Source organism: Corythoichthys intestinalis, chromosome 1, assembly GCF_030265065.1.
Source record: "Corythoichthys intestinalis isolate RoL2023-P3 chromosome 1, ASM3026506v1, whole genome shotgun sequence".
In the NCBI taxonomy this organism is placed as follows: Eukaryota; Metazoa; Chordata; class Actinopteri; order Syngnathiformes; family Syngnathidae; genus Corythoichthys; species Corythoichthys intestinalis.
In genome coordinates this window covers 54,118,867-54,263,045 of record NC_080395.1, presented here as the reverse complement: position 1 = coordinate 54,263,045, position 144,179 = coordinate 54,118,867, and the positions used below count along the sequence as shown (strand labels likewise).

At 38.6% G+C, this 144,179-nt stretch overlaps 6 protein-coding genes and 1 long non-coding RNA gene across 11 annotated transcripts in view; 2 read left to right on the top strand and 5 right to left on the bottom strand.

Annotated features, from left to right (window-relative positions):
- Positions 1 to 18,878, bottom strand: part of nae1 (nedd8 activating enzyme E1 subunit 1) — a 20,525-nt gene extending 1,647 nt beyond the window's left edge. The window contains exons 1-21 of one of the 2 annotated variants that reach the window (XM_057852342.1): positions 18,749 to 18,878; positions 17,607 to 17,710; positions 17,462 to 17,522; positions 17,341 to 17,371; positions 17,148 to 17,219; positions 16,676 to 16,755; positions 14,665 to 14,774; positions 14,385 to 14,494; positions 14,240 to 14,302; positions 14,101 to 14,164; positions 13,929 to 14,020; positions 13,427 to 13,486; positions 13,199 to 13,332; positions 13,045 to 13,120; positions 11,863 to 11,902; positions 11,430 to 11,516; positions 11,211 to 11,303; positions 10,984 to 11,098; positions 10,822 to 10,871; positions 10,644 to 10,758; positions 7,510 to 8,119 (exon numbers count right to left, since the gene is read on the bottom strand). In XM_057852342.1, coding sequence (XP_057708325.1) covers positions 10,649 to 10,758; positions 10,822 to 10,871; positions 10,984 to 11,098; positions 11,211 to 11,303; positions 11,430 to 11,516; positions 11,863 to 11,902; positions 13,045 to 13,120; positions 13,199 to 13,332; positions 13,427 to 13,486; positions 13,929 to 14,020; positions 14,101 to 14,164; positions 14,240 to 14,302; positions 14,385 to 14,494; positions 14,665 to 14,774; positions 16,676 to 16,755; positions 17,148 to 17,219; positions 17,341 to 17,371; positions 17,462 to 17,522; positions 17,607 to 17,710; positions 18,749 to 18,798 — 1,602 coding nt within the window. In that variant the 5' untranslated portion in view covers positions 18,799 to 18,878 and the 3' untranslated portion in view covers positions 7,510 to 8,119; positions 10,644 to 10,648. Of the gene's footprint in view, positions 1 to 7,509; positions 8,120 to 10,643; positions 10,759 to 10,821; positions 10,872 to 10,983; positions 11,099 to 11,210; positions 11,304 to 11,429; positions 11,517 to 11,862; positions 11,903 to 13,044; positions 13,121 to 13,198; positions 13,333 to 13,426; positions 13,487 to 13,928; positions 14,021 to 14,100; positions 14,165 to 14,239; positions 14,303 to 14,384; positions 14,495 to 14,664; positions 14,775 to 16,675; positions 16,756 to 17,147; positions 17,220 to 17,340; positions 17,372 to 17,461; positions 17,523 to 17,606; positions 17,711 to 18,748 lie in introns of those variants that run through there. The other variant, XM_057852333.1, reaches the window with a different exon arrangement.
- Positions 18,879 to 22,333: 3,455 nt separating this feature from the next.
- On the top strand, positions 22,334 to 41,893 carry ca7 (carbonic anhydrase VII). Its single transcript, XM_057854114.1, has 7 exons — positions 22,334 to 22,438; positions 23,100 to 23,297; positions 33,125 to 33,243; positions 33,491 to 33,586; positions 34,003 to 34,065; positions 34,146 to 34,301; positions 40,563 to 41,893. Exons 1-7 carry the CDS (start codon positions 22,402 to 22,404, stop codon positions 40,680 to 40,682), a joined length of 789 nt encoding a protein of 262 aa, XP_057710097.1. The 5' UTR covers positions 22,334 to 22,401; the 3' UTR covers positions 40,683 to 41,893.
- Positions 26,525 to 32,346, bottom strand: LOC130927968 (uncharacterized). The gene is made up of 3 exons (XR_009066561.1): positions 30,363 to 32,346; positions 28,700 to 28,812; positions 26,525 to 27,474 (listed from the first exon to the last, which is right to left on the bottom strand). It is a non-coding gene; the product is annotated as an uncharacterized LOC130927968 (long non-coding RNA).
- A 21,034-nt stretch (positions 41,894 to 62,927) lies between the features above and the next one.
- cdh16 (cadherin 16, KSP-cadherin) lies at positions 62,928 to 103,822 on the bottom strand. Its single transcript, XM_057830337.1, has 16 exons — positions 103,670 to 103,822; positions 99,825 to 99,959; positions 97,638 to 97,767; positions 93,531 to 93,689; positions 92,833 to 93,029; positions 86,331 to 86,456; positions 83,667 to 83,817; positions 82,775 to 82,987; positions 80,562 to 80,638; positions 74,818 to 75,009; positions 71,763 to 72,004; positions 71,564 to 71,694; positions 71,197 to 71,436; positions 63,674 to 63,790; positions 63,211 to 63,327; positions 62,928 to 63,028 (listed from the first exon to the last, which is right to left on the bottom strand). Exons 1-16 carry the CDS (start codon positions 103,820 to 103,822, stop codon positions 62,928 to 62,930), a joined length of 2,481 nt encoding a protein of 826 aa, XP_057686320.1.
- Positions 103,823 to 104,529: 707 nt separating this feature from the next.
- Positions 104,530 to 107,500, bottom strand: rrad (Ras-related associated with diabetes). 2 transcript variants are annotated; one of them, XM_057846727.1, is made up of 5 exons: positions 107,447 to 107,500; positions 106,932 to 107,324; positions 105,943 to 106,016; positions 105,646 to 105,850; positions 104,530 to 105,345 (listed from the first exon to the last, which is right to left on the bottom strand). In XM_057846727.1, exons 2-5 carry the CDS (start codon positions 107,302 to 107,304, stop codon positions 105,068 to 105,070), a joined length of 930 nt encoding a protein of 309 aa, XP_057702710.1. In that variant the 5' UTR covers positions 107,305 to 107,324; positions 107,447 to 107,500; the 3' UTR covers positions 104,530 to 105,067. The 2 variants fall into 2 exon arrangements, with proteins under 2 accessions (XP_057702710.1, XP_057702720.1); XM_057846737.1 differs by having other exon boundaries at positions 106,932 to 107,331; positions 107,447 to 107,486.
- A 4,604-nt stretch (positions 107,501 to 112,104) lies between these two features.
- On the bottom strand, positions 112,105 to 131,928 carry LOC130926855 (ATP synthase F(0) complex subunit C2, mitochondrial-like). Of its 2 annotated transcripts, XM_057852143.1 has the most exons (7): positions 131,839 to 131,928; positions 124,808 to 124,890; positions 124,691 to 124,743; positions 117,550 to 117,644; positions 112,907 to 112,978; positions 112,527 to 112,708; positions 112,105 to 112,439 (listed from the first exon to the last, which is right to left on the bottom strand). In XM_057852143.1, the coding sequence occupies exons 1-7, from the start codon at positions 131,890 to 131,892 to the stop codon at positions 112,325 to 112,327; spliced, it is 654 nt and encodes a 217-aa protein (XP_057708126.1). In that variant the 5' UTR covers positions 131,893 to 131,928; the 3' UTR covers positions 112,105 to 112,324. The 2 variants fall into 2 exon arrangements, with proteins under 2 accessions (XP_057708126.1, XP_057708131.1); XM_057852148.1 differs by lacking the exon at positions 124,808 to 124,890 and having other exon boundaries at positions 131,839 to 131,917.
- nsun3 (NOP2/Sun RNA methyltransferase 3) lies at positions 117,569 to 123,643 on the top strand. 2 transcript variants are annotated; one of them, XM_057852135.1, is made up of 7 exons: positions 117,569 to 117,711; positions 118,622 to 118,784; positions 119,295 to 119,398; positions 119,477 to 119,976; positions 120,558 to 120,712; positions 122,520 to 122,641; positions 123,154 to 123,643. In XM_057852135.1, the coding sequence occupies exons 2-7, from the start codon at positions 118,641 to 118,643 to the stop codon at positions 123,488 to 123,490; spliced, it is 1,362 nt and encodes a 453-aa protein (XP_057708118.1). In that variant the 5' UTR covers positions 117,569 to 117,711; positions 118,622 to 118,640; the 3' UTR covers positions 123,491 to 123,643. The 2 variants fall into 2 exon arrangements, with proteins under 2 accessions (XP_057708118.1, XP_057708123.1); XM_057852140.1 differs by lacking the exon at positions 117,569 to 117,711 and adding an exon at positions 118,062 to 118,172.
- Positions 131,929 to 144,179: the final 12,251 nt, after the last annotated feature.

Genomic DNA, 144,179 nt, shown 5'->3' with positions numbered 1-144,179 from the left:
AAAGGTACAGAAACTATAAAGAGCGTGGACCTATATTTCTTTCACCTGTTTTCAATGTATCAGCATTCATGTGCTGTACTCCCATGGTGTTGACTGACGTCACGCTTATCACACAATGGTTGCACTCACAAGCGTTGACATTTTTTGTGTTTGAACATTGTTTCCTCATTCTCATTATCAGAAGTTGAAAAAAGGTGTGATTTGCATACTTACGTAAATGCATTGCACAGCCTTCTTTCACATGTATAGGTAATTTATACTAGGTGTTGCCTTTTGCTTTATGTACATACAAAGATGAAGTGTTTGAATAAATTTAAAATTTTTAATCAGGACATCCCGCATCCCACCCCAAAAGCAGCATAATAAACTCTTGCCTTGCATCTCCACCAATATTTACAGCTTAACAACATTTACTTTTTTTTTTTTTTTTTTTTAATATTGGATTGTGCTGTGATACTTTGGGAATAGCGTCTGCAAGAGAGAGAAATTGTGTGAAAGTGGTAAACAAAAGAACTGATGGAAAGTGGGGATCAGAGAAAAGTGGGCAGGGGACTCATTGTGTCGACGCAGCAAGGACTTCAAACCAACACCTCCCTCCAATGCACTTACAGAAAATCCCTGAGCGAGTGCCGGGCCGCCCTTCTGTTGCTAACCCCCGCATGCCTCATTAAACCCCTTAACTTTGTCACAGATTCATCGCAAAACACATGCAAGCACACAAAATGAAACACATAATGCCCCGGTGCATACAATCCCCCTCCCCGAATGACGCCCCAGGCCACAGCATTGCCATATGTCCACCTAACAGGGACTGGCAGCTCCTTGCTGTGTACTCTCCGCTTACAGTTCAAATCAACATGCAAAAACCTCCCCACCCCCCCTTCCCCTTAAGGCCCCCTCAGAGTTTTGTAGCAGCAATGGTGGCTGCTTCGGAAAATGCAGATCAGCGCACTCTCTGATGCAACACAGCGTCTACAGTGAAAGTGTGCTGCTGGGTCTTGCATTCTTTTTCCACTCAAGTTAATAGATTATGTATTACATTTTGTAAACTGTGGGGTGTTTTAAGCATTCAAAAATGTTTTAAAGTCTTGATATGTATTTACTTTGGGGGATGGGCGGTATTACAACATGGCTGCCCCACCTGTGAAATGTTACACAATTTTACACAATTGAAAAGGCATTTTAAGGAAAATATCACTGGAATATGGAGTTTTCTTTCATCTAGGACAGGTCATGTCAACCATTGACAGGACTATGAACAGTGTGTTCATGTCACAAGTACACACTTGTAGTAAAGAAAATTAAAGCGGAAGTTCAGGATTTTTGACATTAGGCTTAATCTTCAAGTTAGCGGGGGTTTAATTAATTGGTCCAGTTAATTTCAACAAATTCCGTTTCGTTTGCAAGTTATTTGTTAGTTTCAGGGGTCCGGAGTGGCTAAGCTAGCGCGAGTTATAGCAGGCCAATAAAAAAAACAACATATGCACACATGAAAATCATCGATGACCTATGCAATCAATAGTGTTGGCTATGTTTTCAGGATAAAGTTACTCAAACATACCATTGTATGTCAATAACTGCAGTATCAACAGAAACATTTGTGATCCAGAAGCTCTGCAGAGGAGCAGAGCGGAGTGATATCACTTTGGGTTTTTTCCCACCGCTGATTTTTTATTTCGTAGCCAGCAGCAAGTGACCAGTTTATATTTTTCCTCGTTCTTCATAGGGAATTTGTGGAAACTTTCCTTTGCCCGTTTCTTCTGTATGTTTCCACAGCCTCTAAATGCACATTTCGCCATGTTGCCAGCCATCAGTTAACTCGGCAGACTGATGCTGCATTTGAGGAAGGTGGGAAGTCAGAGTTTACAACCTCTGATCGGGAAAAATATCATTAGTACGCCTCAACTAATTGAATGCTTATGAAAAGTCAGGTTTGCTGGAGGTCAAAATGTCTTTTGAGGCCAAAATAAAAAACAACTTGTGGCGACCAGCCCTCTTTGCTGTTTACATTCGGTTGGAATGCTTTAAGGTCGCAACTGGTAACCTCCGAGCGGGATATGTCCGACTTCCCACCTTCCTCGAATGCAGCATGAGAACGAGTGACCGAAGCACTCCTCTTTATTGGGGTCGTGTTACGCATCTAAAAAAATAGTCCTGCATAATGAAATGAATTACGGCAGTTTGGTGTGACATTGTTTTGGACGCATGGGTGTTTTGAAACAATAATCTGCTTTGAATTTATTTGACTATGTTGGATTTGTTCGTAGATCTGTATCATTTTTTTTTTTATTGGCATGCTATAATGGTGCCATTGACTCTCGTTAGCTTAGCCACTCCGGAGCCCTGAAACTAAGAAAATAACTTGCAAATGAAACGGAACTTGTTGAAATCAACTCCACCAACTAACTAAACCCCTGCTAACTCGAAGATTAAGCCTAATCTCAAAAATCCTGAACTTCCGTTTTAGGACCTTAAATGTAACTACGGATGTACAAACATTGATCAGACTTATTTCTGATAAAAATACCACAAAAAAAAGATTTTAACAAAAAACCTTTGAACAAAAATCATAACTTCTGGCTGGTCTCGTTTGCCAAACCAATTTTTCTTTTCTTAACAAGACGGAATACCGGGCAGAATACCGTATTTTCCGCACTATAGGTGCACCTAAAAGCCTTCAATTTTCTTAAACGCCGAAAGTGTTCCGTATAATCAGATCGCTTTGTATATGGATCAATATTAGTTAACCATGGCATTACATTCCCTTTAACGCAGCTTCATCTAGTGGATGCATAATGCAAATCCCACAACTACTACTACTGCACCTTACAATGCAGTGTGCCCTATATATGAAAAGTTTTCAAATAGGCAATTCATTGAAGGTGCGCCTTATAGGCTGATGCATCTTATAGTGCGGATAATATGGTACACTGAATGACTGCTGCTGGGAAGTGGGTAAGATCTCACTCTCTTAATTTGTGATGCTGTACTGTCAAGACTCCATCACTCTAAACTCTCAGTGACAGGACAGGCAAAGAAGAGGAAACCGCTTCCCTCTGCACTACTTAATAAAAACTGCCACCTCAGCTGATGCTCAGTAGAAAAGCAGAGAGGAAGCAAAAGAGGGTTGGAGAGCAGCCCTGATAGTGAGCCCAGGAAAGTGTAGAACTACTGAACCTCCCACAAAGATTCCCAATAAATGCAGTTCCCCCAAAAAAACAAAAGACTTATCCTTCATAAATTTGCTGTGCAGTAACCTGCTGACTTTGCAGTGACCCCTACATGGAAGCTTGAGAAGACTGTGCACATGCAAAGGAGGCATAATTGCCTATGAATGCAACAATATGCTGGATAAGAACTACAAGCTACATAAATAATTAAATACAACTATCCACTTTATTACTGATGTTAGCTCAAAATGGGAGTGTCAACTTTTTGGTTTATCTTGTCATGCTGTTACATTTTTCATGGCATGCCCAGGCCCTCAAGTTATATCCTTTTACAAAAATGCTTGACATCCTCAATGAAGTGGGAAGCAGGCAAACTATTGAATAAATCAACAAATAAATGATGTACCATGCTTCGTTTTGAAAATAGCGTAAGCTCAATTATACCGCAGTTGAATAATCGTAATTTGAATATATTTTTTTTATTCCAAGTTTCTAATGTGTTGAAAATGAAGCGATGGAACAGTATGGGTGGGTCTTTGCATTCATCACACTATCCAAGTCACGACTGCAGCACTTCACTAGAACTGGAGCGTTTCGCAAAGTACAGTAGTTTTCGCTTAAATTATTTCACCAAACCCTTTTCTGCATGTAACAAGAGACAAGAATAAACATATGAGCTAAATTCCTTTTTAAGGTTTCACCTTTTACATCTCTATGGCCTTATCTTCCCCACTCTACTGCTTTCATGGATTTTAACATGTTTAGTCTGCTCATACAAGCACTTGCACTCACACGAACATTCATAAACACCCCTCCATGAGGGCACAAAACACGGACATTACTTTTAGTCCAACTGTTCTGCTTTTTAGGATCTGTTCCTCTTCTTCAGGCATGTTAATCACACTGGGAGGATGACGTAAACTATCTTTCATTGGTAGATAAAATAGAGTTGAATGCGAAGTGTCAGTTGTAGTAAAAGGCAGGAATCTGAAAAATGTTGTCAGCTGAATGGAGCCGATACAGCTGACTCTGTCAGACTTTGACCTAAATGATGTTTGCCGACCGAAGTTTTCAACATGCAAAATTGTTTCACAACCAATGGATCTATTGGTTATGCAGTTCAGATCTCTGCACTCACTTCTGAGTGCCCAAGACTGAAAGCTCTGGTTTATGTGTTAAGGACATGTTTCTGAGTTTCTCCATATACGGAGGTGCGGAGCTACTCTACACTCACAACAGAGAGCCATCATGTCACTTATCTGAGGAATTCATCCTGAGCATCTCCTCTTCATAAACACTCCCATGTGGAGATCATCACTCTCTGTGTCTCTCAACCACACACACAAACATACACGTGCTTGGATGACTGGATGAACTAATGCAAGAACCATAAAGAAGGGGAAGAAAACAATAGTGATAACCCATCTATTATGCAATTTATCCATAGTTAGTCAATCACACCTAGAACCTCATGAAGCTTGGCTCACATTGTTGACATAGTTCTCCTTCATGTTTTCAATGCCATAGCTGAGCCCGGCAAACAGGTGTTCTTCATTAATGTGTCTCTTGAAAAATGAGACGAGACAAAGAAAATGCATGCATGCATCGCGAGAGTGAGTGTTGGTAATGTGCGACAGTCTACGAGAAAAAAAGCTTGCCTTTGTGGATATGGACATACCATGATAGATGTATTTGCATTTCACATAAAGTAACTGAATCAGGTTTGTTCAAGAACACAAAAGTTCACGGGAAGGAAAGTGTGATTAAAGCAGGCAGAATGAATTCCCAGCGCCTGCATCTAACTGATCTCAGTGACGGGGCAAATGCCAGAGAGAGGCGACAGAGATAAGAATGGCACCTGGAGAATGCAAGTAAATCATCCTGTACCCGAGCAAGCATACTCTCACATTCAGCAGTACCTCAGGAATGTTGGCATATCAATTCTAATGAAAGAACATTTAAATACATATACTATAAGAGGCACCAACATTTAGCAGGAATTTGTCAAACAAAACAGAAATACTGTGCTATGTTTAATACTATTGTTCATCCCCTAAACTATAGCAAAACACTATAGGCCTATATTCCAAAAGCCCTAGGGTGATTTTTTAGTATTTCCATAATGTAGCATATATAAATACTACACACATACTAACAAATGAATAGCTGGGGAAAAAATGTGGGTGGATCTAAAAAAAGCACAAGAATTTTCGAACGATATTACAGCTGTGTGAATGTTTTTGAAACTGTGTGTACCATTTATCAGGCTAATGTGGATTTGAGTGCATTCAAGTCCCGTGAGAGTGTACAGTGTGAATACATGAATGATGATGTGCGTTCGCGTTTATGTGCAGGGGGGGGGGGGGGGGGGTTGTGTGAAATTGGACACCATCGTTTCCCAGGAGGGAGTGTGTTAATTTCTGGCCCCATCTGGACATAAGGACTTTTTGACTCTACAGGCGCAGTTACTAAGAGAACATGATTCCAACAAGTCGTGGGTTACGTTGACATCGCCATTGGTGCATCTGTCTGTTTAACACTGACACTACCAAACATTTTTCATGGAACTTGATGAGGGATGGTGAGGCCAAAGGGAGAAACCATCAGTCTGGACCTACATATATTTATTTTTAAATTTACTATAGTGTTTTTATGACTGGTAACTTGTTGCTCTTTACCAATATATAACCAAAGTGGCATTTTGGAGTTTTTAACAAAAAACTAAACCATTTCGTGCCTCAATACATTTATGGACCAAAATACATGAAAATACAAACTATGCACTTTAATATATTGGTGCTCTTGACAACCATGTGTTTCTAAGAATCTTTATACATAAGCTTCCCTTGTTAAAGACATACTGTACATTAGCTTTTTAAACTGCAGGCAAATGAATGTGTAAATAATAATAGTTGATAATTGCACTACACTAGTATGAAAAAGTATCTGAACCTTTTGGAATTCCTCACATTTCTGCATAAAATCACTATCAAGTGTGATCTGCTCTTTGTCAAAATCACACAGATGAAAAAACTGCTTTAACTAAAACCACCCAAAGATTTATAGGTTTTCATATTTTAATGAGGATAGCATGCAAACAATGACAGAAGGGAAGCTTGTATAAAGCTGGGAAACTATACAAAACCATCACTAAAAGTCTGGATGTTCATCAATCGACAGTCAGAGAAGTTTTCTACAAATGGAGAGTGCTTGGCACTGTTGCTTCCCTACAAGGAATGGCCGTCCACCAAAGATGAGGCAAGAGTTCAGCACAGAATACTCAGAGAGGTTAAAAAAAAAAAAAAAAAACACCCTAGAGTGTCTGCTAAAGACTTACAGAAATCACTGGCACAGTGCAATAATAAAGTTGATGTGTAGTAGTATGAAAAAGTATCTGAACCTTTTTTAAATTCCTCACATTTCTGCATAAAATCACTATCAAATGTGATCTGATCTTTGTCAGAATCACACAGATGAAAAAACTGCTTTAACTAAAACCACCCAAACAATTTTAGGTTTTCTTATTTTAATGAGGATAGCATGCAAATGACAGAAGGGGAGGGAAGCTTGTATAAAGCTAGGAAAAGGATACAAAACCATCTCTAAAAGTCTGGAAGTTCATCAATCGACACTCAGAGAAGTTGTCTACAAATGGAGAGAACTTGGCACTGTTGCTTCTCTACAAGGAGTGACCGTCTACCAAAGATGAGGCCAAGAGTTCAGCACAGAATACTCAGAGAGGTTAAAAAGAAGAATCCTAGAGTGTCTGCTAAAAACTTACAAAAATCACTGGCACGGAAAATAATAATAAAGTTGATGCGTAGTAGAATGAAAAAGTATCTAAACCTTTTTGAAATTCCTTACATTTCTGCATAAAATCCTTATCAAATGTGATCTGATCTTTGTCAAAATCACACAGATGAAAAACAAGCATCTGCTTTAACTAAAACCACCCAAACATTTATAGGTTTTCATATTTTAATGAGGATAGCATGCAAACAATGACAGAGGGGGGGGGGGGGCTTGTATAAAGCCGAGAAAGGATACAAAACCATCTCTAAAAGTCGATGTTCATCAATCGACAGTCAGAGAACTTTAAAAAAAAAAAAGAAAACTGGAGTGTCTGCTAAAGACTTACAGAAATCCCTGCACACATCAACTAGTGTCAGACTGATCTGCAGCTACAAGAAGCGTATGGTTGAAATGATTGCTGCCAAGGGGGTTGGGGCACAAAATATTTGCAAACTCTCTTCATTAAAATATGAAAACCTATTATATATATATATATATATATATATATATATATATATATATATATATAGGTGGTTATAGTTAAAGAAGAGTTTTTCATCTTTGCGATTTTGACAAAAATCAGATCACATTTGATGGTGATTTTATGCAGAAATGTGAGAAATTCCGAAAGGTTCAGCTACTTTTTCATACCACTGTACTTATCTTATAATTCTTAAAATTAAAAACTTTTAGTCAGGAACAGATTGGCAAGAGAGATGAATTACCTGATTAACAATGCAGCTGAAAGGCATGAAACCATTTAGGTAGATGAGACAGTTCTGCAGTGAGATACTAGCCTGAAGCTGCAAATGTAATGCTGGACTTACAAGGTAGGAGTTAAAAATGTGCCTGTACATGACGTTTTAGCAAAATAATTGTTACACATCTACACAATGTGCCAACAATGATTGAATTTATGAGTTTAATTTGCTGCAAAATGTGTATAGTTCATTTCTTCTGGTTATGTACTGATTGTACTTTCACATTCCAGTGCCGCAGCTCCATCTGTTTGTGGGAAGAATGGAGAGGTCCTCGCCCCCGACCCCAGAGAGGTTTCAAGTATGCCGGCCTCCCGCAGTCTCCCAGTAAACACTGAACACCATGGCAGGCTGCTTTCCTTTCAGCCTGAACTGATTGGATCTTAGCCAGGCAAATAGCTGAAAGTAACCGAGATGAGCGATCAGGAAACAGGTTTTTAATCGAAGGCCCTCTCTGCCTTTAGTCCTCATCAGCTATCGAGAAAGCGGACCACCTTCATGGCACAATTACCCTTTATGTTTTCAGCTGAGTCATCCTATTCCCTCCCACTATTCCGTGCTTTTTATTGCCTAAAGCTTCCAGGAAGAATAAACGTTGGCCATGATGCTCTTTTGCAAGAGGTGCTGCCATTTTAGATTGATGCTAGCAATAGAGGACCCTCCCACAAGCATAAATAGATACAGATTCAGTGACTTTTCCTACTGTGTGAAGATGTGGTCTATGTGCTTGTACTGACACAAAAATGGACGCTGCTATCAGGGTAGAATCCACAAAATGTACCTACGTTCATGCAAAAAAACATTTTCAGCACCTAGTGACTGAGGACTGCTTCAAAATCTTGACTTCAAGTTGATTGCAAGATTAAATAATAATACCATAGATCAGGGGTATCCAAACTTTTTGCAAAGGGGGCCAGATTTGGTGTGGTAAAAAAAAAAAAAAAAGGGGGGGGGGACTTGGGGGGGCGACCTAGACTGACGTCCTTTACGTAGAACAATATATTTAAGCAAATTTTAGCAAGCCATTATGTGTGTAACATTTGCTATATTATTTTTTTTATTAATAATTTCAACAATTTCGCACCTAGCCTTTGTGGCTAGGCTTCAGACTCTCGGGCTCTTGCAAAACACTGCTGCTGTAACATTAAACTAGCTTCAAGTTGCTTCATTTTCTCGCAGCGGATCTTCCCTGTAATCTTGTCATACATGTCAGCGTGTCTTGTTTGGTAATATCGCCTTACATTGAACTCTTTAAAAACAGCGACTGTCTCTTTGCAAATGAGGCAGACACAGTTGTTGCGTATTTGAGTTAAGAAATAGTACGATTTCCATCTACATCTGCTGTCGCAGTCAACTTTTTTTGTTGATTTTCGCCATTTTAGAAAATTGGGAGTAAAAGGTCACAGGGGATAATGTTGCTTAGAGTAATGCTGCCTTTTAGTGGGTAAATGAGGAGCAAAATAAAAACACTATTAACAGACGCAGTATTAATACAACACTTGAAGCAAATCAAACTGCCGGTGATGCAAGGATACGATATGTTCATGATGCATTTGAGACATTGTCTGAGCAACCTTGCAACCTGTCATTTTCGCTTGAAATTATATGATTAGGTACAATAAATAAATGCTAAAATTTGAGCAAAAATGTGAGTCATGCTCTTTCCAGTAACATTAATTTATCAACATGTGCATAAAATAATAATAATAGTACTGATGGTACCATAATCACATCTAAATAAATACAGCAGCTAGTCACAGCAAACACTCAACTTTGTGTTGCATGTTCAGTAAAGATGAAAAATACAAACCTCTCATAAATCATTGTTTTGTATTTCGGTGAAATAATCTTACACTCGTAAAGCCATGTGGTTGATTACCATATATGTTTTATTATCATTCTTAACATAATTGATTCAGATTGTAGTTGGATAACTTTTTTTAGCCAAGGATTTTTTGTGTTCGTTAATGGCGTTTCATTACAGTTGACACCTTTTGTTAATGTAGATCAGGAGACTCCAAACCAGTCCTCAATGGCCGCAGTGGGTTATGTTTTTTGTTCCTACCGATCAAGCACTGACAGTTTAACTGATGAGGGTTCTGATAAAACAAGCGGCAACTGACCGCAATAAAACAGATTACACTAAGACACCAGATTGGTGAAAAGGTGTCGTCTTGTTTTGTTGGAAAGAAATCTTACACCTAGTGCGGCCTTTTTTGGAATAGTTTGGAAATCCCTTATGCAGATGATCGGCAAACAATAAGTACACTACAACCGCCTTCATGTTCTTGGTAAATTAAAGTAACAGATATCTTACTATTAAATCCAAAACAGGAAATGACAGCAAAAATCTTAAAAAAAAAAATTTAAAAAAATCAGCTATGTCTCAGTAACTTCCTCTTTACCTGTTTCCAAATTTTGTGAAAAAATAGTATCTTCTCAACGACCCGTGGAAAACAAAACATTTCATCTACATCTATGGCAAAATTGTTTTCTCCTTTTTAGATAGTTCTGTAAGTGTAGCCAATGAATCACATTAATCTTCAACAAAATGCTTATCTGCGAATAGAAAAGTGTGCCATCTACTGTTCGAAAAGCAGATCTCCACACTTTTCTGTAACGTACTAACACTTACATTGATTAAATTAAGCAAGATATTGTAGTTGGAGATGAGAGAAGTATACTGGAATATTGTACAATAAAATAACAGCACACTTTAATGCCGTAGTTCATGAAAAATAAAACAAACATACAGGGTAAAAGAGGGCTGGGTCACAACTTCTATAAGAGAAGTATGATAGAAGCAGAATACTTGTTTGACCAAATCAAAATTTAAGTGCAAATATTTAGACAAAAAAGCATCCTGTGGACTAAACCCCAGATGTCCAGTTTTTATTTTTGTGAATGAGTTCAAAATGAGTACCTGTATCACAATTTTAAAGTAGCAGAGGTCTGTGACATTGCGTTGTAGATGAAAGTGTTGTTAAATGGCACAAATTGGTGGCTGATAATCTTGATGGCCTCTTGTGCAGCTGAACCTGAACAGACTCGGTGTTAATGAATGTTGGAAACACTGAACATACTGTAAGCTTTTCTATTACCTCCCATAAATGCAGAAACTGTATGTGGCTCAGCTGCACCATATCGACAGCTACACAAAAAAAAGAAGGATTTTTAGTCTTCATGCATAACTTAAAATTGGCAATCTACAAGGAGGAAACTCACCCCCACCCACCCAAAAAAATACGTGAGTAAGGACTTACAATTCGTGCACGTAATCATCCTTAATGTTGACATTAAGGTTGTATTCCTGTAGCAGGCTAGTGACGCACAGCTTGAGCTTGCTAATGTCCTCTTCTACTTGATAGTTATACACACCTGATAAAAATGTTTAAAAGTGATACATTCTGTTTTCTTTTAACGATATTTGCCACCGAGAGAATTCACTTAAAACCCAAGCTCATGTGTTATTTTTATTTTTGCAGAATACCTGGATAGCGCGAGTGCTGCTGGTGGAAGCGGTCAACTGCTCGAAGCATAAGGTAGAGGACCATCTCGCTATCGGGATTGTCCATGCATGAGGCTGTGGAGAAATGCTAATAGTGATTGAGTGATTTGGCCATACTTAATGCTAAACAGCAATGTAATATTCAAAGATGAGATATGTTACTATGGATGACAAATTTCGGAGAGTGCATCTTCTACATACTGATTTCATCTCTGTTGACTGAATCCATGCTGTACTCTGCCGCCAGAGATCTGCAGCGCACCACCAGCAGAAAGGAGGCATTCTTGCCTACACAACAACAGGGTAACAATCATGAACTGTAAATCTGTTGTCATTATTGACTAAAAAAACAATTCAAATAGATGAAGCAATTTTCAGGTTAGTCTTTAGACTTCTCAGGACAAGGGAAACAATAAAATGATTCAAAAAGTGACTGGATGCTTAAAATGACTAGTGAAATAGTGACTAGTAAATGACTTTCACATTAGTTTTGCAAGTTTGAACTGCATAAAAAGATTAACCATACATCAACATCTGGCAGCAAAGTATAAATTTAGTTTAATGAATCTTGATAAAATGCAAAAAACAAAAATCAACCAGCATTAATTGAATCTAGAATTTGAGAGCTGCTTACAGAATAGTCTTATGTCTTTTTCAGAGATGCTTTCAGGTGCCTGGAAGAAGAAAAAATATAATTAATCAAGATTAACTTTAAATGAAATTATTGCATTATACAACAAAAATGGGTAATGCTAAAAAAGACTAGGTTGTTATTGTGATTTTTTCCAGATGTTTCTTGCGAAAAAAATTTCAAGACCACATATTTTCATATGGGAATAAAAATTATGCCTTAACAGGTAGTCTAAATATGTATTTCTATTTCTAATTAAATGAGCATTACATCAATTTAAAAAAAACAACATAAAAAAATCAAAAATAAAATTGAATCAAATCAAAGAAGCTAAATTGAATCTAATTGTGAGGTTCTACACTGAAAAAAAAAAAAAAACTGGTGGATATACTTGATAAAATCATTGTAACAATTTGCACCTACTTCTATTAAGTAAATTTTACTGCTTGTGAACTGAACTCAATATTGCAAGCAGTGCAATTTGCACTTGCTATTTCTGTCAAGTGCAAATTGTTATAAAGATTTTATCTAGTAAATCTACCAGTTATTTTTTTTCAGTGTAAATAATAATTGGGCAGCGGGATTAGGGTTATTGTGATAAGCACTGATTATTTTGATCAATATTGTAGTTATGATTATGGATAATTATCGTGGAGTGAAAAATACATGTATTTTTTTCTGAACTACTTTAAACCAACAACATGTTGACAGTATTCAGTGAAAATATAAACAAAAAAATGTGGCTGTGTTAAAAATTTGGTTACTTGTGACGCGCTAACACACTAGCGTTTAATCTTTTTCTTTTTTCTTTTTGGCTTGGCTGCTGATGTTAAAAAAACATTTCTTTCACAACACATTGACTATTTAGGATAATGTTTAAAAACAGCATAAATCTAATGGTCTGCAGCACGGTGTATAACTCTTCCGCAGTCCATGTTTATAATTGAGATGGCAGCAAGAGACAAACAGACAAGGAATTTGTTATCGATGTAATATGGTATATTTACAACACAGCTATTTAATAGAGGAATGCTACTTTACTGCTAACAGCAAGGAGATGAAAGTAAATCAGCCATTTTTTGTTTGTCTTTGTTGTTAAAGACTTAACACATCTTACTGATAGTGGTGCCCATTATTATTTCTAAGTACTGATTTGTCGTGCTTTACCACAGGATGATAGCATACCTTTCCAATAGACTGGACCAGGCTTTCAACGTATCTGCCAACAGACATAGCATCCTGCAGGGCCTTTTCTCTGTAACTGAGGAAACAATCACTACAGTTGCTCCACACGCTCAAAATTCTGTATACTAAATGCTAATTTTTTTTTTTTTTTTACACATTCTGGAGGTTGATAAACTTCTGGGAGTCTGCAATCATATCTGGGATGGTCCCTCGCACAGGTAGGTTACCACAGCCTTCATTATGTACAAACTCCTTCACAGCTCGCATCATCACCCAGAAGGGTGAACTCTGTCAAGAAATGCCGACAGATTGGGTTCTACCTTAAATATTTCCACAAGAAAATCTGCACAATTTAATGAAAAGAAAGACTCAAGTCCAAAACCTGTGAAGTTAAGTTGTTACATTGATCATCATTAAAGAGGTCCTTAATAACAGTGGGGATCTGGGGGGAAAAAAGACATTTCAATTAAAAAAAAATCCCTTCCATGCATGAATTATGATTACTTGCAGTGCACTTGTTTAACTTATTGGCTGCCGCTGACCGTTCTAGAAGTGTAATCCATATTGACTGGGAGAGGCGAATGAACTCCCAGTCAAAATGGATTGGATGTCTGGCGCCATCAGTGGCAGCCAATGAGTTAAATACTGTGAAATAAATTAACTTCAGTGTTACTTGAGGCCGTAATCAGTGTGTATTTCTGTTTTTATTCATTTCAATTTAATGAATTTAGTTGGTATGGTATTCATAAATTTATTTACAGTTAAATAAAATAATATATGGATTAAAAAATATAGTAGCTGTTCAACGTAGTGACAACTGTCCCGGAACAGGCTAATGAGGAAGCGTATCTGAAAAAGTACAATAGGATTATCTAACCAGGCACCTTCGTTGGATTTAAAGCAGTGTTGACATTCTTAATGGCTTCCTCAAAGTTTTCTTCATCCTCAAGGACTCCATTCTCATTCTTCAAGATCCCTGCAGTAAAACACAGAATGACAACGAGTGAAGTTACATGCACATGAGATTCAATTCAGCGAAAGACTCCATACAAATACCTTCCCGAATAATCGTTCTGAAGGCCTCTTTCTCCTTGTAATTTCGGGGTGGCTGCGAGTCTTGCTAAAAAGTACAACGGCACGTCATTGCACTTCTTTACAAATGTAAATACCTGTGTTGTTGGTTATGTTACTGTACCTCGTTGAGCCATTTTTCAAGATATTTAGCAACAATGACTATCCAAGGTGTGTGACTGTGATCCTACAAAGGTAAGCAAATATAAGCATGAGTATGATCTGAGCAAAGCAGGATAAATATAGACAATGTTGGAAAAAAGAAGCACCTTTTTGTCCATGCTTTCCAGATCATAAGATTGAATGTGTTTCTTGAACTCAGCAAAAGGTTGGTCTAACCTCAGGTCCTCCAAAGCATTGTCAGGGTGTGACTCAATCACTGTGGAGATATATGTAAAATTTAAACAGGACATCTAAGAAAATCAGCTACAGAAGTGTTATGTTTACAGTAAACAATGTTACTCATCTTATACACTCAATTTATGTCAATAAACAAGACTTATGTTGAAAGGTCCATTTGTCTGTGCATGCAAATCAAATGCTGCTAACCTGTGTGCTCTTGCACGACAAGCCTCATGTAACCAATGAGGCCGTATGTTTTACAAAGCAGAAATGGCACTGAGGCACTCCACAAAACTGCACCTAGCCTCAGACTTGTGCTATACAATTTCAGGAGGGAAAAAAAAAAATTAGCAGTACTTAAACAATACAGTGGTACCTCTACATACGAAGTTAATTCGTTTCAGAAAGTCGAAATGGTTGTCTGTCAAGCAGGATTTTCCCATAGGAATACTTTATAATTCAATTAATTCATTCCACAGCCAAAAAAACTACACTAAACCCTTAATAAATACTGCTGGTACTATTACAAATGGCAATTACACATAACAAAACAAATAAATTATAAATAAAAATCAGAATAGTATAATAATAATAATTCGTGTAATAATGTAACAAATTGGGTTCTTATGTGGCGGACGTTTTTTGCCCTGAACACACCGCGTGGCTGACGTGAAAGAGAGGAAGCGGTGAGCTTGAGTTTACTTTCGTTTTCAATGTTTTCTTGAGAACACCGTCAACTGCGGTAGGCATTTGTGTTGGATAAGTTGTAAAATAAATAGAGGTGCACGACAATTATCTGTTTGATAATTATCGGTCCGATAGTAGGAATTACGACTTCATCCCAATAAATCCAATAACATTATTAATAGGCCCGATAATATATTGTATCATGTTTTTGGCTTGGTGTCGGTGGATTGGGATGTGTGCGTTTGTTTCCACTCCTGTTTTGCCAGTACGCAAAGTTTTGTTACTGTTCTAGAGGCCGTATTTTTCCATCACTGGGTGATAAACCTTACTATGGGAATTAGCAAATGTTTGGATTTTACAGTGTTTGTTATGTTTTCAAGTTATTGAGAGGCCTTTTGGTTATTGATGGGCTTGCTGTCCTATAATTGCCTTGTTAAGAAAGTTGTTTGATGGGCCAAGACCACAGTAGTTTCCTCTCCTGTTGCACCAAAAGTTTTATCTGGTGACAAAGCACAACACCTGTTGGGTTTATGTTTGTTTTAGTTCAGTGCTCATTGTTCAGGAGAACACATCGTCAATGACATTGACTGATTGTGATTGACTAAAATTATGTTTATTTGAAAAACTAAATATGGGCACTTTATTTGAAGTGAAAACTGTTGTCGTCTTTGTTTTGTTCATTATAATAATGCTCATGTCATCATGAAAATTCTGGTTAGGTAAAAGGCAAATCAATGCTGAGTCTATCACTATTATTTTTTACCTACAGGTATTCAAAAACTCAGGTGAATATACAGTACGTTTAAAAATTATATATACCAGGATATGTATTATCGGTTATCATATCCGTATCCGCCTTGAGGAGCAGGAAGTAATCAATATCGGTTTCAAAAAATGGATATCGTGCACCCCTAGATATAAATGATAAATATGTGACGAAAATGGCAATTTCTTTTGCGATGTTATCACAATAATAATTGTCACCTTAACTTATAAAGACTGGCGACCGGTGGTCGGAGGAGGACCGTGGAGATGTATTGTTGAGCCAGTTTACGGTTGCACATCCCACGCTCATATTTCTCTATAATTTGCATCTTCATTTTAAAGGTAAGCGTCAACTTTTTCCTTGTTTCACCAGCTGTACCAACCTTTTTGAAACCTGTGTTGAATTCTCACACAAGAAAATCCACTGTGCGTTCGTCTGCGGTGCTGTCATGTCGTCGTATTTTGAGCATGCCGTCGGATGTAGAAACAAATGGCGAGTCAAATTTTACGTGGGATGTCGAAAAGATCGTGTGTCGAAGCGATCGTATGTCGAGGTACCACTATATTATCGGTTTACAAGTGTAATGACAATTTTCAAGGCACCCAAACATCCATTTCAAGAATAGACAAAAAAGGGGTTAAAGTGGATCAACTATTTTATCATATTTGTTGTAGATTATAATTACTTATATTGTAAATTTCTTAACATGTAGAAAAACTATGAGAGGGAGAGTAAAAATTATATATTATTATAGCTATATCATACCTTTCAGGTAACTGCACACCAATTACAATGGTAAATCTATGGAAAAAATCTGGATTGTTGTCCAAGAGCATGTCAGGGTTCTGAAAAATAAGGACAGCACAAGAGAAAAAGCACAATTACCATAGTTTCTCAAGTAAAATATGCTGTAGTGTACAGTTAAGTATGCCCACTGCAAAATCACCCTAAAAAATAAAATCATCTAAATTCTAAATGAAAATTATCAGGGTTATTGTTGAAATTTTCAGAGGTCAACATGAACATGATTATCTATGCCAACATAAGTTTCGGTAACAACTGCTCTGTTTTGGAACACTAAGCTACATCACATTATAAAATAACAGTTTTAAAAAACATGTAGAACCATAAGGATAATACTTTGACTTTTCCTTCTATCATTCAGATATGCATTATAATGTGCTGTCCAAATTAATTTTGCCAATTACAATAGGATCAAATAATGGCAAACACTTACCTCCTCAACAAAGTTTCCCGATACATCAGTGTTCAGTTCTTGGAGCAGTTCTGTGGCAGCCTGTGCCCTGTTCTGTAACAGAAACACTCAGGTCAGGGCCCACTGATGTATTGCGGGCATAAAAAAGTTAAACTACTATTGATTTCACATGGGTTAATTTGAGCAAACACTTATTAGACATAGATGAACGTACCTTTCCAATGCTGCTGTAGCTAAGGAAAAAGCTACAATCCAAGATAAAAATAGTGACAAGTGGGGGGAAAAAATAGTTGGTTAAATTGTACATAAGACCTCAAAACTGAAATGTGTCTTACTTATGTCCCACATCTTCCCCTGAAACAGTGTGTCCATCCACAATCGTAAATGCTCCAATACCTGTTGAAGATACGATGCTTACTCTATTATATTCATTGAGAACAAATGTATTAACAGGATTGAGGAATGCAGAAACATTTTTACCTGGAAGCACAAGGTTTTTCAGTATTTCTGTCCCAGTTGCTGTGGCATTGATGAGACAAATGTGGGCATTTTCAAGAGCTTCTTGACCATGGTCCCCCCACAATCTGTGAACACAGCATGTGTTCATCCATTACAGTCATAGTTTGCATCATTTTCACAGTTCTATTGTTGATCAGTATTACTGCACTATTGAACACTGAATCAAGGGTGCTCAGGGATTCCTTACAAAGAAGACTCCTTTAAAAAAAAAATTTTTTTAAATCCTCTTGTAATCCTAAAGGTAATTATTCACTACTACCATGTGCAGTTAAATGCCAAATCATTTTACAAGGTTTACTGTTAAAGTAACAAATGAATATTCAAGTTAGACAAATATTAGAAAATATGTGATGAACCGATGTCAAGACTTAACAGATAATTTTACAAGAGTTGACTTTCCGAGACCGACGAGTTGTGCAATAAAATCAACGTTGACAAAGGAAAAAAGTTAAATGTGCTTAAATAAAAAAGACATAAAAATACTTTTTTTTTTAAATGTGTTGATTTTAAACCACAATTTTGAAAAATACTCTTTTATTCCCCTCATAAATAAAACTAGTCTCGAAAATAACATGCCTTTTATGTTGGGAAGAAATGGGACTAAGAAAATGGGATAAATGACCCGGCAAAATATTTTTGCGGTTTGTAGATTATACTGCACAATTGCATGCGTACTTCATGGAAAGTACAGTAGCCTACAGTACAATAATTAATTTATCCTTTAGTGTCTAATAGAAACTCCAACAATGGGAGACAGCACATACCTTGAGAGGAACATGCTGAACAAATTATTCTGAATTAACCCCTACCTGATAACGTCTGAGCTACCAAGGGAAATTGGACGTGAATAACTGGTTGTGGTAAACAATGTATCATTCTTCCAGTAAGCATCTAATATTCAAGACAATTTTCATCTCATGGCGCTTCATTATTTCCAGGCTAGTGTTGTTGTTAGTCGAGGCTGTACGTAGCAAAGCGGCTAATGCTAGCGCTACATCTCAGCGCCGCTGTCTCGCCATTACTTTTGTGCACATTAAACAGCAAATGGAGATGGCTAAAAAATAATGTTGACGCACGTACGACATCATTGGAAGATTAATTACCTGAGCTGCCGGTCATATTTCTGTTCTTTGGCTGCTTTGGTCGCAGCCATTGCATCTGTCAATGGTAGTAGGTATATGCGAATGTGCTTCTGCTACGACAGATTCGACACAATTTTCCATACAAAGCGACTCGTACTCGCATTTTCAGCACATCAAAAACACAGTTACTAGATTGACTAGTTGAATACAATTACGATAAAACATGAATTCAAAACATTCCATTGAATGAGGGCAGCATTTTATCACTAAGAACTAAAGCGAAATATACACAAAAGAAATAGTACTTAATACATAGAATCTGTAACACAACAAAAAATCATTTATATTTATTTATTTTTACTTATTTTTCTTCTTTACAAAGTGGCATCCATCAATCAATCATTTTATTTTTATTGATGTCACAGTCTCACAAAGTATTTGTCCTGTAATTGTACCGTCAAGTAACAAGGTGAAGAAATTAATTATAACATTCAAACATTATTTTCATTAATTCAATTCAATTCACTTTTATTTTTTTAGTCCTATATCACAACAAGGCTGTCTCAAAGGGCTTTGCAGAGGCAATATGATACACAGTCAGAAACAGTAGATGAATTACTCAAGTTCAAGTCCTGGGCAACCCCCATCCTTAGACCCTCCATGTCGGCAAGCAAAAACTCCAAAAACCATTTCGGAAAAATGAGAAACCTTGGGGAGAACCACAGTCAGAAGAGATCCACTCCCAGGACGGACAGGCTATAGATGCACCAGGACTGATGGTGGGTATTAGCAGCAGGAGGTCCAATTTGTAGAGATGCAATGGAATGAAGAAACAAGAGGAGGTCCATCTAGCCAGATGAGACTGGGGCGGGGGGCAACGAGGACGTCCATCCAGCCAGGGGTCAGGATAGTCAGGAGGCTGCGGCTGAAAAATAGCCCAAGGAGACACCGGGGGACTAGTGCTGAAGAGACTAGTCAACTAGATATTAGAATTAGAAAAGAGATATAGAGTAAGACAAGTGGTTAGTCGAGTGAGGAAAAGGAGATAGGACTCAGTGGCTGAACTTCCCCTAGCGTTATAGCTTCTAGTGCAGCTTAGACTGAACTGTGAGTCTAGTCCGATTTCGACTAGCCTGACCATAGGCTTTGTCAAATAGGAACGTTTTTAGTCTAATCTTAAATGTACAGACTGTGTTGGCTTCTTTAATACTAGCTGGAAGCTGATTCCATAAGACCATAGTAGCTAAAGGCTCTAGCTCCTACTATACTTTTAGAGACCTTGGGAACTACCAGTAGACCTGCATTCTGAAAACAGAGTGTTCTGTTGGGGCAGTATGGAACCAGAGCATTGGTGAGATAAGATGGCCCCAAACCATTAATGGTCTTGAATGTAAGAAGGAGGATTTCAAATTTAATTCTAAACTCAACTGGAAGCCAGTGAAGGGCCGGAGCACAGGGGTGATGTGCTCTCTTCTATTAGTTCCTGGTAAAAGTCTTGCTGCTGCATTCTGGACTAGCTGAAGACCTTTTAGAGATTAAGACTGCAATCCCCTACTCCCCAAATTGTATCCTTTTTCAATTCATTGCCCTTATATAGTTGACGCAAATACATTGTAATTCACGTACACTGCTGGCCAAAATTATTGGCACCTCTGCAATTCTGTCAGTAAATGCTCAATTTCTCCCAGAAAAATGACTGCAATTACAAATGCTTTAGTAGTAATACCTTCATTTATTTTGCTTGCAATGAAAAAACACAAAAGAGAATGAAAACAAAATCATTATCATGTTACACAAACTCCAAAAATGGGCTGGACAAAAGTATTTGCAACCTCAGCCTAATAAAAATTGGTAGCACAACCTTTAGACAAAATAACTGCAAACAAACGCCTCCGGTATCCATCAATGAGTTTCTTACAATGCTCTGCTGGAATTTTAGACCATTCTTCTTTGGCCAACTGCTCCAGGTCTCTGAGATTTGAAGGGTGCCTTCTCCAAACTGCCATTTTCAGATCTCTCCACAGGTGTTCTATGGGCTTCACGTATGGACACATTGCTGACCGCTTTAGAAGTCTTCAGTGCTTTCTGTCAAACAATTTTCTATTGCTATTGAAGTGTGTTTTGGGTCATTGTCCTGCTGGAAGACCCATGACATCTGAGGGAGACCCAGCTTTCTCACACTGGGTCCTACATTATGCTTCAAAATTTGTTGGTAGTCTTCAGACTTCATAATGCCATGCACACGGTCAAGCAGTCCAGTTCCAGAGGCAGCAAAGCAACCCCAAACCATCAGGGAACCTCCGCCATGTTTGACTGTGTGTTCTTTTCTTTGAAGTCGTTGAACTCTCTCGTCAATTTTTATTTTCCGTCCACATCTAGGGAGGTTAGCCACAGTGCCATGGGCTTTACACTTATAAATGACACTGCGCACAGCAGACACAGGAACATTCAGGTCTTTGGAAATTGACTTGTAGCCTTGAGATTGCCCATGCTTCCTCACAATTTTGCTTCTCAAGTCCTCAGGCAGTTCTTTGGTCTCTTTCTTTTTTCCATCCTCAATGTGGTACGCACAAGGACACAGGACAGAGGTTGAGTCAACTTTAATCTATTTTAACTGGCTGCAAGTGTGATTTAGTTATTGCCACCACCTGTTATGTGCCACTGGTAAGTAACAGGTGCTGTTAATCACACAAATTAGAGAAGCAGCACATGATTTTTCAAAGGGTGCCAATACTTTTGTCCAGTCCATTTTTGAGGTTTTGTGTATAATAATTGTGATTTAATTTATTTTTCCATTGTCTTTTGTGTTTTTTGATTGCAGGCAAAATAAATGAAGATATTACTACCAAAGCATTTGTAATCACAATTATTTTCTAGGAGAAATTAAGCATTATCTGACAGAATTGCACGGGTGCCAATACTTTTGGCCAGCAGTGTAGCTTGATCACCATCATTTACAGCCCAAACATCATAAATATTAATAGGATAGAATTAAATCGAATATATTGTCATTTTTTCATGCAGTTGTAGTAGTAGTAGTAGTAATAGTAATAATAATTATAGTCATTTTCTATGCTACTTTTTCCTCACGAGCGTCGCAGAAGTGCTGGAGCCTATCCCAGCTAAATACGGGCAGTAGGCAGGGTACACCCTGATCTGGTTGCCAGCCAATTGCAGGGCACAAGGAAACATACAACCATTCACGCACACCCTCATACAATTTAGAGTATTCAATCAGCCTACCATGCATATTTTTAGGATGTGGGAGGAGACCGGAGAAAACCCGCGCAGGTACAGGGAGAACATGCAAACTCCACACAGGAAGGCCAAAGCCCAGGATTGAACCCTTGATTTCAGAAGTGTGAGGCAGAAGTGCTAACCACTCAGCCACCGTGCCACCTAATAATGATAATATTAGTAATAATAATAATAATACATGCATTTATAGCAAATAGTATAGATGACAAAGGACTTCATTAAAGGTGGATTATAGAAGTAAGGGTGTGCCACTAGCGTTGATGTATTGGTAGGAGTGAATGGGGCGTCTACAAGAGGATAACTGTCCCTCCTCCCTTGCCATTTAGAATTTCATCATTAGCTGCAGCGGCTCATCCGTTCTACCACGTGTGGACGTGATTCCATCTTTTAATAATCTTACAGCCTGAAAGCAGAAGATGCCAATCAATAGCTGGGGATATGGGAACGAAAACGGTAAGACGTCAGCATCTCCTCTCTGCTCTCATGTAGTGGCTGCTCCAGTTCATCTATCGCAGTGTGATGGAATCTGACTTGGCTTCGTTATGATTTTAGGGTGATCTATTGACCTCAATTCTGATTAGCTGCACTCTAAGATGAACTGTCTTATAATAGTATTTTCAATTCAACGCTCATGCTCTCTTATACTGTAATTATGCATTGTCATTTTTTGTTTGGTCTTATGAGAGAACAAGTCTGATATGTTTTATTCAAATGGACCAAAATGTGTAACTGCTGTAATTATTTTTCCCATACACATGTTATTTACTCACTAAAGTAGAAGATAGAGCATGAGGTAACATGTTACTAAAATTCTGTCATTGCACTTAACTACACTCGGTAAAAATACACCTTTGTTAAATCATGTAAACCCCCGTCTTTATATATTTTACCTACAATATATTAATTTAAACAAAAAAATAACTAAATACTAATGTAACGAATATTACAGGAATCCTGTTCATATTAATACTCAGGCAGAAAGATTAAATAATAGAACAGGTCGTTACCGTGCCATACTTTGCCCTTAACAGACAATTTAATGCTGTGGAATAATACTGCAACAATATTCAATTTTATTGCTTTATTTGTCTGAACTTCCTTTGTTTTTGAAAAGGTCCATCTGTATGGCACAAACATTTCCCTGTTGCTCTGGGGAACCGGCAGTCTCCCATTGATATCATGCCTCATCAAGCTTCATATGACCCCAGCCTACAGCCCATTCACCTCAACTATGATCACTGTTCCTCCATTCAGATCTCCAACAATGGGCATTCTGTTGTGGTTGACTTTGAAGACTCGGATGACCGCTCAGGTAAGAAAACAGCCTTGCTGCTCTATTTATTTTGTGAGTTTTTAATAGGTTCAAATCGCATAGTCCAAATATTTTGACACCCTAACAGCCTTCATTATACAAATGGCCAAGTCAATGATAATATAATACTGTTTGTACTTTCAATATGCCTTAGGTATTACTGATGTTTATTCATCCTCATATAACCTTAAATATGTTTGAGTCCAATTATTTTGATGAGTTGTAAATCATATCTTGTTCATGGTGATCAATAAGTACACTTTAAAATATGATAATCTACTTTATTTAAAAAAAAAAAAAAAAGCAAACTTTCTGTTCTATTTCATCCCTGCTGACCGCCAGAGGCAGTGCTGTAAGCACTGAAGGATCCCTTCTTGCATGCGCAGTGCGCGTAATAATACCAACGAAGTCACCTGTGACCACAGGCCCACCCCCGGCAAAGGTATAACTTCCGTTGTCAACCGAGTTCCAGTCCCTCCAGAACCTTCTCGCATGGGCACGAGGATTCTGAGTGACGGAATGCTCTGGCGGTCATTTGGGATTCATCAAACCCTAGTTACCTACGTAACTTTCGCTTTAGAAAATTTAACTTATGTTACTTTACTTGCATCAATTAGGTGCAATTTACTTAATTATATTTCAAGTTCTAAGGACTCAACCTCAATACTTGGATTATAGTGAATTGTTTATTTTGAGTTTGCGGTACTCAAATTAACTTGAATGAATTATAATTTATTTATTTTGAGTTTGCAGTACTCAAAATAATTTGAATTGGAGTACAGTAACTCATTTATTGTGACTTTCCAGTACTGAAGTGATACATAGGTCAGGTTTAGTGCTTCTTATTCATCATATGCATTCATTCATTTTTCATTATTCATTTTTTTTTTTACCTGAGATAATTCTAAAATATAAACAGCAAGTGGAAGTCAAAATTGAGTTTAGCATTTACAGTGTATACACTTCTGTTTATGAAATTACAAAACATGTGCAACTAACCATAAATAATGACTGCATGTGTATACAATTTGTACAGTTCAAGGTAATCGCAGCCACTGATTATCATCTATTTTGTGGAAAAGAGGAATAATACATGGAACTGTTTTTGGGATTATTCTGGTTCTGCTTATCTATTCTGTAGTGGTGTCAACAATAATCGATGCTGCGATGCATCCCGATGTGGGGCATGGACGATTCGATTCGATGCGGGCAACAAGCTGAATCGATTCAGCGTGTTTTAAAATATAGAAGTACGTTCAAAAATCTTCCCTGCGCAATTCTGGTGATGCAACGGATTTGGTTTCCCCATTTGTATTATTATTCTAATGTTGCATTTTTTTACACACCGCATAACTCTGGTCAAGTTTCCCACCAACCTCGTAGAAGCCAAAATGTTTCCAGATGTCTGCTTTCTATGTCTTAGGTGCATCAATAATCTTTCTCGCTCCCTCTTTCTCCGCTTCAGCCATTGTTATGTTATGTCCTATCTCTTAGAGGTTAGATCTTTTGCCCGAACCTGATTAACATTTTGGGCCCGACCCGGGCCCAAAATGTTAAGCATTCACGTTCGGGTCCGGTCGGGCAGCCGCACCGGACTAATAAATTATAACCAAAAAAAAAAAAAAAAAAGTGATAAAACCGAGAGCAGGCTCTCTGTATTGTGCATTTGCTTGTGCACGCACATGAACGCCGTGGCCCGCATGTTTTTTTTTTTTTATATTAAACTTTCCCAGCGTTATTTCGTTGTGTCAATGCTTTTATAATGATCATAAAAATATGTAGACTATTTAAACATGAAGAAAACTTGTGTTTTTTCTGCCAACTCGAAGAAATGAAAATAAATTGCTGCTGCTGCATTTTTTCCCCACGTCACTCCAACAACAACATAAAAAAAAAGTTTTTCAAGCTGGGCCTGCAAATCTAGTTAATTGATCGGGCTCGGGCCGGGTCGGGCTTCAATACCAGCGGGCCGTGTCGGGTCGGGCTGGATGTTTTAGGCCCGATCTAACCTCTTTTGCACATATATAGTGGGCTAGGCCAACATTTTACTTTTGTTCCATATTGCAATTTAGTTGATGTTTTGTTTGCAACTGAACTGATCCCTGGATTGATATTGCGATAAAGATGCTGCTGCACTACAATATTTTCTTTGTCGTTTTCTTTAATATTAACTTGAATACTTTTATTGATGGGTCGTTGTGACTAAAATACAGTGACTGTTATTACTGATTTTGCACAGGAGTTCAAATGTTGCACTGTGTGAAAGGCTGCTACTGTGTGTAAAAAAAAGAGAAAGCCCAGGTCTCATTCAAAGCACTAATTAAATGCTGTGATCTGTTTTTTTTTAACTATGTATATCTGAAAGTATTTTCATTTGACTTCAACCAGGAGTGACAAAAGAGCCAATAAAAAGTTGTTTAATGTCTGACTGCTTGTGTTGCCTCATGATTCACGAAAAATATGCTTTGCTTTAGAATTTTAATGCATCCCAGGCTTTAATGCATCGCGACGCATTGCCGAATCGAACCGAATCGAATCGTGACCCTCTGAATCGAATCAAATCGAATCGAATCGTGGCCCTCCGAATCGTAATGGAATCAAATCGTGAGGGCAGTGCCGATGCACACCTCTACTATTCTGTTAGTGCATAGCAACTTACCACCCCATCATTAGCATTGATGAAAGTCAATGAAATTGATGAAAGTATGTAATAGCCAGGTTCCACAGAGGAAAAAGTTTTTTTGTCAGTAGCAACATACATGAGAGGCACAAATCTCTTAAAGCAACTGGCTTTTTTTTCATAGGTAAATCTATTGTTAGCATGCTACTTCAATTTGTCAAATGTTGCTACAAGTGTTCTCCATAGTCCATACACAAAGTTTCTAATAATCTTATGAACTGTATTCATATAATTGCATACATATTTTCAATATCTCTGTGTTGTTTGTATATACAGAGTTTATATCAACTATGTACCATTTCAAATAAGACTGCAACTAAGCGCTTGGGAACCAATTAAAAAAAAAAAAAAACAACAACATGTTTTCGTACTTATTCTTTACTATAATACAATAGTTATACCCTATCGCTTCCTTGTTGGATGTACCTGGCCTTTGTGTTTTTTCCTGTCACACTAATTTGAGCGGCGTTAGTGTGCCTTGTTTGTCAAAATTACATCAGAGACAAATTAAATAAAAATCAGATTCGATTCTGTGGAGTTTCCCAGAGGAAAATTTTATTGCTCAAAGCTTGCTCTTCTATAGCTCGGGAGATAAATTTGAGATTCTCATCTTAGCCTCATTGCAGTTTCTATTTTGTCTAAAATGTTTCTCAGATGTTTCTCCTAAAATTCACTAGGAGAAATAGGTGAGACAATAAATTAGAGGGAATCATACTTGAGACTTAAGGGAGATACCTTGCTAATCTCAATTCAGTGTTTTTAATGGCTCCTTTTTCTCCTTTGAAAAAGAAAATGAGCATTATTGGAGCTACTATGGAGAAATATACGGGTCTCTCGCTCACTCTCCCTCTCATGCGCGCGCGTCTGCGCGCACGCACACACGAGACACTTAAATCATGTGACCCTCTCCTCCCACCTGACTGGATTCACCATTCTAAACACAGATCATCCACTTCATAACATCTTGATGGACCAAAGAAACAATGGTGGACACTACTCTCTCGCCACTGCATGACAGAGGGATACAGAAGATACACCCAAAGCCATCAGGCTTGATCATTCTAGAACAAATGGCTTCAGTGAAATCCAACACAGTCATTGTACTTGAAAATTGAGTACTGTTGAGAATTTTTGTCAAAGAATGTGGGCGGGCAAGTGGTGCGGACCCAAACGCAGGCAAATGGAGGCAAGGCAGACAGGCGGGCAAACATTTTTTAATTAACACCAACCAAAAACAAAGTGCAAACAATTTACAACATTTCAAATAGCTATAATAACATCAACAGCCATAATATTAACAACAAAGTTCAACACAGTTTTTAAGACAGCAAACAAAAATTAAGTCTCTAAGCCCAGCAGTATTAGGGCTTTGAACACTGCAACAAATGTCTAAATACATCTAGAATTTATGTTGTACCCCTCATGCGACATTTGTGGATCAAGGCTTTTTTCGACTGGTGTCCATCTTATCCAGCGTACTGCAGCGCATGGTGTAAGCTGCCAGTATAAAAGAAAGCACAAATTAGAAATTGAACTAGAAACTAATTTCTGGAGAAATTACTATGGGGCTTTGCTGTGTGGAGATACAGATCTTAGCCCTGCCCAGATTGGTTTGGGGACATTTCGAGGTTGGAAATGAATGGGAAATTTGGACGTCCATGACCGTCAATGGCTTCGACTTACATATGCGTCAATGAAGTCCAAGTACATTGACGTCAATAGAATCTACATACTTGGCTGTCAATGGCATGGACGTACATAGCCCTCATCGGCAATTGAGTACTTGTGTTTCAATGCAATGTGGATGACAATGGAAATGAATTGGAAATTTGAACGCCCATGGCCGTCAGTGGAATCCAGGTACATTGGCATCAATAGATTCGACATACATGGCCGTCAACGGCATCAATGCGATGTAAATTACATTACAAGTGAATTAGAAATTAGGACGTGGCATCCCATTAAAAATGAATGGAAAGTTTTTGGCAAATTTCCAAGGAACCATAATTTTCCCCCCCAAAATTCTGTATACAACTTTTATGCCACTCATCATACTAGAATTTTTGATGCCCCAATGATGACTTTTTTTTTTGGTGAGAAATCAGCGTTCACATGCGAACGGAAAATTTTTCGAGGCCGGTTGAAAAATTCATTTGCAAATCGAATATATATATCAAATGCATTTCATTTTATTTTTTACTTTTTCTCATTTCAAATAATGGGCAGCTAAAACAGTTCAGAAAATTGTCAAAACATTTTAAAGAATAAAGTCTAAAATTGCAATCAAGTTGTAATAGAGTTCTGCAGGTCGCAACAATTAAAAAGCTTTTTGCAAATTGATGCCTATAATGGAATCCCCCCCCCCCCCCCCATTTTCTGAGTCGCTTATCCTCAACGAGATAATTTTTATTTTAAAAGAACATCTTTAAATCAAGCAATCACCACCACCCCCAATGTAGAGATAATTGTACGAATGGAGTTGCAAAATTCTGTCACCAAAATATACAGTTTCAAGTGATGTTACGCTCCCTTTTCTAGACATTTCTTTAAAAAAAATCCTGTAAATCAATATTTGTGCCCTAAACTGCCAATATTGATAATAATCCCAGTGATCAGACACTAATAAACAAAATGGTTATTATAGTGTCCAATGCAAGTTAAAAATAACAATCACTTTAAAAATTAGATAAGCCGTGTAGTAAGATAATAACTCAATTACCACCTTGGTCATCTCTGGGTGAGTCAGGGTCTGGGTCATAAAAGCTCATCTTCTTCGGTGGGTATCGCGCTCTTTTCAGCATCTCTTTTTTATTATGTCCTGCTGGGCCATTCAATCTGTGAAATATAATACATTTTAATTTTAAAAACTGGTTCAATGTCTTATTTGGTTTTACACTGTCATCACAACTCATAATTTGGTACAGCAACTTCTTAATATCTTTAGATACACAGATTGTGTTCATTTAACCATATTAGACCACCGAAGGACTGAAACAATATCTTTTAAAATCCCCCATACCAATCATCATAAAACAAAGAGACATTAAAGTAAAAATCCATGATGATCCATGATGTTAAGATTTCTGTAAGAATTGCACTTTTCTTGGACAAGTTGTTGGGCTCTTTCCTGTACACTGCTCCTAAAAAAAAAAACCTTTTTATTGCTAATATATCGTGAAAAGATGCACCTTCTCAATTCCCTATGTCTCAAGTTTTTAATGTTAATAGGGTGACCATAATTTGATTTCCCCAAAAATAGGCAGAGCAGCATGTCCTCGGGGTACTTAAATGATACGCAGAATTTACTCAAAGATGCCTTATAACTACAGTTTTAAAGTATGCCTTCTCTGTATGGATAGAATATTCCGTTATACAACAAAATAATCTCCATATCCAGAGACACAAATTCAGATAGGCTTCCCAGATGTTTTTTAACATGCAACATTTATTTTGCCAAAAATAATCTCCCTTGGCTGTTTCCAAAGAAGTCATCCTTCTACCGTCCAATTCAGCCGATCGGTGTACTTCCGCCAGCTGTCTGGCTTCATGGCACAATTGTAACGCGTGTGTCAAACATAGAGCTCAGAGAAAACAAACCAGCGAGCGCAGGGGTCGGGAGATTGAGGGAGAGCGGGAGGGGGGCATTGAGCAGATAACTGACCATGGAAAACCGGAGATATGATCCTTTTAATTTCAAACGAGTAATTATGAAGGAACTCTTCACTATTAAAACTAGGAACTGTTTTCTCCACCAGAGGGCACTCATGCTCTTTGGACGAATAATGCCTCATTTATAGATTTTTTTTTTCTCATTGGAATTCAATGATTTTTTCCCCCCTTTGGCTTAATGTGGTTATGCAATGGAATTTTTTTTTACAGTATCATTAAAACAACAGTTCATACAGATAATGTTGCGCTCAGGAAAAAAATACAATTGTTAAAAAAAAAAAAAAAAAAAAAATATATATATATATATATATATATATATATATATTTTTTTTTTTTTTTAATAATGCTACGCTTACATGAGTGACATTTTTGCCTACTCTACCCACCTTTGGTCACCCCAATGTAAACTCGTTGCATGAAGCTAGAGAAAATGGGTCTCACTGCAATGAGAAGATGTTCCAATTGTACACAATTTATGTAACTCCAAGACTGTCTAGGGCCACTGTTTGTAGAAATAATTCCAAAGTTAATATTTTTACATGAATATGTTTACTTCAGTAAATTCATGGCCCCCCAAGCTAGCTAGCTAGCTTCACTATTTGCCACTTATTGCCGACCAGTCCCCCCCCCCCAAAAAAAAAAAAAATATCAGAACTAGCATAAACACAAGCCATATAAATTATACCCAAACTCCGTTCGACAAAGATGTTACTTACCCTCTTTTTTGTCCTGAAACGGTTTCTTCCTCCATTCCTCCTGACACCAACTTCATGAGTACGACTTGACGTCGTTAGGTCAGCCTCCCCCTTATAAGTTAACCAATGACGAAGCAGCATTTGTGACTGATGGCGCTTTCTTCCAATGTAGACGTTAGGTCTGCATTATCTTCAGGGTTGAAAGTTCACAGTGTTTCGCGCCACATACAGCTTGACAGTGCATGAAGAAAACAGCGCTGCAGCGCCGGTCAACGCTGAGTGGTTTCAGCTGCATTTTAAGTAAGAATGAATTTACAAAAATGTTGTTTATATACGCATGACTACATAAGGCTAATAAAAATAAAAATTTTTAAAAATCTTTAAAAAAGATATTCATAAGTTGAGTTTATTTGGCTTCATTAATATACAATACATTTTCAGTTCTTGGAGTTTTTAAAGCCTTGTTTTCATTTTAATTTAAGCTAACTGAAATGTTTACATCATCATTAATTCAATATCATATTATTTCGTTTTTATGAAATTTAATTACCTTATAATACCATCATAATAACAATTTTAGAAGGGTAACATTATTACACATCAGTAAGAGTTTTCCTTTGTGCATTTTGTACCTACCGGTTTGTAAATGTACCACCGTGATCGTTTTCATTACGATTATTGATTTTTTTCTAACTATATGTTAATCAATTTCTCTTTATATATAATAACTATCTCTTCATATATAATATACTTTATAATTATTCAATTACTATAACCCTTTTCATTCTGAATAAGTTGCATACCATATTTTGTGCACTTCTATATGTAAAATCATATTTATGAACTATCTATGCCTTTTTATCCCGTCATCCCCAACTTCATTGACCCTGCAGCTCCATTTCTGACACCAGTAAAGCATGAATATTGCTCCTTTATAGAGGATACAGATAAGTTTGATTGTGCGGTTCATTTTCAGAAGATTGGACTATTGCAGCAGTATATTTACAGGTCTTGATTTAAAAAAAATTTTTTTTTTTAAATCAGTCAGTCAGTCAGGACGCTGCAGCTAGTACAGAATGCTGCTGCCAGAGTCCTTACAAATACAGTACAAGGAAACTGGACCACATTACACCAGTTTTGGAAATCATTACACTGGCTTCCAGTGAGTCAAAGGATAGACTAGAAATTGATACTGCTCGTCTATAAAACGCTTTCATGGCCTTGGACCAAAAGAATCATAGAGACCTCTAAGGTAGTCTGGAACCGATCTGTTGTATGTTCCAAGAACAAGAACCAAGCAGGGTGAGGTAGCATTTAGTATTATGCTCCTCACCTCTGAAACAAGTTACCTGAAGGTCTGAAGTGTGCTCAAACTGTTAGCTCCTTTTAAATCAGGACTAAAATCGCTTTTGTTTATCACAGCATATCCATAACGGTCTATATATTTTAACTTTCAAGCAATTTGCTTTTTATTCATTTTAAGTATAATTTTATTACCTGTTTCAATTCTTTTTTTTTTCTTTTTTAATTTCATTTAGATTCTCAACAATAATATACTGTACATTGTACTTACAACAGTGAATGACGATAGTCCATTTCTCGATACATTACTTTTTTAACGGAAACAACAACAAAAAAGAAATTAAATAAATAATAAATTAATTAAAAAGTACATAAATAAACAACATACAGCAACTTAAAAGATTTGGGAGCACATCTGATATTGTTTTCTTACCCCCGAAAAAGTAAGGAGCTACTTTCTCTGTTGAGCATCAATTGAAATCTATTCTAATTGGTTTCACGTTTGTCCAGTTGGACCATATCAAATAAAATGTATCAATCTCTAATTTAAGTTAAAATGACAGCTTCTCCATGATGTAAATTTCATGTACAATATCTATCCATTCCTCAACAGTTGATTTTTTTTAAAGCCATTACCTAGAAATAGATTTCTTGGAGGCTGCTAATAGAATATTCAACAGTTTTTTTATCATTGACTTTTCATTGTCTTTGTTATAACTTTCTTTTCAACTAATGTTTTTAATTTTTTAAAATCATTTTATCTCGGATCGTGGTTATTCATGTGATGTAAAGCACTTTGAATTGCTTTGTGTTGAATTATGCTATACAAATAAATTTGCATTGCCTGAGAATTCAACGAGTGCTTGTGGAGAGCTCTTCATTTGCTCTGTCTGAGTTCAGTATGAGATGCATGAACGGAAGTTGTGATAAGAGTAGACTGAGTTCATCGAGAGATCTCTCTGATTTCTCTGCCTGAGATCACAAATAGACACAAAAGTTGAGAAACTCTGAGAATTATATGAGAGCTTGTTGAGATCTCTTCTGAAACTTAAAAGGAGACTAAATTGAGATTTAGTGCATTTTATTGCTCCAGAGAAAAAACTGAGACACAGGAGAAATAAACCTTAGTCTCAGTTTGGCGTCACACAGATCTCACAGTTGTCTAGGAGAAATAAATGAGATATTTTGGAGATCTCTTTTCAGATTTTCTTTTCCTCTGGGTGATGCCAAGCATTCCAGGACAGTCACACATTAAATGTATACTTTCCCTTTGACATGCAGTGGTAAACTCATTTTACTAAAGGTTATGTAGAACAGTAGACGGAAACAGTATCTGACCAGCACAGCGATAGTTGAGCTCTTATGCATTTTTTTTGCTACCGTTTCCAATGTCGTTAAGAAGCAATGAATAAAATCTGCCCGTCTATCTGTACTCGAAGTCTTAGTGATGAGTCTGATAAGCTGACCCTCTCTTTCCGCAGTGGTTCAGGGAGGCCCTTTGCACAACCCATACCGACTGAAACAGTTTCACTTCCACTGGGGTGCAAAGAGCTGTAATGGCTCTGAGCACACTGTTGGAGGCCACAGCTTTGCTTCAGAGGTCAGTGTTTGAAAGTAAAAAGTACAGTGTCACATGATGCAATGCTGTCAAGTATTTTTGCTTGAAAGTTGAATGAGCGCTTCCTCCAGAGGTCACAGACACTTACACATGCACAAGTGGCATTGCAACCTTAAAATGTACACGATAATGTAATTAGATAACTGCCTGTTATGTGACAAATGTACTGTAATTTGCATTGTTCAACATTATAGAAATCTCCCCTTTTGTCTATATATACTCCTTCCAGCTCCATTTGGTTCATTGGAATGCAGTCAAGTACAGAACATTTGGGGAGGCAGCAGAAGCTCCTGATGGACTTGCTGTGCTTAGTGTCTTTTTAGAAGTAAGACACTTGTCTCATTTTTTTTTTATTACCAAGGTACACATTTTTCATTTAGACAGCAATGAAATATGCTTAAAGCTGCGTTTGCTTGTGTAATGCACTTATTCTTTCTTTATAATGATTGTATGTGGCTTCAGATGGTTGAATGTTAATTACAACATATCAAGAAAAAAAGTATTGATAAGTTTAGAATTGTTTTGTTCAATCACAGTTTTTGGCTTCATACTGCAATGGGTTTGGATTTTACAATTCAAGATGATTTTCAATTCGAATTCATATGAGTTCACAAAAATAATACTATTTTAGAAATTATACCCATTTTAGTACCTGTATTCCTTAAACTCAAATATTAACACAACAAAAACATTTTTTAATACTGGGACAGATATCTTATTTGTGCTTCTGTGTTGCAAAAGACTGGTGGTGAACACAGATGGCTCCATAAGATAACAGATGTGCTGTACATGGTAAAGTTTAAGGTGAGTTCATATCTTGCTTGTTATGCTTCAAATATGGTAAACAAATAAATTATTCTACTTGCTTGCTGTGTCGGTCAAAGGGTAGCATCATGGATTTCAAAAGTTTCAACCCGAAATGCCTTCTACCAAGCAGCCTACATTATTGGACTTACCTTGGATCATTGACCACACCACCACTGCATGAAAGTGTAATCTGGATCATCCTAAAGGAGCCAATCACTGTATCAGAAAGGCAGGTCAGTGATACTTTTTTATGTTTTATATGTTGCTGGAATGTATGCACTGACTAGAAGCTGAATGTAATACCATATTGGGTCAGTGGTTGGTATTCGTAGTTTTGTAGAAATGTCAGTTTTTGATTTCCAAATCCCAAATACTACCTTTTTACTTAAATAAAGTTCACACAGAAGCTTTCACACAAACATGCTAATATTCGTCTGTATGTCATCGTAGTTGTGAAAGATGGTCCATTGTGATTCCCAAACAACACCTTAAACACCTGTCAGCTAAGATTTAAGGGTTTGCGAGGGGCTCTCTCTGTTAGTTTTTGAGAGATTTACGGTTTGCTGTGACAATATATCTAAACAGGAAAACATACTTCACTGGGTTACTATGTCGAAGGTTAACATGGGCCCCTTTAGCACTGAAAATGATCACAATGTATAGGTGTGGTCATCCCAACCTGCTGATACCTTAAGCTGACTATAAGACTGACATTATGAACTGTCCTCTTACTAACCTTTTCAGTGTTCTTGTGTTTGTCACTCACTGGGAAAAGAGGTGGAGTGTTAAAGATAGTTTCAAACACATGCCTGTGCAGGTTAGTTCAACATAAGATGTGTGCTCTGAAACAGATTCCAAGTCTAAGGCCATTGCGCCTTTCCAAATTAGTATGGTGATGTATATACATATATATACAGTGGGGAGAACAAGTATTTGATACACTGCCAATGGGTTTTCCCTTTGACTGTGTATCAAATACTTGTTCTCCCCACTGTATATGTCTTTATATATATATATATATATATATATATATATATATATATATATATATATATATATATATATATATATATATATATATATATATATATATATATATATATATATATATATATATATACACATATATATATACACAGTGGGGCTAATATGTATTTGGTCAACCACCAATTGTGCAAGTTCTCCCACTTGAAAATATTAGAGGGGCCTGTAATTGACAACATGGCTTAACCTCAAAAATTAGAGACAGAATGTGGAAAAAAACCCAGAAAATAACATTGTTTGATTTTTAAAGAATTTATTTGCAAATCATGGTGGAAAATAAGTATTTGGTCAATACCGAAAGTTCATCTCAATACCCATTCCTCAATGCAGATCTCCTTTGGAGCAGTGATATTTTGGGGCTGTCGTTGGGAAACACGGACTTTAAACTCCCTCCACAGATTTTCTATGGGGTTGAGATCTGGAGACTGGCTAGGCCACTCCAGGACCTTGAAATGCTTCTTACGAAGCCACTCCTTTGTTGCCCTGGCTGTGTGTTTGGGATCATTGTCATGCTGAAAGACCCAGCCACATCTCATCTTCAATGCCCTTGCTGATGGAAAGACATTTTCACTCAAAATCTCTCCATACATGGCCCCATTCATTCTTTCCTTTACACAGATCAGGCGTCCTGGTCTCTTTGCAGAAAAACAGCCCCAAAGCCTGATGTTTCCACCCCCATGCTTCACAGTGGGTATGGTGTTCTTCGGATGCAATTCAGTATTCTTTCTCCTCCCAACACGAGAACTTCTGTTTCTACCAAAAAGTTCTATTTTGGTTTCATCTGACCATAACACATTCTCCCAGTCCTCTTCTGGATCATCCAAATGCTCTCTAGCGAACCGCAGACGGGCCTGGACGTGTACTTTCTTCAGCAGGGGGATACATCTGGCAGTGCAGGATTTGAGTCCCAGGCGACGCATTGTGTTACTGTTAATTGCCTTTGTTACTGTGGTCCCATTTCTCTGTAGGTCATTCACTAGGCCCCCCCGTGTGGTTTTGGGATTTTTGCTCACCGTTCTTGTTATCATTTTGACGCCACGGAGTGAGATCTTGCATGGAGCCGCAGATCGAGGGAGATTATCAGTGGTCTTGTATGTCTTCCATTTTCTAATAATTGCTCCCACAATTGATTTCTTTACACCAAGCATTTTACCTATTGCAGATTCAGTCTTCCCAGCCTGGTGCAGGTCTACAATTTTGTCTCTGGTGTCCTTCGACAGCTCTTTGGTCTTGGCCATAGTGGAGTTTGGAGTGTGACTGCGTGAGGTCGTGGACAGGTGTCTTTTATACCGATAATAAGTTAAAACAGGCGCCATTAATACAGGTAACGAGTGGAGCCTCGTTAGACCTCGTTAGAAGAAGTTAGACCTCTTTAACAGCCAGACATCTTGCTTGTTTGTAGGTGACCAAATACTTATTTTCCACTGTAATTTGGAAATAAATTCTTTAGAAATCAAACAATGTGATTTTCTGTTTTTTTTCCCACATTCTGTCTCTCATGGTTGAGGTTAACCCATGTTGACAATTACAGGCCTCTCTAATCTTTTAAAGTAGGAGAACTTGCACAATTGGTGGTTGACTAAATACTATTTGCCCCACTGTATATATATATATATATATATATATATATATATATATATATATATATATATATATATATATATATATATATATATATGTATATATATATATATATATTATATGTAAATATAAATATAAAAAAATATACTAGTGTATATTAGCGGTGCAACGGTTTGCGGTTCAAAGCCGAACCGTTCGGTTCGCCCTGCACGGTTCAATACGCCTTTATGAACCGCGCCTTTTCGGTTTTGCAATTAATGTATTCCGAACGCTTATGGAATGAATTGATCGAGCTCTGTGTGCCTGTGTGTGACGTGAAGCACCGCTGTGGAGAAATTCCCGCCCCGCAAGTAATTGTTGGATCGCTGTCAAGCACCTGTGTAATAGAAGCCGAGTAACGCCCTCTCTCGCTTACGAACGAAGTGAAAGTGAAACAAGAAAGAAAACAAATAGCTATGGCGAGCGGAGGAGTGGAGAGACAGAATTTTGAGGAAGCACCGGCTTCTTTCAAATCTGCGGTGTGGCAACATTTTGGTTTCCCCGTGGATTACAATGCAGAGGGAGAGAAAATATTGAAAAAAAAAATTGCAAGCGTTGCGCAGCGCTTGTTCCCCATGCTAATGGCAACACTTTTATAACATGACTCCGGCACCTCAGCCAGCATCACCCACAGATATCACTTTCTCAGGGTAGGACAACCCCGAAGATGACACCAGTGAAAACACACGGCGGGCTTTTATTTATTTGCAATGCTTGACCCGTGTTACATTGTTCCCTCGCGGACATATTTCTCCAACAACGTAATCCCCGACATTTATGAAATGGCACGCAAAGCCATCGAAGATGATTTCGCTAAAGCACATAGTTTCGCCCTGACCACTGATAGTTGGAAGTTGGAAATCCCATGCTACAGAGTGCTACTACCTAACTGTGACAGTCCACTACAATTCATACCTGTCAAATTGTACGGTCTCGACGTAATTTGTACAAGTGAGCACTCATTTTTGAATGTGTACGCCGTACATTACGTTCAAAATCTGCACGTTTTTCGTGCATTACGTTTTTTTAAAAAATCCGTTCGGATTCGGTCACCGTTTCTGCAACGAGACAATGCGTTGCTTGAATGACGCGAGAGTTAGGTTTTTTAAAAAAAATCCATTGGGATTTGGTCACCGTTTCTGCAACGAGACAATGCGTTGCTTGAATGACGAGAGAAAAGTCAGACACTCGGAGAGGGAAGAGTGTTTGTTGAGACGCTGTAGCAAACGCGATGCAAGGCTAGGTGGCTCCAATATTACCTGACTTAGCCGACAACATACAATCTACACCTAGATGTCTCTTGCATATGGAACTACATGCGAAATGACAGACTCGGTAGCGTTAGTAAACAGCCGCCATTTTAGAGCAGTAAATTTCTCAGAAAGGCTCTGTTGTAGTAAACCTTAAGAGCGAACCTAAGCAACTTTTTATCTAAAATACTCCTAAATCGGCAAAATCTTGACTTGAGTCTATCTTTAAAGGATGAAACAGTTTTAAAATTTTCACATGTCGAAAGTAGACAGAAGGGAACTAATGCAAAAACGGGAGCAATTTGATCAACTTTAACGGTTGATTCACAACATTAAATGACCTCCAAACATAGCAAAGGTTACTATGTTTTTGTTTTGTTTTGTTTTGTTTTTTTAATGAAAAACAAAAAAACAAAACATGAAAGGTATCTAAGTGTGTATTTCATTTTTTTAAAAGCAAAATAAAGGCAGTTTAAAAAAAAAAAAAAAAAAAAGGAAAACGCAAACCGAAACCGAACCGAAGCCGTGATCCCAAAACCGAGGAGGTTCAAACCGAACCGTGGGCTAACTGAACCGTTGCACCTCTAGTGCATATACAGTGCCTTGCAAAAGTATTCGGCCCCCTTGAACCTTGCAACCTTTCGCCACATTTCAGGCTTCAAACATAAAGATATAAAATTTTAATTTTTTGTCAAGAATCAACAACAAGTGGGACACAATCGTGAAGTGGAACAAAATTTATTGGATAATTTAAACTTTTTTAACAAATAAAAAACTGAAAAGTGGGGCGTGCAATATTATTCGGCCCCCTTGCGTTAATACTTTGTAGCGCCACCTTTTGCTCCAATTACAGCTGCAAGTCGCTTGGGGTATGTTTCTATCAGTTTTGCACATCGAGAGACTGACATTCTTGCCCATTCTTCCTTGCAAAACAGCTCGAGTTCAGTGAGGCTGGATGGAGAGTGTTTGTGAACAGCAGTCTTCAGCTCTTTCCACAGATTCTCGATTGGATTCAGGTCTGGACTTTGACTTGGCCATTCTAACACCTGGATACGTTTATTTTTGAACCATTCCATTGTAGATTTGGCTTTATGTTTTGGATCATTGTCCTGTTGGAAGATAAATCTCCATCCCAGTCTCAGGTCTTGTGCAGATACCAACAGGTTTTCTTCCAGAATGTTCCTGTATTTGGCTGCATCCATCTTCCCGTCAATTTTAACCATCTTCCCTGTCCCTGCTGAAGAAAAGCAGGCCCAAACCATGATGCTGCCACCACCATGTTTGACAGTGGGGATGGTGTGGTCAGGGTGATGAGCTGTGTTGCTTTTACGCCAAACATATCGTTTTGCATTGTGGCCAAAAAGTTCAATTTTGGTTTCATCTGACCAGAGCACCTTCTTCCACATGTTTGGTGTGTCTCCCAGGTGGCTTGTGGCAAACTTTAAACGATACTTTTTATGGATATCTTTGAGAAATGGCTTTCTTCTTGCCACTCTTCCATAAAGGCCAGATTTGTGCAGTGTACGACTGATTGTTGTCCTATGGACAGACTCTCCCACCTCAGCTGTAGATCTCTGCAGTTCATCCAGAGTGATCATGGGCCTCTTGGCTGCATCTCTGATCAGTTTTCTCCTTGTTTGAAAAGAAAGTTTGGAAGGACGGCCGGGTCTTGGTAGATTTGCAGTGGTCTGATGCTCCTTCCATTTCAATATGATGGCTTGCACAGTGCTCCTTGAGATGTTTAAAGCTTGGGAAATCTTTTTGTATCCAAATCCGGCTTTAAACTTCTCCACAACAGTATCTCGGACCTGCCTGGTGTGTTCCTTGGTTTTCATAATGCTCTCTGCACTTTAAACAGAACCCTGAGGCTATCACAGTGCAGGTGCATTTATACGGAGACTTGATTACACACAGGTGGATTCTATTTATCATCATCGGTCATTTAGGACAACATTGGATCATTCAGAGATCCTCACTGAACTTCTGGAGTGAGTTTGCTGCACTGAAAGTAAAGGGGCCGAATAATATTGCACACCCCACTTTTCAGTTTTTTATTTGTTAAAAAAGTTTAAATTATCCAATAAATGTTGTTCCACTTCACGATTGTGTCCCACTTGTTGTTGATTCTTGACAAAAAAATTAAATTTCATATCTTTATGTTTGAAGCCTGAAATGTGGCGAAAGGTCGCAAGGTTCAAGGGGGCCGAATACTTTTGCAAGGCACTGTATATATATATTGTGTAATCAAATGTATTTTATAAGAGACTTCAAACTAAATCTGCATTTAAACAATCACCATATATGTTGTTTGCATAGTAAATACATGAATGATTATGTAAATATTTATTTCACACTGCTAATAAATGTATTCAGGGCTGAGCCAAAAACAGGTATAACAAGAATTGACTTATTGTTGACAATGTCTTTTAAAGGAGCCAGTAAACAAATCTAATTGACCTTTTGTTTGTACCCTGTAGCTAGATAGATATAATTATTTTGCGGTATTTGTCATGCGACTGAAATGGTGGTGTCACATTTGTAGTGAAAAATGTTTTACAACCCATTTGAAATGTATTCCAGCTGCAAAAATTCCGAATGCTTCTGTTTACTGAAGAGGATGAGGACCAGGGGACACACATGGAGAACAACTACAGGACTCCTCAACCCTTGAAAGACAGGGAAGTGCATTCGTCAAATTAATGGAACTTCAAAACCTTGTTACGTAGCAAACATTTGTAGATCACAGCGCAACACTAGCAGTATACATTATGTATTTGTTTTCCTTTATCTTAATTAAGGGTACGTTGACTTGGGAATAAAAATATGTTTGACATGTACCGCCAGTCAGCAAAAGAAAGAAGTAGTTTTGTAGTAGATATATTACACAATGGAATTACTGAATTATTTGTCTTGATGGAGAATTAAACATTTTGATTCCAGTCCATTGATGTTTTAGATATTTGTAACAAAAGGAAGCCTCAGAGATCTACCATTGTTTTCCCTATGCTGCAGTATATACAGTATATTTGTAAGCGTGGTTGCATTTCATTGGCATTTGGTTCCACTCATTGTGTGCTGGTACCATTCCATACTGCTGTCTAGCCTCCTTACTGGTGTCATATGATCCTTTGTTGATCCAGCCTATTTCTGGTGAACATCAAGTCCCTGTGGCTATAGATCATTTCCATTGTAACAAACCCGACTGCAGCTGGAATTGGATTAGTTCTGTGTTTATCTTGAGTGCTCTGTTTGGCCATGATGGACTGATCTCAGGGCTGATTACTGTTTAGCAGTGTGTTGGTTTTTTTCTTTTTTGTTTTTTAATGGCATGCCATCTTTATTTGAGTGGAACCAGTGTTTGCAATTTCTTGTGTGGAAGGGATTGGAGTTGTTTTGTGCCATCCCAAATTACTTGTTGGGATTTTTTCAAAAGAAAAATTCATGTAGCTACTGAAAGCTCACTTCCCCAGCTGATGTAAATCAAGAATATATGTTTTGCATTGCAATGGTCCTGGCATCTAACATTTGTTGAGCTGAGGCAGAAATACAGTCTTCACACACTGTACAATATATTATTACAAATATTTATCATGCTTGTACAAGAAAATTGAACATGGAAATAGGTCTCACTAAAACTTAAACCTTCGTGTGGATTGAAATACATTGTAAAATGGAATGATTGGAATAAAACGATACAAAATCATTACTACTGATTTTATTTGCATGGGGGACAATTTCCTTTAAGAAAAATGTAATAACGAATGAGTAAAATGAGTGACAAAATCTGTTGTGAAAATTACACAATTGTATCTTGTTCCACATATCTACATTCTGTGTGGTAGGACAGATTTCAGGCAAATGTTTAAACTCAAAGTTGCATTTTAGAGAAAACTTCCAACGTAGCAGGCAAGGCAATTTGTTACTAGTTTGTAGTAGAGCACACAGACAACATACAAAGTTAATTATTAACACGCTGTGTTCTTTGAAGAATTTCAAAAGTGTATTGGAAATAAAGTAATGAATAATTGTTAGAAAAAGATAAAAGTGTGCTTCTTCTGGCTATGCCTTTAATTGTTTTTTGTATTACTTATGTATTGTAAGCAGGGCTGTCAACAGACCTGCTGGGGCCCAGGGACAAGAGACCATTATAGCCCCACCCCTACCACCGGCTTGTCACGACAACTTACACAGTACTTTTACAGTACCGCTGCTGCGCTGAGTGGGACCCCGGATGCGCCCCCTCCTCAGCTCTGACTGTGGGCTGCCTGACAGCTCCCTGTCTCTCCCTGACAGGCCCCTCTGCTGTTCCACTTCTGCTCGTCTGTGCTGTTTCGGTGATGGATTCGTATTGCTATAATATACAGTGTGTTGTAAACCCAAGATAAATCCAGCCGCCGGATCAGAGTCTGTTCAGCCTTGGGCACCTGCTCCCCACAGACTAACATATACGTATCCCTGATCTCCCATCACCTTCTCTCTCCTCGACTCTACGCAAGCAGCATGTCTTGTCATACCGCAGCTCAATAGGCTACAAGTGGCCGGTGACAGACTCGTATCGTGCTTTGGTCACGGTGATCGCGAATGTAAATGGTCAGTGTTAGCGGCTGTTGTTCACTTACCGACATCACCGTCCACAGTCAAGTCTAGCCCTAATTCTCTGGCTTCTTGTCCCCCATTTAACTCATTCACTCACCGCCATTTTCACCAGTCAACCCCCTTCACTCCCGGCCGTTTTACTGGATTTTGACTGATTTTGCAAGGCCCACAGAAAATTCTGTTCTATTGCTATATAAAGATGGAACCCACCAAAAGAAAGATTAGACTCTCTTCTTTCAGCAGGAAAAAAAACGTTAGTCCATATCTTTTCCATTCTTTAGAAATCAGCATTAGAAAATAGCTTAGTTTGAGCAATTTTCCAATTTCTGATGAAAAAACAGAAATTTAGCTTTTTGTAAACGCATACATTTCAAACATAACTTTGACTTTAACACAACAATTTTTTGCTTTAGTTACATCCCAAACATCTGAATAATGTTTCATTTTACAAAATAACATAAACAACAAGACAAATAGAGCTTTTGATAGCAAAGTAATAATTTATTTACACATAACTAACTGAGAGATGACGCTGTTGTGGCCACGGCGGACGGGGTAAACTTTTCCCTCATCGCCGCCTGTCTCATAAATATGGATTTTTTTTTGTCTTTCCAGCACCGACTCAATGGCATCGTCCGCTGCACTGGTGGTCCCGGTCGTTCTGCTCGGTCGTCTAGCGCCTGGCATCCCGGGCATCCTCCCGGGTGTTCTGCTTGGTCGTCCGCCGCCCGGCATCCTGGACGTCTATTCGGTCGTCTTCTGCCGGCGCCCCGGCTGTGCGGCCAGCCGTTCGTTCTATTGATTCCGGTTGGGGGTCTTACCAAATGCGCAACTGCCCTCCAGTGGCCAGTTTTATGGCTTTAAAATGGATTTTCAGCTTTGTGCTTTGGAGCTAAGTTGAATCAAAACCTAGAGATGTCTCTTGTTAAAAAAAAACAAAACATAAAAGGCGTATAAATATGTCTTTGGGACACTGAAACGATAAAAAATAGAATGTATTTATACGTTTTTGGGAGAAAATGAATTAAAAACTTCATTTTTTCTCTTTCACCTCTATGATCCTAATCTCTTTTTCTTTTTACTTTTCCTTTCTAGGCACCCGATTTATGATGACTTGCCATGTTTAGATTGTAAAACAATGACAGATTTTAATTTCCTGTTTAAGGGCACGTACGTAGTGTAGCCTTGAGTGCGCCAGAGCGGGGTTAAACCATTCTCTGCTAAGACAGAGGGGATGGGGGGGGCGTTGTGCAAAAAAAGGAAAAAAATCTATATTTGGTTTTAAGGATTCAATTCAAGGGGGTCATCAAATTGCATAACAAAAATATAGGCCTACTTTGTGTTGCTTCCACGAAAACCACAATTTAAATAAATATAAATTTAGATATACATTTTGGTCGATTAATGACTGCTGTATCCCATTTATGTTCATAGATTGCAGACTTCACATAATTACAGTTCATTACAATGCATTCATAGCTGCAGAATTTCGTTCTCCTGTAGATGGCAGCATCCCCCCTCTTTATTTGGATGCAGTGAGTGTCGTGTGCCCTCGCAACAACCCTTTTGACGAGAACGGATGGATTGTACACGCTTTTTTAGTCGTAACGCAAGGCTAATTTGGGTTAGTGGTGGATGAAGTAGTCACTTCTTTTTTTTTTCTTCCTCACATAGGTAAAAGTTCAGGTACAGATACAGGGGCAAAAAAACAAAACAAAAAAAGACCTAGTAAAAAAAAAAAAAAAAGTACAAGTATCTAAAAAAACTTTTACTCTACTCTAGAAAAAGTACTTGCTTTAGAATTTACTTTACAAGTAAAAAGTAAAAATACTTTCTCCTGATGCAAAAATGTGATACTGTATATGAGATCTGAGCCAATTTGTAAAGAAAGAACCAGAAAATCCATTGACTGCTGAATTTTATTTACCCAAAACTGTGCAGAATGAAAAAAACAAGCAATAAAACCGACAGCACTGTTAACAGAAGCTTAACAAAGCTCAAAATTTAACTTAATGGCAGATTGCAAGGAACTATAAGGTGCATACAAGAGCATGAGAGATTTTCGTTCCCATTCCTTTGCGCTCCCAGAGAAAAATTAAAAACTCCCATTCCATCCCAGTCAAAAAGTAAATCCCATCCCGTCCCACTCCTTTAGAAAGACTACCAATCCCGTCCCAGTCACAATTACCCCAACTCCCGTTTTTTTCTTCTTTTTAAACACCTTTAAGTTGGTCATTATGAAAGTCAATGCATAATTTGTGTTTCTAAAATCAAATTGACAACACTTGTCCTCAAGTCACTACTACTGGAACATTTTTTACAAAACATGCCATTTATTTTGTAGTGCCACCATCACGTTTCACTCGAGAAGTTTTCTAATAACTTGGAACTCCCTCCTCCAGTTTAAGTGATGGGTCATTATTTCTGAGTTTCACGTGAAGTTCTTTCTTCAGTTTTTCACCTCCACTGTTGAGTTCCATAAATATAGTAGCAGGAACTTGAAGCGTTGGAAACTTGGGATATTGGAATGTGTACCGTATTTTTCAGAGTATAAGTCGCAGTTTTTTTCCATAGTTTGGCTGGGGGTGCGACTTATACTCCTGAGCGACTTATGTTTGAAATTATTAACACATTATTATATGATTTCACATGTTATTTGGTGTTTTGCAGTAACACTGATGGTTTGGTAAACTTGCTAGCATATTCTTTATGCTATAGTTATCTGAATAACTCTTAATAGCTATGTTACATTAACATGCTGGCCACTTTTGCATTTCGTTGTTCATGCATCATGTAACGTTATCATACTGTACACTTATTCAACATGTCGTTCTCTATTGTATTTTTATTTTAAATTGTCTTTCAAGATGACATATATGTTCTATGTGTTGGATTTTATCAAGTAAATTTCCCCCCAAATTGCGACTTATACTGCGGTGCGACTCATATGTTTTTTTCGTCTTCGTTGGGCATTTTATGGCTGGTGCGACTTATACCCAGGTGCGACTTATAGTCCGAAAAATACGGTAGTTCCTTTGACGTGCCAACACAAGTAGAGACAGTGGTGGCCCACTAAAATAAAACTACAAAAATGGACGCTTCAGTCCTCTAGGATTTTTAACACAGGTGAAAATCGTCATCCATTTATTTATTTCCGGTCCAGTTGTTTATTATTCCCGTCCCGTGAGACGCGAGATTTCCCGAAATAATTAATGCTCTAGTCCAGTGCATACCCCGATCTACTGTACAAGAGAGGGCATCACCCACCTATCTGAAGGCGCCCTGCTCGCTGTTGGTCAATAACTTGTTCACCTGCCTAATCTCGCTTGTACTCATGTTTCTGCCTCTAGTACTCAATTACGTTATAATTGCACGGGGCTTATCGATTGCGCTGGAGGCATGAAGATGAAACTATGAATTCACAATGAGAAATGAAAAACAAAAAACAAAAGTAACGTGTAATGCAGGCAAGACAATTGAAAAGTAGTGGAGTAAAAGTAAAGATACATACTATAAAATGTAGTACTACTTCATATTTGTACACAAGTAAAGTACAGATACACAAAAATATGCTTAAGTACAGTAGCGAAGTACGTTAGCTTTTTTTTTGGTTTTACTTTAATTCTACTTTTTTTTTACATTCCACCACTGATTTAGGTTTACATACCTGTATATTAACTATATTCATCATAATAAGTGTTTTGTTTGTTTTTCTTTCTTTTCCTTTCTTGCTTGCTTGGGTTCTTTCTTTCTTGCGTTCTTTTTTACTATTTATTTTTATTTTATTAACTTTCAATGGAACAACCTTGGACCTTGCCATTGTTTGCTTCATAATAATGTATTTACATATATCAAAAGTATTTCTCGCATTTGCTTTCCTTAGCATTTAAATGCCGATGGCTGTCGAAACAAATCTGTTCGCATACTAATAAATAAGGAATGAGAGTGGGCGTGCTTGAAGTATATTTAACACATATTCTCAAATAGCCTTTCCAAAATAGCACTAGGAAGCCTTATTGAGACTGAGAATACCCGACGAAGCACATCATCCTCAGCCAAAATCAATGTGCTATGTTATAAGATATTACAGTCAGACCTCAGGAATAGAATCAGTCACATGTATATTTAACACAGTCTTTCTGCTTGGTGGGATATTTTCTTTTCATAACTTCTAAAAAGGTCAAATTTGTGTGATAATTGGAAAGACAAACAGTTGTGGCTAAATATTATGAACAATGAGTTCATTTATGACATATCAGAAATGTGGCGAGCCAGCATATTACGTATCATGTCGAGCTCGTCCTAATATATTTTGTGTTCCAATAAAGGCAAAGCACTACAGTAAGAGGTAAAGTCACTTGTCGAGCTCTATTATAGGAGCATATTGTGAATTATGTAATACCGGGATTAATAGGGTATGTTACATGGAAAAGGCATCACTTTAAGCATTCATTAAGTCCTATATAAGTCACAACCTTTGTTAAAGTAATAAAATATTCATCAGAAAATTTATACTCGTGAAAGTAACGTCTGTATAATTGCGAGACAAGAAATGTTCTGTTCAATCCCCAAATTCCTCAGTATTGTCAAGGACAGCGCCTCTATCTGGCAGCAAAGAGAACTAGTTGCAGTGCAGTTACCATGGATACAAACAACAGAGCAACAAAGCGCAAACTTTGAGACCAGTTATATCTCCCCTACTTGTCTTTGAGCCCGTGATCCATCTGCATCACCTTGTCAGGAAATAAAATCATCTAATAAAAATATCCAATCTGTTACAACTCCTCTGGTGACAAGTGTTTCTGTTTTCATTAGGATGCCTTTATTTAGTAGTGTGTTATATATGTATTTTGTGTTGATGTTCAGTAAAAGGCCTTGGTTTCTGAGCAACCCATGTCCCTGATGGATGCTGACGTTAGGTTCACGACCACGATGAGGGTCAAGTCTAAGGTACAGTGCTAACAACTTGCCACATTAACAGCAGGTTGTGTATAAACAGCGAGTGCCATTGAAGTTGACAGCCAAGTGCCTTGGTTCACTCAGTGGGTTAGACAATAAATCACGGAGGTGAAGGAGGTGAAGGATTTTCCTCTGTCGCTTGGTGGTCAGTCAGGAGAAATAAAGAAAACAGCACTATAGCTATGGAGGCAAGGTCATAATAAACAATTCTGTACTTGCCTGTCACCTCAACCACCAAAACTGTTTTGATCTATCGACTTTTTGTTAGACAATCTGGCCGTGGTGTTTTTTAAAAACTCCTGGTGTTGATGAGGCATTGTAGATTTAATTGTGGATTCACAAAGTGTCAATTGTGACATTTGCTCCCTGACCCCTGACATCTAAAAGTACGAAGGTCTCGTTACACTGACCTGAAGCACATCATATCTGCTCTCAGCCTTGTGCATTTATGTTCTTTTAGAAATTTGAGTGACTTCACTGAGTGAACCTTATATTTCCCTTACAGTAAGCAAGTCCAAACTTCGATGTTTGTTCCAGGGTTGCTATCGCAACACACGCAGATCTGCATCAAGGCATATTCATTTCATACATGTCTGTTTGAAATCACTGTCAAAGATATTTGGCTTACAAATTTCATAGAGGAAACCGCTGCAAGAGACTACACTGTCAGTTGTGTTTACATTATTGGTTAATTATGTTAATACACTGGTAACAGTGGGTACATCATAACAATAAACGGTGGAAAAGCTGTTCATTAATTAATATTTTTGAGGCGATTCTTATTTCTGTGAACGTGGGGTTTGCCAATAGGAGAATGGCTTTGCATTATCATGGTGAGCAAGTATGGGTATACGTGTTGGCTATTGCTCACTTTGAAGACAAAAATAAATCTAAGGTACTACAGAGAACAGATAAAGGCAATGAAATCAATTGTATTTTCACCCATAGACTGCACTATTGTGTAGATTTTATCTTGTGTGTGTGTAGTGATTACATCACTCCATGCATAGACTTCATAATGCTTTTGACGGGACCAGGGGCGTGGGACGATTAATAGGGAGCCGATCTCCTTTAAAGCTGACCAAGTGGAAACACAGACAAAGAACTTTTTACGTTTACAGTTCTTGTGAATAAATGCTTAAATCCCTCAATTCTTTATAGATATGAACGTAAACGCAGTCTCGGTTCTTGTTTAAAAGAAAAAAAAAAAAAAAAAAAGGGCAATTAGCATTTGTTTTACGTAAATATGTCGAATGTACTGCTCGTCTTGAAGTCACTGTTGCACCGCCTAACCACAACAAAGAGCTTTTTATGTTGAAATTCTTGTAAATAAATGCTTAAATCCCCAATTTCTTTATCGATATGGACATAAAACAGTCTCGATTCTTTGTTAAAACAGCAAAGATCAGGGCAGTCAGCATTTATTTTACGTAAATATGTCGAATGTGTTGCTCGTCTTTAAGTCACTGTGGCACCGCCTTACCACAACAAATAACTTTTTACATTGAAATTCTTGTGAATAAATGCTTAAATCCCTGAATTCTTTATAGATATGGCTGTAAAACAGTCTTGATTCTTGGTTAAAAGCATAAAAAAAAAAAACAAACGGTCAGTATTATTTATTTTACGTAAATATGTTGAATGTGCTGCTCGTCTTTGAGTCACTGTGGCGCCGCTTTACCACAACAAAGAGCTTTTTATGTTGAAATTCTTGTAAATAAATGCTTAAATCCCTGAATTCTTTATAGATATGGCTGTAAAACAGTCTCGATTCTTGGTTAAAAGCATTAAAAAAAAAAGGGCAGTATTATTTATTTTACGTAAATATGTTGAATGTGCTGCTCGTCTTTGAGTCACTGTGGCGCCGCCTTACCACAACAAAGAGCTTTTTATGTTGAAATTCTTGTCAATAAATGCTTAAATCCCCCAATTCTTTAAAGTTATGGGTATAAAACAGTTTCGATTCTTTGTTAAAAGAGCAAAGAACAGGGCAGTCAGCATGTATTTTACGTAAATATGTCGAGTGTGCTGCTCGTCTTTGAGTCACTGTGGCGCTGTATTACCACAACAAAGAACTTTTTACGTTGAAATTCTTGTGAATAAATGCTTAAATCCCTGAATTCTTTATAGATATGGATGTAAAACAGTCTCGATTATTTGTTAAAACAGCAAAGAACCGGAGAGTCAGCATTTATTTTACATAAATATTACAAACTATGATGCCAATGCCGTAGCGGCTAGTTTCTTCCATTGATTTTTTTCACAACGTTTCAAAATACATGAATGGTACGAAAAATAATAATAATTACCTTGAACTTCCTCGAACAAATCACTCCTGAGACAATCCTTCCTGTTTGTATACGGTACAGCTTTCGGACTTTTATCCTAAATCCGGTGTTCAATTGCTGCATGTGTCGCTGCGACCGACTGCGAACAACTGAAGCGGATTGTGGGGTGGGCCCCCTGCTTGAAGGCGTTACGCAGTAGCTGGCTGAATTGACCTGTCAATGCAATTATGAAGTCTGATCGCCCTAATACAGATGGGTGGGAAAGCACTGCAGAGACCCTAAGTCTGAGGGCCTTACATGGGGAAAGGTACTGGAAGAACTGTACATGTCCAGACAACCCAGCTTGCAGCTACCAGTCTGCCAGTCAGAACTTACTACCCTGCATTGTCAAACCCGTTTATGTTGTGTACCACATTGTAGTTATGGGTTAAAATTGAATGATGCCTGTTCTGAGGTAAGAAAAATAGTGTATGAAAGAAGTATAGTATATAATAATAGTATAGTGTAATATATAATAATAGTATATAATGCAATATCTCATCTTTAGAAAAAAAATGATGGCAATATGCAGATTTGGTATTTTAGCAAGAATAATGAAGTTGATGCAATTTTTGGAGTGGGGGGGATGGGGGGGGGGTGTATTTGATGTGTATCAACTTTGATTGCTTCCTGGAAATATTTTGAGCAAGGTTAGAAGTAGACCGATTACTTCTTCCAAGTGGGTTATGCTTTTATTTTTGTATGTGTCGTTTTTGTAAGAATGATTCGGCAAAATGTATTTGACAAGCATCTACTGGGGGGTGGACAAAATAATGGAAACACCTTTAAAAAATCAACAAAAAACTAATCTAATATGGTATAGGCACACCTTTTGTGGCAATAACAGCCTCAGTTCTCTGAGGTATTGATTTATACAACTTGTGAATTGTTTCCACAGGAATTTTAAGACATTCTTCAGTTATAATACCCTCTAACTCATATACAGACGATGGCGGTGGAAATCGATGTCTTAATAATCAACTTTAAGGAGAGACTCATGTCCATCTCCTCTCTTGGATGTTCTCCAGGACATCACAGGGTTGTGCCTCATCTGCTATCTGTCGCGACTCATACAAGCCACCACACCAACACGTTTAAGTCAGAAGGGTCAGTCATGCTTGCAAAAGCATCACAAGTTTCCAAGATCACTATCCCCCAGGCCCGTTGGGTAAAAATAGCTCGTGTTAGCCTTTTATAAATCAGAGTGATTCTATAAAAAGACTGCGACTGACCAGAAGGCTGGTCTGAAGCCACGTTGCCCTATCTTTAGCTTTATTTATGTCCCGGTGTTGACAGCACCACTTGCAAGGCTTTCCAGTCACTGTTCATTAGGTCACATGTGTGACAAAGCCTTGGCCCCATGTTGGAAAGCACTGTCCAGTAAAAACTGTAATCAGTGGGCCTCCATGCTGGTCAGTCTGCATCACTTTGAAAAACAAACGGCATAACAGCTGCTGAGCTAAAAGCATGGTAATTCTTCCCCTCAGATTCTTTCCATCTAATTAGAGTTTAAGCGTGCATTTTGGTCAAACTATGACTGCCATTATTCTAACTGAACTAAACTCCTAACACTGTTACATAAAAGCTGTAAATAACTGGGGATTTATTTCATTATTATGTCATTGTGTCCACTTAACTATACTTTGTTATGTTTACTTTTTATCGCATGAAGCTTTGAAACAGGAAATATATTGTTTTAATGTGTTAGAAAACACAACAACCACCTAGTAACCATCTTTTAAACACAGTACAATAGAACACAGTTGCTCACCACTGTGTTCGACATTGAGTTTTTGTTTTATTTGAAAACCTTCTTGTGATTTTATTGGATCAGGACTGCTGATCAGGACTGAAAGGCTTTGCTCTACCATGGATCACTTACTATACATTTTCGGTCACTTCTATTTGATATTGGAGAATTTTCAGGCCACTTAATTGTTTACTCAATGGCACCGAAAGATAAGCATTCATACTTTGTCCTCCCATTTTAAATCAAATGGATATCAATCCTTGTCAATCGCGGGCCATGCGTTGATTTTGGGTCCTTCCTGCCCATTTTGGGGGATTCCAAGTTCCCTTCCTGTACATTTTGGATCGTTTCATGATGATTTTAGGGCATTTCTTCGTCGCTTACTGTAGTTTTTTTTTGGGCCATTTGCAGGTCACCTCCTGACTACACCCGGTCATTTCCCCCCCATCCAAAATGAATGGGGCTATTGGAAATAAATGTTGTTTGTTGATGTTTGATAAATTTTGGTGGAACAGTACGTTTTTGGTCAAATCTGTACAAATTTTTCAGGACTTGATTTACTGAATTTTCTGAAAAGTATAAATTAAGTGAATTGGATTAAAAAAAAAAAGTGCTGCAGGCTTTTGTTGCTACACCATGGGGATTTGTTGCTACACCATGGGGAGTGGTATGAGCCATTCTGAGTTTCAGAAAGATCCTGTTCATCACGAAGAATGGTCAAAACAAGTATGACAATGGAGTGACCATTGGACGGATGAGGAAGTGAGTACCGTAATTTCCCGAATATAACGCGCATTTTTTTCCCCCCAAAATCAACATGTAAAATCATGGTGCGCATTATAAACGGGTACATGGATGGAGACAGCAATATATGTATATTATATATATATCCAAACCGATTTTTTTTATTGACACACCACGTTGTGTTGAAGAAACGTATGCGCAGTCCGTTGCCGACCATTACGGTACGTGACGTCACCATTTTGTTTCGGTAATACTTCACTGTGATTGGCCGAATGATTTCGTCTGTGTTAAATTCCGTTTTTTTTCACTCTTCATAAAGCACAGAATTTAGTTTCATGAACTCATTTGAGTCAACGTTTATTGCAGCTCCGCAACTCGGACCATAACAAACGCAACAACAGACTTCCTGTGTGTGTCAGTCAACTATATCTGTCCCTCGGGAAACTCAAACCCAAATAACAATAGTTCCTATTGTTACTGTGGTGTCGACAGCGATGAGCGCTCGCGGATTTTCGACTTACGTTCTCACTTTCATTTTACCGCATCGATCCATGGAAGAAACATTTATTCATCATGATGAAACAAGCAAGTTATACAGCAGCCTGTAAAAGCAAAGTCACATCTGTTTTGTTTTCTCCTATATTCTGGTATGTTGGAGAAGTTGTCAAATCATATTATTACTGTAAATATTGTCAGTTTATGGTAATGTTTCGAACTACCAATATGCTATGCTTGTGCTGTGTTTCACCATTCAGTATATTGACATTTCTGTATCTGTACACGAGCTGTTTTCTTGTATTCTTCTATTTATTGGTGCTAAAATTAGGGTGCGCGTTATAAATGGGTACAATAATTTCCCCTAGATTTTACAAGTAAATTTGGGGTGCGCATTATACACAGGTGCGCCTTATATTCGGGAAATTACGGTAAGCTACGTGTGTTATATTATATCAAATACTGGGATCATGGTGCATGTTTTAATAATGAGGTGGGTTGCATTTTGTGTGTGACAATGCTTTCTGTCCAACGAGAAGGCGAGAGTGGCCTCCTCCCTCAGCTGACGCTCTTGTCTATAGTTCTCAATTGTGTAGAGACTTCCAAATCTCTCAGCCCTCTTTGTGTGCCCGCTGAGAGAGTGCTATCCTTGGCTTGGGGCCGGGGAGCCCCCCGATTTCGTCTGTGGTTCTCGATTGTGTAGAGACTTCAACCACTCTCGGCCCTCTTCGTGTGCCCGCCGAGAGAGCGTTACCCTCTGTTTGGGCTTGTGGGCTGGCCGATCGGTGAAGACAATCACCGCGGCCTCTGTGTGTGACATAAGTCGGGGTGGTTTTGTGTGATTTTTCATGTTCAAAAGGCGAGGAAGAGACTTGGAAGAGCTGCTCGGTTTGAGTTCGCATCCGGTGGCATAAAATACTGTTCAGGAGGGTTAAAAAGTTGACAGTTTTGACCATTATGCAGTAATTTAGCCCCGTCGTACTGAATCAGTGCATTTTTGATGTTTCATATATCATTTAGCACAAGACTTATTTGTCATGATCATACAATTTATTTAGCAATTGGGAAAAAATACTTAGATACAAAGAATATCCTGTAAAAATATTGGAGTAGAGAGATAAAAGCAATGATGACATTTTGCAGTCTGCTCTCTGTCGCATTTTTCTCGTTCTGAATCTTCCTCCTCCATTGGGCTGAATTCTAAATCTGCTGAAATCGCTACTCTGCTGACGTCATCACCCAAATGGAGGCGCCGGAGTGCTACAATGACAGAAGGAGCTAAACGGCAGATAAGACGACTCATTTCTCGTCATCTGCGCGTTGCTAAATTGTTGTATAGTCGAATCGTCTCAAAATATGATTTTAATTCACATAATAATGCTATTTAAGATTTTTTCTTATTTTGTCACATGCACTTTAAATCTACTTCATACACAGAATGCCACTGTGCATTCCAAGGAAAATACTTTTTCTAGCAAGTTCTGTGCTTATGGGGTACTCACATTTCAAAAAATAAATGTGTATTTAAGTTAATTAAACCTAAAATTACCCATACTTTGGGTTTGTTGCAAGTTTGGGTGGCTGTTGATAAGTACCCTCTGATTGATTTGCGGCCAGTTCAGGCTATACAGTGCCTCTTGGCCAAAGTTGTCAAACAAGTATTTTATTTATTTATTTATTTATTTATTTATTTATTTTTTTGTATAAGGGATAGTAAAGCATACGGAGTTCACCTCAAACAATTCTCGGGTCTACATTATTTAAGAGCAAGTTTGCACACTCAAGAAGTACAGGTCTCTATTCACTCAAGAATTAGTTGATGACTGATGCTAAAGGTCACCTTTATCATCTTGTGCTCACTGCTAAGTGAGAGGAGCTGTACTGCTTTTGTGTGGCAAGTGTAGGAAGGGGCGACGGCCTTCATTCTGTAATTCTCATCTCAAGATGAAGCCACTCTTGTGAAAAATGTGGGAAGAATTATGTCTCATTCTAGCTGTTACTTTTTATGTGTTAAATATTTTTGTAGGACAGTAAAAAATTACTAATTGTTGCCATTCATAATCCTTAGCCAAAATGTGTGAATAGAGCTGTCATACACGTGCTTGCGCCAACATGGAAATGTGTCAGTGCTTGTAGAGGATGTAGGTGGGATAAGGGAGTCTGGCACTAAGGCATCAGTTGAAGACTTGATATATTTTCTAATATATTTTGCTGTAAGAGAGATACATATCAGATTTATCTTTCTTTAAATATTATCCAAATGACGAACCCATACTTCCATGTCTTAATATGTGAGTGTGTTACAGACTAGTGTAAATGAATTGTCACTTTAAGAGATGACCCCCACCCCCCTCCCCCCCAAAAAGTCAATATTTCTGCTTTAGAAGTTTTCTATATACTATTTCTAGCAGTCTCAGTGCATTGAATTTATTGCAACCGGACTGTTCCACTTGTATTACACACAGGAGAGCTTGACCGTTAAAGCTACTAGGCAACTGTGCTTCTTCCACCATTGTTCCAATGAGTGTGATCAAACAGGTCATTTAAATTACCCTATGATCTGACTCTAATTGGAGGTAATTTGGTAGAACTTCAACAAAGAAATGATACAGCCCATTTTCCTTTTACTTTCATTTATTCCTGGAAGATTACAGCAAAAGTGCCTGAAATAGCACGAGTGACGCACATACTGTGTTGGATGACTGTTTCTTTTGTCAAGCAGTTCAAACCGTTTTCAACAAAATTACACTATCACGCAGAGAATGCATATTCAGGACCATAATTGCCTATTTTCTTGTCTGCTTTCTTTTAAAGCATTTTTCTTTTCAAGGGCATTTTTTTTTTTTTTTTTTTTTTTTGAGGGTTGAATGTCACAGACCTGCAGGATTTAAACAAGTTTATGGAAATGTACGGTATAAAGTAAACACTTTAATTCTACAAAAATATTGTTTAAAGTTACACTCTTACGAAAAATGGTGCACTAGTAAAATATTTTTTACACTATTTAAAAAATGTCTTATGTGACCAGGTTAAAAAGATGTACACACACACACACTGAATATGTATGGTGTCAGTTGATAGATGTAGCTCATTCTTTAAAAATAATATCACTCTATAACTCCTTATATACCTCCATTAAGTATTTTACCTGAAGCTCGCATTAATTGTTGAGTGGACAGCCATTGTAATTCAGTCAAAATAATGTGAATTGGGTGCATTTTTAGAACAGTGATCCTGCTACAGAATACATTTGTCAGTCATGTGTACAACCTTTAAACCTCATCCTCCGTAACAGTAATTGCAGGCAACTTGGTTATGATTGACTAAAAGAAAGAGATACGGTGAAAAACCCTAGAATGTTCAAAGGGAAAATATTAATGTTTTCAACCTTTTACAGGAGGGAGGTTTTTATCTGTTTGGTGTCAAGAAAAAACAGACACTTCTATTCGTCATGGCAACTGCTTTTGTTTGTAGCGCAAGTAAAACGTGACGTAAGGTCAGTCTATGAACAGAGGTATTAATTAAAAGACAATAAGACGTTTATGTAACACCACTAAGTGAAGAAAACAAACTTTTTTTTCCTAACTCACGGAAGGACGTTAAGATGACTATTGTTCACACTTGTTGCCTAGCAACCTCCAGCTGCAGACTGCAGATATTTTAGCTAGGTGCGGATACATATTTTTAGTTTTGAATTGTTACATATGACACGGGGTTATATATCCATCCATCCATCCATCCATCCATCCATCCATCCATCCATCCATCCATCCATCCATCCATCCATCCATCCATCCATCCATCCATCCATCCATCCATCCATCCATCCATCCATCCATCCATCCATCCATCCATCCATCCATCCATCCATCCATCCATCCATCCATCCATCCATCCATCCATCCATCCATCCATCCATCCATCCATCCATCCATCCATCCAATTTTTTTTGCACTGCTTTTCTTCATAATGCCAGCAGCGAATTCATGTTAATTCTATCTAATTTTGGATTGTGAAGTAGATTACAAACTGAACCACCCAATCAAATGGCACATACAGACACGCAATAATTTACATTCTTACCGCTGGAAAATTTAAAATATTCAATGGGACTCACATGCATGTTTATGACTTCAACAATGAAGGGTGGAGCTGGACACTGATGTTATTGTTTCAAATCCTATACAGTCCTATAATATGCTAGAAGCTACTCGGCTATTAGGATTTTTTAAAATGATGCAAAAGATTGCATTTTCCTCAAAAAAATTTTTTCCCTTTGTGATTATTTTATTTTTTTCTTGAAAAACGATCATCATAACTTTTAATTTTAATTAAAAACAATTTTCCTGAATTCCTGAAGCCTTTTGTTTTGGTACATATCTGCCAAGGTTAATTACTGTATGTTGCAGCTGTGTGTGTGTTGGGGGGGGGCTGACAGATACACCTGTATTCTATATCCATCCAGTCAACCATTTTGTACAAACCTTGTCTAACCACAGAGGTTCATTATTTTTTTTTCTGCTCTCAAGTAGCAGTACTCCGTTATGTGTCATGATTAGCATAAATGGTAAATTCCTAGTCTCTTAGACCATTAGATAAAATGCAGCCAAAACGAATTATTACCAAGCAGGGTGCATTGGCATACTATTCTGCCATGAGAGATCATCATGGGTGTCGGAAAATGATCAATTTTTGCATTGTACGAAATTGATCAGTAGTCAGTTCCAAATTCTATGATCATCTATCTATACCAGTTTCGTATAGTGATGGGAACAAAAATAAATGCGATAGTGTCACACAGAAAAAATGGAGCAGACTAAGATGCAGAATTCAGTTTTTATTGACGTAGATGCTCTGTGGCGGGAACAAACTAAGGCCACTCCAGAAGGAGGAAAAAAACGTGTGCAGAAACAAAATGATACAACCAGAAACAAAGAAGCTTCCTCGAAGCACTAAATAATGTTGGAGGCAGTCTTTCAGGTCCTCTGCATGTTCGTTTTCAATTCGGGTGTGATGGCTAGACTGGATTGTTAAATGAAGACTGGAGACAAGATATCAATACTGCGCAGTTTTAATTTCAGAAATTTCGGGGTGCACTTAGCTACAGGACAGGCTGTATGGAAAAATGCACACTAAACAGAGCGCTCGGCCTTCCTCATATACAGTTGTGGTCAAAAGTTTACATACACTTGTGAAGAACATAATGTCATGGCTCTCTTGAGTTTCCAGTTATTTCTACAACTCTGATTTTTCTCTGATAGAGTGATTGGAACAGATACTTCTTTGTCACAAAAACATTCATGAAGTTTGGTTCTTTTATGACTTTATTATGGGTGAACAGAAAAAAGTGATCAAATCTGCTGGGTCAAAAATATACATACAGCAGCGCTAATATTTGGTAACATGTCCCTTGGCCATTTTCACTTCAATTAGGCGCTTTTGGTAGCCATCCACAAGCTTCTGGCACGCTTCTGGTTGAATCTTTGACCACTCCTCTTGACAGAATTGGTGCAGTTCAGTTAAATTTGATGGCTTTCTGACATGGACTTGTTTCTTCAGCATTGTCCACAAGTTCTCAATGGGGTTTAAGTCAGGACTTTGGGAAGGCCATTGGAAAACCTTAATTCTAGCCTGATTTAGCCATTCCATTACCACTTTTGATGTGTGTTTGGGGTCATTGTCCTGATGACGTTAGGTTATCTTGAAGAATCTGAAGGTAATCCTCCTTCTTCATTATCCCATTTACTCTCTGTAAAGCACCAGTTCCATTGGCAGCAAAACAGCCCCACAGCATAATACTACCAACACTGTGCTTGACGGTAGGCATGATGTACTTGGGGTTAAAGGCCTCACCTTTTCTCCTCCAAACATATTGCTGGGCATTGTGGCCAAACAGCTCGATTTTTGTTTCGTCTGACCACAGAACTTTCCTCCAGAAGGTCTTATCTTTGTCCATGTGATCAGCAGCAAACTCTCAGTCCATGGAGATGCAAAACACGCTTGACTGTGGACACTGACACCTGTGTTCCAGCAGCTTCTAATTCTTGGCAGATCTGCTTTTTGGTGATTCTCGGTTGAATCTTCACCCTCCTGACCAATTTTCTCTCAGCAGCAGGTGATAGCTTGCGTTTTCTTCCTGATCGTGGCAATGACAAAACAGTGCCATGCACTTTATACTTACAAACAATTGTTTGCACTTTTGCTCTTGGGACCAGCAGCTGCTTTGAAATGGCTCCAAGTGACTTTCCTGACTTGTTCAAGTCAATGATTCGCTTTTTCAGATCCATGTATGTATATTTTTGACCCAGCAGATTTGATCACTTTTTCTGTTAACCCATAATAAAGTCATAAAAGAACCAAACTTCATGAATGTTTTTTGTGACAAAGAAGTATCTGTTCCAATCACTCTATCGGAGAAAAATCAGAGTTGTAGAAATAACTGGAAACTCAAGAGAGCCATGACATTATGTTTCTCACAAGTGTATGTAAACTTTTGACCACAACTGTACTGTACAGGTGAGGTATGTCTGGAACGTTTGGTGATTAACTCTTCTTGCAGATCTTGTAAAATAGGTCATGAGCCTTGCTACGTTGGCAGTTAAAAGTCCATGAATATCTGAGGCGAAACTATCAGCAGTTTTCTGTGAAAAACAACTCCATTTCTGGCCATGCTTGCAAGCATATCAGAAGATTGCATTGGGCGAGATGCATACTGACTTGAATAACAACAAACTGAGGCAGAACACTATAAACAAACTTACGACTTTCTGTGGAATTCTTGTGACTATAGAGTTGGGCTGTAAAGGCAATGAAGAGCGAAGACACTGGCACAAGACTACGAAGTGATAAACAATTCAAGCACATGAGGAACAGGGCACAAGTGTGAACAGATAATCGCAATCAGAGACAGGTGAGGCAGCAGGAAGGGTGAGTGGTGGAAACAGGTGGGTGAGACTTCAAAATAAAACAGGAAGAGACACGACAATATACCTAGACAAGACAGAACTCTCCCCCTGGCCTGACAGATTCTATTAGAAAGAGTGCTAAACTGATCATCGGTCAATATCTGCGGGATTGTAATTTGGAAATTGATCCTAAACCAGCTGCATGGAAGTCAGCCAAGCGAAACGCTATCTTTATTGATGGCCTTTGTATCCAAAATGAAACTACTAACAAAATAGATTAAAATAACCAGAGCAATAGCAGGAACAGATGGACGGGTTGATTATATCTGTAAATCAGCAATGGAAACTAGAGCAGCCACTTTGGGAAACATGAACACTGCTTATGTCTGTCAATGTCCAACTGTCCATCCCTAACAGAGGGATTACTGTAGCACTTTTTTCCAGGCTGCTTGAAGTGTGTGCAACCTTCACCTCTTTTCGCTCTGTGCCATGGCTCATTTCTTCCTGGAACTTGATCCCATGCTCCAAACGGTCCTATTCCCCTCTGCCCTCTCAACTCACTCAGGGCCACTTCCGCTATGGATATAAATGGACTTTCATAAATGGGCGATTGTGATGTGAGCATCATCTTCAGAATATTCCATCAGTCATTTCAAAATGTCAATTTATTATATATTCATATAAATATAAACATAAACTGCTGAAGTTATATCATTGAAAAAATACAGGGGGGAACAAAACAACAATCATCATGCAGGACACACAAAAAAATCCTGAACATAAATCCCAATGATGGTGCAATGCACGAGTTAGCAGGACAGAAGGGAGTTGTAGTAACAGAGTGGCTAAAGCCAACTACACACCAAGCAATGTGACTAAACTGTGGCGGAAAGTGGAGGCGGATGCAGCAGCAACTGTCACTCCAGCTTTAACCATCAATAGGCAGCCACTCATTCTGTAACTGCTGATGTGAGACGTACTCTCCCAAGCATCAACACCCAGAAGGTGATGGTGAGGGTATTTACTAATAACTTCAACCTATCTATTGCAGGGCTGTAGCTCTTTGAGTCTGAATCCATCCACTAAGGTGCCAGTTCCTAAACAGGCTGCAGTTACTGAACTAGATGACAACAGACCAGTGGTATTATGAGTTGTAATAATACAATGCCTTGAGAAACTTGTGCTACATCAATAATGCACTTCAACTAGGGCACAGCCCAATTTCAATAAAAAAATCAAATGTTTTGTATTATTTATCAGACCATATCCTGTGACTGCACCTTACAATCTCATTAATTCATTCACTCCCAGCCATTTTCACCGGAGTAAGGCCCTTCGCTCCCGGCCGTTTTACTGGATTTTGACTGATTTTGCAAGGACCACAGAAAATTCTGTTCTATTGCTATATAAACATGGAACCCACCAAAAGAAAGATTAGACTCTCTTCTTTCAGCAGAAAAAAAGTTAGTTCATATATTTTTCCATTCTTTAGAAATCAGCATTAGAAAATAGCTTAGTTTGAGCACTTTTCCAATTTCTGATGAAAAAAACGAGAAATTGAGCTTTTTGTAAAAGCATACATTTCAAACACTGACTTTAACACAGCTATTTTTCGCTTTTGTGACATCCCAAACATCTGAATAATGTTTTCGTTCTACAAAATAACATAACAAGACAAATAGAGCTTTTGATCACAAAGTAACAATTTATTTACACATATCTACACTATTGAACTGTTGAACTATTTGCGCATATAACAACAGGGAAGGCTCTCGGCTGCTCCCAGTTGAATGAGGCGGCTCCCAGTAATCTGATGAGTCCGGATCAAGATCGGTCTCACTTTTTTCTTCATCTTCATCGTTGGTTTCAACCTCGGGCTCAGGAGTAACGCAACGTGAGCTCCCCAGAACGCGTGTAGAACCTGACGCAGTTGTGGCCGTCACTGTCCGTCTTATCAAGATAGATTTTTTTTTTTTTTAATCCTTCTTTGACGACGGTTTCGTTTTCTTTTCAAAACACTCCTCCAGTTTCGTTTGCGTTTTTTTCCAATCGTTCTCCACATTTTTCTCAAATTCTCACGCGTCTTCACAAGATCCCTCCGATTTCCATTTCCTGACTATTTTTCTTCACTTCCTTTCTTGGCCCGAGATGAGTTCTTACAAATGTGCTACTGCACCTCCAGTGGCCAGTTTTATTGCTTTAAGATGAGTTTTGAGCATTGTGCATTGCAGTTTAGGTGCAACGGAACCTAGAGATGCCTCTTGTCAAAAAAAAAATAAAAAATGTGAAAGGCATATAAAGACGTTTTTGGGACACTGAAACAATTAAAAATAGAACATATTTATACGTTTTGGGAGCAAATGAGTTAACAAGGTACGAACATATAGGTAACCAAATGCAATGACCAAAAATCCAAGTTAAACTAGGATTGTGACAAAGTACTACCGCTTACTTCTTGTATAAATTTGTTAATTTGAGAGACCCTAGAAAAAAATCTAAATCTAATTTTATTTTAATCTGAGTACTGTTAGGGCTTTTGCCCCTCCCTCCTGAGACCTTTGTCACTTCAAGCAGGTGTGCATGTTTTATCAAATTTACATGTTGGACGTCAGACGTGTGAGGTGGCCACAGGTGCAGGCTATCACCTTTATTGGCCAATGGATGCCTCACCTCGTCGCCAGATCAACTCGTCTAGTTCCGCTGTCAGTTGCATCACGCCTTGCTTAAATTTTGTCAAGGATTCCTGGCTCACGTTGTATCCTCAAGGCTTCCATGAGTCTTGTTTGCTTCTTGCCAATCTGAATTCCCCCAGCTAGATTCTGACAACAATAAACGTTTCTTGATCACAGTCTGTTGTGCCGGTGTCTGCATTTGGATCCCCTCAGTTCCACATACCCTAACGACTACTGATTTACAGCAATTTATCAAGTTTACAAGATACTGATAAAGTTTTGATAAAGTGACTATTGATAAAGACTACTTGTAGTAAAATGTAGGCACATGTCTAAACAACGAAACATGATAATAAACATCATACTATCCCAAATACAGGAAAACCTAAGCCCTAAACATAGTTTTTACATCGCGTATACTCTGATGAACATTGGATATACTGCATCATTTTCAGAAACAATGCTCGAATCACTACGTTGGATGATAATCACCACGTTCAGATAGACAATTTAAGAGGAACTCTTTCCTGGTTTGTGTTGCTTGGCTGCTTGGGGTTTTGGTAGGACAGTCGCACAAACACAACAACGAGGATAGTCCCTGATTAAAAAACAAAAACAAAACAAACAGCCACAAAATAAATAAAACTGGTGATAAAAAACAATATAATGTCACATTACAGTAAATTCGCAGACCGGGTAAAGCATCAACGATCTGTCAACAGTGTCTCTGTCAATAAATGAGATTTTAGCTGTCAATGTGCATGCATAATGAATACTGACCTATGACAGCAAACGTGCCCAGCAGGATGCCTACTGCAGACTGGATAGTTGGCATGCCCTGCAGCTGCTTTGCTGCAATTTTGCAGTTCCCCCTGATGTTGCAAGGACATACTGTCACTAAGAGAACAGGACAAAACAACTCAGTCATCGCTGCACACAGCACAACAGCCGTTCGGGTTAGAGACAGGCTTACACGTTATAATACATGGAATGGGCAGGATTTAATGACCTTTCTTTAGAAGTCATATAAATAGAATATGTAGTTGTTCTCACTTTATGCTCTATAGACATGCATACTGTACATACTGAGCATACAGTAAATATACATGAGTGTGGCGTGCGTGTGCTTGGGTGTTTTTTATGTACATTGTGTATATACTGTACATATACAGTACATATCTTGTTTGATTGTTGTTTACGTTTTTCTTACCACTATTTTATTCAGCAGAAATCTGTTTTTTACCTGGTAAGTTTATGAAGGTGCTTCTGGGAGGAGAGCTGCTATCAGAGATAGTGAAGGGCACCGTGTAAACCTCAGGGGCCAAGTATGGTGTATTCAGGGATAAGTTGGTATGAGTATCTGAAAAGTAAAATATATATATATTTTTTTAAAAATGCAAGTGTGACATGCTTTTTACTGTGTGTTGAATTGAAAAAAATCCAATTGCATAGGACTGATTGCGGCTTGCTGACAACCAGTTACGCACACTGACACTGAAAACGTCTGTATCCCCTATAAACCCATTTACCTTTTACCAGTGACACAACACTCATACACTTTTGTGGAGTGTGCTGGAGTAGGGCTCTTTATCTTATCTGTACAAATCAGTTCAAAATATACAGCCGGCTGTATGACGTGAGACGAGCCCTGTAAAGAGAAGTGTTTACCAACTTGTTTGAACCCTTATCCAAGCTTCTTTCACTTACACCTTACAACCATCCTCCTTCATGTTCCATTTGCCAGTTAAACAACAAGAGCTGTGCAGCACTTTACATGCTGTTTGTATGTTGCTTCACTCTGCAGGTTTGTATTGTGAGCTTTTACAATGATAAAGGTTAATTGCATTAAAACCTTTCTATATAGAATGGATGAGTCATTACTTCTCACCACGATGGATAATCAGACAAATGTGGCGCCTCTTTTGCATCAATGGGCACTCGGACATGCACAAAAAAAAAAACCCAGCAAGCATTGATAGAAGAGTGCAATACTTTTAGCAATATTCCTCACAATCTAGTGATGACGCCAAAGACATTACGCAGTTAGGTTGCAAGTACTAATTACAGGTGAGCTCAATCATTACCAACAGCAAGGGGAACAGCAAACAGCAGGAGGGAAAGCAGAAGATGAAAACCAGACACCAGTACATTCCCCGCATTGTCAGGTTTCTTCTGTCTTAGTAGAGGTAATTGGAGTCACACAGTATGGCTAAGTCCTTATTCAGCATTTTGTCCTGCTCCTACTGATACTACCCACAATGACGGTGTGATCCACAATCTCCTGTACATAGTAGAGCTCGGAGAACTAGAAGGAGCACAGACTCCTTAGGTGCTCCTGTACCTGCAGTGTTAAGCCTACAATATCCTAACTTCAGATATTGAGGTTTTCATGTCTCAAAATCAGTACTTCATGTGACGAGGTGGGGAATAACATAGATCTCTGCCAAGTTTCCCTTGAGTAGCAGAAGATGAATTGTGTTGAAAGCTCTGGAGAAATCCAGAAATGTTATATTCACAGCACCACTGCTTGTGTCCATGTGATAAAGGTGTCAATAGAATAAGATGATGGTGTCCACTCCCATTTTGCACTTGATATTGGGAAAAAAAATGCTTATTATTTGTGGTTGTGAGGGTCAATCATCAGGTGCATGGGTCTGACTTTCCAACTCTAAATTTGTTTGCAATTGTCTAGTACAATTAGGTTTAGCGGTGTTGCTTGATGTGTACAGTGAAGAAAATAAGTATTTGAACACCCTGCTATTTTGCAAGTTCTTCCACTTAGAAATCATGAGGAGTCTGAAATTTTCGTCAGAGCTGCATATTCCACTGTGAGAAAGAAAATCTTAAAAGAAAATCCAGAAATCACAATGTGTGATTTTTTAACGATTTATTTGTGTGATACATACAGCTGCAAATAATTATTTGAACACCGGAGAAAACGAATGTTAATATTTGGTACAGTAGCCTTTGTTTGCAATTACAGAGGTCAAACGTTTCCTGTAGTATTTCACCACGTTTGCACACACTGCAAGAGGGATGCTGGCCCACCTACAGTGCCTTGCAAAAGTATTCGGCCCCCTTGAACCTTGCGACCTTTCGCCACATTTCAGGCTTCAAACATAAAGATATGAAATTTAATTTTTTTGTCAAGAATCAACAACAAGTGGGACACAATCGTGAAGTGGAACAACATTTATTGGATAATTTAAACTTTTTTAACAAATAAAAAACTGAAAAGTGGGGTGTGCAATATTATTCGGCCCCTTTACTTTCAGTGCAGCAAACTCACTCCAGAAGTTCAGTGAGGATCTCTGAATGATCCAATGTTGTCCTAAATGACCGATGATGATAAATAGAATCCACCTGTGTGTAATCAAGTCTCCGTATAAATGCACCTGCACTGTGATAGCCTCAGGGTTCTGTTTAAAGTGCAGAGAGCATTATGAAAACCAAGGAACACACCAGGCAGGTCCGAGATACTGTTGTGGAGAAGTTTAAAGCCGGATTTGGATACAAAAAGATTTCCCAAGCTTTAAACATCTCAAGGAGCACTGTGCAAGCCATCATATTGAAATGGAAGGAGCATCAGACCACTGCAAATCTACCAAGACCCGGCCGTCCTTCCAAACTTTTTCCTCAAACAAGGAGAAAACTGATCAGAGATGCAGCCAAGAGGCCCATGATCACTCTGGATGAACTGCAGAGATCTACAGCTGAGGTGGGAGAGTCTGTCCATAGGACAACAATCAGTCGTACACTGCACAAATCTGGCCTTTATGGAAGAGTGACAAGAAGAAAGCCATTCCTCAAAGATATCCATAAAAAGTCTCGTTTAAAGTTTGCCACAAGCCACCTGGGAGACACACCAAACATGTGGAAGAAGGTGCTCTGGTCAGATGAAACCAAAATTGAACTTTTTGGCCACAATGCAAAACGATATGTTTGGCGTAAAAGCAACACAGCTCATCACCCTGAACACACCATCCCCACTGTCAAACATGGTGGTGGCAGCATCATGGTTTGGGCCTGCTTTTCTTCAGCAGGACAGGGAAGATGGTTAAAATTGACGGGAAGATGGATGCAGCCAAATACAGGAACATTCTGGAAGAAAACCTGTTGGTATCTGCACAAGACCTGATACTGGGACGGAGATTTATCTTCCAACAGGACAATGATCCAAAACATAAAGCCAAATCTACAATGGAATGGTTCAAAAATAAACGTATCCAGGTGTTAGAATGGCCAAGTCAAAGTCCAGACCTGAATCCAATCGAGAATCTGTGGAAAGAGCTGAAGACTGCTGTTCACAAACACTCTCCATCCAACCTCACTGAGCTCCAGCTGTTTTGCAAGGAAGAATGGGCAAGAATGTCAGTCTCTCGATGTGCAAAACTGATAGAAACATACCCCAAGCGACTTGCAGCTGTAATTGGAGCAAAAGGTGGCGCTACAAAGTATTAACGCAAGGGGGCCGAATAATATTGCACGCCCCACTTTTCAGTTTTTTATTTGTTAAAAAAGTTTAAATTATCCAATAAATGTTGTTCCACTTCACGATTGTGTCCTACTTGTTGTTGATTCTTGACAAAAAATTAAAATGTTATATCTTTATGTTTGAAGCCTGAAATGTGGCGAAAGGTTGCAAGGTTCAAGGGGGCCGAATACTTTTGCAAGGCACTGTATCAGTCAGGTTTCTGGGTTGTCGCTAGGAAACACGGAATTTGAGCTCCCTCAGAAGGTTTTCTACTGGATTTAGGTTGGAGACCGGCTAGGCCATGCAAGAATCTTGTTATGCTTCTTACGGAGCTCCTTCTGGGTTTTCCTGGCTGTGTGCTTTGGGTCATTGTCATGTTGGAAGACCCATGCACCAATGGGCTTACATTCATAAGAGATTCACATGATTACTGGGTTCGAGATCACAGAACTGATTTGTGTACACTCTACCTCTTTCAATCACTTAGCTTATAGACACCCCCACCCCCGTCCCCCTCTTTCACTGGCCAGTAGGCCCCCACATGGTGTAAATCGGAAATACATCTCGCTGACGATGGCACCAGCGTATTAATAATTAGTCTAGATGTTCTATGTATTTCTTGTTGTTGTTTGTGTATGTGTTTCTTTTCTTTCTTCTCTTGTGTTGCTTTTCTTCTGTCCCCCCATAATCCCTTACTGTTCACTGCTTTGTCATAATAAAAAGGAATTTTGAATGATCACAATGGGAGTATATCAGACTCTCAATGTGAAACATTAAAACTGTTCAGACAACCCGGGCACTTAGACTTCTATTCTCTGTGTCAAACAGCTGAACAGGACAGGTTAAAAAAAAAAAAAAAAAAAAAAAAAAAAAAAAAAAGAAAAGGAAGACCCAGGCACGATCCATCTTCAATGCTCTGACTGAAGGAAGGAGGTTGTTACCCAAAATCATACAATACAGAGCCCCAGTCATCCTCTCTTTATTGCAGTGCACTCGTCCTGTCCCATGCGCAGAAAAACATCCCCAAAACATGAAACTACCACCCTCATGCTTCACAGTAGGGATGGTGTTCTTGAGATAGTACACATCATTCTTCTTCTTCCAAACATGGTTAGTGGAATTATTGGACCAAAAAGTTCTATTTTACTCTCACCTGACCACAAAACTTGCTCCCATGACTCCTTTGCATCATCCAAATGGTCACAGGCAAACTTAAGGCGGGCCTTGACATGTGCTTATTTAAGCAGGGGAACATTCTGTGCCTTGCATGATTTCAAACCATGACGTCTTAGTGTATTACCAAGAGTAACCTTGGAAACAGTGGTCCCAGCGCTTTTCAGGTCATTGACCAACTCCTGTCGTGTAGTCCTGGGCTGATTCCTCGCCTTTCTTGGGATCATTGAGACCCGACGAGGTGATATCTTATATGGGGCTCTACTCCGATTGTGATTGACCGTCATGTTTTGCTTCCTCCATTTTCAAATGATTGCCCAAACAGTGGACCTTTTTTCCACCAAGATGCTTGGCAATTGCTCCGTAGCCCTTTCCAGCCTTGCGAAGGTGAACAATTTTGTCTCTTGTGTCTTTGGACAACTCTTTGGTCTTGACCATGTTAGAAGTTTGAGTCTTACTTATTGTATGGGGTCGATAGGTGTCTTTATGATGCTATCGACCTCAAACAACTGCATCTGTGAGTCTTATTGATTGTATGGGGTTGACAGGTGTTTTTATGCTGCGATCGACTTAAAACAAGTGCATTTGATTCAGGATAATACATGTAGTGGAGGTGGACTTTTATTAGGTGGAGTAAAAGGTTTTTCAGGGTCATAATTCTAGCTGATTGACAGGTGTTCAAATACTTATATGCAGCTGTATCACACAAATAAATTATTAAAAAACTCATGCATTGTGATTTCTGGATTTTTCGTTTCAGATTATATCTCTCACAGAGGAGATGCACCTACGATGAAAATTTCAGACTCCTCCATGATATCTAAGTGGTATAACTTGCAAAAAAGCAGGGTGTTCAAATACCTATTTTCTCCACTGTAGGTATAGGCACAACTGAGGAGGTAAAAGAAGTTGAATTAACAGTCTTCCAAGGGCAAGACATAAACAACGCACTGATTTATTACTGATTTACTGTATGCTTTTACAGTGAAAAGAATCTGAAGGAAATACAGTATGTCTCATTTGAAAGCCTACAAAAACAAGCTTACATTTCGGGAGAGCAACAAGGCCAGATTGGTGTTTCCTTGACGACAGACGTGTGAGTACTGTGCCCAGTCTATTCTAGAAAACAATCAGTACGTTTATTTCTCAGTCTTCTTTTCTTTGCTTTCATAACAATCTTAAAATAATTTCAAATGTAGCACTTCAAAAAGTTTCCTCACTGCTTAACATGCTTGAGTCCCTATTTAGTTCCTTAGCTGTTAAAGATATCTATTTTACCTTAAGGGCGATGCATAAGATGTTTTGCCCCATTCAAAACAAGCACCAAGTACAGTGGTACCTCTACACACGAAGTTAATTGGTTCCAGGACCTTGTTTGTAAGTTGAAATGGTCGTATAGTGAGCAGGATTTTCCCATAGGAATACATTATAATTCAATTATTTCATTCCACAGCCTGAAAACCTACACTAAATTCTCAATAAATATTGATGTTACTATTGCAAATATCAATTACATAGAGCAAAAAAAAAACATTATGAATAAAAATCAAGAATAATAATATAATAATAGCAATATTAATAATAATACCCGTAATATTGTAACAAACCAGGTTCTAATGAGGCGAATGTGTTTGCGTGGCGTACCTGAACGCATCGCGTGGCTGAGCGAGCCTTTTTAGTTTCGCTTTGTTTACTTGCTGCGGTGGACACTATGCACAAGTTGATGATGGAATAAATGATTAGAAACCTGACGAAGCTGGCGATTTCTTTGACGATGTTACCACAAAGTCATAATTGCCACCTTTACTTATAAAGACTGGTAAATGGAGGAGGACCGTCAGAGACCGTCTACGACTGTATTGTTGAGCCAGACATATCACGGATGCGTGCCCCGCGCTCATATTTTTCTATCATATCTATCTTCATGTCATCACCTTTTTTTCTTTTTTTCACCACCTGCACTATCATTGTTGGAATCCATGTTGATTCCTCTCACAAGAAAATCTGCCATGCGTCTGTCTTGCGTGAAAACAAAGAAACTGCGGTGCTGTCATAAATCGTCGTATTTAGAGCTCGTCATCGGATGTAGAAACAAATGGAGAGTCAAATTTTACGTCGGATGTCGAAAAGATCGTGTGTCGAAGCGATCGTATGTCGAGGTACCACTGTATTTGAAAACGTGTGTTAAAATAGTTTGAGTAAATTTGCCAAAATATGATGTTTAATTTCATATTGGTTGAATGGGGAAGCAGTCCATAGACACAATTATTTGCATACAATTATACTGTATTTACATAGTATCTTAATCAGTCTTAATGTTTCACTTTACTTTAAATCCAGTCACTGCGTGTTACTATAATGCAAATTTATGTCACCAGCTAAATTGTTCACATAAAATACAGATTAAAAATAACGATCAAATACTAAAGAGAGAGTTACATTGTTGATCAATGTTGACACCATGAGTGGTGTTAACTAAAATAAAATATGAATAAAAACATTAAATAAAGCTTGTGCTGTGGACAAAAAGAAAACTATGACAAGACACAGATGGACGTTGTATCCCCTGGGTATTGGTTGCTGGTGGGGCAGCACCCAGCATACTGACAAAACATTTTGGGTGTATATCAAACTCCCATGTGATACATTAAAACTGTTCAGACCACAAGGACACTCGGATTCCTTGTGTCTAAGCAGCTAACAAGATGAGGGGGTGGGGGATTAAACCACAGTCAATATACGTACTTCATGTGTGAATGTGCCAGACTCTTTGCCAATCAGTCACAGCGCACATGTGAAGTGAATCATTTGTACTCTATTCACACCTGCAGGGCCATTTAAAGTCTTCCCTAAATGTGCATGCATGTTTTTATTACTCGTCAGAGAAAACCTATGTAAGCTAGGACAGAACATGACAAGTCTTCAAAGAAAAGTAGGCACCACAAGTTCCATTTGCCTTTTAGTGGATGTCGTTTGGATTGTGTTACTAAAGTGTGTTTTTTGTATTTGTCTACATCAAGTAAAATACACATTAAAATGAGAATTTTTAACCTCAATATAACTTTCTATTGCATTGTGTAAGCGAAAACATGATGGTAGTTATGTTCATTCCACCTCACCATTAATTGGAGTGAGTTTCCAGTTGCGTCGCACTGTGACGTCACTCCTCAGTGAAAAGTTGAGCCTTCCTCCATGCTGCGGGCCATCGCTGTCTCGTGAGGCCAAAACCAGTGCTTGGTCTTCCCAGCGAGGTGTACACAGGTACTTCCAGGAGTAGTCACCCACCAACACTGGACTGTTGTCATTCACATCCAGAATTTGCACAGTGACCAAGGTTGATGCAGATAAAGATGCATTTCCTTGATAATAGAAAAAAAAAAGAATGTGCTCTGAATGTATATTTAGTTAATACATACTTTATATTTATTACTTGATTAATTAATGCTTTGTGGTGCAGTAATGACTGAGGATGAAAAAACAACTTACGTCCATCCACTGCAATGACCTCCATGGTGTATGTGCTATTCTCCTCCCTGTCCAATGCTTGAACAGTCTTAAGCTCACCTGAATATTTCCCTATTGAAAAGTACTTCTTGGTGTCTCCCTGAAGAGAATATCTAGAAAGAAAAAAATGTGCATCAGTGGGAAGCCTCAATGAGTCCCTGAATGGGATAGTGAGATTTACCTGATAGGGTGTGAATCAGGGTCATAGCCTCGAATGGTGGCGATAACCCGCCCTGGTTCCTCACCCTCTCTGACAGTCACCTCATAATGGCTTTGAGATAGAACTGGACCTTCGTTTACATCATCAACATAGATGGATACAGTTGCCGTTGATGAAGGACCATATCGGCCTCGGACCAAAGCTACTGGGTTTTTGGCACTTAGAATCAGGATGTACTCACTCTCACGCTCAAAGTCAATTACCTGCTCAAACAGAGGGAAAGCACAAAATTCGCTGAGTTTAACTACAGGTGTACCAGTGACACAAAAATGAAAAAATCCTTTAAACGCAATGGGGAGTCATGAGCAGGCATACCAGGGCACGATGAGTAAGAAAAGACTACAAAAAATTTCAATTTTCTGCAACAGGGAAGTGTACCAGAGGCACCAAGTTAAAGGGATGCCAAAAAGGATGTAACTCTGGCTGACAAGACCCAGCCAGCTCACACACAGACACGCTCACGCATTGGAGCTGTGTGAAACAAGACATTATCAAACCACTGCTGTCTGACATCAGACTGTGTGCACTAAGTGCGTCTCTGTTGCTAAGAAGAGAGAACGCAGATCTTTGGCCAGTGGGTCGGGGGGGTGTATGGGTAACTGCAGCTAACTGGAAGTGACGCATTAAGCTATTCATTGTGCATCAGCACATCACAACATGTGCAGCCGCTATCTTGTGAATACAGTCATTGAAGCAGCTCTTGTCCACAATGGATTATATTTGATGGGCGAGGTATTTTAAAATCCAGAATATAATGAATCTGTAGCAGAATATGATATTTTTTGAGTAAACTGAACAAAGAAAAAGTCAGAGAAGTAAAAGGGATAATCTAACCTTGCATGTTTCACCTATGCTTGTGTGTGTTATCTCCCAGCACTCCAAAAACATGTAAAAACATGATATGGTATGTTGCAAATGTGAATATGAATGGTTATCTGTCCCTGTCAGTCCAGTTTCAAGGGTATTCAAGCAGTCATATGCCATTGTAGTTGAACCATTTCCCTCGATAATTTTATCACAATGAGTCATCTGAAGAGATGTATCAATTTCCATGTCAAGCAAATTATTTTGGATTCATATTCAGCTCACCTCCCATTCTCAGACTATGGCCCTCTCGCCTGTGTGCTTAACTGCCATTCGTCTCTGCACATAAATCTAATTATTCTCGCTGGCTGTGAACAGGGTGTGATTTCTAGTAATGAAATGTGTCTTCCTTCCGGCAGTGACCTCACACAGTAATAGAATAAATAAAAGTTTCTTTTTCCGTTAGCACTCTCTATTTTTCTTTGATGTGAGCATTTTACCTACCTACAGTGGGATGAAAAAGTATCTGAACCTTTTGGAATTTCTCACCTTTCTGCATAAATTAACCATCAAATGTGATCTGATCTTTGTCAAAATCACACAGACGAAAAAACAGTGCCTGCTTTAACTAAAACCAACCACACATTTATGTGTTTTCAGATTTTGATGAGGATAGTGCGCAAACTTTGACAGAAGAGGGAAAAATAAGCAAGTGACCCATCACATTTAATATTTTGTGCCCCCTTCGGCAACTATAACTTCTACCAGACGCTTCCTGTAGCTGCAGATCAGTCTGGCACAATTATCAGGACTAATCTTAGCCCATTCTTCTCTACAAGACTGCTGTAATTCAGTCAGATTCCTGGGATGTCTGGCATGAATCGCTGTCCTTAGGTCATGCCACAGCATCTCAATGGGGTTCAAGTCTGGACTTTGACTTGGCCACTCCAGAACGTGTGTTCTTTTAACCCATTCTGAAGTTGATTTACTTCTGTGTTTTGGATCATTGTCTTGTTGCAGCTTCCATTCTCTTTTTAGCTTCAACTGTCTGACAGCTGGCCTCAGGTTTTCCTGCAAAACATCCTGGTAAACTTTTGAATTCATTATTCCATTAATGATTGCAAGTTGTCCAGGCCCTGAGGTAGCAAAACAGCCCCAAATCATGATGCTCCCTCACCTGTTCTTCACGGTGGAGATGAGGTGTTGATGTTGGTGAGCTGTTCCATTTTTTACTCCACACATGACGTTGTGTGTTACTCCCCCCAAAACTTTGGTTTAATCAGTCCACAAAATATTATGCCAAAACTTCTGTGAAGTGTCCACGTGCCTTTTTGTTGAACATTAACGAGCAACTATTTTTTTTTTTAGACAGCAATAGCTTCCTATTTCTGCAAGTCTTTAACATACACTCTAGGGTTCTTTTTAACCTCTTTGAGTATTCTGCGCTGAACTCTTGGCGTCATGTTTGGTGGACGGCCACTCCTTGGGAGAGAAGCAACAGTGCCAAACTCTCTCCATTTGTAAAAAACTCTGACTGTCGATTGATGAACATCCATACTTTTAGAGATGGTTTTGTGTCCTTTCCCAGCTTTATACAAATCAACAATCCTTGATCACAGGTCTTTAGACATTTCTTTTGACCGAGCCATGATGCACATCAGACAATGCTTCTCATCAAGACAATTCTTACCAGGCGTGTGTTTTATAGTGGGAAGGGCAGCCTTAAACCACTCATTAGTGATTGGGCCCACACCTGACTTAAAATGTTTGGTAAAAATTGGTTTCAATTGCTCTCCAAGTCTCCTTAAGCAGAGGGTTCACTTACTTATTTTTCCTCCTTCTGTCATTCTTTGCGAGATATCCTCATTAAAATATGGAAACTTATAAATGTTGTTATAAATGGTTTTTGTTAAAGCAGAGACTGTATTTTCATCCGTGTGATTTTGACAAAGATCAGATCACATTTGATTGTGATTTTATCATACCTACCTACCAACAGTACCTACCTACCTACCTACCTACCTACCTACCTACCTACCTACCTACCTACCTACCTACCTACCTACCTACCTACCTACCTACCTACCTACCTACCTACCTAACTGTCCACCTGACCTACCTATCTATCAATGATATAATGCATTATGTCAACTTTACTATTAATAACCTTGAATAAGGAGATAAAGGCAAAGAGAGTTTTAGGGCAAGTTACCTTAGAAAGGACAAGTGAAACCTCATTGGTCAGACCATCTGTCAGCAATGAGAAGACCTCTTCCTCGTTTCCGGACTCTAAACGATAGTTGACTTGCCAGCTGTCTCCTCCTCGAACATCAGCATCCCCTGCCAGCACAGCTGTTACCGTGGTGCCCACTGGAGCGTCCTCAGGAATGTGGAAAGGTCCATACTGCCAGAGAGGTGCATAAAATGGATTAAAAACAGCTGTGTTTATCACAAACAATAATACTCCCTGACATTTTACAGAACATAACTCAAAATATTGATCATTTGTTTTTTTCTGCCAAGGGTCTGGGCTATTGGGAAGATGCAAACATAAAAACTCAAAATCAGAGGTTCTTAACCTGGGTTTGATCGAACCCCAGTGGTTTGGTGAGTAGGTCAAAGGTTTTCAGCGAAGGTTTAAGTCACACAGGGCCTTATTTTCATACACTGACTAAAGGAAAAGTGTCATTTTAGATTAGGTTTTGGAGTTGTTTGCCCCCAATTTACAGGCTTCAATTTCTTTCAAATGCTTGCCTTCTACCTAATGAGAGGAGAAACTAGTTTGCCCGGTAGAAGGTTAACTTGCACTGGGTATGAGAAAGTATAACAGACCTACAGGCAGTGTTCACTGCACAGATAATAAAAAAACATTTGTGTCGTATTTTGCATCATGAAAATAGTACCGGTATGTGATGCAAGGATGCGACAATAAAATGAGACTGTAGACATGACAACAAAAAAAGGACCAGTGTAAAATGAATTGAGCTTCATATTCCAATGTGAAAATCAACAGCAAAAGGCAAAATTATTCGTAGAAAATTTGAAGAAATTGGAATGGAAAATTAATTACATAATTAGCTTGCTAGCTTTGTTCTATCGGTTTTGAATTTGAAAATAAATTACTTTAATATTGAATTCTGAAGGGTTTGGTAAATGCACATGTGAACAAGTGGGGTTTGAACCACTGTTCTAAATTGTTTGAGGTCTTCATTTTCATTTATATTTTTCCCGCCTGTATCTTTTCCTTCTTCACCTTCTTTATTCCTCCGCTAAATGTTGCTTATTATTATTATTATTATGATATTATGTCAACTTTTGCATCCATATTGCCATCCTTCTTTCACTAAAATCCACTTTTTTGCTCACCTTCCCATCCTTTATGTCTATGTTTTGCTTCACCCAGACATACATTTTATTCACACATCCTTGCATCTTTTCTTTGTCATTCCCTCTTTTCGTTCCCCTTCAAACCAGTTTTTTATTCATGCTGCCTCACTTCCTACCTTCTTTACTTGAAACTCAAATCATTCAAAACTCAAAAACTCAATTTAATTCTCCTTCCTCGCTTCCTTGTTTTCTTTCCTTCTTTCCTTCCTGCCTGCCTTTCTTCCATTGTTTCCTCCTTCTGATCACACCCAAGAGCAGTCCAATTATCTATTTGGCATTTTCCTTTCTTTACCTAAAACTAATTTTCTGCCATTATTCATTCAGGATTTGCCCAGTACTACTTTAGAATCCAAAATCTCTTTTAATTTAAAATAAATGACTAACTACGTTTGGCTCACCAATAATTGTGGCCTGTTGCCCTCTTAGTGTTGGTTAACCTTTATTAACGCACCAGTTTAGACAGCCTTTTAATCTGCCACTCACTAATGCCCTCCAGTGAAGCAGCATGCCTCTGATCTGGCTGCCCCAGCTGCAGGGTTGCTGAACCCAGCCCTGTCACCACTCACCTACCACATCAGCCTAGTTGCCGTTGCCTTCACAAGGCTATGGAAAATGCTGCACTGCTCAGGCGTGACCTGCTCAAGAGCATTTTCCACCTCGCTGTTTGTGTGTGAGTATCGACAGTAGTACATGAGCAAGCATGTACATACTGTAAAACTGGGACTTGATGCTGGTAAATGATGCTGGTAAATATAGCACGACTTACGCTCACGCTTACCCTAATCATATGTTTGTACAGAACAATGTTTGTAGTCCATTTAGCCATTTGTTATCTACATTGAGACTGAAGGTGAGCAGCAGCATATTCCAGTTGACCCGTCAAAAAGCAGGGTACACCCTTCACCGCTCGCTTGCCAGCAAGAGGAGGTCCGTATACTCAAAGAAAACCCAGCGAAGCATGGGGGGGACATAAAAGCGACGCACACAAATATTAGAGCTCCGACTCAAACCCAGAACCTCTCAATTGACTTTCTAATCGCCCCCCCATCCATGTCGGTGTTTTAATTTTATAGCGTCTTTTTCTGGGAATGCGTGTATAGCCTGTCAGAGTCATTAGAGACGGACAAGAAAAGCTGAATGACTTAACACAGCATGGCGGCTCTCCCACACATCACTCAAACAGCATGAATTTTCTCTATTCTTTTATATGTAGGCGGTGGTTTTAGGGTTCTTTCTGCCATCATCAAAACTGCTGTTTTGTGCAGGGTCACCAGCAGTGTTGTCACCGATTACTTGAAAAATTAATTTAATTACTGATTACGCCTCAAAAAAGTAGTTACTTTCCTGATTACGTCATTGTTACGTTAAAAGTAGTTGTATTTAGTTCATTTTGCCTCCACTTATAAATTCCTCAAAACGTTTCTTTTACTTTAAAAGTAATTTATCAGGTACTTTTTACCAATATTTCGCCCCTTGCTGCCTCAACATAGGAATGACAACAGAAAAATGCCATCGCATGTAATTGACTTTCCGAGAATTGAAATTAAAGGAGAAGATCATAATATTTCACATGAGGCTTGATCTTCGAGTTAGCTTGGGTTTAGTTAGTCGATGGAGTTGATTTTAACCACCATTGACTCGCACTAACTTAGCCACTCCGGAGCTCTGAAACTAACAAATAACTGACAAACAGCACAAAATTTGTTCAAATCAACTCCAATCACTAAATATACCCCTACCAACTCGAAGATTAAGCCTCATGTCAAAAATTCTAAGCTTCCCCTTTAAAATAAAGACCTAGCCATTAAAATGTTGTCTATCAAAGCTGTAAAGCAATAAAACAAACAACAAAAATGAATGAAATGAGCAAGAATCCTACAGTAGTAAATATTTCATTATGGGTCAAAATTACGTATTTTTCGAACAGATTATGTGACAACCACCTTGGAGACGGTCCTTTTCTTTGCTTAGCCAAAACTACAGCTGAGGATGGATATTCAGAATGTCCTTAAACCCAAGCTTTTAAAAGTTTCAACAATAACTGAGCTTGAACCAAGGATTGAACATGACCAGTGTCAAGATTTTTATCTCTACAGCACAGGCCAAAAGTTTGGACACACGTCATTCAATGCAATACAATTGATGGGCCCATCCCCATTGAAAAGGCAACATATTAACCTTGATAAGGCATATCTATGAATTGAAAAGCTTTTCAGGTGTCTACATCTTGAAGCTCATTGAGAGTGTGCCAAAAGTGAGCAAAAAAAATAAAAATAAAATAACGACAAAGGGTGGCTACTTTGAAGAAAGTAGAATATACAGTGTATCACAAAAGTGAGTACACCCCTCGCTTTTCTGCAGATATTTAAGTTTATCTTTTCATGGGACAACACTGACAAAATGACACTTTGACTCAATGAAAAGTAGTCTGTGTGCAGCTTATATAATAGTTAATTGTTTTCCCCCCTCAAAATAACTCAAAATATAGCCATTAATATCCAAACCCATGGCAAAAAAAGAGTACGGGTAAGAGTGAGTACACCCCTTTCAAAAAACGTACATCCCTAAATGTCCAAATTGAGTACTGCTTGTCATTTCCCTCCATAAATGTCATGTGACTTGTTACAGGAGTGCTGTCAGCATTGCTGCAGAGATTGAAGAGGTGGGGGGTCAGCCTGTTAGTGCTCAGACCATACGCCACACTCTACATCAAATTGGTGTGCATGGCTGTCACCCCAAGAGGAAGTCTCTTCTGAAGACTGTACACAAGAAAGCCTGCCCGTCTCATCAGACCATAGGACATGGTTCCAGTAATCCATGTGTTTTGTTGACATGTCTTCAGTGAACTGTTTGCGGGCTTTCTTGTGTACGGTCTTCAGAACAGGCTTTCTCCTGGGGTGACAGCCATGCACACCAATTTGATGTAGAGTGCGGTGTATGGTCTGAGCACTAACAGGCTGGCCCCCCCACCTCTTCAGTCTCTTCAGCAATGCTGATAGCACTCCTGTAACGAGTCACATGGCATTTGGGAGAGAAAATGACAAGCAGTACTCAATTTGGACATTTAGGGATGTTCCTTAGTTTCTAAGGGGTGTACTCACTTTTGTTTCCAGGGGTTTAGATATTAATGGTTATTTTTTGAGTTATTTTGAGGGGGAAAATAAATTAACTCTATTATATAAGCTGCACACAGACAACTTTTCATCGTGTCAAAGTGTCATTTTGTCATTGTTGTCCCATGAAAAGATATACTTATATATCAGGAAAAATGGGAGGGGTGTACTCAGTTTTGTGATACACTGTAATACCTGTTTTAAGTTATTTCACTTTTTATTTCCAAGTACATTCATTTCACATGTTCACTCACAGTTTTGATATCTTCAGTGACAAACAGTCAAACTCCGCCTACGGTTACAAACTGTAACTATAAAATGTACGTATAGGCTAGTTACAAACTGTAAAAGTGCTCTCGTTACCTGTAGGCTTTGCTTCAAGTTTTGACGCATTGTGCTGTAATTCCAAGTGGTTCCATGAATTGGACGGTGAGATTTTAGCAGTCAACAGTGTTTTGAGCCAGCGCAAAGTTTGCAATGTACGGAGATATTTTTGTCATCTTTACTGGACAGAAATGTGAAGTAATGGCTGTGTTTCCAGTGAGCGAATGGAGCCGTTTGTGGTATCTCTCCTGGCTTTTATTATTGGCGTCCTTACGATGTAGTTTGGCTATTGTTTGGCCGCACTCTCAGCGCCGCTCACCCGTCATGGTAATGCAGGTGACCCGTTTTTTTTTTCTCTGATGAAAAAACGTGATGTGTGATGTCACGCCCAAATTTAAGATTAAGATCTATTAGAAATGCTCTTCCTACATGACTACAGCATTCTTTATTCTACTTACATTATGTGGCAATAATAAAATAGTAAAGCACAGAGACTAAGGAAACTAACTTTAATCAGATTACTGGTTTGGAAAAATGAACACATTAGATTACTCGTTACTGAAAGAAAGTAATCCGATTACAGTAACTCCTTAATGACAACACTGGTCACCAGACAGTTTTACCTCTGCTGAGAATGGATGAGAAACGGGGTCGCACACTACAGATCAGATGCTGGGAGGCTCACACTCATGGCCAGATCATGAACTTGACCTACACGAGCAAATGAAGTCCTTGCAAAGACAGCAATGATCATCTTTGAAAGACACTTTAGATTATGAAATAATTTCTGATGTCATTTTCAACACGATTGTGCTCTGCTAAAGGGCAGGAATGATGGTAGGGTGCTCTAAAAATACACAAGTGGAAACTTCTGTTCAAAGGAGGCTAATGTGATTAAACTATAAGAGCACTGTCTACTTAGAATACAAAGAAGAGAATAAAACTCAGATAACATATTGCCATCTCCATAAGCCTTGGATTAGAGGGCATGCTTTATTTAGTTCCCCGACAGGAAAATTAGATCAGTGACCTGCAGCATCATGGTCTGCAGTCAAATGGCCGCTTATAAAGGTTTGGGTTTTATTGGTTGCCCCTATTCCCCAAACTGTTCATGTTTTGTGTTATATCTTACCTCATGTTGGGAGAAGACTGGCGGGTTGTTGTTTTCATCCTGCACGGTCACCACAACAGTACATGAACTGTTCAGACCTGCCAGGGACAGCATTACACCTTCGATTGGTGAGTCAGGGTCAGGCCAGAATACCAATTAATGATGACGAAGGAACCGCAAGTACCTAATGTTACCTTCATCTCATCTTCATGCATGACTCATGCGGCAGATGCTTACTTCGTGTTTATCAACATCCTTTTCAGTTTAAACAAAGCTATTACTGTTGTATTTTTAGGTTGAAGCAGTGATGGCAGTGGATGTAGCTGTCTTTTGTGAATCACTAAAATGTTAATGTATTCATTCACATCCAATACAAGCTAGTCTCTACGCATCATCACACTCAAATGATCTTTAAACTTAATCAGATAATGTTTAAAGTGCATAAGACACTAAAAAGCATGTTTATTTCATATTACATGCGGTATTTTATGCTCCTGAATGAAATGGACATCTTGAATTTGTGCGAAAGCGATCGATATATTTATTCAACTTTTTAAATCCCGCACCATGAAAATGAGTGACTTCCGGTCAGAGTCTAAGGTTGAGGAAGAAGCCGGATGTGACATCAAAGAATGAGATCATCTTCACTATACAGCTATATTATTGTATGCAGAAGGGCTACGGATTCAGCTGATTTGCTGGATTAATTTTTTTTTTTTTTTTTTGCGTCACGCCAAAATGTGCTGCAGGCTTTTGTTGCTACACCAGGGACAGTGAGCCTTTTTGGGTTTCCAAAAGATCCTGTTCACCGCAAAGAATGGGCAAAACAAGTCCGACAATCCAGCTACGTGTTTTATATTATGTCAAATACTGGGATCATGGCATACATTTTAATAAGGAGGTGGCTTGTATTTTGAGGGTGACAATGCTTGCCGTCGGCTAGTAAAGCAGGGCGTGCTTCCATTCATCGGCCGAAAACCATGGCGTATAACAAGCCGCCGGTTGTCGGCCAGTGAAGCAGGGCATGCTTGCCTTTGTCGGCGGGTTTGTCCACCAAAAAGAGCCATTTTCAGCGCTGATTCCCTTGCTGCGTCCTTGGCGAAAAGAACTCCAGCGGGACTGCTTGCCTGGGGCGCAGCAGAGGAATGACGAGTTGTAATAGTCAATTGAAAGTTGCTTGCCGCCAGACGCTGGCCGATCGGTGAAGGCATTCACTCCCACTGCCGTGTGTGACATGAGTCAGGATAGTTTTGTGTGATTTTTCATGTTCGAAAGGCGAGGAAGAGACCTGGAAGAGCCGCTCGGTTCAGGTTAGCATGTAGCCTAGCTCATACGTCTCCTGTTTTTTTACGCTCTTCCCTCCGTCTCCGAGTCCGGCAGGGAAATGACAAGAGCCGGACTAACTCCGGTGGAATAAAATACCGTTCGGGAGGTTTAAGAAGTCGGCAGTTTTTACCATTATGCGGTAATTTAGTCCTGTCGTACTGAATAAATCCATTTTTAATATTTTATATTCCATTTCGCACGAGACTGTTATTTGTCATGACCATACAATTTATATAGCAATCGGGGAAAAAAAATCTTAGATACAAAGAATATCTTGTAAAAATATTGGATTAGAGAGATAAAAACAATGATGACATTTTGTGTTGCCCTTGCGGTCCACTCAAGTCATCATCCTTGTGTTTTTTGTCAATGCGCCTTTTTCTCACTCTGAATCTTCCTCCTCCTCCAAATACAAGCCAAACATATATATATGGCTGTATGTCACGTACTTCTTCTGGATCAACAATATTGTTCGAAAAATCCACTCTTAAACCAGAATCGCTGAAAAACGCTTCTTCCTCCATTGGGCTCAATGCTAAATCCACTGATATCGCTCATTGTCTGACGTCATCATCAAGATGGAGGCGCCATAGTGTTATAATGACAGGAGGAGCTAAACGGCAGATTTAAAGACGCATTTCTCATTACCTGCGCTTCGCCAAATTTTTGCATATAATTGAATCGTCTCAAAATATCATTTTAATTCCAATAATAAAGCTGTTTGAGATTGTTGATTTGTCATGTCATATGCACTTTAAAGTCAGTGTTTTCTCAAAACTCCCAAAGCAAAAAAAAACCAAAAAGCACAGATTTTCAGTACGAGCTGATTGTCACCATACCTTAAGTATACGGTTTCAAACTTCACATCAGCATTTTTTCTAATGGCTATTTTCACTCCTTTCTGTCACCTTTTGCATCTTCAGCAGTGATGGTGAGCGTGTACTGGGGTGCTGTTCCCTCCATGCTGTCTGCTTGCACTGAGATGACACCCGAATCCCGGTCCACTCTGAACAGAGCTCGAGGACTCTCTGGTATTTGTCCAACCAAACGGTAAAAGATTCGCACATTATCCGTCTTAGGATCGTCATTATCAGCAGCCTGAACAGTCAAGATGTCCGTTCCTGAGGATAAAGTAAAATATACACCTGTCTCTTTTAAGTCACTGGTTTTTACAGCAGGTTTGGGGGATTAGCTTTTCCTTGAAATAATAAATGCAAAAGCCTCTCCAAAAACGCTTTTACAGCAGGACCTGATGTGTTTCAAATAAAAATGTGTGCTTTTTACAAGGTTTGTCTTTTTTTAGAAACATTCAAGTGTACTGTGTCTTTCTTGTCTTTTAAACTGTTACGTGGCAAATATATTTAAACAATTTTGAATGCTTTGTTTTCTGTTTTCTTCAAAACAGTAAATTTACTTCCACAAATTTAACAACTTTAAAAACAGTATACAGCAAGAAAGCACACTACAGTACAAAAGAAGAGCAAAAAAGTAACAACACAAGAACAAAAACAACAAAAAGATCTCCTTGATGCTATTTGCAAAACTTTAAAGGAACAGTCCAAATAATGTGGCATCATTTGAGTTGTTGTCATAGCAATGTTATAATGACCTCAACACTGTCTCAGAGACTTATTAGAATGTGTTAATTCCCAAACTTATTGCAGGGACTACCATATTTAAGAGATTTTTATGTAAAACACTTTAGATAATTGAAGTTGAAATACGTTTAGAATGGCATGAAAAAAGTTCTAAAATACCAAAACAGTTATTATATATAATAAGAAAGGAATCGTCACTCACCTCGAGCTGCCAGTTCCTTGACCACGGTGTGGTACTGTGCTTGTGGAAATGTGGGTCTGTTGTCATTAGCATCACCCACCATTACTCTTAACTCCACAGGCCTGGCAATCTCTCGGCCATCTGGACGCTCCACTACAATACTGATGAGGAACTGACTCAGCAAAGAAAATAATTCATATTCAATATTTATTTAGTAAATGGCCTACCCAACTCATTAATTATACTAGAAAGTGATCATTTCAAACAGGATATAAATGTGTGGATACTGATGACAAGAATGGATCTACCACAATTTGCATTCCAAATGTTTTAAAATATGCCTGCACATTTCAATTACATAACAAAGACTAAAAGGGGATTCTGAACAAGGCTACTAATTGTTTGGTAACGTAACAACACTCTGCGAAAGCATTGTCCATATGTCAAGCACTTTAATCAATGCAGAGTAGTTGATAATTTATTCTTTGGCATTATTGCATCATCTTTATGTATATTTGATTGTATGATGATTGTGTTTTAATGTTGTTATTGTCTTTATAACATTGATGTATGGATGAAGCACCTTACAGGAGCAGCGCTGACATTTCCTTTAAAGTGCCTATGAGAGCAAAAAGGATGTTTATTTCATATTTCAGGTGGTATTTTATGCCCCTGAATGAAATGGACCACTTGGATGTGTGTGGAAGACATCGATATATTTATCCAATTTTTTAAATCCTGCGCCATGAAAATGAGTGACTTCCTGGATTGACAAAGAATGCAAATGTGATGTCAGCGGGCTAATCATCTTCAGTATAGAGCCAATACTACAGTATGCAGAACGACTGCAGATTCAGCTGATTTTTCAGATTTTTAAAAAAAAATTCCACATCACGCCAGCCCAATCTATTGCAGGCTTTTGTTACCGCACCGGAGAGAGGCGTGTGAGCCTTTTTGGCTTTCAAAAAGTTGTCGTTCACCACGGATAATGGCCAAAACAAGACCGACAACTGTGGGACCATTGGACCGACAAGGAAGTGAGTAAGCTACGTGTTTTATATTATGTCAAACACTGGGATCATGGAACACACACGTTTTAATAAGGAGGTGGCTTACATTTTGTGGGTGACAATGCTCCTTGTCCATTGAGAAGGCCACTCGACCGACGACCGGCGGCTTGTCGCAAACCATGGATCTTTTCCACCCCCTCGGTCCTATTTGCATGCCTGCCGAGAATGTGCTTTCCCTGGCTTGGCTATGAGCAGCCCCCCGCTCCGCCGAAGCCCATTTTGGCAGGCTGATCCAGCCCGCTCGGTCCTATTCGCGTGCCCGCCGAGAATGCGGTTTCCTCGGCTTGGCCACGAGCAGCCCCCCCCGCACCGACGTTGGCTGGTTTGTCCACCGAGAATGGGCTATTTTCGCCGTTCATTCCCAGCGACGAGCACTGCCGCAGCAGAATGACGGGCCATAACTTGCTCGCCACCGGGGGCTGGCCGATCGGTGAAGACAATCCCCCCGCCCCCCATGTGTGACATGAGTCGGGGTAGTTTTGTGTGATTTTTCGTTTTCGAAAAGTGAGAATAAGTCCTGGAAAAGCTGCTCGGTTCAGGTTAGCATGTCGGCTAGCTGTCACGCCTCCTGTTTTGTTTATGCACTTTCCTCTGCCTCTGAAGCCGGGGCAGGGAAATAACAAAAGCCGGAATGACGCCGGTGGCATAAAATACCGTTCGGGAGAGGAAGAAGTCGGCAGTGTTGACCATTATGCTGTAATTTTGCCCTGTCGTAAGGAATAAATACATTTTTAATATTTCATATTCCATTTAGCACAAGACTGTTATTTGTCATGACCATACCATTTATTTAGCAAATGGGGAAAAAATACTGAGATAAAATGAATATTCTGTAAAAATACTGACATAGAGACATTGAAACAATCACGACATTTTGCTGCTCTCTATTGTATTTTCCTCAGTCTGAATCTTCCCCCCACAATGGGCTGAATTCTAAATCAGATGAAATCGTGACCCTGCTGACCCTGTCATCATCCAGCTGGGGATGCTAGAGCACTATAATGACAGGTCTAAATGGAAGATTAAAAGACTTATTTATGGTCATCTACGCTTTGGCAAATTGTTGTATATAGTCGAATCGTCTCAAAATATGATTCTAATTCCCATAATCTATTTAAGATTTTTTTTATGCTGTCACCGGCACTTTAATGAAATAGCTTGTATTGTTAATGCGATAGCAAGGTTTAATTGATCACATTGTACATGCTAAGTTAATTTATTTGCATATTTGTCTTCTTTAATATGCACAATGAACTGTGCCAAAAATCAGCATGATTAGCAGATGCAATCCTGTTTGCTGTTTTTTCAGTTTACTACTGCAGTGAAAGAATGTTCTGTTCAGGTTGCCCATGTGTGCAATGAAAGGGTTATAGGAGATGTAATACGCATATTCATTTAAAAAATAATAATAAATCAAAAATAGTTCAATAAAATCGCAATAGACATTGTAATACTGCTGCACAAGTGCACATTGCAGCCTTTGAGACCGTATTACTACAATTACGTAAACAGAGGCTTATAGTTACATTACAGTGTTTACATATTTTAAACATTAATTATAAACATACCATTCATTATTAGGTGCTGGATATGTTTAGCCTGTAGGTTTACAGACCTGGTCTTGTGTTTCTCTGTCCAGAGGGGCGTTCAAATAAATGATTCCTTCTCTACTGATGGTGAAGAGCATCTCTGGAAACTCGCCCTCTAGACTGTACTCTGCTTGACTTCCACTCCATTTCACCTTGATAAACATGTACACCACACCACAAAAAGTACAATCCATTAAAGTAACTCTTCTGTACAACTTTATATAAATCTACAGCATATCTAAAGCTACTTCAATTTACATTATTTTTTTTAATCTTCCAAGCCGCTCATCCTCTGCGAGGATGCTGGAGCCCACCCAAGCTAACTATGTGCAGTAGGCAGGGTACACCCTGAATTGGTTGCAGCCAATCGCAGGGCACAAGGAGACAAACAGCCATTCACCCACACACCCATACCTAGGGACAATTTTGAGTGTTCAGTCATCCTTCCATGCATATTTTGGGATGTGGAGTATACCGGAGTAACCGGGAAAAAAACTTATGCATGCACAGTGATAACATGCAAAAAACACACAGGAAGGCCAGGATTGCACCCTTGATCTCAGAAATATGAGGTTGACATGCTAACTACTTGGCCACGTTGATGCCGCCTTTCAATTTACATATGGTTTTAAAATTTTATATTTATTGTAAACGCTTGGCACAGTTCAAGAGGCCCTGTATGCGCAAAGCTAAACGACCAGTTGTTTACATGATAAGGAGGCAGCTGAATGCACTGACAATGATGTGGAACAGAGTGCAACCAAAAGTAAGTATCCAAGCTGAAGGGGATTTTCCATTCTTCTTTACAGCCCTTGACAGAGTGCTGTGCAGTCGGGCTGAAAAAGCCTGAGTCGCAATCCAACAGCACCCAACAAGGACTGGAGGCTAGCACAGCCAATACACACATAGCACATGTATATCTCTTCAACTCACTGTCACACTGTCTCCTGAGACGAGTGCCCAAAAGCTATGTTTTTGTATACATGTCAAAACATTATCCAGAAGGGTGCCTCTTAGCATTAGTGTGCTTCTGGAATTCGAAGTAATAGAAAGAGTAATTTCCAGCGTGTTTGAAGGTTCCTTCCGTCACCCCTGGATTACTTGTCAGAGTTTATACTCTGCAATGCTCCACTTTAAAACATACAACATTATAAATGAGCTAAGAACATATTGTAAAGGATAGTGGGCTGAGTTGTGCCAGTTGGGAAGTAGTGCAACCCCCGTTATCTCAAAAACAAGAGAGGACGTTGGTCATGTAACCACGTTATTTTGGAGGAAATGACATTTCGTTCATCCTGCAATGAAGGGAGACATAGCTTGAGAGTTAAGCACATTTAAGTTCAAAAAATGTTTTTTGCCTTCCAAAGTAAAAATTAATGATCCAGGTTATTTGATCACTGTGTTTGAACATTAATTGAACATTATTGCTTGAGTAAGCTAGACTCTAGCCCCTTTCAGACTTATATCCTACTGAATTCCAGTGTAAGGTGACGTTGGATTTACCTAGGTCATGCCAATCAGACATAGGGGAGATTCAAATTTTAATGAGGATATCATGCAAACAATGACAATCGGGGAAAAATAAGCAAGTGAACCCGCTGCCTAAGGAGACTTAAAGAGCAATTGAAACCAATTTTGACCTAACATTTAAGTCAGGTTTGGAACCAATCACAGATGAGTGGTTTAAAGCTACCCTGCCCACTACAAAACACACACCTGGTAAGAATTGTCTTGATGAGAAGCATTGTTTGATGTGCATCATGGCTCAGTCAAAAGAGCTGTCTGAAGACCTGCGATCAAGGATAGTTGATTTGTGTAAAGCTGGAAAAGAATGCAAACCATCTCTAAGAGTCTGGATGTTCATCAATCGACAGTCAGAGAAGTTGTCAACAAATGGAGAGAGTTTGGCACTGTTGCTTCTCCCCCAAGGAGTGGCCGTCCACCAAAGATGATGCCAAGAGTTCAGCGCAGAATACTCAGAGAGGTAAAAAAAAGAACCCTAGAGTGTCTGCTAAAGACTTACAGAAATCACTGGCACAGTCCAATAGTTCTGTGCACACATCAACTATATGTAAAACTATGGCCAAAAATGGTGTTCATAGGAGGATGCCACAGAGGAAGCCATTGCTGTCTAAAAGAAAACATTGTTGCTCGTTTAATGTTCACAAAAAGGCACTTGGACACTCCACAGAAGTTTGGGCATAGTATTTTGTGGACTGATGAAACCAAAGTTGAATTGTTTGGGAGTAACACACAACGACATGTGTGGAGGAAAAATGGAACATCTCACCAACATCAACACCTCATCCCCACTGTGAAGCATGGTGGAGGTAGCATCATGATTTGGGGCTGTTTTACTGCCTCAGGGCGTGGCCAACTTGCAATCATTAATGGAAGAATGAATTAAATGTTTTATCAAGATATTTTGCAGGAAAACCTGAGGCCGTCTGTCAGACAGTTGAAGCTAAAAAGAGGATGGATGCTGCGACTAGACAATGATCCAAAACACAGACGTAAATCAACTTCAGAATGGTTTCAGAAGAGCAATCTACACGTTCTGGAGTGACCAAGTCAAAGTCCAGACTTGAACCCCATTGGGATGCTGTGGCATGACCTAAAGACAGCGATTCATTCCAGACATCCCAGGAATCTGAATGATCCACAGCAGTTTTATGGAGAAGAATCAGCCAAAAATTAGTCTTGATCAATGTGCCAGACTGATCTGCAGCTACAGGAAGAGTCTGGTTGAAGTTGTTGCTGCCAAAGGTTGGGGCAAAAAATATTAAATGTGATGATTCACTTATTTCCCCCTTCTGTCATTGTTTGCATACTCTCTTCATTAAAATATGAAAACCTGTAAATGTTTGGGTGGTTTTCGTTAAAGGAGACAGTTTTTTTCATTTGTGTGATTTTGACCAAGATCAGATTAGATTTGATGGTGATTTTATGCAGAAATGTGAGAAATTCCAAAAGGTACAGATACTTTTTTATATCACTGTATGTATGTGTGTATGTATAAAGAAGATTAGAAAAAGAAGGGTTTATAAAGGAAAAGAATCTAAAAGTCAAAATAGAAAGAATGAAAAACAGTAGGAAAAGCGCTGAAAGCCTTCAATCAAACCAACAAAAAGGACGAAAACAGGTGTGTAGATTACATCTGAATTGAGTGATGTTCTCATTGCAATTAATGATACCACTGATTATGAGAGCTCAGATTTCCAGAATGGTGATGGTGACAATGAATTGTCTGCTGGTGACTTTATCGTTGTGAAGTTTGCATGTAGAAACAAATCCTATAACTATGGTTGGATGGTAGATAAAACGATCAGTTTGAAAATTGAAAATGGATGGATGGATGGATGGATGGATGGATGGATGGATGGATGGATGGATGGATGGATGGATGGATGGATGGATGGATGGATGGATGGATGGATGGATGGACGGACGGACAGATGGCCGGGCGGACGTACTGTATATTATATGAAACATTGTCAAAAGCAACTGTGCTAATGACTTCTGTAATTCAAATTCAGATGCAGAAAACATAAGATTTTTATGCAACTATAAATCCTATTTGATGTAAATAGCTTGAGCTGCACATGGTTATGAATATCATTTGGGATTGGATGAGAGTTTAAGTGGCTATGACAAATATCGAGAGGCACACATCAATTTTACCAAAAAAGATTTGCAGTGAAAGTGATTTAATGCGGTAAAGAGCCTTGACTAAACCATTCAGAGATTAACGCCTCTTTTCCACTCCAATGCCTCACTAGATTACATTACTAAATCCAAGTGCTTTTACTGATTGTATTCCACAATTATACTTCTAGGCAGGAATTTAAAGGCTTGAAATAAATAGCTAAGACTGAAACAGGCCTTGACAAAACCAAGTATGAATATCATAAGTCTGGACTTCAAAATAGAAGTTTATGACATTTATTGTCACCGTCTTAAAAGTTATATATTCATAACAAATGTTTTCAAAATTAAAAAAATAAAATAAATCAAATGATCTTTTGTGTGTGTTTTCTTATAAATATGACAGACATATTTAGGCTATTATTTAAGAAGGCGTCGATTTGTACTCCATATATAAAAAATATATATGAAAAAATTAGGACACCCCATTAAATATTCAGTTCTTTATTAAGAAATGTTCACATATCAATGTCTGATCTTGTTTTTCTTTATCTGTGGAAAAGAAAGTGATTAAATTGCAGGTAAACAAAAACAATTAACATTGTTTTACTTATTAAACCAAATATATTGACAAAAATGCATATTCTTACTGAAGAAAAAGTTACGACACCCTACCACCTAATAGCTAGTGTTACCCCCTTTAGCTAAAATAACTTCAGTGAGACGCTTTTTGTAGCCATCTACCAGTCTTTGACATCGGTCCGAAGAAGTTTGCCCCACTTATCGATGAAGAATACTTTCAGCTGTGAGATGTTTGATGGGTTTCTTGCATGCAGAGCCAGATTCAAGTCACCCAACAGCATCTCAAGGGATGCTTTATGGTGGAATCTATGAGGGTGAGGTGGCCAGGTCCTGTTATAGCAAAGCATCCCCAAACCATGCTTCACAGTTGGTATGAGGGTCTTTTCCTGGAATGCTGTATTGGGTTTACGCCAAACATGTCTGGTGTCCAAATAATTTAATGTTAGATTTCTCTGTCCAAAGAACATTATTCCACAAGTCCTGGTCTTTGTCTATATTCACTCTGGCAAATGTCAGTCTGGCCTTCATGTTCTTCTTGGAGAGCAAAGGTTTCCTCCTTGCACACCTTCCATGAAGGTTAAACTTCTAAAGTCTCTATCTGATTGCAGAGGCATACACTTTCACATCAACAGTAGCAAGAGCCTGCTGTAGGTCCCGTGATGACATTTCGGGTTTTTTGGAGACTTCTTTTAGCATCTTGCGGTCTGCTCTCGGGGTGAACTTGCTTGAACGGCCAGACCTGGGCATTTTGGCAGTTGTTTTGAATGTCCTCCACTTGTAGACTATTTTCCGGACAGTGGAATGGCTGATTTTATATTCTTTTGTATCTTTTGAAATTCCTTACCAGACTCATAAGTGGCCTCAGACCGCTCCTTTCATCTTACCATAGTATTTTCTGTCACTTAAACAGTCAGGGGCACACAATACTAAATGTGAGGTGTGCCCCAGACTGTTGAAGTTGAAATGAACCAAGCCTCCTTCAAAACACTGGGTAATGATGTTCAAATCATGTGCACTTGATTTGATACCCCTGTGTGTGATTTTAGGGTGTTCTAATTTATTCCTCAACAGAAATTGCATTTCTTTAAAATGCCATTTTACAGAAAGCTATAAAAAATATATTTTTTTTTTCTGTTTTAATTGTTTAGTTCTATCACTCGAATCGCTTAAGATTGTTAAAATGGATATTACATATCCATATGACCAAATATGTTAGAAAACACACAGGCTTTTATAGGGTGTCCTAATTTTTTCACATGACTGTAAGTACATTTTTATACACTGGCATGAGTGAACGCGGCGGGCTTCGCAAAGCTACAAGTGTGACTTCCAGCTTGACTTTCCACAAACACGTAAAAAACTTTCCATTATTTTCCTAGTGAATCAAAGCCCGTCTTTCTGACTTTTTAATATCTTTGTTATTACCTGTCATAGAATAATGATATATGGAATCAAATGGATTCTGATCATACCCATTTCATTTATATTCCATGGATTGAAATTGATATATACCTAATCTATATCCTTAACGCTGACGATTGGCAATCTTCAATGAGGCATGCAATAATTTTTTCCAATGAAAATCCAGAGTGCCTACACTTGTGATCCACACACTTTGAGTGGGTGGACGGGCCTGTCATAACAGGCGAGATGAGAGGCGAAGGGCAAACGTGTAGGTGTAGGCAGAAAGCAGCAGGAGGAAGGGGTGTTGTGTTTTTCACTACCTGCTGGGCTCACTGAGTCTTGGAATTTGCACAACACAGTGACTCCTCACAATTCACAATTTTGGTTGACAATTGTTTTATCATCCTTGACTTGATCGAATGGATGTTTTTTTAGGGGTGGGGCTGTTGTGCAGGTCATCGTGTAAAAAGGCAAACAAGACCCACAGGCAAGCAAAGACAGGTTCATTCTGAATCTGTAAAAAAAACACTCCAGGTCTAAGGCACTTGCTGAAGTGAGTAATTGTTCTGATTGTTGAAAGTGACTTAGTCAGGATATAGCCTGAAAGGATCCATGGCATTTGAATAGCATCAATTATTTAGTATTTGGTCATTTAGGAAGACTTGAGAGGTCCTAAAAACAGCAACCGGCAATGTAATACCACTCTACTTCATCCAGTTTATTGAAAGTTGATTTCATCGTAACTTGATATTATAGATGGAACTGCACAAACTCTGTTAAGTAGCTTGTGTGTATGCTGATCAAATTACCAAGATAAAAATAACTTACTGTGTTTGTTTCATTTGGTCCCAGTGTATCAGCAATAATAGGCGCTGATGAAGGTTTGGAATGTTTTACCTGGGAGATGGCAATTGGATAAGGTCCTGGGAGGTTCTCCTGCAATCGTACTGGGTCAGGTGAGGCCCAAGTATTTCCGGTCACCTCAACAGTGACAATGCCAATGGTGAAGAAAGCATTTGACTTCCCAGCCATGTCCTTCACCATGACTGATAATTTATATCTACCGCACATCTCAGGGTCCAGTGTTGAGGCTCCTGGTGAGGATGCAAGCATCATTCAGCTCAACATAGCACATTTAATATTGTATTGGGATTCAACATTTTATCAATAAAACACTATTATGTTCCATAATTCCATTTTTTTTATTTTTATTTTTTTAAAGTTATGGCGGTGTGGTTAGGAATGCGGTCTGTCTGTGATCGAAATTTAAGGTTATGGACAAGAAAGGAGACCCCGCATTCATATTTCTGCCATACTGGCACTAATGTCACCTTCTATGCCCTTCACAATCAGAGGGCAAGTGCAGGTCCTAATATCCCCCCAGACACAGGCAATCTGCTCATTGCTTCTGTGTGTCACTGAAATTTCTAATTGCATGCTTTAAATGTAAATCCATTAATTGACATTTACCCTAATCAACAGTAAATCTTGCCTATTTTGCCTTAAGTGTCATTGGAAATTCTTCAAGTTTATGGTTAGGACATACAATGTTGTAAAATATACAGTATGTATGGAAATGAAATCAAAGGACTGACCGTCCTCGGTGAGGGAAACCTCTCCAGTGATGGAGTCGATGAAGAACATCTGAGGGGAGGGGATTCTGGGTGTCTGCTCCATTAGGCGGAATCGCAATTCAGCGTGGGCAGTATTACGGTCATCACGATCCACCGCCTCCACCTGCATGAAGGGTATCCCTGAGGGACAAACGTGGTAGGTGCCATGTCAACAGTTATTTACACCAATACACAGCCCTTCTTTTAAAAAATGTTAGATTGTCAGAAGTTATATTATTAGAAATATAATATAATATTATATATACCCTAATCCTAACCCTAAAAATATATAGAATATTACATATACACTGTAAAAAACATTTTTTGAAAGGTTTCCGTAGTACAAAACCAGTTTGGTTTACCTTTACAGTACATAAACACACTTACACTTTAAAGTTAAGTTCAGTTGATTTGTGAAGAAGAAACACTACTCTTACTCCGCTACACTGGGCTATACTAGTCGTTACATTTTTCCTCTTAATTCTACAAATTAGATTTTACCTTTTTTTTGCTAGCAATGCCAACAGTACCTCTACATATTTCACCAATAAGACATCACAACAATAATCACATGACTCCATTATACCACAGACTGAAGTTTGCCGTTCTATGATCACGCCGGTTTTTAACCCTTTCACTACTGATTTGTTTCCCCCGGAAAAAAAAAAAACATTATAAATAATAATATTGATATAAATAAATAATTAATTGCTATGACTCCTATACCCATTTTTTTTGCATTGTCCGAACGGGAGTGAAAAGGTTAAAGCACTGTAAAAAATTAAGTATTTGACATAGAGCACTACTCTCAACATGACTCGAAAGAGCGATTTTAACCTCTTTCTCAGTTTTCATTTGGCACCGATTGAACATGGAAAACCGGAGATATTATCCTTAATTTCATAATAGGAACTGTGAAGGAACTATTCACTCTTTAACTACTCAAACTGGGAACTATTTTCTCCACTAGAGGGCACTCATGTCCTTTGATTGAATGATGCTTCATTTCTGTAATTTTATTCTTTCTTCAGAATTCAATGATTTTTTTTTTTGGGGGGGGGGTATTGCTTTGGCATAATGTGATTATGTAAGGGATTATTATACAGTATAATAATAATAATAGCTAATATAGATAACTGTGCAGAGGAAAAAAAACACCATTGTTTAAAAAAAAAAAAAAAGAATCAAACACTCATTACTTGAGTATTATTTGTTGGATGACTACTTTTACATGAGTAATATTATTTTGAAGTAACACTACCCATACTCGAGTAAAGTTTTTGGCTACTCTACCCACCTCAGCCACACGGGCAGTTGGAAAAGAATTACACAAGTATATTTACATGTTGATAAGGAAGGTCAAGAAGCCCTGGTTAAAAATTCAACCTCCCTAGCGAAATAGAAAGAATGGAGGGTTGTCATTGCCCAGTTTTAAATCTCTTGGGTTTTTACCCTTCGCCCACACATTGCATAGTTTTTATTCCAAAGCCAATGTTTATGGTATATAACAAGAAAACATCTCTCAGAGGCACTATTATCTAACTTACAAATTAAAAATGTTTATGTTAGTGTTTCGTTAAATGGTATCACATCTGCCAGCAGTTTCTATAAAGCCAGCTTTTGAAATATTCTGAGACTGTATTTCACTGGCTGCCACTGAATGTGATGGATGTCCAATTCATTTGAACTAGGGGGGCGGCCATTCCCTGGTCTAATGCATTGGCCTTCCTTTCAGCATTTGTCTAACACACATAGAGTGGGTAAAAGCATGATTAGGTATCACTAAACATATACTGACATCGAATGTCTGGTGTAAGGGCAAGCGGTTACACAGTAAAAAGTAGGATAACTAATAAATGCTCACATGTGATTTGTCCCAACACTGGGTTGCCCACTACACATCACTAACACAGCTTGGACATTCACGCTGCCCTGTCACACCCTTATCTGACCTACAGTATGTTATTTCTTCCTATCATATTGTTTCGTAGGTGTATGCCCTCTCCACATGGTGTCCCCTTGGTAAAGGTTTTTATAGAGAGCTTGCAACACTACTAAAAGGTGCACCACCATTCAAAAACATGGTATTGGATCTCTTAGACAATTGTGTTTGCCATGAAAAGTCACACATTTATTTATCAAATGAATTTCCGAATAAATAGAAAATATAGTCAAGACATTGGCAAGGTTAGAAATAATGATTTTTATTTTGAAATAATAATTTTCTTGTCAAACTTGACTTGAAAGAATTCTCCATTTTCAGCTATTACGGTGCTTCATTGCAGACCTTTGTCATTCTATCTGTTAATTTGTTGAGCTAATGTGGAGGAATTTCACCCACACTTATAGAAGCCTCTTCCATAAATTGGATTGGCTTCATTGGCACTTCTTGCTTACCATACGGTCAAGCTGCACCCACACCATTTCAGTAGGTTTGAACTCTGATGATTATCATAGAAAAAAAAAAAAAAACAACCAAAAACATTATTTTACTTATTACTTTGTCAGAGTCTCAACTATATTTTTCTTTATTTTGCAACTCATTTTAGAAATAATAGTGTGACTTTTCATGGAATACACAAAATTGTCAGGGTGACCACAAACTTTTGAATGGTAGTATAGGTAGTACATACAGTCAATCATTTTTTTGTATACATTCTTTTTGTTTGTCTACTTAAAGTCCTCTTCTGAACAGCTACATTTTCTGAATAGACAGTATAATACAAATAACCACATAAAGAGTTACCCAAACTCTCCTGTGGCACATTGAGACTGTTTCAGCCTTTAAAAACACTGAGATCATTATCATTCTCTGTGTCTAAGCATCTGAACAGGACTGGATCAGAGGTCAATCAACATCAATAGCGCACCGCATGTAACACATCACCTTTGGTCATTAATATTCATGACTTTAGCAACTGTTGCTGGAGGGGGGGGGGGGGGGGGGTCAAACTCGTGTTTTTCCCTCATGCTAGATGTATGTAAATAGTGTACGAACTTAAATGTTTAATGAGCTAAACCTACCAATTCTGTCCGAAACCGATGTTGCTGGTGGCAAATTCCACAGGTAAAAGATGTGGAAGAACATACAAATACTCAGTTAACAACAGAAAAGGTAAAGCTGTTAAATCTAGAGGCTACCTGAAGGCATGAACAGGCTTACTACAAAAAGACCAAGGCCAAACATGGATAATTTATTTATATATCCATATTTAGAATAATAGGCCTACAGGACTGTTGTGATAAATGAATATTTTTTTTTCAGGTCATTCATTGTCAGACAGAAGCAGCATGGCAAAACACCATGCTAAAAAATAAGTAAAGATATCAAAATGGCTTACCTGTTCGGGGTAGGATTGTCGATCTGTAGGACCATTGTCCCCATCAAAATGTTTAATTCATATGAAGGTGAATGGCTTCGCCTTGCTGGCGTTAAACTGGTCTTTTGGACGTCCACATAAGTTAATCCATTGTTCACATTTTTTCCCTCTGAGTTTTTTGGCTTCAGGAAACGTATGAAGAAAATATTCTTCATATGTGGACGGCCGTAACGTCTAGAGTCGTTTCTACAAGTTCCATAGCAGCAGTTTTTAATCGGCATGTTCTTTTTTGAAAAGGTTACTGGCAGAAAACTAGCAGTAATAACATGGATTGTTTGTGAGCACGCTTCTACTGTATGTTGACTCTTCCGGTTTACGATGGAGACGTCACGCAGCATTGCGGTCTGAAAAAATAGCATTCACGCAGTACGCTATTGCAGCCAATGAGTTAAAACAGGAACGGCATTTTGCTGCTATCCTTGTCTATTTTCTCATTTGTTGTAACGATTGTTTTGTTTTAAACCAATCACATGTCAGCAGCTGGCATGTAATTTATAATTCGCACTACATTGACAGTACTTCTGAATTACCTGCCACGTAATGATGATGTCAGAAAGCCAATCATACCTTGGCAAATTTCAGTAGTGTTCAGTGAACCAGGCACATGTCATACCTAATTGAAGAATTTAAATATTTTGTACCATTTTCATCTGAGATCACCGAGTTTCTTCGTTCCACTATCTAGATAAGTCTTGTGGGGCTCTCTTACCTTTAAGAAGCCCCAGCTGCACACTGCCCCTCTTGCTCTCCTCAATGAAAGTGGGAACGTTGTCATTCTTGTCGATGACGCACACTTCGACCGTGAAACTCTGACGCTGCCCTGATGTTCTGAAGGACACCTTGTAAGACCCAGAAACAGATCAGATGGCATTCATACTGTATATTGTGTAAGGACCTTGAGCAGACTTTGGTGTGACTAAGTGAGGAATTGTTTATTTGTGATTTTATGTCTTGCCATCTCCAAACTAACTTGGATTCTTGGGTCCTTGGTGCATATTTGAATGTTATCTTGTGATGGTTATGATGGTCTGCATTGTATAACCATTGTTGTAACACAGAGGCCTATTCCAATAGGAATTTTGTAAAAAAATTAGCAGTAAAAAGGCATCCACATTTGCGCTGTTGGGACACTATATCATGCTCACAGGCCATGAAACTTTACTTATAGGTGTACAGTTTACTACTACGCTACATAACATCTGCCAAACTCAAGGAGTCTGAGACAGACCATTTATTTACAGTGGTATGAAAAAGTATCTGAACTTTTTGGAATTCCTCACATTTCTGCATAAAATCACCATCAAAAGTGAACTTATCTTTCAAAATCATACATTGGACATTGCCCTGTGCCAGTGATTTCTGTAAGTCTTTAACAGACACTTCAGGGTTCTTTTTTACCTCTCTGAGTATTATGCGCTGAACTATTGGCATCATCTTTGGTGGACGGCCACTCCTTGGGAGAGAAGCAACAGTGCCAAACTCTCACATTTGTAGAAAACTTCTCTGACTGTCGCTTGATGAACATCCAGACTTTGAGAGATGGTTTTAATCTTTTCCCAGCTTTATACAAATCAACAATCCTTGATCGCAGGTCTTCAGACAGCTCTTTTGATCGAGCCATGATGCACATCAGACAATGCTTCTCATCAAGACAATTCTTACCAGGTGCGTGTTTTATAGTGGGCAGGTCAGCTTTAAACCACTCATCAGTGATTAGGCACACGCCTGACTTAAATTGTTTGGTAAAAATTGGTTTCAATTTGCTCTTTAAGTCTGCTTAGGCAGAGGGTTCACTTACTTATTTTTCCCCCTTATGTTTGCATGCTATCTTCATTAAAATATGAAAACTTATAAATGTTTGGGTGGTTTTAGTTAAAGCAGACATGTTTTTTTTCCATCTGTGTGATTTTGGCAAAGTTCCGATCACATTTGAGGGTGATTTTATGAAGAAATGGGAGAAATTCCAAAAGGTTCAGATTCTTTTTCATACCACTGTACCTTTTTTGTGACTTGTCAAAGTTTTTCCGATCAAATGGATTTTGGTAAAAAAGAAAAAAAATCTGGATAAAAATTCGTTACTTTTCGATACTTTTTAGTCCGTCTAAAAGAATGCCTACTCAGACCACATCTAGATGCTGGAACAGCTGCTCCAACATTATTTTGGCGAATTTGATCGGAGCACAGACAGACATATTCTAAGCTCTGTTGACATGTAGAATGCGGTAGATATCACATGTAAAGTTATTTATGTCATACACAAGTGAAAAGCCTCTAAATTACTATACAAACCAATTCAATGAATGCATGAACATTATAACTGTAGATAGCATTTAAAGGCTACTTTGAAAATGATTGAAGCCAGGTGGTTGCTCCCACATGGCGCACACCTCCCTCTTTCAGATGTGCTGGCTTGTATTCATCTGCAAAATTACCAACACCTGGTCAAACCCACCTCCCCGCAAATTTCCACCGCCCGCCGTGCCTGATTTGTACTTGTCACAAAAATAAAGCCCTTAATGTTTCCTATTTTCCATGGTCTCTGATTTCATAGTGATTTTGTTGCTAAAAATATGCACAGTACCAATGAAATGTCGGGCAAACATGTATCTATGCATAATAATAATAACAGATCACTAAAAATTCACTGCATTTGTCTTTCAGTAATAACTGGCCCTCAAAATGAAACCTTAGCGACAATGTAGGAAAATCTGTGCAACACTCTGCAGGCAGCTACAAGGTTTAATCACTTTGAATTGCCCATAATCCACTTTTGTATCATGCATTACCATGGGAACTGACTCCTTGAAATACCTCAAAAGTCTATGTTTTTTACGTTAATTGTGGTACGTGTGAAATTGGGATGATTTTAAATTGTAACAATGCAAAATGCCTATACCTGCAGAGAGTAGGATGGCTGCTTCTCCCGGTCCAGTGGTTTCAGAGCATAAAGAAACTGAGAGTCCACTCCAAATATACCTTCATCATCTCCTGTTACCGCCAAGTCACTGTAATTGCCCGGAAGGCTGTGGAGCTGAGGAGCACACACAATCTTAGTATGAAAATCAGACAACTGCAAAAAAAGAAGTTGGCAAAAAGAAAAGTTTTTTGTTCATCCGTTGAAGTTTGCCAATAATTATCATCGTCAAGATAAAAGAAGCAGAAGATAAACGTCCTGTTTTCGAAATACTGAACCCAATCAGAGCATATAGTTATCTATGGCGGAAAATACTCAGGTGACTTGAAGTTTCGCTCTGAGACCCCCAATTTAACCAACTTTCAAAATTGTCCGATATGCATGTGTGATACATCATTGTAAAGCTTAAAATCTCAATTCTCTGGGGGAACAAAAATTTTGAACAGGAGGACACTTTGAAAAAAAAAATTAAACAGCAAAACCCTATCTGGAGGCAAGAGCACACGAGAGAAGAATTACAGACGCTATGACTTTAACGAGATTTTATCGCGAACTTACTTCGTTTCGATCCAAAAACTCCATTCAGCATGTATCACTGAGTGTCAAAACACAGCTGTGAAATGCCACAGCTGGATTTTTGTGGGTATTTTATGGGTGAAACATGGTAATATAACAAAGGTCGCAATGCAGAAATCGCAGACATCAAGGAGTGGTCGAGAGTTTCTTTTTCATATATTTACCCTTTCAAATTTTTTTTTTTTTCAATTTTTCTTTGCTTGGATCCATTATTTAGCATCTAAAATATCGGAGAAAATGCGAAAGTGACAAAAAAAAAAAAAAAAAAAAAAATACAATAAGTGATAGTTATGAGGTAGATATGCGTGACTTTTTTACTGACACCATTTTTTCATTGTGACGTAATTTGTTTAAAAGTTTAAAATAGGCGAGTGAATAATTTTTTTAAGCCGTTTTTTTTTTTTTTTTTGGAATGAAATATGAGACATCAATTAATGATTCTTTGCTAAAAATGACAGACATTTTGAATAATAAATATAATCAATTACCTTCTTTTTATGGCTGGGTTGAAACAAAATCGGTTGCGCAACATCTGTAAACGGGGGTTTCCAGGGTAAAACGGACAAATTAAAAATAGTTCGGGGGCTTAATGCGCCATTAAACTGCTATGGCAGCATATAGACATATTGTTCTATCAAACACAACAGTTGTTTTGGCTTAAAATACAGCAGTTTCTTTTAAAGAGGAGTGCAAGAGCAGAAACTGCTTTTTCAGTCTGTCTGTGTTTCCCGCCATATTGTGTGTATATATACAGTATGTATATGGCGGAAAACACAGACAAGACTGTAACAGCAGCCATATATACAGTATATATAAAGTAAATCAGCAAATAAGTATTTAGTCAACCACTAATTGTGCAAGTTCTCCCACTTGAAAATATTAGAGAGGGCTGTAATTGTCAACATGGGTAAACCTCAACCATGAGAGACAGAATGTGGAAAAAAAAAACAGAAAATCGCATTGTTTGATTTTTAAAGAATTTATTTGCAAATTATGGTGGAAAATAAGTATTTGGTCAGTACCAAAAGTTGATATCAATACTTTGTTATTTACCCTTTGTTGGCAATAACGGAGGCCAAACGTTTTCTGTAACTTTTCACAAGCTTTTCACACACTGTTGCTGATATTTTGGTCCATTCCTCCATGCAGATCTCTAGAGCAATGATGTTTTGGGGCTGTGGTTGGGCAACACGGACTTTCAACTCCCTCCACAGACTTTCTATGGGGTTGAGATTTGGAGACTGGCTAGGCCACTCCAGGACCTTGAAATACTTCTTACAAAGCCACTCCTTTGTTGCCGCTGTCTGTGTGTTTGGGATCATTGTCATGCTGAAAGACCCAGCCATGTCTCATCTTCAATGCCCTTGCTGATGGAAGGAGATTTTCACTCAAAATCTCTCGATGCATGGCCCCATTCATTCTTTCCTTTACACAGATCGGTCGTCCTGGTCTCTTTGCAGAAAAACAGCCCCAAATCATGATGTTTCCACCCCCATGCTTCAAAGTGGGTATGGTGCAATTCAGTATTCTTTCTTCTCCAAACAAGACAACCTGTGTCTCTACGAAAAAGTTCTATTTTGGTTTCATTTGACCATAACACATTCTTCCAGTCCTCTTCTGGATCATCCAAATGCTCTCTAGTGAACAGCAGACGGGCCTGGACGTGTACTTTCTTCAGCAGGGGGACACGTATGGCAGTGAAGGATTTGAGTCTCTAGCGGCGCATTGTGTTACTGATAGTAGCCTTTGTTACTGTGGTCCCAGCTCTCTGTAGGTCATTCACTAGGTCCCCCCCATGTGGTTCTAGGATTTTAGCTCACCGTTCTTGTTGTCATTTTGACACCACGGGGTGAGATCTTACATGGAGCCCCAGATCGAGGGATTCTTTAAAAATCAGATTGATTTTCTGTTTTTTTTTTTCCACATTCCGTCTCTCATGGTTGAGGTTTACCCATGTTGAAATCTTTTCAAGTAGGAGAACTTGGAGAAAAAAAAAATATATATATATATATATGTGTGTGTGTGTGTTTGTGTATGTATGTATGTACATACATATATGTTTATAGATATATATTTTTTGCAGGATCATTGACAGGTGGAAATACAATGAAAATGTACAGTGTTTTTGGTGTCCATAAAGGAAAACCAGTACAGCCCTAGGATCAGACTACATGAGGAGTGTTTAAACTTATTACAGTTATTATGCCTGTTCCATTTATAGAACACCAAGTCGCTTCATTATCCTTCTCCTGCCTGTTTGAAAGTTAATAACATTGACTCTTTCCACAAAGCTTGAAAGCGTGTTTATGCGAGATGGGGTGATGACACAAAGCAGCCAGTTAAAGTGCCATATCTTGAGACTCTTGCACACAATCCATGAGCTGATTATGTGACATTTATGAACAAAATGCTGACTGCCAACTGGACCAGCCGGACTGAATGAAACAGCGCGGGGTGAAGTCTTAAAAGCAATAGCCAGCACTCTTATTATAGCCAGGTGATGATTGATGTTAAAGCTTCCCTGCAGATTGAGAATGAAAGAGACAGATGCCTTTGTGGCTTCCTATACAATATTTGATTTGTTATAACCCATGTAATCTTACTAGCACTCGATACAAGATATTGTTCCAATCTTGGATGGATAAATTTTCATTGTTTGATGAAAGATTCCGAATTTTTCTGTTATTGTTATCGATAATTATGTTGTCTATGTGTATTCACAAGCCTCAATCTAACCGTCACACTCTTGTATTGAATATCAATACAAGAGTGTGACGGTTATTTGGCAATTATGGTCATATTTAATTGACACTTTTAGAAGTTTGTAAAGTAACCTTAACTATGTATTACAATTGTATTTTGTTGTTTCGTCGACCTTAACCGCATGACTTCATGCAGTATGATCATGATCATGATTCAGCCTTGCCGAAGAAGGTGACCAAAGAATTAAGACCTTTCGATTTGACACAGTGAAATTTAAAAAATTATTTAAAAAAACATTTTTTAAAACGTGCTGGATGCCTCCGACACTTTTGACAAGAATTGAGAACATTTCTGTAATTACTGTACATTTTAATAAAACATCTGTATTTTTTTGGGTCATTTTACATGAAACCCTATGTGACACAAATGCTATTTGCATAATTTTGAAGCATAACCATATTGTTTTACTTATACAAAAATGATACACCTCGTCGTGTTTGTCAATGAAACACTATTCTCTTGTTACTCATGGGAAAAGTAAATTTTACCTTGGACAAATACCATGGGAAAATTCCATCATAGTTCTCTGGGACACCTATTTTAACATTTGCTCCTAAAGAGGAGGCAAATATATTTATCACCACCTGTAAAACAAAAAGATAGGTATATTTATAACCTGTGCATATAAGTTCAGTGTGCATGACATAACCTTTCCTCTTCCAAATGTTCTATCATGCCAAGTATCTTACTGTGACAGCAATGAGGTGCGGAAGTCCAGCCTTGGCATCAGCCATGACTACCTGTAAATGTTAAGGCATTTCAGACCTACATGGCTAAAGACAGAAATCAAAAGAATCACAAGCATTATACAGTATTTTATCATGCATTTTGATGTCCAACCTTTGAACTGTTAAAGCCATCACCATGAAACTTAAGAAAGCCAAATTTGAAAGTAAAAAAAAAACACACAAAAGCCTCTTAAAGGTTATCCTAATTAAACCCCATGTTGGGTTTTAAAGGGTATTCAAGAAAAGCTTTTAAAGTTTTTTTTGTTGTATCCTACCTTCTTGAAGCTGAAGAGTGTAGTGCCTTTGAGAGGTGTGAGCAGAGTTTAAAGAGTGTGGAAATTTTTTTGTTCTTGTCCCCTTCCGTGGATTAATGGTTAACACTTTAAAATAACCCTGCTTAAACACCATGTTTCCTCCCCATTAAAGCAAAGTCAGAGCACCACCGATCTGCTGACACCCTCAGATGAATATTAAAGAGGATGCAAATTACTGCACTTATTTCCACTGACCCAAAACATTGTTTGTTTGCTACAATAAAACACAAGACAAGGTTTTAGATTTTCATTCAAAATTTATTGGAAAAAAATATTGATAAACAAAGAAAACCTGAATGTCTACAAGACAAATATATAACGTATTGCTTCACAAACTGACCTCAGTGTTAAAGAACAACTGTAATCATTTCTCTTAGTGCTGTAGCTTCATTTTACTAGACTGAGGCACGAACCTGCGTACCATCCTTCAAGTCAAAATGACTTCAAACCATGTGTAATGCTTAATGTCCTAGAACATAATGAGATGTATGTGCGTATGTTGCATTTAGCATCAGTCATGGTACACGTTTTACATCAGTCCCTTCCAGTAAAATAGGAAAGGCAATATGGCTAACTAATATAAAAAAAACCCTATGGGGATTAAGGCAGAAAAAAATGAAATAAATACACAAAAACTTCATGCATGTGAACACAGTTGAAATGATGTGAAAAGGAAAGCCTGTCTTATACCTATCAAGACTTTGCTTTTAGTGTCTCAAAAACAAAAATATATTTCTGTACAGCTCTACTAGTCCATTTTGTTTGTATTCAAATAAAAAACACACAGCATTGGGTCTTCAGAGGCCAAAGAAAACAGGAAATGTCCACATGTCCAATCTGGTTCTCAAAGAACTGTAAGGTCGTGGCAGGATTTAGACTTCTGCCTAAAAGCCATTTTCTTGTTCTTGCGTGCAACCATGCGACCCAGGAATCTTTTGGCTTTTTTGCTGATACTCTCTCTGCGCCTGCAGCTAGCCATGCGCCGGGCGTTCTCCTCTTTGCTGTCCTTCCTTAGGCGAATTTGACGTACGATGCCCTCAAACAGGTTCTGCACATTATGGTGTAGGGAGGCTGACGTCTCGATGAACTTGCAGTCAAACACCACTGCGCAAGCACTTCCCTCTAAGATAACAATCACAATAGGTGGAGATAAATTACTTATCTGGGAAGATAAACATGTGCATTTACGCCCCCAAAAAAAGAGAATTAAAGTCTCCATTAGTAAACGTGGTTTAGAAAGTATTCCTCTAGACGTGGCTGTAACCTTGTCAATACAGAGAACAATCTTTTTGGTCTCAAATTATTGACTATTATAGATTTTTTTTTGAGTTGAGTTGAGTTTATTTTGACAAAATGTTTATTTTACACAGCCTTTTAATATCTTACTAGTTTGGCAATCTAGGCTTTATAAAAATGACTTACCATCAACCGAGACTTCTCTTGACCTAACCAGGTCACTCTTGTTGCCCACGAGGATTATGGGAATGTCTTCCGACTGTCTGGCTCTGCGCAGCTGAATCCGCAGCTCTGACGCTTTCTCAAAACTTGATTTGTCTGTCACAGAGTACACGATGATGTAGGCGTCGCCCATCCTCATGCACTGCTCCTTTAGCCATTGACTGTTATCCTTAGTTGTGAAAAAGAATTCCAATTTAGCCTCATACATGGATGATGGATATTCATTGATATAAATGATAATAATTATCATCTTCACCTCACCTGTTCCCAGATGTCATACAGCACAATAGATGATTCTTCCTCATCCACCACAATAGATCTGTCATAAGTGTTTCCTGGAGGTAGAAAAATTAATGTGTTACAACAAAATTGTCTGCCTTTTTGGTTATTTACATTTTGGAAGTGATCACAGCTAGTTACGGCCTGGCCACTAACAGCATATTTTGCTTAGTGTTACACATTACTGTTGGATGTGTTTGCGACAGCTGAGTGCAGCACTGGGGCTTGGCTGGAGATGGAAATAGCAATAATCAATATGTGTACACTCTTGCGTGCAGAAATAAGACACAAATCCATCACAGAAAATTTGCAATCACAGATTTGCACAACTGCTATATGCATCAATTCTTCCATTTCCCATCCTGGCTATCCAGCTGTTCAGGACAGCAGGGAGCTCCATGGAGGACTATGTTGCAGATTATACGCTTAGTCGGTCACGAATCAGTCACAGGCAGATTTTTTTTTTTTTTTTTTAAGGCTCCAGAAAAATATTCGACATTCACAGGGATTTTGACAATTTCCCTTTGCCCGTATGCTTGATAGAAATTATACGGTTCATATTTGGAATTTGGGGTCTGTATAAAATATCTAATTTTACCAAAACACCTATAGGTAAACTGCATAATTTGTAGTGGTGTCCCTCAGTACAGAGAGACAGCTACTGTTGAATTGACACCTTCGTTTGGTGGGAACCGAAGCCACGGTGGCTGCATGCCATTAAGACAGTCAAGACAACCATGCACTAAAATTATTAGGTTTGAGAATACATACTAATGTTAATTGCTTTGATGTGAAGGAGACTTTGGGGGATTTCATAAATGCGTTTTAATTCAACAATGAAAAAAGTACATGTAGTACTGTATAAATACATGCTAGAATTGCTTCTATTTGAATAAATTTGATTTGATTTGATGAATTGACCTTTGGGTAAACTGTCTGTGATGACTCATCCTGCCCATCCCCACATTTACCTGCTTCATCGCAATCGTGACCGGCGTCCTCAAGTCCGCCAAAGACGCGCGCCAGGCTCGACTTGCCCACGCCGTGCTCCCCGAGGAGAACCACCTTGTGCACCTGCAAGTCAGAGTCGCTGCCGTTGGAGATGACCGAGTCGGACGAGTCGGAGGCGCAGCTTCCTCGGTGCTGATCGTTCTGGGAGTAGGTGCAGCGCAGCAGCTTGGACAGCTCGTTATTCTGTCCGCTTGAGTTCACGGCGGAGGCGCGCAAGTCCCTGTCGTCCACCGGCATGCTTCTCCGGTGCAGGTTGGCTATGTTCATGGGGAAGGGCGTGCTGCCTCTCCTCTTGTCCATGCTCCGCAATTTGTCGCTCTTATTCAAAGTCATTGCGCTTAAAAACAGACGACCTGTGGACTAATGGAACAAGTCTTACTAGTGTGATCATGAACGTTTTCGCCACCATCTAGTAACTCTGGTATATGAAATCGCAACAAATCTTAAATCAAACCAGAAAACTCAAATCACTTACTATTTGTGCTGTTAAAAAAAATCCAACGATGTCGCCTCCACAGTAATCCCGCAGTAGTGTCTTTCTTTCAGTCGCCGCCGCTCACTTTATTTATACTGAAGTGAATGTGACGTCAGAGGGAATCGCGGCCCATGCTTATTATAGTTGTGCGTAATGGCACCATCACAGAGCGGAGGGGGTGACTGGAAGAGCGGAGGAATTTCCCTTCCGTCAAGCCAAATGGAGCATCCTCCTCCTACTCGGATCTTTGGAAAGGGAAAGCCCACTAAAAGCTACAGGGATATAAATATTTAATTCTCGTGGTAATTTTAGAGATGCTGAGAGGTATCTCCTGGTCTTCAAAGATATGTTGGCAATCCATACAGCCAAACGTGCATGTGAGTCAGACACCCATCAGCATGACAACAAGATCAGTTGATCTCGTCAAATACAGCAGTGTTTTTCAACCTTTTCTGAGTCACGGCAAATTTTACCGTATTTTTCGGACTATAAATCACAGTTTTTTTTCCCAGTTTGGCTGGGGGTGCGACTTATACTCTGGAGCGACTTATGTGCGAAATTATTAACACATTATTATATCATTTCACGTGTTATTTTGGTGTTTTGGAGTGACACTGATGGTTTGGTAAACTTGTTAGCATGTTCTTTATGCTATAGTTATCTGAATAACTCTTAATAGCTATGTTACATTAACATACCGGCCACGTTCACATTTCGTTGTTCATGCATCATGTAACATTATCATACTGTACACTTATTCAGCATGTTGTTCTCTAGTGTATTTTTATTTTAAATTGCCTTTCAAGATGACATATCTGTTCTATGAGTTGGATTTATCAAGTAAATTTCCCCCAAAAATGTGACATTTTACTCCGGTGCGACTTATACTCTGGAGCGACTTATGTGTGAAATTATTAACACATTATTATATCATTTCATGTGTTATTTTGGTGTTTTGGAGTGACACTGATGGTTTGGTAAACTTGTTAGCATGTCCTTTATGCTATAGTTATCTAAATAACTCTTAATAGCTATATTACATTAACATACTGGTCATGTTCGCATTTCGTTGTTCATGCATTATGTAACATTATCATGCTTTACACTTATTCAGCATGTTGTTCTCTAATGTATTTTTATTTTAAATTGTCTTTCAAGATGACATATCTGTTCTATGAGTTGGATTTTTTCAAGTAAATTTCCCCGCAAAATGCGACATTTTACTCCAGTGCGACTTATACTCAGGTGCGACTTATAGTCCGAAAAATACGGTACATTGGATGAAATCTCGCGGCACACCACAGACCAAAAAAGGTTCCAAAATTACTTTCTGTACAGTATATTTAGTTATATAAAATAATTTCTCAATATTTATACTTTGTGTGAAATTTGAGCCTGTTTAGATGAACAAAAAGCCGATATCCTAGCAGGAATGTTCGTCAACAGCTCTCAGTTTCTCTCTGTTTTTATTTATTTATTTTTTATAGCAGTTAGGCTTGAAAAGCTTAGAATTATCAGACAGGGGGACTTTAGCAATGTCTTTAACTGTATCAGGGCCGAGAATCTCGCTGACAATGGCTTTGCAGGCAGGTATTATTAATGTCTCTGCCACAGTGTGGAAGTTTTTGGATTTAGCAACATGTTCAGGAACACGGTAACTTGCTTTGAGGGCTTATTTACCTTAGTAGTTTTTTCTAAAAAAAAGTTCACTGATTTTCTGTGTTTTCACGAAGGCGAACAAAATAGTCCATCAACCTGTTTTGAAGCGACGGGTGTTTCATTTGGAGATGATGTCGTTGCTCGTGTCACATTCAAGAACTACTCGGATTTGTAGCCATCAGCCATCTTGCTGTCCTCGACAATGAAAGCCCGCCCGTCTCATCAGACCATAGGACATGGTTCCAGTAATCCATGTGCTTTGTTGACATGTCTTCAGCAAACTGTTTGCGGGCTTTATTGTGTACCGTCTTCAGAAGAGGCTTCCTCTTAGGGTGACAGCCATGCACACCAATTTGATGTAGAGTGCAGCGTATGGTCTGAGCACTAACAGGCTGACCCCCCCACCGCTTCAATCTCTGCAGCAATGCTGACAGCACTCCTGTAATGAGTCACAGGACATTTTGGAGGGAAAATGACAAGCAGTACTCAATTTGGACATTTAGGGATGTACGTATTTACTAAGGGATGTACTCACTTTTGTTGCCAGGGGTTTAGATATTAATGGCTATATTTTGAGTTATTTTGAAGGGAAAATTAATTAACTCTATTATATAAACTGCACAAAGACTACTTTTCATTGTGTCAAAGTGTCATTTAGTCAGTGTTGTCCTAAGAAAAGATATAAGCCTACTTAAATATCTACAGAAATGCGAGGGGTGTACTCACTTTTGTGATACACTGTATACACCATATAAGGTGTATTGTGGTAATTGCAATACTGGCCCCCCTGTTATTAAACCTCTAACTGATTGGTGCGTTTGTGAGAAGTAAACTATTTTCATGTGATGCGAATTCTATACTACTGCATGACTGGGTTACACTTTATTTGAATACTTCTTATGACGGTGTCATAAGGTTGTCATAATCATGACACAGCACCTGTCATGAACATGCTTATGACTGATGTCAGTAAGTGTCATTCAGTAAATTATACCACTTTTGATGTAAAGACGACATTGTTTCAAATGTCTATGGGTTAGATCAGTGGTTCTTATCCTTGCTAAAGGTACCGAACCCCACATGTTTTACATGTGGATTCACGGAACACTTCAGAATTAGATAATAATAATAGATAATCAAGCAATTTTTTTCCAAATTCAAAACCAATATAATATCTAAGCTAGCAAGCTAATAATTTAGCAATTTCCCATTCAGAATACTTCTCGTTTTGACAGTATGTTTTATAAGCAGGTCATAATTTGAGACCACGCTGCTCATTGGTCTATTGTATTCCCTCATACCACGTGAAGATCAACCTTCCACTGAGCAAACCAGTTGCTCCTCCCATCAGATCGAGGACAAGCAGTTAATAAAGAAATGGATTAAGCCTGTAAATTGGGAGCAAGCCAGTGAAAATTCTGGTCTAAAAAGCCACTTTGCTTAGATTTAATCAGCGTACGAAAATAGGCCTCTGCATTTCTTTACCTTCGCCGAACCCCATAGGTTTACTCACCAAACCCCTGGGGTTCGCTCGAACCCAGGTTAACAACCACTCGGTTAGATACTCTCTTAGTGCTTAGGCACTTTGATAGGTTAATTATGATGCTTAATTATTTATTTCACTAATATTATTCATGTTAATAACAGGTTAATAACATCAAATACATTGTTAACAAAGACTGCAATATATAAACCATTTAGGTGGAGCCATGCATTAGTGAGGTAAAGTGAGCATTACAGTCTCGAAAGCTTTAAACCTCCCGGTGAATGTCCCTTGCTAAGAAAACCCACATATGATGGTTTCAGTACCAGCAAAACCAGTACCAACACACAAAAAAATCCAGCAAAACCTTGCAAATACAAAATAAGTTTACTTGATTTCTTTTTTTTTTTTTTTGTACTGGCCTTGCAGGTACAGAAACCAGCATATATTGGGCAACTAATCCAGCAAAACTTTGCTGGGTAACAAATTCAGCAGAGCCTTACTGGATATATTGTGGTTTGGTTCAGGTCTTGCTGTTACAGAAATCAACATATGCTGGAGAATTTTGCGCTATACCAACGTTTTGAACAGTGTGTAGTCATCTTTTTTCAGAACCAATGCTTTACTTTCTGGAAGTGTATGTTTCGTGAATGGATGGCTTGCTATTAGTTGAGTCTGTTCGGCTGCTTCTCTCTTGTGGCAATCCGTTGTACTGCAGTTCAAATTCCCCAACGTCATCCATCAATTTCAATTAACGTCAATTGATGTCATGAAAAAAAAAAAAAAAACCTATTATAAAAACACCAAGACTAACGTATTTTGTATCGATTAAATATAAAACAAATGAGTTGTTTCTTTCCAAAACCATTTACGAATGTATTTTTAGCCATTAAAATCATGAATGGTAAATGATAAGAGTCACGTTTATTTTAATGTATGAAATAGATCATCCTTTGCACTCAGATTAAAACACATAACATTACTAAGAAAGTGTATATTCATATATACATTAAGCTGACATCTAAAGTTACTGTCTACGGTCTTTTTTGTTTGTAATCTTCCAGTTCCAACCTCACGGTTAATGGTTCAAATTATCTCTGTGCCGAAACCTAACAGTTTATACAGTGAAAAATGTAACTAATTTATTATGTTTTACGAGGTTGACAACTTTGCACTGCATTCATCAATTATTATAAATTAAGTTTACTTCATCCAACTATGGTCAAAAATATTCTCATTAGTGTTGTGGATGAATTTGAACCACCTCTATCTGACATGGCAGGACATAGGGCACACCCACCAATGGCCAATCCACTCAAGCATGCAAACTCAACTCAGGAACTTTACAAGCAAGACTGACTTTCCAAATTCCAGACTAACAACATACTGTATTTTCATTTTTACTGTCAAAATGATTTCCTTGTATCGCTGTGTGAAAACTAGATTTCAAGTCAAAGTTGACCTCCATTTTTGGAATGTTTAAAAAGAATTATTCCAAGACCCACACATAGTTCACAGATTCAATGTTTTATTTTATTATGAGATCTTTAACAAAAACATTTGATTAAATATACAATATAATGGCAACAACCATTAAAAACGGTTGGTTTGCCAACCGTTCACAATCATTACAGACAATGAGGACTAAGCACCATGATTGAGTTTTTGTACCATTCATGGATATGCAGACTGCTCATTCTTAGTAACATTGTGATGTATCCCTGACTGCCAATTGGTTACATGGCAAACAGAATGAGGAACGCAACCATCAAACAGAAAAGACCCATAGCCTCGGATAAAGCGAACCCCAAAATGGCGTAGGAGAACAGCTGTTGCTTCAGAGAAGGGTTCCTGTGGGGAGGAGGAACAAAATTCTCAACCCATGACAACCATCTTTATTCATTTGACAAAGATATAGGAAAAAATCCTATGGTTTACCTGGCATAGCCAATGATGAGGCTACCGAACACCGTCCCAATACCAGCTCCAGATCCAGCGACTCCGACAGTGGCAGCTCCAGCTCCAATGAACTTGGCAGCAGTGTCGATGTCACGGCTCACTGCGCTGGTCTGAAATCCACGCAGCACCACCTGCCCATGTGGTGGGAGGAGTGCAGCAGTCTACAAAAACAAAATGTGCATTCAGTTAGAACAAAGGTCATAAAAATAGCAAATGCTATAGTTTAAGGATGCAAAACATTTCTGATGGCCATTTCTACAAATTTTAATCTACATTATGAAATCCATTTTATAGCAACTTTGTTTACAACGCTTGTTTCTTGGGAATTGCACAAACTTTCAGGAGTGGTAGCTGCTCACCTCTACTCTCTTAGCATCTGACACGACAGCTGCTGACAGTGGCCTGTAGAGAGCCCGAGATCCAGCACGGACCTGTAAGCAGGAGGAAAATTATCGGCATTAAATATCAAAACGAACGTAAAAACATACAACATAACAAATGCAAAACATCTAATGGAGGTTTCAAAATAGTGTACACTTCACACCTCTTAGATGTGCCACAGGTTTGATTACATCTTGACCAAATGTAATTGTAACTGTCTTCTAGTTTTGATTGTAGAAAGCGTATTTCATACAAATGTGGAAAGTGATAGTAGTGCTACAATGAACTGTTGTGTGTTTTGACTCGCACAATTTCAGGCCGCATTTCTACCGTAAATAACTGACAAAAAATGAAGCCACAAGCTTTGAATCTATATGCTTTAAAGGCTACCTTTGCAATTTCTAGAGTGTTAGGATCAATCACAAATAGTAGAAGTCGGAGTAATTGACAACCAACAAGATGGCAGCAATGCAACCCCTTTATTTGTGTTTGTTTTTATAGCTTAGAAAAGGCAAATCCTGACTAAAAGCTCCACACATCCCTGCATTAGTCTGTTGGTCCTAAAGAGATATTTTGACTGTAGAAACAGCTTGAGCCTGTGCAATATTTAGCAAATAGGTGAGATTATCAGCCTATGAGAGGACAATGCCCCTGCCATCCCCGCCCATAATAATTTTTTTTTTTTTTAAAAATCGATGTGAATTTGTAAATACAGAAGTATCAATTACATTTTGTGTTTGTAATGCCAAACAATTAGGTGTCACAATTAGGGCTGCAGCTATCGATTATTTTAGTAGTCGATTAATCGATGAACTAGTTAATTCGAAAAATCTAGTAATCGAATAATGAACATAAAAAAAATAAATAAATAAAAATACCTGAGCAGCCTTCTACAGCATAAAAGAAATAAATAAGGAGCCAAGTACAACAAAAGAACAATTGGCTAACTTCCATAGCAAACGTCCGCTAGCTTATAGACCCCAATCACGTGACGTCACAACTCCGCCCCCCCGACTGGTGCCGCCATATTGTCCGTCAGCTCATCGTGTTTACATATTACCGGTACAGACATTCCTCCAATTACTGCGTGTTTTTCTGCTTGTCTAAGGAATCACCCCCTAGTAAACGAACCCAAAAACCTTCCTGACAATCGTTAACATTGATTAATCAAAATGGTGAAGGCATGTGTGGCGGTTGGTTGCAGTAACAGAGAAGATAAACGGTCATTTTAGTAGTTGCTGTGTGCCCATCGTTAAAAGGGCAAATCTCGAAAGCAGCACGGTTTGTTTATCTCGGTCCATGATGCGTTTGTGTCGACAGCCGTTAGACAGCGGCGAAAACATCAATATGATGCCAACACGATTGCAGACATTATCAGACGGAGACTACGAAGCCCATCGCCACGGTCGCGCAGCAAGAGGGTGAGTGCAACAACAGGTTTTGTGCCGAAAAATAGCCGCCCTGCGTGAAATGCCCCCCCCCCCCCCCCAACGGGAGCGCCCACACGGAAACGACTTTCTTGTACCGTGAATATGCATTATTTTACTCTGCTTGAACTAATATATGTCATACCTGTGTGATAGAGCTGGGCGGTAAACCGAAAATTTACCGTCACCGAAATTCTTCACGATGACCGACGTAATTTTGACCATGTCGGTAAATTCGGTAAATTAATAAAACAAGAAAAGAGTCTTTTCATCCCCCTTTGACTCTGTGTTGTTCGTCTATGTTCATTCCCCTTTAAGAAAGCAGTCAATGGACTTACGTAGGGAGTCACGTGATCACCAGGAAGCCAATTAAACAGAAGCCCGGTAAGCTAACGCTAGCAGCTAACGCTAGCAGCTAACGCTACAAGCAAAACGTGATGGAGTGTGGCTTAAGGGAGGTTCGCCAAACTTTCACCCGACATTTAGTAGACTCTTGGTGGCATCCAGACGGGCTTTCACCCGCTGTCCTTCCTTGTTCTCACGATTTCCGGAGATGGTGCTTTCAGTGCTTTCTACTGGTAGCCAGTCCACAGGCTAGCGCTAGCGGCCGCTAGCGGCTAACGCTACAAATGAACGTGATGGAGTCGGATAGCGGCTCTAACCTTGTCGAAACGGCTGAACTTAATGAGTGGATTGGGCACGGACTGCATCTAGCAATTACTATGTCGTGTTATTTTGTATCTGACTGTGTGTGATTTCTCTGATAGCTTTTGTGATGGTAAAGCATTCAGCATAAAGCACAATCCAACGGTGAAATTTTTAATATGACCGAGAAATGGCCCCAACTATTTTTCTGTAAGTGCTTAATTCTGTGTCATTATTGCTATCATAAAATCTTAAGTGTTTCATTTGCAGAAGATCAATATAGCTTTAATGTGTGTCTGTCTGTCTGTTTGAGGGTTCATGTACGCGTGCATGTATTAAAAAAATGCACTGGGGGGGAAAACAAAAAACCCTGAAACCATAAAGTAAACACTTGTATTGAATAATTATGTCACAGCAGCCATTAACAATAAATTGTCTTTTTGAAGTGTACTGCTTAAGCTGCAAGACATTTGTGTTACAATGACATGTTTGCACAGGCATATTGATTTTGACAATGTGCATTGTTCAAGCCATACACGGCGTTATAAATGCTCATACTTGAATTCTTATTGTTTACAATACATTTTTATAAACTTAATGTTTAGACTGCATGTACAATTGTTAAATATATCAAATTGAATGCTGGTAACTAAATCAACAAGAAACTGTTAATCTGTATTTCATGCATTGATTCAGATTTTCAAATTATATAACAGTCCGCTTGGGTGGACTTTATCGTCATTTATCGTTATCGAGGTAAATCTGCTCAATTTATCGTGATACGTGTTTAAGGCCATATCGCCCACCCCTACTGTGTGATTGTCATCGGGATATGGTCGTGAAAACCTGTAGACTAATACATTTCTGTTCAAAGATGGTTATGTGGCCCAGTCCATGATTTGTTACTAAAATACAGTGGTAATATTTTGTGTAATTTAATTATTTAAAACTGATCTTACAGTCGTAAATCCATTACTGTAATGAGTCCATGAAAACATTTGATGTTTTCACGTCCGTAAAGCGTTATAAATAAGCGCTCCCGTCAGGGGGGACAGTTCACGCCGGGCAGCTATTTTTCGGCACACACTGGCCCGTTGTCGATCAAGTTTCATTTTACAATCGTGACAACGGTGACGCTCAGCTGACCAAATTCGGGTCGGTGCCGATTTTGGGTACCCAACTCCTCATCGTGACATAAACTGGCGTATGATTGGAAATTTTGTGGTCTCAAGACGAGCTCTGATGCACGGGACGGGACCGGACGGGAGAAAACATCGGTTTGGGCATCAAATATGGATTTGGCGACCGGATCGACCGAAGCTTTTCCAAATAACGGCTTTTATGCAACTCATCCAATGAGTTTACAGCGTCTGAAAGCACTGGGGCTTCCATAATTTGCAAGTGAATCCACCTTTAGAAACTACAATCACTGACAATACGGACACACAATGACGGACAATATGGCGGCACAATACAGCGATCACGTGATTGTGTGACGTTGGTGATTGGGATCTATATGCCAGGGGTGCTCAATCCCGGTCCTCGAGAGGCCCTGCCCATCTTGTTTTCCATGTCTCCCTCCTCTAACACACTTGAATCAACTAATCAGGATCGTTATCAGGCTGCTGCAGAGCTTGCTGATGAGCTGATCATTTGATTCAGGTATGATAAAGGAGGGAGAAACGGAAAACAAGCTGGATATGGGCTCTCGAGGACCGGGATTGGGCACTCGTTATATGCTATAAAATGCTCACTTTTTTTCTCTCCAAACAATGCTCTTAACAAGTGGCTCACACACATTCCCACAAAAAAAAAAAAAAACTGCTAAATATACCTATAAACTAAATTACGAATACATTAAAAAAACAGTAGCTCAAACCAAAACTTACAGTAGCTTATGTTGGTATTAACACGGAGCAGCTGCATTCAGCCATGTGAAATGAGTTGTGTCATATTCACTGTTGCCACTAGACGGCAGTGTATCCACCCTAATCAATAAAACTAAGTGGAAACATTTTCAAAACAAACCATTACAACGCCACTTTAATTAAACAAATACTCGAAGCAGCAAAATTTGATTCCAATTTTTTTTTGTTTCAATCGAATTATTCAATGTTAATCGATTTATCGTTGCAGAACTAGTCACAATTGCCAATTTTGACAATTACTCATTTAGCATCACTGTTTCACTTAAATTGTCCAGATAATGAAAATAAAAATATTGAAAAAAAATATTGTCGTAATTTAATTTCTTATCCTAAATATTAATTTAGATATTTACACGGCCAGCCTGTCTGTCTCTTATTAAAAAAAATCCAAGGTGGCACTTGAGCTCAAATGAACAGTAGAAGAGCTATTAACAACATTTAATACAGAGAGCCTTGGCCTTTTCGTCGTCCTTTTTAAAGCAGGCTAAGTTTTTTACCAAAAGGTCACTGGCAGAGCAGCTGACAAGCTAAAAAAAAATAATAATTGAAAAGGAAAAAAAGGCGGGGGGAATGATATATTGTGAACATTTTATCATTTCTATCTACTTTATGTTTCCTCACCAGAGAGGGCGTTGAGACGAATTTAGCACAGGCATACATCACGAGAAAGGACGTCCTCGTCGTGTCGAGCACTGAAGCTGGAGGAGATTTAAGGTCTACACCGCAATAAGAAAGAACATCAATTAAAACATCACAAGGTGTTCATTCATTGAGATGACCAAGGTAATTTGCTACAGGACATGCACAATGCTACTTGAGACATGAGTAAGGTCAGCGTCATCGTTCACTGCAATAGAAAACGTGGCTACCAACAACAAGCTAATGGAACACAACAGAACATATTTGCTTGTTTGAATTTAAACAGAGGCGACTCGTATTATTATTTTTAAAACTGGAATTGATAGCGCAGTGTGCAGAGGAGATTAGCCCTTACCGGTGACGAGTGGAGGTCGAACTCACGAGATGATTGCACATGCGCTATGTCCCCGTCGGGGTTAACTTCCGGGGTTCGTGGCTTTCGTACGCACGCATGCGCGGAAAGACACCGGCTGCAAAAAGTGATCACATACATATCGCTGGGCTAGATACACTGTGGAAGCGTCGGCGTAGGAAACTGGCGGCCATCTTGCGTCGGAGACTTCGGTAGCGGGCTCTAGGTGGACGCGTTGTTGTCCTCCACTAAAGTACTATTAACTCGCTGAATCATTTATGCATATACGAATGGGTTGGATTTTAAAACAAATCGTCTTAACGTGACTATGATTCAGACAATACAGTTTCTAATTACTTTTAGATATACTATTGACTTACTACATCAATTACGTTTGTGAAAAACTAAGTGACCATTTTCAAAACCTGTTGAAAATTAAGCAATTAATAGCCATTTCAAAGAACAGATTCCGTTATTTTTTTAATTCGACCGGATCCAGACGCAAAAAGGCCGCCGAGTTAGGACGCTTGTTTCTTTAGGCTCATCGAGCAAATCATACATCTAGTGTATATATATATATATATGATATCTAAAAACACGCTTAGTTACTAGTTTTTTTATTTACTAGAATACGAAACGCCGACGTGACCAATGGGTGATATTAATACATGTTTCACTCAATACCATTGTGCTTGGATTTAGGTCTTCACGGAGGAAGCAAATGTTTGAAATTTCATTGTTTCTACGGAGGACATTTAACAGAAGTGGAAAGCTAACGCCGAGACTTGTGTGTTCGCCAGCTGGTTACACGAGTAATGATGGAGTTCAAAAACATAAGAAACCAAAACGAGCTTCATTTCCAAAGGTAAACTAACAACCCTAATTTTAATTTTCTTTCTTTTTTTTTTTTTCATTTGGAAGTGATGTCTCAACATGCGTCACGGTAATTAACTAGCAAGCCGAAAACTGAAGGAAAAATAAAAGTCCAACACGATGTAACTGCGACTATTAGATTATTTTTGCATCCCACTAGAGGGAGCCCGTGTAGCATTAGTGATATCTTTATCCACACTTGGTTTATCATTGCATTACGTATATGAAACCTGCATAACAAAAACTTACAATTAAGTGTCCACTGAGTTATTGTAAATGGACTCTGGACTTTACAATACACACTCATCCTATTGCGATTGTAGGAGAATTTTCTGAATGTCAAAATATTTACTTGTCTTCTCAGAATCACAGCGTATCAATCTAGGTCACAGGGATAAATGACTCATACTTACCTGCATAAACATTGAGTACTATTTCAACGAGATGCTGCCAGTCAAGTACATCTATCTCTTATGAACATATGTTATTTTGTTCATAACAGGTAATCAGAACAAGTAAAAAAGAAAGGTCTTCCTGTCAATTCATTCTGGACCATTTTGACCTGCAGTACAGTGAGGAGCTTGGGGACCTGTGGACAACTGTGAGGTCAATATGCTCTTCAATATTAATGTGAAGTTTTATTCTCTACAATGTTTGCTTACTGCTACTCTTTGTGTTTTACAGATCTGTGCTACTTGACCCTCAGTCTTGGCAGTATGGCGTATTGCTCAATCGCTTCACTGTAGTGACAGACATCAAGCGTGTCCTCTTGTCACAAGGCTTTTCCACACTACTGCCTCAGAAAGAAGCCCTGACATTGTCTGGTGTTTTGCGCACCGTCTTCAATGCTGAATGTCAAACGTCAGAAGAGCCTCTCCTCGAGCGTCTTGGTGATAACTCCCTTTTCCTCCCTGACAATAGCTCTGGATCTCCCATTCAGCAAGCTCAATCAGAACCTTGCCTCGGTCCGCTTTCCTCGTCACTGCAGTGTTATATCCACCCATATCCACTGCGTTTTCCATCACAGGCTCACAGGCCCGGGCAATTAAAGCAGTACTACCTCCTCAACGCTGCCTCTGTGCTCCCAGTGCTCGCTTTGCAAGTCAGAGATGGAGAGAAGGTTTTGGATCTTTGCTCTGCTCCCGGGGGCAAAGCATTTGCTATAATGCAGTGCGCTGCCCCAGGTGACTCTGCTTTACTTAAGCAGCCTTTTAAGAATTAATCCTCAAACAGAGCTGCACAACTTTAGTGCCGCACAGTTTGTTCTCCTTAATAGTGATATGGTGTACCTGGCCCACGCAAGAAAAACATTAGCATTTTGATTACCGTAGGGGATTTGATGATAAAAATGAAAATATACACTATGTTAAAGATTTTTTTAAAGATTAATATTTAAATATTCCCATATTTTTCTTCATAATTCTCTTCCTCCATATTTTTTTTTTCTCAAGGTGTATCATGAGCCGTTGAATTTGGGGTTTTCTTTTGCGGTAATATGTAATAGTAACTAAAAAAATAAATTAAATGGTTGACTACATTTATGCGGAATTATACAAAATATGAGTTATATTTTTAACTAATTGGAAATTTTCATGACATTGTAATGTATTACCATGTATTTTTAGATTAACAAAGTACACCAATTGTATAAAGCTGTAAATGTTACTGAAATACTATTTTTTTAATGCTGCAAGTTGAACATTTATGCAATATTTATAAAGGGCTGTCATTATGATTTTTACACTGTCTTCATGCTGTTTTCCAGCATTCCTCTGCTGTAATGAGCCCGATGCTCACAGACGCGACAGGCTGGCTAAGACCTTGGAGTCTTTCCTGCCGCACTCGTTGAGCAGCAAAGTGGTTGTTACAGACCAAGATGGCCGGTCCTTTGGGCAAAGTCAGCCAGGGATTTATGACAAAGTAAGCAAATTGCCACAACAGTATTGGTAATGTGGGTGAATTTAATCTTGCAATGAATAGATAATTTACAAATTATTAGAATATGAGCGATATTGAGAAAAATAGTGCACTGACCCAAACATTCATAAACAAATGCAAACAAATTTTACAACGAGAAAGAAAATCAGGATATTTGTGCTTATTTTACAAGTTCGCGCACTTAGAAAATAGGTAAAGGTCTGAAATTTCAACCATTGATGCATTTCCACGTATAGAGACATAATCTGAAAAAAATAAAATCCGGAAGTCACATTGTTTGATTTTTCAATAATTTATTTGTAATTTATTGAGATCCACAAGTATTTGTACACTTTAGAAAATCAGTGCTAATATTTAGTTCAGAAGCCTTTGTTTGCAATTACAGAGGTCAGACACTTTCTGTAGGTCTTCATCAGGTTTTCACATATGGCAAAAGGGATTTTGGCCCATCCCTTCACACAAATCTTCTCAAGATCTGTCAGGTTCCGGGTCTTTCATCTAGAAACACAAAGTTTCAGCTCCATCCTAAGATTTTCTATTTGATTGAGGTCTGGAGACTGGCTAGGCCACTCCAGAACCTCGATATGCTTTTTACGCAGCCACATTTTGGTCATCTTGACTGTGTGCTTCGGATCATTTGCATGTTGGAAGATCCAGCCCTGACTCATCTTCAAGTCTCTGACTTAGGGAAGGAGGTTGTGGCTCAAAATTTTGACGATACATTTCACCATTCATCCTCTGCTTTATACAGTACAGTCATCCTGTCTGCTTTGCCGAAAAGCATGAGGTTTCCACCCCCATACTTCACAGTGGGGATGGTGTTCTTGGGATTGTACTCAAAGTACACCAAAGTTTGCACCAAAAAGTTTGACTTTGGTCTCATCTGACCACAGTACTTTCTCCTACGACCCCTCTGCATCATTCACATGGTCCCTGGCAAACTTCAGACAGGCTTTCACATGTACTGGCTTCAACAGGGAAACCTTCTGAGCAGTGCATGATTTTAAACCATTGCACCATAGTGTTCTACTCACAGTAGCCTTTGAAACTGTGCATCCGGCTCTCTTCATGTGATTGACCAGCTCCTGCCGTGTAGTTTTAGGCTGAGCCCTCACTTTTCTCATCATGAGTGATGTCCATGTTCCATTTTCTAACAATTGCAGCAACTGTTGATTTATTCTCACCAAGCTGCTTTCCAATTGTCCCATAGCCTTTTCCAGCTTTGTAGAGCTCAGCAATTTTTTTCTCTGGTGTTTTTCAAAAGCTCCCTGGTCTTGCCCATTGTAGCAGTTGGAATTATGACTGACTGTGGGATGGGAAGGTGACAGTATTGAGCTCAAACGGGTGGTGGGTGGGTGGTTACTCATGGGGTAAAGGTGGACTTTTTTTAAGGTTGACTGACAACTCTTTGAGTGTCATAATAATTGCTGATTCTCAGGGATAGAAAATACTTATGAACTTCAGTAAATAACAAATTATTTAAAAAATTATACAATTTGATTTCTGGATTTTTTTTAGATTACGTTTCTTTTATTGCAGAGTTCTTGTGGGGAAAACATTGCATGAGATTGCATTCACTAAGGATACAGATCAAAGTTTGAAATGGAAAAAAAAAGGCAGGGGGCATTGGTAGGATAAATATGCTTGGTGGGTCCTGATTGGGTACAGGGTGTCATATCTTTTCATGTCTGGGAGCAAAGCGTGGTTCTGAGCAAACCAATAGAAAAGCTGGATTAGCAGCGGAGCATGAACAACATCTCACTTGCATATGTCGCTTGGTGTGTGACAGGTCCTGGTTGATGCTCCATGCTCCAATGACAGGAGCTGGCTGTTCTCATCTGCTGGCCAGCAGGTGGAACAGAGGTTAAAGGAGAGAGGCAAGCTGCCGCAGCTCCAGGTCCAACTTCTAAGGCAAGTCAAAATATCTGCCGAGCCTTCCAAGATTTGATGTCTAAGACAAGAGATAAGCTTTTCTACATGACATTATTCTTGTATGCTTGGGATTCCCATAGGAAGAAGGATTTGGTGGGAAAGTGATGGGGTGAAATTACATTAGAGTCATTTAATTATAACCACTGGCTATTAGGTTAATCAAAATAATTTGAAACACGGGAGGTAATAATTTAGCAATGTGTTTATTGTTCAAGTTTCTACTTGCATTGCATCAAACTGAGGGTTCTGAAATATTTATCTACATGAGTCAGAATATTAGAAATAGCCCACAGTATGCTGCATAGCAATTCTACATCACAAACCACAACCGCAATAATAAAGTTTGGAGAATGAATACCTTGGCTTTCAGAGGCTTATCCTCTGTATTGGATGGTATCAGATGCACCTCATGCTCCGGCTGATAAAATGTTATGAAAACTTTGTTGTCAGACTATTTGTCTTAAAGTGCGGTGCTGGCCCTCTCCCCGCAGGTCTGCACTGTCAGCAGTGCGTCCAGGGGGCACAGTGGTCTATTCAACATGCACCATGTCCAGCTCGGAGAACTTTGCTGTGGTTGAGGCTGTGCTTAAAGAGTGTCCTGAAGCTGAACCCGAGGACCTCTGGGAGGAGATTGCTCTTCCCTTATCGAACTACTTCACATTTAGCCCTGCTCACCATGTTAGTGGACTGCTACCTAACACCCAATCTTTGCAGCCACAGTGTGATGGCATGTCCTTATATGACAGTTCGCTGGGTATTCTAGTTGTTCCCCAGCCTTATAAAACCTGGGGGCCAATGTTTTTATCTAGGATTAGAAAGAAGAACTAATGCACAAAAGATTTGGAAAATCATTTAACTACATAAGATTTTTCGGTGTTACTTCTGACTTAATTAGCAAGTTCACTCATTTACCTTTAACAAAGTTAAAAGATTCCACAGTGCAATGCTTCATTATATGAATTATAAAACTGAACCAGTTCATTTGACATACTGTGTTATTTATTCCCTTTACTCTCAGTAAAAAGCCAAACACGATTTGCCAACAATGAATGGAGACTTCTTTTTGTTCTGATCAATGGAATTTGAAGGCTAATTCTGAAGGGTGTGTGATTTTAGTTACAAAACTGAAGTGCACTTTTATCAAAGTAGAGTTGTATCAGTACGTCCAACTTTGTCAAGCTGTCCATTGGCTTTTAAAAACTTGTTCAGAAAATGTAAGAGCGGTAATCATGTCATGAAGTTAAAGCTCCCCTGTGGTGTCCTACACAAAATTAGCACCAGTTTTAAGTACCATTACATCAAATTATGCACCTCTTCAACAAGTCGTCAAGTTCTATCATCCCCCAGTAGCTCATTACCTGAATGTTGTCATGCCAGAGTGGTCAGTACAACTCTTACTTTCCCAGAAAGAAATGTTCAAACCTTAGCTAAACAAATGTCCTTGAATGCAGCATACAACTGCTTACATTTTTATCTTTTTACCACAAAACTGCATTAGATATGTTGACGAGGCCAAACAGTCCTATTTGGAATAAGAACCAAATAAATATTACACCTTTATAGTCGCCCATCTCGCTTCATGCATAAGCGCCTGAGGAATTGAGTATGAGTTTGGAAATAATCTTAAATCCTAGCTCCAAACAACCTGCTGGGCATGACTGACGTGCCATTTTTTTTTTCATGTAGTTGCATGCCAAACAAACGCACACAAAAATAACTTTCATGTGTTTACTAGCATGCAAAAAAGGGGCTATATTTGTTAGTTTTCAGGTGATCTTTGTAGTAAATCAAAATGTTTTGTTTTCTCATTATAAACAGTACTGTTTCCCCCCTCCTGAGTAGTCTGCCTTACTGGTTGGTGACCAACCAATTATTTATTTTTTACAAAACAAAAAATGGACAGTGGCAATAAACCAGACTGTATTGAAGAATTGTGTTTCGAATAGTACTGTGCCTGTCCCCTCAGCTTTCAATGCGTGAACAGACTATTGAGTACATTTCTATGGCTATTTTCATTGGATGTCTTACTTTTGCTGACCCTCTTTGAAATGTAGCTGCCTGATCTCGTCCAAGTGTGTCCTCTGCGAAGACAAAAGATATGAGGGGATGAAGTGAGGGTAAGGCGTGGTTTGCCATTTTGCTGACCTCTGTGTGAACCCTGGTTTGTTGATGTTCCCCATGTTACTGCGGTTCCTCGAGGGGGGAATCTCTAAGCAGCTTTTCCTCCACTTCAAAGAGAGAGAATATAGGCCTGCTTTGCATAATCAGGTGGGGAACAGCTTTTTGCCAGGGAGGCAAGAATTAATTTGTGGCACCGCCAGATGCAATCATTAACACTGTAGTCATCGACAATAACGAGAGGAGGAGGGGAAATTAGAGCAGGAAATGTAGTTTGACTAGCGATCAATTGCCCTGCATATGAAGTTAATTTGTATTGCTATTATTCCTTCATAACTGTGATTTGTGTTAATGAAAGATACAATATCTGCTTTATTATAAGAGCTTACATATGGTTTGCTCAAAACTATTTGGTGTGTCATAATATTACGATCAATTAAAGTGTGATGTTGGTGTTCACACAAAATTCAGATTTTAAAAATGTTTATAAAAAAAACTTCAAATATTCTTCCTTGTTTGATAAAAGGTCAAATAAACGCAGCATTTCAATTGATTCATTTTATGCAGTTCTTTGCATAAGTGTATTTGTTTTAACTACCTTTTAATGACCAAAACAAACATTTTGGCTTGTTAAGCATTTATGGTGGAATAGGTAGCAATGGCATTTATTAATCTATTAACAGGGTAATTTTTTTACTTGGTAACGTTTAGATTTCTCATGTAGGCTATAGGGTAAAATATTGTAATATATCAGTACATGCTTCAATTCACCACCTTGAATTTTTCTTTTTTTTTTTTTTTTTTTCTTTTTTTTTTTTAGTGTAGCCGTATTATGATTTTACGAACAACCCCTAATTTTAAAGTGACCAAATGTTTTCTGATGTTGGTAAACTTTTATTCAACATACAATGGCCATTAAATTGTGACTTAAAGTTGAATTCACATGCATTCAGTTTCCATTGATTATCTTTGATATTTTTTCTTATTTTAGATTTAAAAAAGTGACTGCGGCACAAAAAAATGGTCATGTCACCGTCACATCGGGATTGCATATTCGGATCTCGTCTCCTGTACAGAATCTGCATGTTCTTCCTGTGCTTGCATGAGTTTTCTCCAGGGACTCTGGCTTCCTCCCGCATGGCAAAACTATGCATGTTGAATTAATTGAATATTTTATCCTTGTTTTCTTTTTAAAAAGAAGACTATAGTCTCAATTGTCCATCGGCAGAAGTGTGCCATGCGTCTTGACAGCATAGCTTCCATTCATTTGCGGTCCTATTGATTATTTTTTTTGTGGTCCAATATCAATGTTATTTGCCTAGAGCCTGTTTGTTTTTTTAGTATTGTCAGAGACCTCCTTACATGAAAGGCTCAACAACACGATCCTGTGAATGCCCTCTGCTTTTCCCTAGCACTACATTAACCCCTTCCATGAACAAATCATGGTGTTTATCCCCCTCAAATGTTTTAATTAACTTTAGCAATGACAGGGGTCTCAAATTTGTGGCCCATGGCCTATTTGTAGCCCATGGGACAATATTTTGCGGCCCTCATTTGACATCCAATTGTATTACAAGTGTCGCCCGCACGTATTTTGCGATGGGCAATACAAATATTTATTCATTCATTTTCCAAGCTGCGAATCCTCACGAGGGTCACTGGGATAAAACTATATAAATAATTTTAAATAATATAAATGAATTTACAGAAGGATGAGTTTCGGAGAACAAATTAAACATTTAAATAGTCATAAATAAAAAAGAATAAAAAAAAAAGCAATTTAAAAAATAAACCATGAGTCATAGAAATATATATACCGTACTTTTCGGACTATAAGACGCTACATTTTCCCTTCATTTTAAATCCTGTGGCTTGTAGTCCAGGGTGGCTTATTTGTTAATTTATTTGTATAGGTAACACTTTATTTGACAGCGGCGTCATAAGACTGTCATAATTATGACATTACACTTACATGGACATTCATGAATGCTTACGACAGATGTAATTAAGTGTCATCCGGCAAATTTTGTCAATAACTCCATTTATGTCCAGCTAGGATCTTTTACATCAGGGGGGACAAGTCCGGTCCTCGAGAAACCCTACCCAGCTTGTTTTCCACGTCGCCCTACTTTAACACACCAGAATCAAATGATCAGCTCATCTGCAAGCACTGCAGGAGCCTGATAACGATCCTGATTTTTGTTGATTATTATTATTCAGATCGGATTTTAATCACATATGAAAGTGACCTAGATCGGTTTAGAAATGTTCCACTTTTATTCGACTTTTCCCGTTCAGACCGTCAAGTTAATGCCTCACTCGAGTCGGGAAAACATGAAAAAATCGGATTCGTGCATTAAGACCTGCAGTATGAACCTAGCCTATATGACATCTGTCATAAGCATTCATTAATGCTCATCACAGTGTCATCATTACGATGGTCTTATGACAGTCTTATGACGCTGCTGTCAAATAAAGTGTTACGGTTAATCTCTTTTGGTGTAAATATTCCATAATACAGTCAGGACGCTTACAGTCTGGAGCGGCTAATCTATGAACAAATGCTGTTTAATGTCAAATTTGGTGTGTGGTGGCATATAGAAAGATGCACCTTAAGGTCGAATTATGCTTCCGCGTCAGACCTGCGCCATCAAGGAAGACCCGATTTACGACCCTTCTCTGTAGCCTCTCTTGCTCCTTCTCAATTTTCTGACTTCGCGTCGTGTCAACGTGTGTGACGTGGTAGAAATGGACTGTGATTGGTCCGCTCAGACTGTTGTTTCCGGTTCAACACGAAATTACCGCCATTGTCAAACATGATTTTGCTACACGCAAAAATGGACCCAGCCGACGAGAGTATCAACGAAGAGCAAGTACGACAACTTCTACAATGTCTCGTCAAGACATTATGAAGACTGCCAAATGGCAAGCAATTCATGGGACGAGATTGCTGAAAATACGGGGCCGGAGGTCAGCCAGCGATGGAATGAAAAAATGGAAGAACCACCGAGACAAGTATGTGTGTGTTCGGAATCGAATGGCCACATGAAGCAGTGACCCAGTCGGCCAAAAACTGCCAGCTTTTCATCACTTTATATCGTATTTTTGGTTGGTGCACTCCATCATTTATTGCATATGTTTGCTGTGAGTCTGTGGCTTATTTACGCATCACACTTCAAGTATATTAAGGATTAAAGCATAGGTTTGGGGTCAAAAGAGTTGTTTTGATGTTAAATTTTCAACAACAGACAGTTCACACTCGATGCATCATCACTGATTGAGAGTGCCTCGGTGCTTTTATGATAACATTAACATTAAAGATGCACCGATACCGATACTAGTATCGGCAGGGGGCGCTGATCCGGCCCGAAATGCTGGTATCGGTATCGGCGAGTACCAACAAAGACGGCGCCGATACCATTTACCGGTCCATTATTATAACATTAGACCACAGCCTTTTTCTCCTCCTGGCGCTCACTACACTCTGTCTCTGTGTTGTGTGATGACACGTGAACACCAAGCAGCTATTGCTATTGGCCTGCTCCAGACCAATGAGAGCGGGCCAATAGCCACTCCTGACCAATCAAAAGGGGGCTTTTTCATATGGATGAAAAACAAACCAGGAAATATGGCGGCGCTGCGGCGGTCGGGAAATATTTCCAAATAGAAATCCCGTCGATTAAAATCAATGGCTGCATGCAAGATTTGCGGCCTGAAAGTTTGGAGATGTGGAGTTAAATCGGCCAGTTTCAATACCTTTAACTTGATAAAACATTTGAAGACGAAACGTGAACGAACACAACGAGTTTGAGCCTGGAAGAGCAGGACTGCTATCCAGAGGAAGAAGGCCGCTGGACCAGAGCAACCATCTCTGGTCAATTCACTTCGTCTACTTTACTTTTATTGTCTTTTACTGAAAGAAATGCCGCAGTAATTTGGGAAGTGTTTCCAAAGTATTGTTGCCACCTTTCAGAAATAGAAATAAGGGACTCCCACCTCCCGAAAAAAAGGAGAGACGGGATGCTGTGGTCAATTATTATTACTTATAATTGTGAGCGTCCGCAAATGCGGAAACAAGGTTGAACCTCGAAGCAGACAACAAGCGGGGGATACATAAAAGGGTTTAATGATTGCAAACAAAAAATAACACGCGATCGTGGGACAGTAGAAATAACAAAAGGAGTCCGTGACAGCAGGTCGACGGACAAACTAAGACGATAGGCAGCGGTTACAAACGAGAGCAGCACACTAACAGAAAAACCCAATGCAGGGGCATAACAAGCAAATGTAGCGAGATTATTGTGCCAGATGTCAAATAGCGATCAGCAAGGCAAATATCTCGGCAGCCTTCTCTGAGATCACCCGTGATTAAATGCTCCGTTGACGAGCCTGCATTGGATTCAAGTGCCACGCCCCCACGCCAGTTCATTCAGAGTTTATTATTATGAATTTATTTTTACTTTCTTACTGTTGGGCTACATGTTTTATTAATTTCACAAATTTAGCAATATTTTGGCCTTTGAGAGCGGAAGGTTTATTCAACTATTGTCTACTAGGGTTTAGTGTACTTTTTCCTATTTTGCAAAGGTAAGCAACAGCCTGACAAAGCCTTGATAGCAATGATTTCACATCCAATTATGTAGCTCTTTGGGGGAAAAAAAAAAAAAAGAATTAAGGGAAAAAAAAAAATATATATATATATATATATATAATCGGGGTGGTATCGGTATGGTATCGGTATCGGCCGATACTGCATAGCCAGGTATCGGTATCGGGGACAAAAAAATTGTATCGGTGCAACACTAATTAACATCAAGGCTTTCAACTCAGTTTGGGAAGTTCCATAGCCGCCAGAAATCTGCTATGGCTTCCCACTGGCTGGTTGTAGGACACGGCAAACAAATCAGACTGGAGGGCTTTGCAGACCTCAGAAAAAATGCTGGACACAGTGCTCGACGCCAGTTTGAAGCTACTCGCCACAGCTTGCTGGTTTCCACCTGAGGCTAGAAATGTCTGTGAGACCGCCTCGAAACCGTCTTCTGTGTCGCCTACGCCTCAACATTTGTATGATCAACATTTATTTAATGTTGATGAGCTGAAGGTCTACATTCAAGCGTTCCATCTTGCATTGTTTGTTTTTTACTCCGTTAAACTACACTAGAGGAAGTCAATAAGCATGCCCCAAAACTGTGCAAACATAAGGCCACACCCCTCTAGTGGCTTGGTGGTGAATTACAGAGCAACACGTTCCCTCACCGCAGAACTATCGAATGCTCATTGACGCCACGGTCACTTTGCTGTCACCGCAACGCAGGAGCATAACTCAGGCTTTATATAGTCCAAACAATACAGTAATTTTAAATAAAATTAAAAAAAAAAAAAAAAATCCCATAATAAATCGTAATAAATTGAAAAAAGAAGAATACAGACTAATTCAAATAAGTGTTCCCCTGTGTATCAGTTAAATTAAAGATACTGTAGAGTAGCACTGTAGGTAGGGTAGCCAAAATGTTTACGTATGAGTAGTGTTACTTCAAAATAATATTACCAAAGAAAAAGTTAAAGTAGTTATCCAAAGAATTTACTCAAATACAAGTAAACATGTATTCAGTGTAAGGAATACTTATGTAAGGGGTAAAGTTGTGAGTACCTGCTTCGAATGTCTGAAATCTTTTTAAATATTGGTCTTTCTTTTTCTCAGCACAATATCATATACAGCAGGGTCGTCCAAACTTTTTGCAAAGGGGGCCAGATTTGGTGTGGTAAAAATGCGGGGGGCCGACCGTGGCCCACGTTCTTTACGTAGAACAGTATATTTAAGCAAATTTATTTTTAGCAAGCCATTCTGTCTGTCACATTTGCTTTATGATTTTTTTTTTTTTAAATTAATAATTTCAACAATCTCGCAACTAGCCTTTGTGGCGTTCTCTTTCGACTCTCGGGCTCTTGGGAAATACTGCTGCTGTGAAATTAAACTAGTTTCAAGTTGCTTCAATTTCTCGCTGCGTATCTTCCCTTTAATCTTGTCGTACATGTCAGCGTGTCTTGTTGGGTAATATTGCCTCACACTGAACTCTTTATAAACAGCGACTGTCTCTTTGCAAATGAGGCGGACACAGTTGTTGTGTATTTTATTGAAGAAATAGTCCAATTTCCACCTATCCTTGAAGCGCCGGTCGTCGCAGTCAATCTTTTTTTTGTTGATTGTCGCCATTTTAGAAAATTGGAAGTAAAGGGTCACACGGGGTAATGCTTCTTAGAGTGCTGCTGCCTTTTAGTGGGTAAATGAGGAGCAGCATTTAGAGTGTAAGCTACTTCATAGGCTAGCAGCAGAACTGCTGACCAATTTATTAAGTCTGTGTGCGGGCCAGACGTTACTGATTTTATGACCTAGGCTGTGGGCCGGATGAAATTCGACCACGGGCCGCATTTGGCCCCCGGGCCGGACTTTGGACATGTCTGATCTACGGTATATGAGCTGTTATTATTGTACTGTACTGTAACCTATAACAGGACTTTATTCGGGCCAAAAGTATTACACAAAAATGATCGAATTCCGACAACAAAAATCTACAGAAATGAAATATCACCTCTCCAAAGTGTATGAGTACCTACTTCCTAACATGAAATTAAAACAATCCTATCTCCGGTTTTCCGTCATCTATCCGTGCCAAGTAAAAAGTGGGAGAGAGGTTGAAGTCCATACTTTCAAGTAATTATGTCAAATAGTTTAATTTTTACTGTGCTTTAAAGACGGTACGTGATTGGGACTTAGGACTTCAAGCTTGTTTGTGGTCATGTGACTGCACTGTTACATCTGATTTGTGTAATGGGGTCCTGTTTTTAATGTTGCAGTGTTGCATCGGTGAAACTAGTAGATCCACTGTCTGCATCTCTGGAAAAAAATTAAGCAAAATCTAATATGTAGAATAAAGAGGAAAACTGTAATGACTCTAGTGTAGCCCAAAGAAGCAGACTAAGACTCTTAAAAGAACATGTTTCTCCACAAGTTCTAAGTAAATGTAACAGGAAATAAATATAAATTATGATTGCCTTACCCCAATAGTAGGCGACTGTGTGCCGAATCCGCTCTCAGCTCGCCAGATCCACATAGCATTCACACCCGCTTAACGTCAGTACGCCAGATGCGGCCCAGATCAGCACTATGACAGTTTCGCCTTAATTGTCGCCTTGATTGCACAGTTGGGCGAGCCTGGGACCAGGTGCCGCTGATCATCGCCAGCAGCTTACTTGGCCTCACATCATTGCCAGATTAAGACCTCACCTACAGGTATGTGACCTTCAGCTAGCAAAGAATCTTGTAATCCTGATACTGAGCTCATTTTTCTGTTTTTCCCCCCTAGATCCTGTACTGCTTGTCTGGCAAAACGCCTGCCTGCCCGTTTACCTGTTCTATCACCAAATTGCCCACCGGATTCTTTGGACAATATCACTCCCTCTCATCGACAATGAATTAGGTCCCCTGTCACCCCTGCACCTTTACAAATACAATATGTTGTTTACAGTCTGAAATGTGTCATCTTAAATGTTGAGGTGCTTGTCTCAATTTAAATATTGTGTGAAAAAAAACAATGTTATATTGTTATGTTGTTGTATGTTGCATTAATATGTTAGCATTAATAAATGACATGAAAAAGAAGTGTTGTCATTGTTGCTTTTGATAGACAAATTTAATTTGCAATATAAACACATTACAGTATGATACATTGAACAAAATTGACTCAAAATTTAATACTGAAAAAGGTTCTGATACAAATCTGGCCCAGATTGGGTAACATGTGCGCCATATCCGGGTCATACATTAATGTCGTGTCTGCTACTTTGGACCAGTTCTGGCCCAAAATGGGTTGCTGATCCAGCAAGTGACTCCTTACAGAGTTTGGGCCATTGTTCAAAAAGACCCTGGGGAGGATCCGTTTTACGAAGTTGGGCCGACATTTGCAGTACATCTGGCCCATGTCCATTCCAGTTATATTTTGCCATCTGCATAGCCTTCTGCTCCCATCACAAGTTTAGTTTTAGCATATTCATTTGCTAATTTCCTGTGTTCTGTTTTTAAGTTTCTGCTTTTAAGACAACAAATGAGTTTTCTTCCTGTTTTCTGTGAGTTCTGGATTACGACAAGCAATTGTTTAAGTATTCCTGAACTGCTACATGTGGATTACAGAACCTTACATGACTTGTGCCCGAATTCCCACTCTTCAAACATTCACCCTCTCTGCTCCGTATCACGGCTTTGAAGTAAGTGACTGTCACAGTCGATGTCAAAAGTCATTAAAGACATTTCAAACGATTTCATTTGTTCGTTGTGATACATCTGGGTGCTACAACACTCTTACCCAATGTAAGAGGTGGTTAACTTTGAATTAAAAGACAAATTTAACTACTTTAATGAGCGAAACCTGTCAAAGTTGAATTTAGGTTTATGGTTAATATTTTTCTGAGAGAAACATGATACAGTAAAGTTTTAAATGTTTTGTTATTCGTCTGTCAATCCGGCACTTTTCCAGCCAGTGAGTAATGCTTGACTCAAAGCATTCGAGTCAGTGGATGTGCTGGACAGTTAACAAGTGGCCTCATAGATTTACAACATTTCAGGGCACCCATCATTCTTTTCAAATGTCGTAATTTGTCAATATTCCATCAGTAGATGTGAGAGACAGGGCTTGCTTCTCGTGATTGATTGATACATGGTGAACCTCAGAGGGGAGAAACAGCAAAGAATCAATAATGATAGGACTCAAGTCACACCACATTTGATTTCTGTTTGTAACAGCAGAGGCCAGAGTTATTCATTAGACCATGTTAATTGCCCAAAAATGTCTGCTTTAGCAATATGTGCCATTTTTTTTTTTTTTTTTTACTGAAAGACCACTGGGGAACCATCAGACTGGCTCCTCAAGATGGACGGTCAATGAATTAGCAATGTGAAACCGTCACTTGTTATACATCCAAGGATTTTGCATCATTTTGGATTTTGTGCTGTGCAAAAGACACAATATGATTTTAGTTTTAGGACAGTATTGAACGCTGTGTTTTTCTCTACCTTTGGAAGACATTTCTCTTGTGTTTTATTATTGAGACATCAGGTACCATCAATGTCAGCACTGACAGGTAGCGCCAGGGGAAAATTAATGGAGAGGAGTGAGAAAGTTACTGATGCAACTTCAAGTTCAAGGAAATGAAAAGACAAACCCTCTCAGTTGGTATCTATCACACATGATACACACACAACCCCACCCTCGCGTGCACCCACACACGCATAAACAATATATTCCAGATGATCTATTTTCTTTATCTATTATATGTGTCGCTCTCCATTCGGACTTTGTGGTTTACTGGCACTGTCGGACAGAATCATCAAGCTTTTAGTATTGCACGAAAACAAAAAAGACTTCAGAATCAACACCGGTTGGAGTGGTTTGGAGTGTAAACCTGCTTCCTTAATTAGCATAATTCATTCCTACTTTTACTCATCCTCTGCTCCACTTTGCATTTCATTGCAGTGAAATGATGGCCTACTCTTCAAAGTAAAAACAAAAACAAACAAAAAAACAGGCAAATTTTCCAGTTTTGCTGCAGTACAGTATAGCTTAGTTTTATTTTTTTCCCATCAATTGTGTTTCCTCCATAGATGGATGAAGGCCTGGGCAGAGGTAATCTGTCCTACCTTCAGTCTGCAGAGTGTGCGCTTTGTCTTCTCATGCAGTTTTTATGAATTTTCTCTCTCTCTCTCTCTCTCTCTCTCTCTCTCTCTCTCTCTCTCTCTCTCTCTCTCTCTCTCTCTCTCTCTCTCTCTCTCTCTCTCTCTCTCTCTCTCTCTCTCTCTCTCTCTCTCTCTCTCTCTCTCTCTCAGTTGAAATACTTCATAAATCTCTGATCACATTTTGTCAAGTACAACACTACAGTTTGCCTAGTACGAGCACTCAAAACAGTTCGTGCTTGGGAGAGTTGCTTGTGGTGTTATATTTGGAAGCGAGAAGAGAAAAAAAACCCCACCAAAACATTCGTAATTGAATTAACTAAATTCGGATTGGTCGTTCGTTGCTCTGTGTCGGTCAACTTCAGCTTCAACTACTGTGAACATTTCCAACTGTATCATTTTACAACCAGCTCAGCATATAGCCCCACTTTTTTATTTAAGCAACTCCCAGACCAATGAAAAATGAATGTCTCCAAGGCTTTGCATGACCACATATCCAGACCCGTGCCGTTCATAAGGCGAGCTAGGCAAATGCCTAGGGGCATCGCAGTGTCCAAAATGGCGTAAAAAAAATGTTAAAATAATGTTTGATGATAGCAGTATTCAAAAAATTATACAAAACAATAAAATAAAAGAACAACAAAGCATATCGCAATAAGCCTTTAAATAATAATGAAATTATTTTCCTAGTGTGCCTTCTGCCCTTTTCACTGTTTCCTGTGATGCGGTAATTTCACCACAGACCCTAGTCCCACTCACCACCCAGCAGACCAGCGAGCTACCTGAAGGTGCTCTTTTTAGCCTCAGCAATTGAGCGACGTTACGGTGACGAGTCAAAGTCATGAAAAGACAAAAGTCCTCCGGGTTGCATTTTAGAGAGAAGAAAAAGAAGAGGAGCGTAAACTTAAAAGAAGACTGAGGTTTGTTGTGATGAAAAAAACTTTTCAACAGCATAAGCACAATTACTTAGCGCAACTGCAAGTTAGCGGTTATTTACATAGAGTTTATATGACATACTGCTAAAGCTAAATTATACTGTATCATTAGCCAGGCTGTTGTTTTAGAAATATATTCCGTATTCAGCCAGCTGTGGATTAGTTTCAGCTAAATTTACTCCCACTCCCATTTTAGAGAAAGATGGACAAAGTGTATGGGGGAATAAAATTGTCTTTCTTATTTTCATGTGATGTGGACCACTTTTACCTTGTGTTAAATTGTGCTTTTGAAATAAATTTGCCTTGCTCAAAAGTGCCACAGTTAATTAAAAAAAAATACACCATTAAATATGCAATTCATAATTTCAAAGTTCTGTGGTATGGGGGACTAAAAGTGCCATGGATTTAAATGCAAACATTTGTTATTAAATTTGTCATTAATTCCTTAAAATGGCATTCACGTTCCTGTAAAAAATATTCAATTTAATAATATATATATATATATTTTTGCTATCATACATTATTTAATTCATTATTATTGGATAGTCCTGTGTAGTTGCAGTGCTTCAAGAATTTATTTTCTTTTAACTACGCCTATCAAAGATAGTGGCCTGATCCAGTAGACAGGTACAGTAGACTGCAAGAATTTAGGCACAATTATGATTATGTCACGCTGGTTTCACAATCAACAGCTATTTGACTAATATAATGTAACATTCCACTTTTTTTCCCGTTGTAGATACTCTTCTGAAATATTTTCCTTCCACCTCTATACATCCTGGGCCTTCTTTTACAGCCAACTTATCCACATCAGCTCCAAGTCCAAGCCTGCCAAGTCCAGTACCTTTTCACACACAAACTGCCAGTGGAGAAAGAAGTGCACCTTCCAAAACAATTGTCATATGATAGTGCAATAGATGCTTTTGCATCAGTGAAGACAATGTGAGTAAGGTTATAGGTCAAGGTGAAACAGAAGTTAAAAGTTTAAAAAAAGTTCCATTATAAAGTGTTCTGTGTGTCTTTATGTAGGTTTGTGGAGGTGGGTGTTAATTAGGCCTGAACGACATTGGAAAAAACTATTGTTGCGATTTTTTGGGGGTTTGCGATATATTGCGATATTATATTGCGATATTTAAAAAAAAAAATCTATATATATATATATATATATATATATATATATATATATATATATATATATATATATATATATATATACACACATTATATTATAAATATACAGTGCCTTGCAAAAGTATTCGGCCCCCTTGAACCTTGCAACCTTTCGCCACATTTCAGGCTTCAAACATAAAGATATAAAATTTTAATTCTTTGTCAAGAATCAACAACAAGTGGGACACAATCGTGAAGTGGAACAAAATTTATTGGATAATTTAAACTTTTTTAACAAATAAAAAACTGAAAAGTGGGGCTTGCAATATTATTCGGCCCCCTTGCGTTAATGCTTTGTAGCGCCACCTTTTGCTCCAATTACAGCTGCAAGTCGCTTGGGGTATGTTTCTATCAGTTTTGCACATCGAGAGACTGACATTCTTGCCCATTCTTCCTTGCAAAACAGCTCGAGCTCAGTGAGGTTGGATGGAGAGTGTTTGTGAACAGCAGTCTTCAGCTCTTTCCACAGATTCTCGATTGGATTCAGGTTTGGACTTTTACTTGGCCATTCTAACACCTGGATACGTTTATTTTTGAACCATTCCATTGTAGATTTGGCTTTATGTTTTGGATAATTGTCCTGTTGGAAGATAAATCTCCGTCCCAGTCTCAGGTCTTGTGCAGATACCAACAGGTTTTCTTCAAGAATGTTCCTGTATTTGGCTGCATCCATCTTCCCATCAATTTTAACCATCTTCCCTGTCCCTGCTGAAGAAAAGCAGGCCCAAACCATGATGCTGCCACCACCATGTTTGACAGTGGGGATGGTGTGTTCAGGGTGATGAGCTGTGTTGCTTTTACACCAAACATATCGTTTTGCATTGTGGCCAAAAAGTTCAATTTTGGTTTCATCTGACCAGAGCACCTTCTTCCACATGTTTGGTGTGTCTCCCAGGTGGCTTGTGGCAAACTTTAAACAAGACTTTTTATGGATATCTTTGAGAAATGGCTTTCTTCTTGCCACTCTTCCATAAAGGCCAGATTTGTGCAGTGTACGACTGATTGTTGTCCTATGGACAGACTCTCCCACCTCAGCTGTAGATCTCTGCAGTTCATCCAGAGTGATCATGGGCCTCTTGGCTGCATCTCTGATCAGTTTTCTCCTTGTTTGAGAAGAAAGTTTGGAAGGACGGCCGGGTCTTGGTAGATTTGCAGTGGTCTGATGCTCCTTCCATTTCAATATGATGGCTTGCACAGTGCTCCTTGAGATGTTTAAAGCTTGGGAAATCTTTTTGTATCCAAATCCGGCTTTAAACTTCTCCACAACAGTATCTTGGACCTACCTGGTGTGTTCCCTGGTTTTCATAATGCTCTCTGCACTTTAAACAGAACTCTGAGACTATCACAGAGCAGGTGCATTTATGCGGAGACTTGATTACACACAGGTGGATTCTATTTATCACCATCGGTCATTTAGGACAACATTGGATCATTCAGAGATCCTTGCTGAACTTCTGGAGTGAGTTTGCTGCACTGAAAGTAAAGGGGCCGAATAATATTGCACGCCTCACTTTTCAGTTTTTTATTTGTTAAAAAACTTTAAATTATCCAATAAATGTTGTTCCACTTCACGATTGTGTCCCACTTGTTGTTGATTCTTGACAAAAAAATTAAATTTCATATCTTTATGTTTGAAGCCTGAAATGTTGAGAAAGGTTGCAAGATTCAAGGGGGCTGAATACTTTTGCAAGGCACTGTATATATATATATATATATATATATATATATATATATATATATATATATATATATATATATATATATATATATATATATATATATTAAGAAATTTTCACTAGATGACTTGAATAGCTGTTTGGAAAGACTTTGGATGACTCACCATCAACACAGTGATCCCTCGTTTTTTGCGGTAAATGGGGACCAGAACCCGCCACGATAAGTGTAAAACCGCAAAGTAGTACACCCCCCCCATTGTTTTTTTTTTTTGTGTGTGTGTTTTTTGTGCTCATATACATATACGATGTTTTTTTTCCTCACTTTTTCCCCCAAAGTGATTTAAAAAATGTATATAAATAAATGGTTTATAAGCACTGCAAATGTCGTAATTAGTCAGTTTTAAACATAACTGTCCAACCAAATCATTTTTGAACAAGAATAAAGCACTGTAGTAGAAAAATGCTTGGCTTTATGAAATGCTTCTGTTTAACTACCTTACCTGTGAGTCTTGGAGTGACATGTAGAAATTTCAAACTCCTCATGATCACTTGTGGCATTTATTTTATATGTCTCCAACGTCCCCCCACACACACAGACATTCATTCCAGCGCGGCTTCCTTGCAGAAACTGTTTAACAAGTTAAACGATGATTGACAGATTGCTGCCCGACTTCTTTGGCCAGATTAAAGCCATCGTTAACTTTAATAAGCAAGTGCCAGTGACTGAGAGGAACAAAGGTTTGGGAGAGGGAGGGTGTGAGGCTGTGCGCAGAGCAGAAAGCACGGCGTATGTGGATAAAAAAAAAAAACACTATCGCACGTGCCTGGATGGGACTATCGCGCACGCGCACATCGTGATGGCGATGTTTAAACGATATATCGTTCAGGCTTAGTGCATTTTATTTATTTATGTTTTTGAAGTGTTTTTGATTGGTGTTTTTGAATAGTTATTAGCACATTTTTCTTTGAATTTCTGCACTTGTTCATGGTTGCCTTTTATATATAATCAGTGTTGTTAATCTTACTGAAAAAAAGTAATTAATTATAGTTACAAATTACTTCTCCCAAAAAGTAATTGCGTTAGTAACTCAATTACCTGAATGTAAGAGTAATTAGTTACTTGGCAAAGTAATTGGTGATAATTACTTTTTTTTTCTTTTCTTTTCCCTCAAAAAAAAAAAAAAAAAAAAAAAAAACATTGGCCACCGTATGTGAAGTTTTTTGTGAAGGTTTTTGGTACAATTGGCCCGAGCCCAATTCTTTACCCTGATTTACTCTTTACCCTGAATCAACTGTTAAAAGTTGTTAGAATTGCTCCCATTATTGCATTAGTTCCCTTCTCTCTACTTTCGACATATGAAAGTTTTAAAACTGTTTCATCATTTAAAGATGGATTCAAGTCAAGATTTTGCCGATTTAGAAGTATTTTATATAAGAAGTTTCTTAGGTTTGCTAGGAAGGTTCTCTACAACAGAGCCATCCTAAAAAGTCTACTGCTTCAAGATGGCGGCTGTCTACTAACGCATTTTGTGTCTGTCATTTTGCATAGTATATATATATATAGTAATATCTATATACAGTACATGTGATATCTACCATGTCTACCATATCTACCATAACATGCGGGCGTAGTTTGAAGGCTATCGGCAACAACATGTGTTATTGGAGCTACCTAGCATCGCGTTTGTTCGGCGTCACAACTTTCTTGCCTCCTCCACACTCCTGCTCTGCTCTGTCGTCTCGGTGAGTCAGTCTCCCTCAGACTTTTCGACCAATATAGTAACGCATAGTAACGCATGCCTTTCCGTCCTCAGTAACGGTAACGGCGTTGCCAAGATGAGAAAAGTAATTAATTAGATTACCCACTACTGAAAAAAATAACGCCGTTAGTAACGCCGTTATATTGTAACGCCGTTATTAACAACACTGTATATAATAAATTACAATGAGATAATGTGCTTTTACAGTGTGAGTGTTTAAATATATGTGGTGAAAATAGGGGGTGGAGGGGTGCCATTTTTCTTTTTTTTTTTTTTACCTAGGGTACCAAATTGGTCAGGAACGGCCCTGCACATATCTCAATATTCAAATAATAAGATTTTATTATAAAGAAAACTCTCTTTGGAAATGCGAAAGTTCAAATTTTATGTCATTTCCATTGTAAGTATGGAGCCTTGGTGCTTGAATTGTGACCATCTCCATCTTAATAATGGCTCTTTAGAACCAAAGGCCATCCCTAATGATGTCAAATACATATTGTAAAAATGAGAAATACAGTAGTTGATTAAGTGTGCTGGGACTGCAGCACCCTTTTATATTATTTAAACCCTATACCTTTCTCTAAGTTGCGCTCAGTTCTGGACCTTACAAGAAATCGTGTGTAACACTTCATCCATGTAGATGGAGCCCCAAATGTCATATCCACCCCAAAATAGATGCCCTCAGATTGAGTTCTCCAGCTTCACTTTTCATTTCATTTATGTGATACTTTCAGACTTCAAACATTCTTGGACTGGGCCCTCCTGCTGTGAGGGGAAAGTATGAATAATAGATTCTTAACCCAAAGGGAAAATGGGGAAAGAAAGTCAAAAGGGACACTTTTACATAGCACAACTTTCAGTTAAAGTAAAATGTTAGGGAGGGGTATAATTCATAATTAAATAGGTGAAATTACCAATGTTTTCCTTTGATAAGCTTGTTTTGATTTGAGCATGCACAGGGTAGTCAGTTATTAATAATTTACTTTGACCACAATAATAGGCACACATAATTTAGAAGAAAAATAATCATACATTTTTGTTGATTGCATATTTGTATTTTTGCATGCATATTCATGGAATGCATGTACCTCTCCAAAATATTGAATCAGAAAGGCCAATCGATTTCATTTTTACCATCTCGTGAAAATATTTGAGCTGAACTCATAGGTTAGAACTGAAAAGATGAATCCCCCATATGGGATCAACATTTCAGATAGTATTTCTTGCTATTTACGCAAGAATTGAATACAAAACTTAAATAATTACTCTTTGTACAATAAACGGTTGAATTTCTTAGCACAATTTTTCACTTTGCATATTTGCCTGCCAAAACTATAAAACTCAGCGCCGCAACCAGCATGGATTCTAGAGTACTGTAATTTTCGCACTATAAGGCGCGCCTGACTATAAGCCAATACCCACCAAATTTGACACGCAGTTGTTCATAGATAAGACGCAATAGACCAGGGGTCATGAATTAAAAATCCTCTGGGTCCGAAATTAAAAAATTACAACAATCTCGGGTCCGGAAATATTTTGAATGCTTCTTTTTTTTCCAAAAAATACAAACGTATCTTTACGTGGCCATGCTGATAGTTACAACATTCAAAAATGTAAATAAAGTATAAAAAATAAATTTATAGTAATTAATAACTAATATTTAATAATAATTGATTAGTAATAAATAATAAAGCGATCATATTGAGCATTTAATTCCGGTATTTTTTGAGAACGCATGGCAGAGTTCATAGGGAAACTTTGCGAAAAAGCTGCGTGCTTCGTCTCATAGTGCCTTTTCAAATTGCTGCTTTTTACAAGCGCTACCGTTGTTCGGCCATTCCTGACTACGCGGCGAAACATCTACACAACGCTCAGCGCGCTTGCGCAAGCATCCGAACTCATGCGCACATCGGTGAGAAGTGGCGAGTACTCACTATTTGTTTTTATTTAGTTTTTAGAGCCTTTTCATTGCCTCAAAAATACTTTTTGCATGTATTACCCTCTCATACTTTTAACCATTGTGGTTTTTTGTGTTAACTGTTAGCAATTGACCACATTAGTCATGTACCGTATTTAAACTGTCCTTATTTGGTATAACTGCATTTACGTATTTTCTTGAGCATTTTTAGTATGTTCTGCCTGTATGCATCCAAACAAAACAAGTTTAGCGTGCACGGTAGTACTTTGGGTGTCAAATTCGACTAATCTAGGACGTTTCGCCGATGTAGAAGATTTTGGCAGAACACCTTCTCTGAACAGATGAGGCAAAGCGGTCTTGTGCTACCGCCACGTAAAATGAACAAAAATGTGTTGATCTACTCCTCCTTAAACACTCTGTTTTCTGCATCAATCTTGCTTAGTTTTGAGCACGCCATTTGCCGTACCTTTTCGCCTCCTCCTCCAACTTAATTCAGCTCAGTTTTTGGCTGTCACTCCGTGGAGTCTGGAAAGCGAGTGTGAGACATGCTGTTCTAATAATAACTTTCAAATGCTTCACTCCCATTGGCTGGCTCACGCGCGTCACCGCTAAGGTTTTTGTTTGTTGCCCACCAAAAATGATTTTTGTTGTTGCAACGTATATCAGTCCTGACAGCTTGAGATCCGGTCCAGACGACTTGGGGGTCCGCAATTCCGTGACCTCTGCAATAGACTATAGGTTGGAGCTGTCCTCACTGTATATTTACACCAAAAGATATTAACCGGTAACACTTTATTTGACAGCGGCATCATACGACTGTCATAAGACCAAGTGAACTACCATGAAGCTTTGAACCAATTGGCAGCAAAGTTTCATTGCTTCAAGAAGCTTCAATTGATCCATCACTGCTCCCTTGGGGGAGACAGTCAACCTATGCTGCCACCTGCTGTCAACACAGTTTGTCCAACATGCCTCCTAGCATGCATTGCAGCGCCACAGATGTAAAGGACAATCAAAATTCATGTTCTGTGCTAATTATTTCTACAGTTACTGTTCCGGTTGTTTCATTCATTGCGAGTTATGGTATTTGGTAACACTTAATTTGACAGTGGTGCCATAAGACTGTCATTAGACAATCATAATTATGACACGTCACTGTTATGAGCATTAATGAATGCTTATAACATGTCATTTAGTGTTATCTGGCACATTATCTCACTTTTGAATACATGTAAAAGGTCCGAGCTGGACAAAAATGAAGTTAGTGACATAATTTGCCAGATGACATTTAATGACATCTGTCAGAAGCATTCAGTTATGCCAATGATAGTGTCATGTCAAAATTATGACGGTCTTATGACAGTCTTATGAGGCCGCTGTCAAATGAAATGTTACCTATTAACCCAAATAAATCAACAAATAAGCCGCAATGGACTATAAGCCGCATTATTCAAAATGAGGGAAAAAAGTAGTGGCTTTTAGTCTGAAAATTACGGTAATTGGAGAGTTGAGAAAGGATGAAAAACAGTCAGAACATGACATTTTGGTAGCTGTAAAGAATTATCCTCAAAGAAGTGTTAGTTACATCAACCATCATCTCCAGAGGTTAAGAGCAAAGGTCATGAACATGAACAAAAGTACAGTTGCTATATGAGAAGATGCAAACCATTCTTCAGCAAGAGTCTGGAAGGCCAGACTAGAATTTGGCAATAGTTTCAATAGGTTTGGCACTTAGTTTTATGCAATAATGAGACAAAGATTCATGTCAGCGAAGATTTAACAACGAAGTAATTGAATGTTTCAAGGAAAGTAATGACCTGCTTACGCCCAAACATGTAATCTCATCTGTGAAACTCAGTGGAGATAATTTCATGGCTTGTAGTTGCATGGCTTCTTCTGGCATGCGCTCATTAATCTCCATTGATGTAACACATGATGGCAGCAACAAAATGAACTCAAAAGACTCTAGAACATCAAAGAAAGAATAAATTGATTGGAAGCCCCTTCATCATGTAGATATAGAACTGAACAAAAATACGAATGCAATAATTTTGTTCTTGCACATCTTTTTCATGAGCTTAACTCATAGGTTACAGATATTTCTGTATAAACAAAAGACTGTTTTCTTTCAAATATTTGTTCACAAACCCTGTCTAAAGCTATATTGCTAACTTAGCATAACTTAAATTGTTATGATTAAACTACCCAGGATTTGT

Bases quoted from the DNA above. Each gene is read 5' to 3' on its own strand.
- cdh16 (XM_057830337.1), bottom strand. From the start codon at position 103,822: ATGCACACTGAACTTATATGCACAGGTTATAAATATACCTATCTTTTT. The intron at 97,768-99,824 runs GTATAGGCATTT...GGGTCTTACAAG, and splicing joins AGCCATCCTACTCTCTGCAG to GTGTCCTTCAGAACATCAGG. The intron at 82,988-83,666 runs GTGAGTGACGAT...CTTTATCCTCAG, and splicing joins CAAGGAACTGGCAGCTCGAG to GAACGGACATCTTGACTGTT.
- LOC130926855 (XM_057852143.1), bottom strand. From the start codon at position 131,892: ATGTGGATCTGGCGAGCTGAGAGCGGATTCGGCACACAGTCGCCTACT. The intron at 112,979-117,549 runs GTGAGGAAACAT...TCCTGCTTACAG, and splicing joins TCGTCTCAACGCCCTCTCTG to GTCCGTGCTGGATCTCGGGC. The intron at 112,709-112,906 runs GTGAGCAGCTAC...TTGTTTTTGTAG, and splicing joins CAGATGCTAAGAGAGTAGAG to ACTGCTGCACTCCTCCCACC.
- rrad (XM_057846727.1), bottom strand. From the start codon at position 107,304: ATGACTTTGAATAAGAGCGACAAATTGCGGAGCATGGACAAGAGGAGA. The intron at 106,017-106,931 runs GTAAATGTGGGG...TTCTACCTCCAG, and splicing joins TCACGATTGCGATGAAGCAG to GAAACACTTATGACAGATCT. The intron at 105,851-105,942 runs GTGAGGTGAAGA...TTCACAACTAAG, and splicing joins TGTATGACATCTGGGAACAG to GATAACAGTCAATGGCTAAA.
- nsun3 (XM_057852135.1), top strand. From the start codon at position 118,641: ATGTTTGAAATTTCATTGTTTCTACGGAGGACATTTAACAGAAGTGGA. The intron at 119,399-119,476 runs GTCAATATGCTC...TGTGTTTTACAG, and splicing joins GACCTGTGGACAACTGTGAG to ATCTGTGCTACTTGACCCTC. The intron at 120,713-122,519 runs GTAAGCAAATTG...GGTGTGTGACAG, and splicing joins AGCCAGGGATTTATGACAAA to GTCCTGGTTGATGCTCCATG.
- ca7 (XM_057854114.1), top strand. From the start codon at position 22,402: ATGCCAATCAATAGCTGGGGATATGGGAACGAAAACG. The intron at 23,298-33,124 runs GTAAGAAAACAG...CTCTTTCCGCAG, and splicing joins AGACTCGGATGACCGCTCAG to TGGTTCAGGGAGGCCCTTTG. The intron at 33,244-33,490 runs GTCAGTGTTTGA...TACTCCTTCCAG, and splicing joins GCCACAGCTTTGCTTCAGAG to CTCCATTTGGTTCATTGGAA.